Source organism: Scleropages formosus, chromosome 11 (assembly GCF_900964775.1).
Source record: "Scleropages formosus chromosome 11, fSclFor1.1, whole genome shotgun sequence".
Lineage (NCBI taxonomy): Eukaryota > Metazoa > Chordata > Actinopteri > Osteoglossiformes > Osteoglossidae > Scleropages > Scleropages formosus.
The window spans coordinates 4,726,471-4,849,029 of NC_041816.1; the positions used below are offsets into that span (position 1 = coordinate 4,726,471).

At 42.3% G+C, this 122,559-nt stretch overlaps 1 protein-coding gene across 1 annotated transcript; it reads left to right on the forward strand.

Annotated features, from left to right (window-relative positions):
• The first annotated feature begins 7,066 nt into the window (after nt 1–7,066).
• On the forward strand, nt 7,067–101,842 carry galnt18b (UDP-N-acetyl-alpha-D-galactosamine:polypeptide N-acetylgalactosaminyltransferase 18b). The gene is made up of 11 exons (XM_018752378.1): nt 7,067–7,448; nt 56,237–56,426; nt 57,964–58,130; nt 65,715–65,898; nt 67,601–67,798; nt 68,345–68,459; nt 74,476–74,661; nt 75,427–75,564; nt 79,055–79,150; nt 91,954–92,118; nt 101,074–101,842. The coding sequence occupies exons 1-11, from the start codon at nt 7,211–7,213 to the stop codon at nt 101,218–101,220; spliced, it is 1,824 nt and encodes a 607-aa protein (XP_018607894.1). The 5' UTR covers nt 7,067–7,210; the 3' UTR covers nt 101,221–101,842.
• The last annotated feature ends 20,717 nt before the right edge of the window (nt 101,843–122,559 follow it).

A 122,559-nucleotide genomic window follows, 5' to 3' on the forward strand; every position in this document is an offset into this window, starting at 1 on the left:
TTGAGAGCTCCAGTGGTGCAATTGGTTAGCACGTGGTCCTTATACAGCAGTTCAATGCGGAGCGATGCTGAGATTGTGAGTTTGAGCCTCACCTGGAGCACAACATATCTGTAATGCTTACAGTCTTATTTTGTAAACTGCTTCCTTAGTTAATCTCTGGGTCTACGTGCCACTAAAAGTATTTTTATCAAAACAAGCTGTAGGGTTACAGTTTAAATATCATAAATCCTGCCTCATATGTGTCTGAGCAGAGATCCTACAACCCTCATGGTTATGGAATTTCATGTACTTGAGCCCTGCATGGAGTTTCATGATTCATGTCCCAGGAGGGTCTTACAGTTATACCCTGAGCAAGGTACTCTTAATCCAGAATTATTTCAGCAAAATAACCAACTGTATGTTCCCCACTATTCATCATTTTGTCAGCTGCATTCCATGTTGTTCGTAAATCCTTGCAGTTGTGGTGGCTCTCGTATATGCGGTGAAACGCCATCAGAAACTAATTCTTGGACTTCACTTTTGGCTTATGCCTAAGTAGTTTCACCGTTGCATATTAGGCACAGAAGAAGAATTAATGATGTGGACCTACTCTTCCGCACAAACTACAAAACCGCTTCAGGGTATGAGGATGCAGTTCTGGTCGCTTTCAGCTTTGCTTTCAGCACCATTCAATTACAGATCATAACGGCTCGGAAAAAGGAACAGCCACACCTGTAACTGGCAATAAATCCTCATTCACTGAATTCATTAAGACTTCTTGGTGTAGAACACACTTGGTTCAACACTGGCCAGAGGACAAAACCTGACAGATCATATTACAAAAGTATGATGAAGTGAACAATACCAAAGATTGCCTCCTTGTCTCTCTGATTTTGAGCGACTCGGGCATATGGTTTATGGACACTAAGACAGAGACATTTCATCCAAGAGGACGCATCACACAACACACATTTTAAAAATAAATATTATTACCTGAAATGCAGGCAAAACAGTGAAAGGGCAGTATTAACTCATAAGAGTGAGATTTCAGTCCAGTTAAAATATACTAGAAAACAGCCAACCTAATCTTAATTTCATACCACCTACTGTTAAGATGCAGAAACCCTCATATAATACTTGATTTCACGGTCAAGACTTACATGCAAAATTTACACCCCCCCATGTGCCTTGCCACTCTTGCTGGTAGACTTACAACCATCAAACATCTGCAGATGTTCGCTAAATATGAGCACGAGTGTCTATTGCCTTCTTCAGCTGCTGTCTGGCAGCAATTAAACCCAAAAAAGAAAGACAGTTTTTGCTCTGGGCGAACACAAATTCCATTATCAAATTAAAGTTTCATCTGGCAGGACGATTTAAAACCTCTTAACTTTTCAAATAACAAAAGAGGAGCCATTAGCGATGCTCAACGTTTAATGGCATGTTTTTCGACAGCGCGTACGGGAGTCGAGGACATGCCATAAACACACGGCTCGAACCAGTGACAGCTGCCTGATCTGCAATGGTACGGCTCTTCACATGGTCCTGTCTCTGGGTACCTGGGCGCTCAATAGTCGATATCCCAGGTTAGGATGACATAATTTCGCCAGCTAAATTAGTACCAGGGTTTGAAGGTAACCAGAACGTGGGCCATGCTGTCCAGATACATTAGCTAATCTTCCTGAAAATACAGAACGCCACGTTTACTGTATTGCAGATGTGTCCTGCCCCGATGCCAAGGTTACTGCGACTAGAAATGCACACGACGTATCGCCTTCAAACTGTATATTTGAGCTGACTGACAATGAACGTGCAGCTCCTCTGTGAGACGGCGCAAAGACAAAGAACTCCCAGCACTCAAAATTATGGGCCAGATAAGCATCTCGAATCTATAGTGAACAATCCAGTTAACCCCAGCAGAAAAAGGCTGAGCTAGTCTCACAGATGGGATCTAAAAACTCAATCAATTCTTAATTTTTTTAAGCCTCCTCTCCCCCAGGACGTCCTGCTGCTATTTAAGCGCTAATCTGCATCTGCTCTGTTGCCAGTGGACTATGAAATGAAGGCCTTGCTCCACAATCTCCTCACACACTCGCCTTCATTTTGTTAATGAAGGAAACCCACTAAAGGAGCCATCCTCAGCTATCTCGAATTAACCGTAAGAAAGAGCCAAAACTGCAAACACCCTGATTTCATATGCATGCAGATACGAAGCATTCGTTCCAGCAGGTCAGGGGTTTCGCTCAACGATACCGAAATCAAAGTTGTAAACAAAATGTGCGAAATTACCCTGCTTTTTTCACCACGCTTGTATCCCATTTTGTATATGCTCGTATTGTATAGCCTAGTTACGAATAAATTCACTTTTGACTGTAAACTAGAGCAATAAATGTATGAAACTCATCATTACAAACCATCTTAAAAAAAATTAATTTCGAATACCTCTTTTTACAGGCACCTGATACCGTCATGATTTTGTCTTTGGATCTGAAGGTTGTAGGTTCGGATACTCCTCCCGCTGTAGTACCCTTGAGCAAGATGCTTACTCTAAATTGCTCCAGTAAATTTACACAGCTGTATAAATGGGAAAATAACTGTAGGTAGCTTAACAGTGTAAGTTGCTTTGGAGAAAAGTGTCAGCTAAATTAATAAATGTAAATATAATCTCTGCTGCATTCTAATTTTTAGCACTTGTTGCATCACAGTGGAAACCGTTTGGAAAGTGGAATTTTTTTGATTACAGAAGTTTTACCTACAGGCGAAGAGGCAAATTATACATTCATTTGGTAGCAACATATTTTCTGCACTTCCCTCCAAAATTATTTCTGGGAAAAACCAAAACCACCACCTGTTCCCTGTAATAATATCGCAGTAGCTATGGGAATCCATAAATCAATAGGATACTGGGCCCTATAATGAACTGTCTCAGTAACAACCTTTCACGGTGCCCTCCAGTGAGCTGATGAAGTGCTTCACTTCTTATTATGGGCCCATTGCCCTGGGGTTCAAATTTTCCAACCTGCAATATTAAAGAGCCTATGAATATTTCAGAGCAGCACGTCATTGATCAGTTGCCACCCAGCGAGGGAGATGGATCAAGGGCATGGCCCAGCTGACACGCAGCGTCTCGCAGCGGGCACCCGCCAGGCATCTGTTACCGTGGCCCATGGTGAGAGCCACAACACAGTCCATGAAACTCTCATCCAGCTACTGTAGTTTTGCAGTCTTGGATCACCAACAGCAACAACAACAGCAAAAGAAGATATATTGCCCACTAAGGCCAGAATGTGTTATTGAGCTAACAATTAATTTTGTTCTCGATAGAATAACAGGTTTTGCCACTGCCTCCATGGGAGTAATTTGGGAAACAGATGAGTACAATAAGAAGTGAGTCTAAAGTTGCCCACAGGCAGAGATTCAGCAATACATTCCAGGTGTATTAGCGTTAGATACCTCTCTCTGGTGGTCCGTCAACAGCTTCTTCTTCTCACCTCCGAACTTCCCGTTCTCTGTGCCGCAATTATTAAAGTGATATTATAATGACTCAAAAATTGCAGTGCTCTTGGGTTTATTTTCATGAGTATCATAATAAAAACTAATCCTGATGTGACCGCTGTCCTGTTGAGAGAGGCTTTATTGAGTATTGATTTTGTTCTCTCTCCTCCTGATGACAAACTCCTCCTGCTCAAGGTCTGTGAAGAAGGGGAGCAGTGAGCAGTTTTTGAATAGCTCAGTGCTGGCTCTCAACTTTTATTCTTGTGGGGACAAGATAGAGGTCCTCCATTCAGGATAGGACCTCTACCTGGATGCAGGTCCTGTCCTGCATGGAGGTCCAAGGTTGAGATCCTGTGGTGGATGTGTCGGGCAGAGGTCCAGGACGGAGGTCATGGGTGGAGGCCCTGGGTGAAAGTCCTGGTGAAGAGTTCCTGTATGGAGGTCCTAGGCTGAGGTCCTGGTTGCAGGTCCTGAATAGAGGTCCCAGATGGATGCTCCCAAAAGATGTTATGGGTTAGTGTCCTGCATGAAAATCCTAGGTAGATGTCCTGGATGGAAGTCATATGTTGGCACAGAGGTGTGGAGGTTGTAGGTAAAGGTCCTGGATGGAAGTCCTGTCCTATACGATAAGTATGAATACTTGTAGACTAGAGACATTAGAAAGCAGGTGGACTAACTGAGAAACATACTGATGTCCCCTATTACATTTCACAAAATGTTCGTCAATCACATTTTATGATGTCAATCGGTTTGAAGAGACACTTGTCAGTTATATCTACGTGGCCAGTTATCTACACTAATAAAATAGATAACGACATGTAATTTTAAAATCAGTGCTATACACTGACTAAAATCCATTACCCTAAGTTGCAAAAATTAACTGCACAGTAATGAGTGATACTTCTTCTTTAAGTGAGTCTGCACTGCCTCTGTGCTGAAATTTCTGACAATATACTGTATATAATGGCTGTGTTTGTGGTGCACTGACAGCAGACAAACAATTTCTTATAAATCCTTGCAATAATTTCCTCCCGCGGCTTTTCATCACGAAAGACAGGTTGCAAATTCCTGACTTGTGCAGAGCTTGACAGTTTTGTTATACTTTTAAAAAACTACATTGCTAACCCTGGTATCTTAACACCACTTTACCTGTCTAGCTCTTTCAATATGATTAAGCAGAAAACCAGACCAGGGATTAGGTGTGGTTCTCACCTTCTCCTTGAAACTCAGGTATTTAAAGGAGAAGGTGACTGGATACATACAAAATGACTTATAAATGGTTTCCACCAAGTCACTGGTTGGCAAAATTTGCTGCAATGTGACTTGTTGCATAGAAAAATGGTTAGTCAGCCAGGTGTGCAGGCACACCTCTCTAGACAAACCTTGAGTGAACACTTTCCCCATCGATCAAGGATTTACCCTTCTCATTCCAAACTCACGTCAAGACGGATAAGCCAATCATTCTGACCATTTCTCATATCCTATGCAAATGTTTGCATCTTCCATTGTGTTCTGAGAGCTAAAGAAGTGTAGAAAAACACGCACAATAATTGCAGCTGAAGATAATCATCAACGGATACCTTTTCCTTCCTTTCAATACTGTATATTAAGAATCATAAAATGACATCTGTAGTGGGTGTACCGGCCTGTGGAGGTAAAAAAAAACGTCAGTAACACAGCAGCTTTTGCATTATTTAGATGCTTACCGAAAGCTTTTATCCACAATGATTTACTGAGCTTACCATTTAACTTTTCATCCATTTATAGAGCCAAGCAGGCTTCCTAAAGGTGGGCACTGTGGCTCTGCCTGATGGAGCTTCTTCTGGATTCATCTGTACAGAAACATGCACTGCTTCGGGGAAAATATTTCAAATCTTCACATGGAGATGGATTTTTATTCAGCCAAACTTAGGGTGGTGCACATCCGCGGTTTATATTATTAAAAAGTGCCATTTCCATCTATAATGTCAAGAGTAGGTGTCTCTGCCTTTATATTTAAGGAGAAATTTCAGAGTGAAAACCGTTACATCTCTCTGTCAGGGATATGCTAAAATATATAAATTAAAAATGTAAGCGCACAGGGATTTCAGTGATGTTCCAGTTTTCTCAGATCACGGATGAGGTTTATCTTGGTGCGCAATTTGGGACCTGCGTGCATCCAAAGTGAAACTCACACATCATCACCCGAACCGCTTGTCCCATACGGGGTCTCGGGGAGCCGGAGCCTAACCCGGCAACACAGGGCGTAAGGCTGGAGAGGGAGGAGACACACCCAGGACGGGATGCCAGTCCATCGCAAGGCACCCCAAGCGGGATTCGAACCCCAGACCCACTGGAAAGCAGGACTGTGGTCCAACCCACCGCGCCACCGCGCCCCCCCCTGCCTGTTTTTTTTTTTTTTTTTTTTTTTTTTTCATTAAAAGAAAGCGGTGGGAGTTGTGCGGCGCCCGCGCGCTTCTCCTTCCACGCGCGTCTTTCCGTTTCCTCGTGAACGCGCTTGCTTTTCAGCACGAGACGGGGCAGTTAACGAAGATGTGCTCATTAACCTCAGATATCTTCTTTATTAACCATAAAAGGAACATGAATATGCAGGACAGTAAGGTATTAAACATCCGACATGATTAAGTGATTATTGGTCTGGAAAGGGAAATTACTAAATTATAACAATGAGCAAATTGGCAATAGCTTTGTCTTAGATTTTATTTACTGTACTCTTACAGCTATATTCTTGCTTGTGATGCGACTTTTTCAGCCTCAAGCTTTTCCCCTGGCCGGCTTAAATGTTTTAAAGTTCGTTAAATGAACTACATCACTTTAAAATACCATCAATCAATCTCATTGATCGTATTTACTACTATCAAGTGTTCATTTCCATTATACATTTTACCATGACTTAGGCTTACATGTCATGGTCATTAATGATTTAGCACCTCTTTACTCAGCATATGTGATGTGGTTTCATATACATGTAAATAAAAAAAACCCGATAATAGATATACGCAGTTAAAATCAATGAACTTGGCAACTTCGTGGCTGGAGAAATTCGTATCAAGGTTCGTGTATTCAACTTCACACCAAAAACAACAGCTCTTATTGATTCAATTCACACATTATTTATTATCTCACATTATTTATCATCTTTAAATGTGGCTTTGTAACATATATTTTAACTTGCTACTGCTGTTAGTGTTAGAGATGCAGATTTGCAAATTAGTGCTGCTGCGTTTTAGCCAGATAAAATGAGAAAAGTGATAAAAACCCACCTGCTTCTGCAGCATCTATAAAAAGTGTCGTGTCGCTATGACTTTATAAATCGATTGTACTATAAATTATTTTCATTTCAGAAATAATCCATAATTGTAAGTTACCGCCACTTTCCGACACCTTTCCCTCCCGAATTCCCAGCGAGAATCTCCGACCGGAGCTTGCGCTAGAGCACGCCTCCTAAAGTGTGATTGGAGGTCCGCCTACTTGAATATTAAGTAAGACAATCAACCGCAGCGTCTCATTGGTTGCAGGTCACGAAGGGGCGGTGCCCAGCGGACCGCGGAGGGCCGGCCAGTTTAAGCTCAGCGCTGCCTGGCGATGGAAAGCGGAGGCGCGCGGCAGAGCTCCGCAAAGTTACACTCCCGATTGAAGAGCGAGCGGTGCTGCGCGCTGGCCGGCTGATCGTGGCATGCGTCGAGGCGAGCTCCGGATCTCTGCTCTCTGAAGGTCTGCATGGAGGGACGTCGGCATGGCGTGCACCAGGAGAACCAAAACTGTGGTGTCGACGTGCGTGATCCTGAGCGGCATGACCAACATCGCGTGCCTGCTCTACGTGGGCTGGGTCACTAACTACATCGCGAGCGTGTACATCCGCGTCCCCGAGGCCGCCCCCGACAAGAAGTTGGAGGAGGACAGCAAGGGGGAAACTTTGCGGATTATAGAGAGACTGGACCGACTGGAGAATGTGGTGAACCAGCACATACAAGGTACATGAGGCTTATGATGAGCCGTCTCTCTCTGTCTCTTCACAACATTCACTAGTCTAGTACAGACTATTCAGTTCAATCTATTTTTATAGAGAGCGCTCTTCTCACGCAGTGACAGAGCGCTTAACACAGCAAGAGAAACAAGCACACAAGAAACACAGAAGACAGTTGACTGCCGACTAATTCCTTTCACCGCGGCACATGCATTATTCCGTACATTCTCTGCCTTTCGCAATCTCTTATTTCTGGGGCCGTCTTAAAATTATTTATTTATTGATCCTTCATTCGCCTTGTGTGGTGCAATCGAGGCTTTTAATGCTACCGTGGCGGTTATTTTATTTCTGCTCATGGACCACCTTGTTGTGGCTTGTTGTGTTTCAGCGCTTTGATGTAGTAATCATGCGACTTGGCAATTAAGTAACATCTTTGTTGCTTTGCTCTGAAGGGATGCGAGCGCACCCCCGTCGACATGAAGAAACATTTCATACATAGGACACGTTTCTGTCATATTCTGTCATATGTGGCACAATGCAGCCGAGTGGAGGGGCTCTGGGTTCGCTGGCAGGTGTGTGAAGAAATGGCCAAAAACTTCCTTCTCCAAGTTCTTCTCGGTCCTTGAGGCTTCTCTCCTGTGCCCACCACCAGCCTCCTTGATTTACTCTGCACGAGTTGGCAGTTGTTATAACCTGTCTGAACCTGTGCAGAAACAGAATGTCAGTCCTGGAACGAAGAGTTTCTTCAGCAAGGTTTGGTCTGCAAGGATACATCCGGCAAATTGATTTGTGTTGTTACTGAAACTTTCCACTTTCCTATCGATATAATTCCAAGAGTCCATGGTTACCTGTGGAAGCTGTTTGTTGCTTGTATCTGCCTCCGTCAGGTTCTCGCTGTTCAAGCGGACCCCAGTTTTGTGGCAGAGGACACAACACGCTACTCCTGTCATAAGGAAGGGCTGTGAATCGGAAACGTGTTCGCTGGTGTTGCGGATACAGACCGCAACCTCCGATGACGCGGTGAGGCCCATCAGTAATTTTAGCAGCTGCCGAATTATATGAGCAAACATTCCTCATAGCAGTGCCACGTAATTCCACTTGGCACCTCCTGTCGTCTGCCTGATCCATCCCTGCGGCTCTGCTGTAGTGGGATCCAACTGCCCCCAACGGTTTCTGGGGAAGATTTGTGTCGGCTTGCGTTTCCCAAGGATCGAGCATGACTTGGGATGAATTCGTGAGGTGGTGTCACTCTACAAATGCACATATTCACAAACGAATGGGCACAGCCAGGCCTGTGCTCCGGAGAAACAGGCTCAAGTATGAGCCCTTAACCATCAGACAGATTTTCCTTGGTTTTCCTGTACTAGGCACCCATAATCTGCCGTTGGGCTTGTATGCCAACGTTAACTGATGACAATCAGCTCCAGGTGTCGCGATTTTTTCATTTCAGCGTTTTCAGTTCTGGCTCCGATGTCGTGGAGTGGCGTCCTTCTCTCACTCAGAACTGCTGAATCTCTCTCTACATTCAAGAAGGGTCCCAAAACTTACCTCTTCTTGACTCATTTCTCCCCCGATCTCCTGTGTGCTTCATAAACGTTTGCTATATTATCTGTTTAATTAAAAAAAAAAAAAAACCCTATATGCAACTACTCGTGTAATGTATACTGGTTTATACTGTGGTTAGAGACAAATGGACTGCACTCAAGAGTCATGTATCTGAGTCCAGATCTCTCCTTCTGTTGGTGTAATGCACTGTTTTTTACTATTCTCTGAGATTTGCATCACTTTGGAGAAAAGCGATTGCCTGCTAGCTGGATAAATATAAATGTAATGATTAAATTAAGTGCCCTCTTCTGATTTTTTTTTTTTTGGGCTTTCAAAGAAGTCTAGCTCTGTGTCAGAGTTTCCGGAAAAAAAGATCGATCTGAGGACTCCTTCGAGAGCTGTGCTGTTTGTCCTCACCGTTGCCTTTGCTATCACCTAACTTCACGCGTCAATGCCTTTTGTGGTACTTATGCTTACAAAAGATGCTGATATCTGATCGTCACTCGTGCTGCATTAAAACAGCATCTTGTTCACTTATCAGAGATCTCCACATACTTGTAACCGCCATGGATTTTGAGATATCTTTGGGATTCCGGACCTTTCATTATTGTAATACTTTTAAATGCCTTCCTACGTTTTTATTGTATAAGTCTGCAGTGTCATTAGCTGATTTTGAACGTAAGCTGCCTGGTGGGATCGTTCTGGCACTGGGAGGTGTGAGATCAGCGGTTGCACACTGGCAAGAATTCGGTTATAATGCAGGGGAGAGCTGGGCAGAGAAGTAGTGGGAAAAGATAAGTGTATAAATCCACATAATGAGCAGGAAAAAGTAACAAGGACAGTAGGGGGAGTAGTAGTTAGGGCTGCCGCTTTGCAGTCAAAGGACCCACGTTTGAATCCCTGCTCCTGTTGTAGTTCCCTTGATCAAGGTACCCTGAACTGATCCAGTAGAAATTACCCAGCTGTATGAATGGGTAAACAATTGTAAGAAGCTTAGTATACAAACCTTACGTTGTATGGTGCTTTCAAGTGTCTGAATAAATAAATAATAAGGGTGAAATGGACTCGGTGAGCCAAGTACTATGGATCAGTGAAAGTTAAAATACTCAGCTGTACCACTGCAGTGGCTCAGTGCTTGTAGTCTTGGGCTTTTTCCATTTAATACAGTGATATTAAATTCCATACCTGGACAGGTAGCAATTATCTGTTCATATCATGCAAAGGAAAGCATAATATACCGTGTCTTGCCTTGTATAAATATATATTCCTGTGGCATAAACATGTGCCTTCACTTCTTCCCCCTTTGGGGCACGCTGGGAAGCCCGTTAAGATGCATTCTGTTCTCCAGTGTTTGTTTCGACTTCCCTGGAGTCCGGCATTGTCATTATGTGTTTGCTTTGGGAAGGTTTTCCCTGTAGTACAGTAATAGGACATTGTTTCCCAGGTTGGGAGTGTGTTGAGTTGCTGGTTCTTGTTCCTGGTGTTTAAATTGGAAAGAATAAAGGGGGGAGGGGGTGGACTGTTTTGCTTATATCATTTTAAAGGGAGTGCTTGAGAACTTTGCGTAGCTCAGTATGGATTTGCTGCCTTTTACTTTTGGTGGGGTTCTTTACCCTTGGGTCCAGTCGCTGTGAGCACGCACACACACGCGCACACACACCTTCCCTCTGTCTCCTGCTCCAGTTTGCTGCTCTGTGCTGTAAAAATAAGCCGCGTGTCCTTGCTGACCTGGTGATACTTGGCCTGTCCATTTGGTGCTCCACCCAGGCACGGGCAGAAACCCCTGCGTTCATCTCACTAAATTTCACTGGTTGACTGCCTGGCGGGGGGCCAGAGGTACAGGGGAATAAGAGGACGGGGTTGACCAGCATTAAGTCAGTGCGAAATGAAAATGTTAATTTAGACAGAATTATTGGATGGCTTTAATTAAATCAAGCTGCTGAATCAATGGAAAGGCTCTCCGGGCTGCGATGAGTGCTCAGCGCTGATGGGAGGACCACGGAGGCCGATGGGTGATGTCCAGGAGGAGCCCGCTCAAGGATGGTGCCGAGGTGCGGCGTTATTAATGTTTACTCGTGGTGAAATCGCCTCCGAGACTCACAACAGGCTTGAAAAGGATCGCCGAAGGGCTCGGCGTTGACGTCTCGATGCACGCTGCGTCTCTTCGCTTTGCTGCAGCAGTTGGAGAGAACTCGTTCAGGCGAGGCCTGTGTGAAGGTACTTCCAGCGTTTGACCGTTGTGCCGGACAGCGGCGCTGCCCAGTCCTCTTCCTGGGGGTCCCATGCGGAGTCCAGCTTCGGCTCGAAGCGCTCGACTGAACAAATTATTTTCTTGAATGTACAAGCGTGGGCGACCATTTTTTGAGCAGGAGACCAGACTAAGAAACCTGGAAGACCTGCAGCAACAGCAGAATTTTTGAACCCATGTCGGTGCTGTGCTTCCCCGCGGTGACGGCCCATTAACTTTCTTTTGTCTTCTGCTGTTTACACACTGCATCTAATTTGCCATTTAATTGAAATGCACTCAAAACATCTGGATATTCTATTTGTTTCAAAATGAGTGTGTTTATGGCAAAGGGTTTTCAGACTACTGCTTCTTCTTGTCAGTCCAGGCAGCTGAGCACCGAGTTCAGTAAAATCCCACCCAGAAACAACCAGCGCTGAATAAATGGGCGGCATGATGGCACAGCGAGTAGCGCTGCTGTCTCACAGCACCTGGGTGGTGCGAGACGGCGTGGGTTCGATCCCTACATGGTCTGTGTGGAGTTTGTATGTTCTCCCCGTGTCTGTGTGGGTTTCCTCCGGATGCTCTGGTTTCCTCCCACACTCCAAAGACGTGCTGTTCAGGTTCCCCCGTAGTGTGCGTTCCGCTGATGTATGGATGAGTGACCCAGTGTAAGTATTGTATCTAGCAGTGTAAGTCACCGCGGCGAATAAGGTGTGTGCGCTGATAACACTGCATAGTGTTAATTGGAAGTCACTTTGGAGAAAAGCGTCTGCTAAATACATAAATATATGCAAATGTATTTCTTAGAAAGGGGCTCTTTGCCTTTTTCTTTGTCATTGTGGTTGATGTAAAGGTCTGGTAAGGTAAATCAGGACATGTAACTACTTAAAAAAAGCTGCATTTAGTGCCTGCCATTTGAAGCACAGAACGGTAAGCCACGTTTAGTCTGCAGAAGAAATGCACTTTTCCTAAGTGCCCATGTAGTTTTATCGCTCCCAGTCGAAAATAATGCAAATGTAAGACCTTGCGGGGGGAGAAGGAAGACAGTGATCGGAGATGGACAGATGTCCCTGCGAATTTTGACAGGGAGAGCACGGAAATGTCATGTACTGCAATAAAGCTTGTCACGGCTTGTCACTGTTCACGGGAACACAATGCGAGGCTTCTGGGTGCCGGGGCCTGTTTGCACCGCCAATCGCTGTCGCTTCTCGCGTGGAGCGATAGCGGCGGCAGATTGTCGTCCCATTGCACGATGTTGCACCAGAACAAGAGAAAACAATTTGCATGAGTTTCCTCCAGATTGCTGCAGCTCGCATTGCCTGTCGATGGGAGCGGCGGACGTGCGGACAGCCCCTCCTCCCCCTCCTCACAAAGCTCCCTCATAATTAAATTAATCCAGCCGCCGTGCCGTATAGGCGCAACGAGCGTCTGCGCGTTCCGATAAGAAAACGCCGCATAATGGCATTCGGAGGCACCGCACTTGCAGTCACGCTGGGTTCACAATTTCCATGCTCGCGGACCAGCATGCATTGCACTTAGCGTTGATGGCTCGCAGCGGAGGGGCTCGTTCTGATTGGCTGCCTTTTGAAACTTTTTCTGGGCATTCACCTTGTTAACTCTGCGTTCTGTTGTCGTGTTTTTCCTCCGGAGGTGGTTTGCCAGTTTTTTTTTTTTAATTTTAAGAATGATTTAAAGGGGCAGCAGGTGGCATAACGGTTAGCGCTGCCGTGTTGCGTTCAAAGGGGCTGGGTTTGAATACCTGCCCTTGCTGTAGTGTCCTTGATCAAGGCCCTTATCCTAAGTTGGTGTGCTAAAAATGATCCAGCTGTATGATTGGGTAAATTTTGAATGGGAACCTGCAGATACCATAATGGTTAGATCCACTGTCTCTGGACTGGAGACGACTTAGAGCCGCAACTCTAGAGCCGTCATGTTGGGACTAAAGGACCTAGATTTGAATCCTGCCTCCTGCTGTAGTAACCCTTGAGCAAGGTTCTTACCCTAAATTACTCCAGTAAAAATCACCCTGTTGTATAAGTGAGCTGCTTTTGAGAGACATATCAGCTGAATGAATAAATGTGAATTTAATGCAAATCATTGTTAGTAGATTAGGGTACAAACCTCACATCATAAGCTGATTTGTTGCACCGCTTTCTCCGGAGGAACGACATTTCGTTCCACTGTATCCAAGCTATATAGAGGAATGGCAATAAAATGGCAATAAAAACATCTTGAACTTGATTTGGAGAGAAGCATTATATAAAATGAATAAATGTAAATGTTTTCACTTGTGCCTCCCTCCAAAAAAAAAAAAAAGTTGTTACATCAGGGGCCACCGTCCATTTTCGGCCAAGAGCCACGATCATTACCCTGAACCGGTCCAAACGCCACACGTGTAAAAATCATGGTAAGTGACATCATGAAATCTTAAATGTCTAAATTGAAAAATGTTATTGTATTGTATTTTAGTTGTGATGTGTGTTCAAGTTCATGTCTAACTTCAACTGCGTTATCATGTGTTTCAGTAGAATTTGTAGTGTTTATTAATAGTTTTCTTTTAATTTATAGTTTCTGGGCCACACATTGGACACCTCTGCATTCCCCGGTCTCTTTTTCATAGGATTCGATCCAGTTATTCCAAAGTGCTTGAAAGCGTTCTGAGCCCAGGTGTTTTCTTCAGTGTACGGCCGGGCGTATTCCCTACAGGTGTAACGTAACCTCATCAATCGGCATTCGCAGCACCAGAATGCAGATACCCTGTCTGCTGCCAAAGGTCGGCCTGTTGGGTCTGAATGGGGAGAAAAAACGGTTTCATCATCTCGGTCGCTCTTCGAGGCTCCCTCCAATCTGAAGTGGGCGCGCTGTGAGATCGAGATGGCAATGAGGAGCAGATTTGCTCAGAATCCATTAAAAGCCGAGGGCTGGTGCTTGTGGTCGATGGGGCTGCTTTATTACATTATCTCTGAGGAGGTCGGCTTGGGTTCTGCCGCGTGCTCCGAGCCACCCCTAGTGCTCGGGAGAGCCCTCGGCGGCCTTCTCTGCTGTTTCCGCCGCCTGCTGCCGACTGACCCAGCTGACTTACGGCCGTATCGTGGGGGGAGGGTTATCTGGTGTCATTCAGTTAGGTTTCCACAGCAGTGCTGATGGAGACTGTTCGTTAGCCCCCCCTCCCATATTACAAGGCAGATGTATTTTTAGGGCTCAGCTTATTTCAGACATGCCTTACAAAAGGATCATAATTGAGTTGGTTTCACACACACCAGGCTCTTGGAGAGCTGACCTTGATGTTTAAACTGACCTTTGGGGGAAGGGGTGGAGCGTGGAAGAATCATAAGTGTTTCGTTACGTTACCAAGGAATATGCCGATGCATTTTTTTTAAATTTGTTTTTGTAGTCATGACACTAACTTATGCTGTATTCAGTAAAGAGTTGAGAAATATGTGAAATATTTAGCCCCTGCACTGTTTTTTTTGTGTCTAGAATTGACATGTCTGGTCTTTACTCTTTTTTCCTCTGTCAGGAACCGACACCAGGCCAGCAGGTGGTGAAGTGGTTAGAGCTGTTGTTCTAGGGTCAAAGGTTCTAGGTTCACTTCCCATTCTCACTGTAGTACATTTGATCAAGGCGCTTACCGTGAATTGATACAGTAAAAATGACCTTGTTTTATGAATGGGTAAATCGTAAGTAGCTTGGCGTACAAACCAAACATTGTAAGTTGCTTTAATGATGTCAGATAAATAAATAACAGTGAATACTACATTTGAGATCGTCTCCACTCCCATTGGGGCCTTGTCAGGTCCTGAAAACTCCCCTGCTATGCTTGCTTTCTTCGACACTCCCAAGGAACGCGCACTAACACGTCTAATGTCTTCGTGTGCACAGCTTGCTGTGGTCAGCGCCTCTTGGGCGTGCCGTTCTTGGCTCAGATACCGCCGGGGCAATGTGTTTGCTGTGACTGGCATTTCATCGTGCGGGGGAACCCATGTCCCTTGTGGGCTCCAGATCAATATCGTGAGCCTCCACTGCCCACACCCGGCCCATGCGTGAAATGATTACCGTTTCTGAGACTATGTCTCCAATAAACAGGATTGGCGAGACTGCCGTTGGAACAGCTCAGAGGACCCGTCACGGCCCGCTGCACTACATTTGCTCTACAAACACTCCACGTGGCCTTTTCGACGCTGCGACGAGCACTAAAACAGCCTATCTTTGCAGCATTTTACGCCCAGCAACCAGCGGTCCCCGCAAACGCTTCCACAGCGTGGCGTGGGCTGAAGAGCAGCAAATGCCAAAATAATACATCTCGAGGCAAACGTGAATAATGGCTTGTTTCTGATGAGGCTGTTGGTTACTACTGGGTGGAGAAGTACAGGAGCAGGAGGAGGATGGCAGCTGGTCCGTTTCCTCTCTGGCCGTCTTTGGGGAGAGAGACACTGCGTCGGGCATATGGTACTCCTCTGGTCGGGTCCATCCTCGCAGCCTTCACAGGAACGCTTTTCTTAATATAGATCAGAAATGTTGGAGACTATAGCATCTTAATCATTGTTGACCAAGCTAGTGTGTGATAGTGGGAGTGTAGGAATCTCCCATTGTATCCTCAGGATGCCACACACACACTCACTGAGTTCACTCCCTCTGCTGTGCTCAGTTTTAGGTGCTAACTTACAATTTTTTTTCCTTGCCATACATTATCCCCTATTGCTCTGGTAAAAATACCCTGCTGAATAAATGGGCCAGACACTGTATGACTTTGCATGAAAGTGCCTTCTAAGCAACAGATTAATAACATTTCTTCAATATAAATGTGGGAAAATGTCCAATTTAGACAAGTTGAATAGCAGGTTCACTACTAAAGCGCTGTGGTTCAGATTCCCATTGAACATTTTGACTTTTATGTGTCTGGATTTTATATATGTGAAATATGAGTGTGTTGTTATTTTCTTCGCCCTGGGTAGAAAATAAGGTGGATGTTGTAATGCAAATGCTTGAAGGACCGATAAGAGGTTCCAAGAAGCAGGATTATTACAGAGAACTAAGTGGTTTTGTTTTTTTTTTTAAAAAAAAAAAAAAAAAATGGGTGGAATGATCATGTGACCTCTTTCACTCAGAAACCATGAACAAATGATATTTTCGTTTCACATTACATTAGTGCGTTCCTGGGCCATTTCAAACTGAGTTTCTCACCAGCTGCCTTATATACCAGCCCTATTAGTGAGATTTGAGACAGCTTGTCTTCATTAACATACAAATAGCATGGGGCAGGTCCCACAGAGCTGTACATCAACTGCTGCCCTCCCCATCACTATGGTTCCAGCCTCCACCAGCACACGTATAAGATAAATCCAGGCAGACATAGCGGAAACATCTGGGAGAAGCTGCTATTACAATGAACAGTTGTCCTGTCTGAATTGTCCGTTGAAATTAAGGATATGGAGCGGCAATAACTGCATTACCAACATTCTCCTGTAATACCAGACCATCCAAATAGATTTCTCCTCCTCATTTCTCTTTCTCATTCTTGTGAAACTGACATTTATTTCCTGTACAGTAATGATTCTTTCAGTTCTTTCAAGTAATGATATGCAATTTATCTGGCCTAAATTGCCCCAGTTATTGGACATCTGTTAAATGATGTGAGTAAAGTATAGAGAAGGGTTGGTAATTGCCTCAAGGTCAGGAAAAGCTCCGTTTGCAGCAGCCAACTTATATGTATGTCTTGTGAGTTATGTCCTCACTATTGTTAATCCCATTTTCTCCCTTAAAATGTAGAGTTTTTTTTTAAACGAAACTCCTACCGAAGGGAGCCAGAATGAGGTGTCGGTGTCATTAGTCGTCCCTTATTATGAGTGATGATGCTTCATCTCTACTGGCAATTTTGGCCTAGCCCCTTTTCTGTTTGACAAGTGGAATTTATAGAGGCCAAGTGCGCGGGTCGATTCTGGAGACGCAGCACAATTGTTTCTCGTATCTGGGAATTCAGATTTCATTTGTAGTAGGACGCACACGACTAGGACACTTGCATCAATAGCTTTGTGCAACATGTGTGTCTATGTGTGTCGCAGAAGTTCTCTTGAAGTATCTGTAGCACGGCCTCAGCCAGACCCCTTCGCTCGTCTACTTCTGCTCGCTTGGTGGTCCCGCGCACGAAAGGTAAAGCACGGAGGTTCTCGATTTTGGCTCCGTTGTGGTGGAATGATCTTCCCCTCTTGCTCAGAACTGCGGAGAAACTGTCTACATTCAAGAAGGGTCTGAAAACTCACCTTTTCCAGTCCCATTTCGCCCAAGATCTCTCCAGTTCATGTACGGTGTAAATGTTCATGCACCGTAACTTCATGAGCACACACACACACACACACACATTTTCAGAACCGCTTGTCCCTTACGGGGTCACGGGGAACCGGAGCCTACCCGGCAACACAGGGCGTAAGGCCGGAGGGGAAGGGGACACACCCAGGACGGGACGCCAGTCCGTCGCAAGGCACCCCAAGCGGGACTTGAACCCCAGACCCACCGGAGAGCATCACCAGATAAAGCCTTTAATCAGCCACTACTCCAGCATTGTATTTGCTTGCTTGTGTATCTTCTAATATTAAAAAAAAAAAAAAAAAAAATTGGTTGGAGGGTATCGGGATTTGTCTATCCTGTGTTTTATGCACCTACTCGAACGATGAACCTTGGTGCAGCAAGTGGTAGGTAACAAAGTAGGTTTGCTTGAGACTTTCATGTCTGCAGCTACGTCTCCTTCTCTCAATGCAATGCATAAATTACACTTTTGCTGAGATGTACGTCGCTTTGGACAAAAACGTCTGCTAAATGAATAAATGTAAATGTAGTGGGTTGGATGGGCTAGATTTCAAAGGAAGAAGCCAGGTAGCATTTCCAGAAATGAGAACAAAAGACATTTGATTTGAATCAAGAGTTTCTTCAGAGTTTCTCAATGTGGTTGAACACTGATGGTTGCAGGGTACTGTCGATACAGTGGAAGGTTGCTGAAGGTAGTTGACATAAACAGGCAGCCTTATATAATCCCCAGTTACGTAAGTCCCTAAAGACTTGTATAATTCAGATATGGGATCAGCCTAAATTGTATATTGGCGAGAAACTGCCCCCCTAATGCAAAAAGGATGAGAAAAATGGGTATTCCAGAGTGGTAAAATGACAATAGGTCGGACCGCCAGCGTCTGGCTTGGTTATTAAGAATGATTCAGAAATTAAACTGGCTGTCACCTTGGCCCGTTTATGAGCGAAGTGTCACAGTCCCATAATTAAGACATGCTCTGATTTTTAATTTAATCCTGACCTGCTGTAAATGAATTTCTTTTCAGATTACAAACCTGATTATATTTTCTAGCCCACAGATGAGAGGAGGTTGGCCTGGAATATTTAACTTTGTATCCTCAGATAGAAAATGCTTTTTTTCAAATTTTCTACTTATTAAGAAATCACTAATGAGTCCATCTGAAATACAATACCAAGAGCAGGGTTCCAGTGGGTTTGAACATATGGGAGGAGCGAATAATTGACGGCAGTAGCAGACAGAGCTGTAGGAGGCAGATGGGGGTGGCAGATAGTGCTTCAGTCCCAGAAGAAGCCCCACTGTTGTATCCCTGAGAGAGGCACTTAACCCGAACACCCAGAAGTAAGGCTGCGTAACATTGGAAGTCTTTCTGAATTAATGTGTTGGATAATAAACAATGGACTTCCCAAAAATGGATGGCTTTTACTAAAACATAACCTGAAAGGAAATGTATTTGGAGGTCTTAATCTTCACATAATGCATCAAGTTCGGGAAACGTGGGGTTTCATCGGCTTCGTTTTAATAAGCTGCCGACTGCTGGGGGAACTCATTAATTCTGAGGAGGGCTTGATTGCAGTAAAATATAAAATAAAATGTTAAAGCCAGGATTTAGAAGGTAACAGGATTACTTTGGCCTTTTGTGGCTTTCGGGAACAAAAGTGTCCTGCTTTCTAAGAAGTGGATTTACTCATTTGACTTTGAAATTTTGTTGTGACAGGGCCATAAGAGGAGTTTTTTTTTTTTATTTTTCTTTTTATGAGATACATGAATTTTACACTTTAAAAGCTGTCCCCCCCAATAACAATTCAAATTTATTTCTCCATACTACACTTACTGCTTGATAAAATGGTTTTGAGATAGTAGTTCTGCATATTTCCAACCTGTGCTATTAAGATAATGGATATTAGCTTTAACTGTGATGTGTCCTGTGGTTTGTATTTCAAATCACTGTATTTGCTTTCTTTTGATCGAGGTGAAGCAACGGCAAGTGAATTTGACAACGTAATTGAATCACTATCTGTAGTGGAGACAAACTAATCATGTGAGTGGAAAAACTGAATAATAAATCGAACTCTATTGTGGTCTTGCATTTTGCAAAGAGCAAGCCATTAAGACTTTATCATTAGCACTCACTGTGGATTTTCAAAATATTAATTAATCTTGGTCAATATTCCTTAATTATTTTGGCACCCTAAAATAATTACTTGAACAAATAACGAATTATCATAAAATGAGTGAAATTTGCATGAGCTTTTATTTGATATGTTTTTAAATGGCAAAATTACTTTTTTTTCATCCCTGAGCACCATCTTTGGGATGTGTGAAACCAGAGCGCGCTTTAAAAGCCCAATTCAAATACTGGGGAGGATGCAGATTTGTGACTGAACCCCTGATCTATCCTTATTCCAGAAATAGACCGTTATAAAGAGCTAAACTAATGTGAGGTAGTCCCACTCTCTCTCTCATGCGGGCGGGCGTGCGCGCACACACACACACACACACACACACACACACACACACACACACACACACACACACACACACACACACACACACACACATTTTCTGAGCCGCTCGTCCCATACGGGGTCGCGGGGAACCGGAGCCTACCCGGCAACACAGGGCGTAAGGCCGGAGGGGGAGGGGACACACCCAGGACGGGATGCCAGTCCAACGCAAGGCACCCCAAGTGGGACTCGAACCCCAGACCCACTGGAGAGCAGGACCCTGGTCCAACCCACTGTGCCACCGCACCCCCCACACATACACACACACACATATATATAATATTATATAATGGGCATTAAACATGTATGAGACTTAAAGATCAGTATCTTATTAATGGCTTAATCAAACCTATAATTTTAATTCCTACCTTTCTTGATGCTGGGGAAGAGGGTTTGTAACTCTGAAAGTGTACATTGTTCACTGTAGAAGGTAATTATACAAAACATCCCCTGTCAGTTCTCGACATGCAGTAAAACTGATGCTCGTTGAGGGTTCCTGTGGGTCTTACTGTAGCTCCTTTTGTTTGTGCGAGATGATGCTTCCCAAAAAAACGGAAGTTTGTGTCGAGTTATGTAGCCGTCGCCCATGTGCCTCTTTCTCGCTCTTGCTCGTTGTTGTCACTGACTTTATGGGAATTTGGAGGATTGTTAAAGGATGTACATTTCTAAAAGCACTAACCTCTGGCCCTCATCTACATATCTGCCAAAAAATCAGCTGCGCACTAGGTTTATAATGACATTATTTCCATCAAACAGAATCAAATACAGGAGGCGCGGTGGCGCAGGAGGTTTGGCCAGGTCCTGCTCTTTGGTGGGTCTGGGGTTCGAGTCCTGCTTCGGGTGCCTTATGACAGATCGGCGTCCTGTCCTGGGTGTGCCCCCTCCCCCTCCAGCCTTATGCCCTGTGTTAGGATCCGACTCGCAACCACCCCACTTTGGATAAGCGGTTTCAGACATCGTGTGTGTGTGTGTGTGTGAGTGAGAGAATCACAAATACCGTTTGTTTTAAATATTCTTTAAGATGCTTTGTAAAAAGCTGCAGATGTTGAGCTGAAAATATATGCATGAAAATTGTTTAAAACTGCCTTGTACCTTTTTTCTTTTTTTTAAAAAAAAAAAAAAAAAAAAAAAAAAATCCCTCAAGGCTAGTGCAACACACAATTTATCCTTGATTTAGAAGAGTGTTAGTAGAGGTTATTTCTATGCATTGTAAAGTTCGGCAGTTTCTGTACAGCTGCCAAACCTCAGCTCTGCTATTCCAGCTTGCGTGGATTAAATTTTAAAACTGATTCATGACCTTAATCTCTCCTGAAGTGAAACACAGAATTGAATTGAGAAACTGTGTTTTTTGGGGGCGAACTTGCATGATGCTTTTAGGCAAATGGGTGGCTGTTTGCTGCACAGCAAATTATGTGATGTGTTGCTTGACGGCGTGGCGCCATTTGATGCATCAGTCAGTCTCGCACTCCGAGAAACCCAGAAATCATAGGTGAGCAGCATGAACGGGAAGAGCTCAAGAGTAATGATGCTGCCTTTACTTGACTCTTGTTAAGAGCTGGTGAATGAGATGGTTTGGACTGCAGGGTGGATAGCGTTGGGTCGGCTGGAGCTCTCCGGCTGTTTGTCTCCACCTGAATCTTTTCTGCAAAGTGACTTACAGTGTTGGGTTTTTACATAAGCTGCTTTATTTACTCATTCGCACATTCAGACTTACACCGATTCAGCCATTTATACCGTTCGGTTATTTTTACTGTGTGAATTCAGTCTAAGTACCGTCGTCATCAAGGGTACTACAGCGGGAGGAGGAATTAAAACCCAGGTCTGTCATGTGAAAGGCAACAATTCTAACCACTATGCCACCTGTTGTAGACTGGAAAATGGGTAAAGCCCAAATCTATCTGCCCTTGAAAACGGCAAAACAAAAGCATTTTTGTGAGAAGGGAGTCTATATTTTGCATGTCTCTTAGGTCCTTTATTCAATTCAAAATATTTATTGGCATATTCCCTGGCACAGCAAAGTTTCTCTCACAGCAGGCTAACAGTCCTTTGGTTATTCATGTGCTTGTATCTGAAGGTAGATTCTGGTTTTGCAGTTAAGACCTCACTAGCAGACTTGAGCGAGGATAAGTCAATAGATGTGGCATATTCCTATTTGGCTTCATGCTTAATTTCCATCTGCTTTCATCCCTGGCCAAGCGGTGGAGATCCTCCCACTCCCTCGACCCTCTTGCTACTTGCCTCCCAGGGGCGATAATTATGGGCCTCTCAGCTGATGGTCCCAAACATCCCCCTCTGCTACCACCCCTATCATCACTCCAAAGACACTCCTCATCCAGCTTGCACCTCCAAACCCTTCACCTATGCTTGTAGCCCAACCTCCGCTCCTGGACGGCCTCCTCACACTGCGTTATCCTGGCATCGAAAGCCAAAGGTCACTCCTTTAGTTGCGTGCAATGCCGAAGCTCAAGTGTGCGTGCCTCTTGAGATACCACTTACGTAGATTCCACTGGTAAAGGTCAGTGCTTGGTCAGTGTTTACTTTGCTGTAGAAACATTTGCCCAGCTAATCGCTGCACAGGCTGTTGCACCCTCAGAATGCCATATGCTTGTCTAGCTCTTGTATCCTCTGCAATGATTTTTGCTCATCTCAGCTACTTCTACTGCTGCTGCCGGCATTAATAAGAACCAGAAAGCATCTTGTACGTGAAGCAATGGTTCTAGACACTCTAGGTTGAGAGCCAGCAAAGGGTCTTGACAAGTTAAAGTGAATCTGCAAATGAGTGTTGGCACAGCTGGGACAGTAGTTGTTAGAGCTAATGCCTCTGCAGTCTGAGGTCGCAGGTTTGAATCCCACATCCTGCTGTCATACCCTTGAGCAACATACTTACTCTAAACTGCTCCACTAAAAGTGAACCAACTGTATGAAGTGGTAAATCGCTATAAGTCATTTATCGTTCTAAGTTTCTTTAGAGAAAGGTGTCAGCTGAGAAAAAAAAGTCATTGCCCTCAAGTTATGAAATATGTGACTCATGATGACCTCGACTTCATGGCTGCTGTCTCAATTAACCTTGTTATATTCCTTTTAAGTGCTGACATTTGCTTTTAACATCTAGTGGTGACCGATGCATCTGCTGTATGATCAAACTGGCCGGCTATTGTGCCGCAAGGCACCAATAACACTTATTGTTTGGCTCTCCGTCAGTATTTCGGTGCCGAGCGATGATTGCATTTTGTTTACAAAACTTTTCATTTGTGATTCCCTTCAAGATACTTTTTTATTGAAAATGGCTAACAAATGAAAAATTCAGTGTCCATTATTCATTAATGAATACCTTAGTTTTAGCCACAGTATTCCTAAATATTTACCCATGTCGTATTTTATAATTACTGTATTTATGTGACTATTCCGTATTGGTATTTTAGTGTATGAAATTAGTGGCGTAATGCTCGTTCATGTTAATTGTTCGCTCATGCGTAAGAGGATTTTTCCACTCGCAGCAAAGTCAACTTGCAAAGGGTTTGAGAATTAAACCCATTTGGTAGCAGGAGAGCCACTTGTACTTGGGGATTTTTTTTATAAGTGTGGTTTTCCTTTACATACCTCACATATACCAAAGGCCAGTAACATTCCCTTGCTTAAAAAACAAAAAAAAACTGGCATTAATCTTAGACTGTATTCTGTTCCCATTGATGCTCTTTGTCTGTGTCTGTTGTCAATGGGGTAAAGAAGATGCCTTCAGGCATCAGAAAGTCCACATATTATTTGCACTTTGAGTCTCTTTAGTAATGCTAGAGATCTGATCTGAAAGGTGGGGCAGGTTACCTTCAAGAAAGAGATTTTATGAAAGTTCTTTCTCTCACTGCACTCATGACTATTGTTTCCAAGCAGTCATTATAGCTACTCTTCCCCAATATGTAATTTTTCCTAATCCCTTTCTATGATATTTACGTCATGCACGCAGTGGTGCCAGACAATATGTTCCAACAGAAAAGTTGAGAGTTAAAGGGCAGAATAGGCACATATAAATGTGACTGGTTATTGGTACACGGAGTGAACAGCGGGATTTTGAACACACAGCTCTTCAGAGTATCATACAACAAATTCTTTCATCTGTCTCAGCTTCACAAGGTTGTAATACACAAACATTGCAAAAGTGATATGTGGTTAATGTTTTTACAACAGATTTTTCTGTTGCAAAATGCAAAAGCCATGATATGAAAGGCCTGCCACACCTGAAGAGGTTTGTTTTCTCCTTAATTTAATTCCACAGTAATTTAGTAACACGATATTCCATTGAATAAAAAGATTTAAATTGGTTGTCAGTGCAAGAAGATACCATTTGGTATAATCGGTGCATCGCAAACGGAACCTCTCCAGATTTTTCCACAGAAAAACATTTTGCTGCAATAATGTTCAGACCTTTCAGCAAGGAGTGGCAGCACAAGTTGGCTTACAAGGAATCCCAAAGGAGGAAGGAATCCCAAAAATCTCAAGGAATGTGTTTGATTCCTTTGCCAGGTACCTTTCTGTCCGTCCCCTCCTGGATTAGTTAGAGCTTTCAAATAGTTATAGGTTTACTATTAATTTGATTTTATAGATATTTAAGGCAACTTGCACTGATTACATGTTTGCTGTACCGGTGCTATATTTTACTAACTCATATTAAATGAGGAGATTTTAGTGCCCTGCATAGAAACTCACTCAGCGGTACATCTACTGTACATTTGTGTGTTCGTATTTGGCAAATCACAATTTAGGCCTTTATTGCCAAAATGACAGTTTTCTATATAGGAGGAATGAGACGGAGACTCATTAAGGCAGTTTACTACTTGTCTCTATCTGGGGCTTTCTTAAATGATTATGTTGTGAATCATGTAGAGATCTCTTACTGCAGTCCTGGTACATCATTTAATGTTATGCAGATGTGCGTTATGTAGAGCAGATGGTCATTATAATATTCAAAACAATCAGTTCCATATATTTAAAAAAGGTCTCTTAATCAGCTACATTTTGGCATGCAGAAGGTATCGTTTGTGGCCTTGGGCTGGGAGAGCCCTATAAACTGTGTCTGTGTGTTGACACTTCAACAGTTGACTTTGAGGAAGCCTGAGCACTTGCCAAGGATGCATTGGTAGTATGGGCATAATTAAACATAGCATATAATAACTGGCCTTGTTCATTTTTATGGTGGGCAGAAAGAAATTGTATGAGTCAGAATCCACTTTGGATTGAACAGACTGCTGAGAGCATTTACAATGTATTTTTGGAAAAAAGAAAAGGGAAAAAAGTGGTTTTCTGGCTGTCCATCTCTTGTAATTGTGCGTTGGCAGCTATTAAACCTCCTTTAAATCAGCGTTGCCTTTTCACACTTGGCTGCTTTTGCTGGCTCTTATAAACACTGCGGTCACTTATGTGTCTTATTTGTGCAGTTGTGTTTTCTGTATTTATATTTTTACAGCAGTTTTTTTTTTTCTGCTGCTGTAGGCCTTGTGCTGAATGTGATGTCTGAGAATTCTGAAACATGTTCTGCCTTTCCTCCCGAAGATTTTTTTTTTTTTTTTTTCCCATATGTAAAGTTTTAATCATGTTCTATATGTATTTGTTTCTCTAGTTGTGCTGCAAAGCCTACGCAGCTCACACCTTGCGATGTACTGTGCTTCTCAATAACATGATGATGGAGAGAAATTGTACAAGGTGTGCGGAAAAAGGGTATTGATTTCTTCGGTGTTCTTCCGCAGGGTGTTCGGTCCTAATGGGCTCCACAGAGTGAATAGACATATTAAGGCTTTAGAAAGATAGGACTAATTTGAAGGACCACCCAGATGGGAAAAGGGCAGATACCGCAGCTGAAAGGTTGATCTTTCCCTGGGGAGGTGGTGCATCGGAACTAGCGGGTTCGGAGACGAGGGCTGATTCCGAAACGGCTAAGAAGCTGTTTGGAAAGAGCACGGATGTGCCAAACCAGGACATGACATCTTGCAGCCTGCTCTCTTCTCAGGGTTCCGACTCAATTCCCAATCAGGGTAACCTGGCAGGAGATGGGTCATTAGCCATGCAGAATCCCGACCCAGAGCAGAAGTGCATGGGAAGGCATCCTCATCGAAAGTGGATTCTGATTGTGCGTTATCGCCGCCGATGGGTTATATCTCCAGTCCTCATTAGCATTATCGCATGACGAACAGAGTATCTTCATGGATTCAGCTCAGGATTTAGCTTCATCTCTGAATTTTCTGTGATTTCGAGGTGCAGTTTTGCATCAAAGCCTGACTTGTATCAGGAATGTGAACATTTGCGTGAAGTGAACAAACTGCTGCAGATTTTAAGTTTGCAGACTGGAATGCACTTCCTCAACTTTGAGTCCACAGTAATGCCTTAATCTCATTTTCTAGTCCAGACCAGATCTGCGGACAATGAATGCACATGGTTAAAGCTGCGACCTTTTTCTTGTATTATCTTTAAGTAGCACTTTAATGTTGCAAATTTTCTGTTGCTCATTTCAGATATCTGAAATTGAGTAGGGCTTATTTTTAGAACCCATGTGGAATTGCCATGCCAACCCAACCCTTGGATTGCCACCCACACGCTCTGGGCTGTGTTTCAGGAAGAGTGAAATCACAGGACTTTCATTGACACCTGCTGACATAATAACCACCTCCCGTACTGTAATAATCCAGATAGCAGATATTGCATTCTCTTTGAAGCGCTCCTTTCTGAATGTCTAGAATACGACATCCTGAGGTCTCTCATTAAAGGGGGTCAATCAAAAATTTTTTTCGTAGTGCTTATTGCAGTTATCTTAAATTCCTGACTAATCTTTGAGGAAGTGATAAGCTCTGCATGCTTAATGCAGAATTGATAAATTATTACTTTTCTGAGATTTTCTTTTCCTGCTGGAGCTTATTACGAGTGGGCTGTCATATTAGCATGGAGGTTTTTAATTGATTACACATTAGAGACATTAAAATGTCAAAATATATCAAGAACAAAACTACTGTTTTTTTATTTTTTTTATTTTTAGTTGATTGATGTCTTTGTCCAAAGTGTTTACAAGTATAATTTAATACAAAAAAGTGGTCTCAATGTGGCAATGTAAAAATCAGCAGGTGACGTTATTGGATAAGGTGGTGTATCTAACACAAAATAACCCTCGAAAAGCAATAAACAATGATTTAACAGTCCAGTGCATTTTTATATCATGCTTTTCTCAAGGAAATGGCACAGCGCATACAGTTCGCACATAGCAAGCAATAAAAGAGCAAAGAGAAAATAAACACAGAAGGCAGTTACTTATGTACTATTCCGAAATAAGCCATCTGGCAATTGAGAAGAGGGAAAATTGAACTCCCCAGCAGGAATTGGTAGAATAATAACCCTCTGGCAGTCCAACTTAGTAAAGTTAGTGAAATTTTAATAGCAACATTAATGTAATCTGAACCCATTCCAAAACGGCAGCAGTTAATGTGCAGTTAGCTGATGCTCCTAAACTGATGGACCACGGTTCGAATCCCAGTAGTACCCATGAGGAAGGTACTTACCTTGAATTGATATAGTAATAATTATCCATCTGTATTAATGGGTAAACTGTTGCAAGTAGCTTAACATTGTACTGCTTAGGAGAAACGTGTTGGCTGAATGAATAAATGTAAATGTGAGCGGCTTCGGATCCCCCTTCCTAGTGCCCCGCTCTGTTTCAGCAGAAGAGGCAGGACTGGGCGGAAGTGTGAGGAAGAAATGCTGGTATTGTCTGCAAGTGATGGCAAAAGGCTTCTGAGATATCCATTGTACAGGAAAGGTCCATCGAGCCTTGGCGAGCGAGTGAGTGTGACTCCGCATAAAGGCACGGGACACTTCCGTAGCTTGGAGATGTGATTATACCTTTCGGCGCACGGTGACAGGGGCCGCGATCCAGCAGACGAGTTGTTCTCTCTGGAGATGGAAACGCAGAGCGACGTCATTGAACAGCAACTCCGAGTGTGCGGAAAAGTACGTTTGGCCCAAGTGGCTCGTTTAATCGGGACCGAAGGCACGGGCACGGCCTCCATCCAAGGGCACATCTCAACCGTGATGCTTCTACTCAGATTGCTTCCACGCCAGTCATGGTGAGCGATGTGCCCTCTTCAGACAAAGGAAAACAAGCAAGGCTAAATTATTACTATTAATTATTAACTTGTCTCAGCTCGCTGCCCGGCGAATGAGAGGTTTATAAATCTCCTCCTACGCTGTTGAGTTTTTCGCTCCTTCAGTTATTTTTCCTCATTCAAACACAATGAGACCTGAAGAAATAGTTACAGTATTTTCATCAGAAAAGGTAAAAAATATGTAGAAATACCTCTTTTCCACCAGTGTCTGTCCATTCATCATTGATGAGTTCATTTACTGTTAGGTCATTAAATTAACCCTTGTGATGTGTTCTGGCAAATGGACTGTGAAAAAAGCCCCATTCAGGAGTTCTCACACACACACACACACACACACACACACACACACACAAGCGATTCGTACCATTTCAGGTACATGAGGTCCATGGACAATAAATTCCAAAAAAAGAAGTTGTTTACCATGTAATGTTGTGTTACATGTTTCTTCCTGTTTTATAATTATAATGGACCACCACATTTTGGACAGGAACACCAGAAATAGAAATCTGTCGCAAGCACAGAGGGTGAGGTGGCGCAGCGGGTTTGGTCGGTGCCCGCTGTATGGCGGATCCCGGGTTCGAGTCCTGCTTGGGGTACCTTGCGGTTATCTGGTGTCCTACCCTCAGCGTATCCCCTTCGTCCTTGCGCCTGGTGTTTTTGGGATAGGCTCCGGCTCACCGCGACCCTGCTTGGGACAAGTGGTTGTTGAAATCGTTTGGTGGTTTGTTGGTTGGATGTCTCAAACACAATGTAAGGGTTTGAGAGAACTAGCACCTCTGCTTATTGATGCAAAAAAAAAAAAAAGGCTTGAGAAATGAATGTTGAAATGATCACACAGTAGGGCTCCCCCACATTAGTGTGACCGCTCGGCACGTGGCTTTCAGGACCCTTTCCGAACCTGTTCGCGGTCTCACGGGCCGGAAGCGAACGGAGACGAGAATGGCGATTAAAGTGTCCTCCCCGTGGCTCGCTTTCCAGAAAGACGACGTGCTGCGGTGGAGCCGTTTTGCCGAGTGTCCCGCGGGATGCTGGAAGGGGGGACATTCGGCAGCTAATGGCTAATTAGCGAAAGGCCGCTGATGAAGATTGCTTAACAACAGTGTCATTGTTCCACCGTGAAATGTTACGCAGTGACCTTTGAAAGGAGCTGAGATTAATTGGAGCTGATATCCCACAAAGTCCTCGGAGGTCATTGTCCCTCCCTGACTCCCCGTGTGTCTCGGTGTACTCCGCTCGGGACCACAGATGATACTTTTCTGCATATTGACAATGTGGCAAATAGTTTTTTTTTTTTTTTTTTTTTTTTTTTTTTAATTATCATTATTTTATTTGTGCAAGAGGAACTTCACTGATTTACCCTTTTATAGAGCATGGCAGTTTTTACTGTGTGAGTTCAGCATGAGACAGTACTGTGTGAATGCACAGTGGGTAGTGCTGCCGTCTCGCAGCTTTTGGGCTGTGCCATTTGCCGTGGGTTCGAACCCCGTTGAGTCTGCATACAGCTTGTATATTCTAACCGTTTTCATGTAGGGTTCCTCCAGGTGCCCTGGTTTCCTCCCACAATCGAAAGACATGTTTCAAATGTATTTCTGATTTTAAATGGTGTGTGTGTTTTGTATTAATATGTGAACGACTTGGTGGTTGACTAGTGTATTTAAGCGTCTGTGAAATGAATAAATGTAAATGAATGATACACTCCAACACTTTTCTCAGTCCACGTGGCTCATCTGTGGTCTCCGATTATTTTGTGTGTTCTGTGTTATGTTAAATTTTTCATGGTGAGTTTAATGAGGCCCCGAACATGGGACAGAAACCCAACCCATGGCTGCTGTGCTGCTGTCCATCTTCGAGGGTAAATGCGTGTCACTCCTCAGAGTAACCAGGCCCAGCTATTAAAAATTCAATCAACAGCACCGGCTTTTCTGCTAATCTGGGGGTTTAAGTCTGTCGGACACTTTATCGCCTTTTTCTCCCAACCTCAGCAGCCAAAGCGTCGATTGAGCTATTGAGCTGAAAAGAGGGTGAAAGGAAATAGTAAGAGGAAATTCTGGAAACATACTGAAACCAAAATTAGAAATGTGGGGACTAACCACTTTTCTGTGGTGTTGTAAGGAGTAATGGTTATAGCCAACCGCCTTACCCTCGAAGGAGCCGGGTTCGAATCCCACCTCCTGCTGTAGTGCCAGTGATACTTAATTAATATAGCAAATGTATGTCACTGGAAATAATACGACCCGGTAGCAAAAACTAAGAGTAACAATGTCAAAGCTGGTTTTTAATACATTTTTCCCACTTTTTACCATTCAGTTCATCACCTTAGACTTGTAGCATCAGCTGTGTTGTTTCGCTCCTCTTATTGTGCTGTAGTCCAGGCATAATCCAGTATGTGCTGGACAGAAAAACGGCTTCACGGAGCGTGCAGCACCTCCTGGTGCGTCTGTTTGTTTCTCCTCTGCACCAGACCGTGTTGATTAATTGTGGCACTCCGTCAAGCTCCTCGTGCCGGTGGTCAAAGCCTGGACAGCTGCTCCTCTGCACCTCTCCAAGGGGTTCAACAGCAGTTTCCCTCCTGGCAGATGGTTTGGAAACAGCAGGGTCACAAGTTCAGGTCCTTAGCCGCTGCGCCCCTGCTGGTCAGTCCGAGGACAGTGAGCGGTGCAACAGGTACCTGTGGAATACATGTCAAACCAGAGTGTGTCGTGTGAGGACCATTTAGATTCGAACCTGTGACCTTCAGATCCGAAGACAGAAGCTTTCGCCACCGGGCTGTTGGTTGCCCAAAATCTATAAATTACTCAGCTCCTTTATGCTACTGTTCTTTTACTTAGTGATGCTGCACTGTCATGAGGGGATAATTGAGAAAAAGGAGTGGGACCAGTAGGTGGTGTTGTAGTTAAAGCTGCTGCTTTTGGGTCCCGAAGGACCTGGGTTCCAGTCCCACCTCCTGCTTTCATACCCTTGATCATGGGACTTAGCCTGAATAGATACTGTTAAAACTACCTTGCTGTATAAATGGGTAAATCAGCATGAGCTAAATGAATAGATGTAAGATGATGTTAGAACCTTTGCTCTCCTGTTTTCTCAAATGCAATTATGCTGTTCGGTGTACAGTAGAGCTCACAGTTGTGTTGTATTTGTTTATTACAATACAAAATGAAGACACCGATATGAAATGGCGACATTTAAGGTTCTTTGTTCCAGTCTCCATCGTGTTGTGGTACTCTTGTTCAAAGTACTAAACCTTAATTACTCCAGTAAGAATACCCTGCTGGAGAAATGGATAAACTGCTGTAATGAAACAGCTTGTTAAAAAATTTCAAGATCATTGGACGAAGGAGTCAACAAAATAAAGATTAATGGTTATAGCAAGAAGAATAACCATTGAGGATTCCCCGTGTGACACATTAATTTGTGATTAACAGTCTAACAAGTTCTTGAAATGTTGAAGCCGCAGCTCATCACCCATCTTTGAACCTACCTTCGCTAAAATAAAAAAAATAAAATAAAGTTTTTATAACATGCAGTGACCGCAGGGGCAGGGTATGAAGTGGGGTGGATGTGTGGGAGGGTAGTTAGGCTGCAATTTATCCAACATTTAAGAATCCTGCATCCAGCTGGCAGAGTGTAATGTTGGCTCTAATTTAAAAAGAAAATTATTTAAATGAATCAAGTCAACAAATTTCTCATCAATATTCCCTGCCTGAGCGAAGCTGCAATAGGGCTACTCGTCGGTACTTGCACTGCAATTACGACCTCTAATGTTCAATCATGAAAGACACTTTGGCTTTGTAAAACTGTGTCACAATTAATTTACTTTGCTTGTAATAAGTTTTTTTTTTTTTTTTTTCTCCCCTCCCCCCCTCCCTGTTGTTCTTTGTGCATCAGTTGGGCAGTGAGTTGCCTCCTGTCTTACTTTCTTAATAATAATTTCAGATATTTGCAACGAAACAAATTTATACTAATATCACATCGTAGTTATTATAGATGTCACTGTAGGTCAGAACATTCCAGAAAACCTAAAGAATTTCAGCCGAAAGTGATATTATTTTATTTTTATTATCATCAATATTATTATTATTGTTACTGTTTCTGTTTGTTTAGCTAATGTTAATCATTAATATTGTTGCAACTAACACAATATCAGCATCACACAGGAATAAATATTTAACACTTCAGAAGATTTTTATTTACTGAAATATTTTATATTGGATTCGTATAGTGCTCTTCTCATCAAAGTGACAGTTGGCACATAAACGGGAACCAAAAGGACAAATGCTGTGTTGAAAGAAGTCACTTGGCAGATGAGGAGAGGAAAACAAACTCCTAAGCCAAGGAATTAGGGGAGGGAATGGACCTCTGGGGGTCCAGGTACCAATGGCTGCCCACCCCTCCTGGGTATTATAAAATATTACACCGCGCCAGAGCCATGGCAGCGGAAAGGTACAGTCTGCTCAGCCGATGTAGAATCCAGATGAGTGCAGCCAAAATGCAGGGACATCCTATCCAGCTCTCAAGGCTTCTGTGGAAAGTGCTACTGGACTCTGCAGAGGACCCACTGAATCATGGCATGAGAACAAGAATCGATTTGCCAAGATGGTCAAACCTGCAAGAAAGTACTTTCATCTGTTACCAGAACCTTGGAAATGGTATGCAGCTTGGCGGCACCGGTCGACGCTCCGATACGGGTATCGTCCGGTGAACCATGCGTTGTCCTTGGGATAATACCTCCACATGAAACAGTAAAATACCTTTTTATTCCCTGGACACATCTACACAGCGTGGACATGTTCATTTGAACTGATCATTCACAGCGTCAACTTGTCCTTTTTCATCCTTACTGTCCTTCTTGGTTTCGCTTTATAATATTGTCGCTGTTTGTTATATGAAGCAACAGAAGAGTGGAGATGCTGTTGCGTGTTAACCATGCCCAACTGTTGCTGGGGTGTGGTTACCGTCCATCACTTTGTTTGCTTCATACTGTTACCAGCAGATGGCACAGTTGTTGAAGCTCCCACAATGCAGCCGAAGGACCTGGGTTCGAATCCCCACTCCTGCTGAAGTACCCTTGGTTAAGGGTAACAGAGTAAAAATTGCCCAGCTCTGTTAATGGGTAAATCACTGTATGTAGCTTAGTGTACAAGCCTTGCATTGTAGAAAAGCTTCATTTCAGTGCGTGAATAACAATAATAATATTTATAAGCATATTGATTGAGTATGCAATTTTGTTACTGGCGTAGCACTAATCTCCCCACCGCAGTTATTTCCCCAGTCATCCCTCGTTTTACTGTCCCCAGCCAGCGATCACCAGGGTCGAGGCAATGGGGGGGGGAAAAAGGGAGGAAATGGGAGAAATCCACTGTATGCTGTTTGTTGAAGGTGAAACAAAATAATTACAGATTCACAGAAAAAGCTTTGCGTCTGTGTGCCTCGGCTGAGATAACAGACCTCTGAGGTGCTGCGCTGGAGTGTGAATGTTTCTGCAGAAAAACATGAGCAGCTTAAAAAAAAAAAAAGAAAAAAAAGAAAAGAAAAAGCCCTTGAGGTCAGTGAAGTACAGAATCGTGTTTTGTTTCCCAGGCAATTACAGATAGAAACACTTCTGTATACAAAGGGAATGTGTACCTGGGTTTTTCGGGGCTCTTCTTCCATTTTGGTGCCGCACATCCACATCGCACGTTAAGGCCAGGAAGATGAATCCGTCGTGTCCCGGTTTGTTCTCAGCCGTTCTGCTTCCACAGACAGCACGTCGAACCCTCGCAGTCGCGAAGATGCGCCATTGACACCTGTCGCCGTGCCCGAGGAGGGACCCGGGGCTCTTCCTTAAAGGCGACCCTGTTAACGGAGACAAACGGCACCCCGCTGGAGACTCGCCCTCCGAGATCAGCCCAACCCTCTTCCAAATAAACCTCCTTGCGAAGCTATACGTGCATCAACTTTCACATGTATTCATTTAGCTCACTTTTCTCCAAAGTGACTTACAATAATTGACATATTTATGTAGCAGAGTAATTTTTTACTGTATCAGTTAAGGATAAAGACCTTGATCACTGCTGTTAAAGCAGGAGGTGCATTCGTATATTATCATTTACTCATCCTGCTGATCCATTTCTCCAAGGTGACTTAGTATACTACTTATGATAGTAGATGGAATGTCACTTGCTGCTTTATGATTTAAATGCCCCGCTAAGCTTTTAATTAACTACTCTTATTTGTTACACGGGGCACTTCCATGTCTTTTTTTCAGGTTACCACTATAAATCTTTTTTTAAGGTGGCTTACAATGTTACACATGCAATTTACTATTATTTTCCCCATTTATGCAGCATTATACTTTTTACTGTCAGTCCAGGGTAAATGCCTTGATCAGGGGTGTTACTGCAGGAGCAGGGATTCAAACCCAAATTCTTTGATAGCGAGGCAGCAGTTCTAAACTCGGTGTTACACACTGTCCCTTATTGTTATTATTATTGTTATGATATCTCTCTCTCACACACACACACACACACACACACACACACACACACACACACACACACACACACACACACACACACACACACACACCTGAAACCGCTTGTCCCATACAGGGTCGCGGGGAACCGGAGCCTAATCCGGCAACGCAGGGCATAAGGCTGGAGGGGGAGGGGACACACCCAGGACGGGACGCCAGTCCATCGCAAGGCACCCCAAGCAAGACTCGAACCCCAGACCCACCGGAGAGCAGGACCCAGTCCAACCCACTGTGCCACCGCGCCCCTGTTACAATATCATTTTGAAATAATGCTAATGGTAATAAAGATAATAACAGTAATGCATCATGTTAAAATATTATTTTCTCATGTTTTCTGCTTCATTCACACACAAAGTGCCTTGTAGTGTCTGGCTCAAGGGTACAGGAGCAGGGGTTCGAACCTGCATGTTTAGATCGCACGGTAACTAACCATCACGCCACCCGCTGCCTCCTTTTTAATTTGTTAATTTTGGAACAAATCAGCCTTGAGTTCACGCTGCGTTGGCCGCCATGAGGCGGATGTCTGACGGGTGAGAAGAAGCACTGTTTCGGGCTGCTGTGCCGGCGAAGGTCATCGAGGACACGGCGTTGCTTCTGGCTGCGTTTTACGCTTCGCTGGCGAACAAGTAGAAGTCTAATGTGCATCATAGCCTGACCTATTTGATCGGGATGGTTTGTGAGGATCTGAAGATAATACGAGTAACACTTTGCCTCCTCCAGAAGATGCTGGAGGGCTGTGGAGGAATGCGTGAGGCTGGCAAAGAAACAAACTGCGTTGAAAAAGGAAAAAAAACCCGTTTTTACAGCCGAGAATATGAAAAATAGCCCACCACACTCGGAGGTTTACCTCGGGGACCTTTCTTTAAATGTCAAGATATTCATTGCTGCTATTTAGATTGATGTGAGGGAAACTCTGGAAGTACATTTATATGGCATTAAAAAATGGCACAAGGATAATGGAAGGAATAACCAGTTTTAAAACAAATGTTTTTATTACAGTACATTTAATCCTCATTAGAGCTCTTATGTAGAACCTTTTGTCACTTTTAGAGTGTTTTTTTTCTCAAAGCTGATGTTAACAACGAGAACATCTGCTCTGGTCAAGCTATTAACATGTTTACTTTTTTTCCCCTTTTTTTTTTTTTTTTTTTTCTTCAGTATTTGCTTAAAATATAAAGGCATGTTTTGATGATCACTAATTAATGCCACTTACTCTTTTTATGATACAGCTCTATCTACTGTTAAATCCAAGGAAAGGGAACAAGGATTTTTATTATTGTCCAAATTAAAATAATTTAATAAACTAATTTATTATTCTTTGGAATTTTTACACACACACACACAGAGTCTGAAACCACTTGACCCAAGTGGGGTCGCAGGGAGCCAGAGCCTAACCCAGCAGCCCAGGGCACGAGGCTGGGGGGGCATACCCAGGATGGAACACCAGTCCGCCGCAGGGCACCCCAAGTGAGACTCGAACCCCAGACCCACCAGAGAGCAGAACCCGGCCAAACCTGCTGTGCCACCGCACCCTCTGCAGTTTTATAAAACTACCTAATTTAATAACCGAATAAATGCTGATTTCTTTGTAAACTATTTTGGTAGTGGAAATGAAGCATAAGGTAGACCTATCTTCTTCGTTCCCTGTGAACTGGGTGTGTGCAAGATGGCGTACTGTGTTAATAACCGGGTGAAATTGCATTACTGTAGTTTTTTAATGCAAAGTCTTTGTAAGAGTATGTGGGGTGGGGGGTGGGGGGGATTTATGCCTTGTTACATGTGGCATACCTTTCATGTATGCCTGTGCTTGTGCCTGCTGCATTCCAGAGTAGGAGAGCCATCCTTTTGGACTGTGGGTGTCTTTTGAATGGAATGCAGAGGAAAGACACGTGATGAAAGCTATGTTGGTGGACAGAGGTCAACGGACACCCTTTCGCCAAATGAGCCGTGGCACGTTAACCAAAACCATTTGCTGACACTTAGCGAAGAACAAGCCAAGATCTGGGGACCGTGTGGTATGGGCTAAATGCATGTCCCTTCGCAATCCTAGTAGTCATCGACATTTCACTCTGTGCACCTCGGCTTATCGACATTGTACGCAGTAGTGAGACGCTACCAATGTGGTTTTATGGTGACATTTTCAGAGTAAAACGTTTGTAACTTCGACATGAGATTTTTCTATTGCCAAAATATCAGTGTCGGCCACTAAATTTGGAAGCTTTGCGAGATATTTTTTGTTAGTTTAACATTACTCTGTTCTCTGGTGTAAACTTATTTTACATCGTTCGTTTAGCTGATGCTTTTCTCCAGGGCAGCTTACAGTAATTTACATGTTTATATTGCTGGGTAATTTTACTGGAGGTACCTTGGTCATAGATACTGTAGCAAGATCTGGGTCTTTGGAGTTCAAAGGGTTGGGAGATGATAAGGCTGATAATGTGTCTAGGTATCTGAAAGTCGTGTACACGGTTGAGGTGCTGTGTACAGTACCATGGTAATCACTAGAGTATTTCCTTTCTGGGACGCCCTTTCCTAATATGAGAGGCCTTGAGCCTGTTAATGTTGTCACTTATCGTTATAACCCTTTGGGCTTTTGGAGAGTAACTGGTGCTACTTTGGGTCTGCCATCAAGTTCAGAGCAGATCTGAATGTTGGGTCATAGTCCCCCAGGGCATGTTCAGGAAGAAAAAAACCATCTACAGCAAAGAGCTTTATAGATGTTAGCAAATGGACTCAACACAAAAGACGTGATTGCGGTCTTATTCAGTCACGCGTTGCATGAGCATCAACAATTCATCTGAAACAACAGCTCTCGTTCTGCACATTCTGTCTGCAAATGGAGCGTAATTGTGGCAGTTTGGTGCAAGAGAGGAGGCGGAAAGGAATTCAGTGCCCTGCCTGCGTGTGGCGTTTGCATCGTGGAGCATGAGCGCATGAGGACAGGAACTTGGTTCCTGCGCAAGTTGTTGCATGCTCATATCACGAGGAGAAAGCCAGGTTTCAGGAATGTTAAGGTACGGTGACTCTGACTGCTCTGAAGATACTATCGTATTTTAAGATGAGCCGTCCCTGTATCAGAAGGACTGGCTTCTGGTTGACTGTCACACGTGTCCATCTCATGTCAACGTCACCTCTATGCTGTGAATAAATGAATGGGACCAAGTGCAGAGCCTTGAGGAACTTCTATCCTTCTTTTTGACTTTTGAATTAAAGATTAATTAAATATTTGTTAAACCAATTACCCATCAAGTAAATGGTCAAAATGTGCCACATAGGTCTTTGTATCTTTACATTATTTTCTATTGTTTCTATCATTTATGCACAAGTGTATAAACTATAAATGAGGATGCAAGAATTTGACACACATCCTTTGAAGTGGTGGAAAGTCAGTGGCTTTCATTTCTTGTGTTATTTCCATAAGACTGCTACTAAATATGTGCCTTCTTAGCATATTTTCAGCTGTCAGCTTGGGTGTAAATGACATAAACAATATGTTGATTATTCCGTTGTCAACGATGAAAATATGTGTTAACCATAAAAGCAAGGTGTCAAAATTCAGTGCGTGTGTGTTCTACGCTATACGTTGTGAAGCACTTTAAGGTAGTTACTTTTTATTGGCACTTTCTAAAAACGTATTTTTGTGGTTGCGGAAGAAATTTGATTTTTTTTTTTTTTTTTTTTTTCTTTTATTTTAAATTTAATTTAAAAAAAAATTAACTTGTTGTGGAACAAGGTTATTTAGATATGATTATTTTTTATTATTTTGGCTGTATCTAACCCTAGCTGAAAAGACTGACTGGTATGATCTAAATGAAATTTACAAATGATTTCATGAGCTTGTTTGGTTTTCAAGCAGTAATGAATTTGCAGAGTTTCAGAATTTGCATGCATAATTTGAATCTTACTTTAGGGATTCAGTCTTTGCTGTTATACCAGTTTCCCTTGTGTGGCATTTACACAGTTGGGAGGTTTCCACTGAAAACCGGGTTTGATTGGTAACATCGGGCTGATTAATCACCAACTTGTTATCGCTAATGTGTACTTCTTGGGAGCTGCTTGTCACATGTTGTCCCATGTGGTGTGTTAGCAGTGACCCATGTCTGTGTGCTCGGTCACAGGTATCGTACAGCTCGGATGGGCCTCTGTTTGCTGGCTCACCTGAGAAACGGTTCAATTTTTCATTAGCTGTCTCCAGACTCTTTAGTCAGCGTGACTCTTTCCTGTCTGAGACATCAGACTTGCCTACACAGAGCAATTCAGCGCTATTGCAGGAATCTCATGGAATTTTACTTATTTCACTGTGTTGCTAGTGTTCATGCATTGTGTGTCCATACAATTGTGTGTTTTTATTTATTTGGCTCATGGGGCGGTTGGTAGCGTAGTGGTTGGAGCCTCTGCCTTTGGACTCAAAGGTTGCAGGTTTGAATCCCCCATCCAGCTGTAGTACCCTTGACTAAGGTATTTACCCAGCTGTATAAATGGGTAAATAATTAGAAGTAGCTTAATCTTGTAAGTTGCTTTGGTGAAAACTGTGAGCTAAATTAGTAAATGCAATTTCTGCCCCAGTTCTCTTTAGTTTGTATCAACTGTTTAAACAATTTGTCTTTCACTTTACAGTACATACATACATGGACTTTGAAATAGTGTATTGTTTTATCATTATAGTCATTCTTCATTTATCTGGTACCTTAAACCAAAGCAACTTACAGTGTAGACTATGATGTACAGATTTTCCACTGCATTTTTGTCCCCTTTAGAAATATTGCAAAGTCACATGCTTTTACCATGCAAAATCAATAATATAATGTTTTATGAATTAAAAATAACAAAACACACATATTATTGCCATGATATTTATTTAAGCATGGTTCTAGATTAAATAACACTTCTAAGTCTTAGGTACATTTCGTTCATCATGGCAGTTGGTCACCATCTTCAGTCAGCATGGGGTGCTTCTGTAATGGCCAGGCAGCCTCCTGAGCTCTTATTGTAGGGAAATACTGCTCAACAAGAAGAAAATGTTAGTAATTTATAACTTAAGTTTAATACGTTTTGATACAGAGGTGTGAAAAACTGAAACAGCCAAGTGGAATTAAATTTTGATGTGATATGCCTGAGTAAACATGTAAGTCTTTAGTCTGGATTTAAAGACCGAGACAGATGGGGCATTTCTGACAGTAACTGGTAGATTGTTCCACAGTTTAGGTGCTCTATAACTAAAGGCACAACCTCCTACTGCAATATTATTGATCAGAGGTACTTTAAAGTAACCCACATCCAATGAACAAAGATATCATCCTAGGTTTTAAGAATCAATAATCTCACTAAGGTAAGCTGGACCAATACCATGTACTGTCTTATACTTCAGAAAATATTCTGTTCTGATGGTTCAAAGATGTAACACAAAACACCAACGCTTTCTTCGTTGCACCATCAGATAACTTTGCATGCTTTTTTCCCCACCACAAATGCTATACTTTTGTAATGCTGCCCCAAGCTCAGTAATGAATTATGCAACTCGGCATATTTTGGAGCCTCACAAGTGTTGAAGATTTAAATTCTGTACATCATATGTGTTGAACAAAAAAAAAAAAAAAAAACTGACAAATGAAAGGAACAATTGTTGATGGTTGCTTTTAGGTGGATGATGATGTTGACTTTAATTCTGTGCTGACCACTTTGGTTAATGCATCAGACCACATTCATTATGCTCATATAACATCTGCCTGAGACTACTAGCAACTGACTTCAAATGCATTTTCTACCAAAGATGAAAGTTAACTCTAAAAAGAAAAAAAACATTTTTGTACTTGATTCATGTCAGACTAGATTCGGCAGCAACCGAGACATCACCCTCTGTCAAAACAGCTGGTGCCGTTTCTAGTTTATAATTTAAATTAGGCACCAAAGGAAGCCTGACAGTGATTTTTTTTTTAAGGAAACTGGGATCTGAACTCATGACTGAAATCCTGGGGAAAAAAGTCACTTGTGTTTACTTTGTAAAATCGTAGTATGCCTAGGGTGGGGCATGGAACAGTATAGTACGGTAAGGATGAGATCCTGAGGAGATGTACTGTACTTTCATACAGAGTTTCTCAGGGTGGGGTGGTTTTAGTACTGTAGTCGTGTTCTGTATATATAGAGCAGTCTAATAACTCTTATGGTTCAGCAGGGTGTGTGTTTTGCTTGTGTGATGCTTGTAACTCAGTTTACTTTGCAAGCTGAGGGAGTTCCCTGATACCCCCAACCCATCACTGACTGGACCTCTTTGTTGAAAATCACATCCAGATGATGGCAAGTGCTGCCTATTGTATAAAGAGGGGTTAATACCACTTCTCACCTTATGAACACACTGAGGACTGGAAGTCTGTCTTTAACTCAGTATGTTTCCAAATCCAAAGTCACTTATACTACTAAGTTACAATCAATAACAGGTTAATGACATAGGCTTACTTTGATTTATTTGCATGATATGTTCTGTAAAGGCCTCAAGTCTAACTGTAATAAATGGGAAAGGTTGTAGTAATACTTTTTATTTTTTAATATTTTAGTAACTTTGAGCTGGGAGGCACGGTGGTGCAGCAGATTCAGAGCTTCCTATTGCCGCTCGAATAAATATTTATTTCTTGTATGCACTGGAGTGGAGACGATGGTACAGCGAGGTTGGCCGAATCCCACTCTCTGGTGGGTCTGGGGTTCGAGTCCTGCTTCGTGTGCCTTGTGATGGACTGGCATCCCGTCCTGGGTGTGTCTCCTCCCCCTCCAGCCATCACCCTGTGTTGCCGGGTTAGGCTCCAGCTCACTGCAACCCTACTTGGGACAAGCAGTTTTTGACTCTGTGTGAGTAACTTTGAGCTATTATTAAACTGAAACTATTTTAAAATGACTGAAAATACACTGTCTCTACATTTAATTAATTAATTTAGCTGATGCTTGGCTCCAAAAGAAATTAACATATTTAGTTACAACAATTTACGTATTTATGCAAGACAGTAACTTCTGCTGGAGTAATTCAGGGTAAATACTACGTGGAAGGGTACCTGAGAGGTGTGTCCTTTGAGTGCAAGGGTGTCGGCTCTAACCTTTGCATTATCCGCTTCCCCTTTTCTTTTCATTCTAAATACAGATAGAATGGAAAATGCGTCTTTGAAAATTCATGACTTCGTTGTTGGTAAAGTGAGACACCAGTGTATTTAGGACAGAAATGGAAAACAGCAACAGCAGTTTGTAGAGATAAATAAGCTGCCCAGCGTTGTCTCGGCTCCCAGAGACTCTGAACGCTCTGTGGGATTCGCTACCGTAAAGCTGACCTGCATTGTCTATGGAAGTCACCTTGAAGTGGTTTGGCATTTACCTTCATTCTGTCCATAAATCAAGGGAGAGAGAACAAAGGCAAGGGAAAAAGCATTTTCTATTTCATAGAAAATTTTTGCAGTGTCACCCACAAAGAATATTATGCTAACAAGGCCCAAATGGACTTCTTTCACTGGGTGCTTAATGTAAATTACTGATATTTTATAAAATATTTCTTCCTGTAGGGATACTCATAATTGCAAGAGTGGCCCATTACAGACTTGTGAAGGTCATGTTATGCCACCTTTGATTCTCCTGCTGGTTTTAGTGAAATAATCTTTCTGGAGGAGACACTGGCCATTATCTTGCCAGAACAGAAATTCTGTCTGTGCAATTAATAAAATACTCGATTACATATTAAAGTGCTGTAAAGGGAGTTAGCGTACATTATTATTATTTATTTCTTTATCTGACACCCTTTTCCCAGATCACTTGTAGTCTTAGGTTTGTACACTAAGGTACTTGCATATTTCCTCATTAATGTAGTAGATTAATTTTTACTATATCAATTCAGGGTAAGTACTTTGATAAGCATTGCAACAGTTGGAACTACATCCTCTGAATGCAAAGAGACTGATTTAACCATCATCCACCTGCTACCCCGACTCACATCTCGTGGTACTCGTACAAAAAAACCTGAGCAGCTCCTGGATGGTCCATTTCTTGCCACCATGCAGTAGACGACCCAAGGATGGCCAAGAATATCAAACTAATCTTCAGAACATCATAACATTGGTATAATGTTTACTCAGCTTTTGAGCAGTGTTTCCACAAGCATCTCTGGTCTACATAACTGCTTGACCCCACACAGATGAGTTGTTGTGAAACATGTTTTTGGTTTATCTGCCTGCTTTGGTTACCTCTTTGCCGCAGCATTCCTCCACCTTTCCTTCCCACATGATGACCTTCCCCTTGGCATCGATTATGTATAAAAAAAAAAAAAAAAAAAAAAAAAAAAAAAACAGAGTGCTGAGAAAACGTATAGATCAACCCTAAAAGCCAAAGTCTCCACTTTCAAGTAGGCGTTTGTTTGGAGCCCCGAAGCCTGATCTCCATCCAGCCTTGTTAAGAGGCTGCAGAAAACAAATTCCCACACATTTCTATCAAGAGGAGATTCATCATACTTCATGTGTTTGAGCTTCATGCGTTCAGAAAGCTCTCATGGGTAAATGAGTAACATTAAAAGGCAGGATGAAGAACATTAAAAAACATTAAAACCCACATGCCAGAGCGTGAATGTGAGGATTAATGACCTTTTCCACCTTCCCACCCACATCAAGTAGTTTATACCTTGGAATTTGACTCACGGTATTGAGGTAAATTCTGTAAAAAGCAAGAACAGAATTGGCATTCAGATTAACAAAGAGAAGTTAAAAATGCAAAAAAGTTCCAATGCAGATTGAAAAAGCTCAAGATCATTTTAACTTTAGTTATTTATGCTATGAGAAAACTGAAGAATCTCAAGGAACAGAAGCAGATGTGAAGTCAAGGTCTTGTTCCAGGCAAGGGTGAGAAATAGATCAAATTTTCTTTCTTAACTTAGCAAGGCTCATGTTTGCAAGCTTCTATTTTTACATTTTTAGGAGCACACATCTATAATTCAGGCACAGTACTGTGCAGAAATATACAGTTGTGTTACCTCTTTTTTGCAGTAATCCCTCTCTCAAGAATTTTAGTCTTGTTATATGTATTTTGGGGAAATTTATTTTATCCACCCATCCATCTATTAACTGTCCTGTTCGAGGTCACGTGGGTCCGGAGTCTCTCCAGAATCACTAGCCGCAAGGTTGGAGGGGTACACTCTGGATGCGATGCCGGTCCATTGCAGATATGTGTTCTATGCAATAAAAAAAAAGGGGTTAAAGTTGAATTTCATCATTAACATCATTTTTGTAACTTGCTTATTGAACTATTGAAATGCACTGTTTTGCCCTTTTTATTTGCTGAGCTGATGGATGTAAAAACAGCTTCGTTGTCCTCATTTCTCAGGCTGTGAGCCAGGAGAGGGCAAATAAAGGGTTCTGACACATTTAAAGGCATTTTCAGTGTAGGATATTGATTATGTTATTGGCTGAGTTACTCTGTGAGGACTTAATGAGGAGCGCCGGTGTAGACGGAACACACTCCTGAGATTTGCAGCCGTGTGTCACAATCAGGACAACACACACCACCCCCGGTCTGACTTGACTGCATTAGGAATGAAATGAGAGCTTGGAAGTTAGTTACTTCTCGTCGGAGGTGCGTATCAAATTTACGCTGTCATAAAGCTGAGATTGTGCCTTTGTTAAAATTAACATGTCAGCTCGTGCCTTTGAAAAGGTTTTAGGTTTTATTCTTATTTATTCCTTTTCAGGAGCCCAACGTGAAATGCAGTCTCATTCACGGAGGGATGTGGAGAAGAGGAATCAAAGTATGTTGTCGGGTTTTGATGCCCGTCTGGTCCTCCTGTGTTGAATAAAATAGCTTTAATACAGCAAAACTCGTGTCATGAAGTGTTTTGTATGGAAGTGCTCTGTGCTGGGAAAACTAGAAGGAAAACTTCCCCCGTGTATTAAGATTATGAAAAAGTGCATAATGTGTGTGAGAAATCTGAATAGGGAAAGTGGATCTGAGGTCAAAATAAGCAAAAATGTGAATAAATTGAGTCAAAGTATGTGTTTCAGCACTGAGGTCAAAAAAGGGATGTAAAATGCTGGATGTGTGTTCTCTGTGCACTAAAACAGCCCTTGTGCCCCAGTTTCCCGTGTCTCTCCTTGGATTTATAGCCTTTAAACCACCATTCCTTTATTGCAATCTTTTTTCCAGTTTTTTTTTTTTTTTTTTGGTCCCGTCTACCATCCAAGCCTTCAGCGTAGGTATAAAAAGCCGCCCTGAATACTTTCTCCTGCCGCAAGAATTTTGCCCGTTTTGCACGTTGTGTGTGAGGGCATTTCCGAGCCCATAATGGAGTTAATGAATCGTGTCGTCAGGGTGCTTGTGGGCTCACGGGGCCTTTTGGACCTGCGGCTCGCTGGCGTCGGCAGGGGTTCCTTATTTCAGTTGAGCCCCACAGCAGAAAACCTCAGCAATGTAAGACGGAGCTGCTGCTGTACTAATGGATCCAGTCAAAGGCTTTTTGGTTTTGAGCCAGAAAAAAACAGCATCTTTTACTGTGCGAGTCCTTCAGCACTGTGAATAATAGCTGCACTGGTACGATGGCCTCATGCTGTTAAAATATAACTTTTTATGGCAGAAGAAATTCGAAAATACTTAGGTTTTAACTTACCCATAAATACATGCTGTATAGTAGGTCAAGTCGTTGTTTAACTGGAAATTATTGCCATGTTACTACAGTGTCCTGTAGTGGCCTGGCCCCCCATCCACATCATGCTTCTGGGATAGATTCTGGAGCACTGTGCATTAGTTATTGACAATGAATGAATAAATGAGGAGAGGGGGTCCCTGATTTATGATGACAAATCCCCTATACGGTCTACTATACTTTCATGGTCTGTTATGCTATTCAGTACGTGTACACATGTGCGTACTCATACAGTACCATATCTTGAAATCTAGAGCCAATCAACAGTTTTAGGCATCGTTTCCATTCTCAGTGACCCAGAATTAGTGATGTTTGACTTCATGTGTTTCAGAAGCATTTTGGCTGTAGATCACTGTTACATGAACCTTAAGGATGTATAAACTGGTCTCCATGCATGTTGCTGTCTTGTGTAATAGGGCTTTGTTGTATTTTTTTTTTTTTTTTCTTTTCTAATTTAGAACATTATTCATGTTAATATTAATATGGACTAATATTGACACTGCAATATTATAATTATTTTTGAATGCTGCGCTGTTATTTTCCCTTTGATTTCTTAATCCGTTTTCTTGTGCTTTTTCTTTTCTGCACCACCGAAATATTCATGTTTTCGCTTGCTTGGCATTGTAAAAAATTACTTCAGTGGAATTGCCTATGAAATGTTTTGTGAATGAAATACAGTTGCTGATAGACACCAAACACTGACTGACACCAAAACAACATGAAATACTGTGTTTTGTAGCAGTGTGACCAGCTGATGTTGTCGTGCAGCAGATGGAGCATCATAGACATTACAACCAAATGTCAGGAATTGAAAATAATATAAGAACGTTGATACAATGGCCGTTGTAAGTCTGGGTGATCGTGGGTGGAGGACTTTGTATACAGCTATAAATGTAAATTTTCACTGCACAGCAGCCTTACAACCAGTAGTGTTGAATAAACTCGATTCCATCTCAATGCCTTGACATGGGCACAACAAAACCTCCTTTGGTCCAGAATCTGAGCAGCCAAAGATTTTACTTATCAGTAAGTCCCCAAATAAGGTCCTCAGCATTTAAGTTAGAATTCAGTACAACATATTTTACCCCGACTCCAGGGCTCAGTGATTGGTCGCTGTTTGGCTACATGGCCCTTGGTGAACGTAGTCAAGTGAGTAAACCTCAAGCCGCTGTTGGCAGAGGTCTGAGGCTATTAGGAGTTAATCCCTTTCTTTGCTTAATTACCATACTGTCCCATTAGAAGAAAAAGGTTCTTTCTATTAATAGGCTTTCATAAAAGCTGCTACAAGCTGCGTGTTTCACCACAATGATTCCTGTGTGGTGATGGAAATTGGTGTGTAATCCCTCCTTATGCGAGTTTATTCTGTTCTGTTTTCTTTTTAAAACTGCTCGTCTTTACAGTCATTCAGATGCATGGACATGTACACCGATCCAGCCACAACTTTAAAACCACTTGCCTAAGATTGTGTAGATCCCCCCTCGTATCACCAAAACAGCTCTGACCCGTTGAAGCATAGACTCCATGGACTCCACAAGACCTCTGAAGGTGTCCCGTGGTATCTGGCACCAAGACGGTAGCAGCAGGTCCTTTAAGTCCTATGAGTTGTGAGGTGGGGCCTCCATGGATCAGACTTGTTTTTCAAGCACATCCCACAGATGCTCGATCGAATTGAGTTCTGGGGAATTTGGAGGCCAAGTCAACACCTTGAACTCTTTGTCATGTTCATCAAGCTATTCCTGAACAATTTTTGCAGTGTGTCAGGGCCACTGCTTTAGGTAGGTGGTACGTGTCAAGGTAACATACACAGGAAAGCCAGGACCCACGGTTTCCCAGCAGAACATTACCCAGAGCATCACACTGCCTCCACCGGCTTGCCTTCTTCCCATAGTGCACCCTGCTGCCATCTCTTCCCCAGGTAAATGATGCACATGCAACCGGCCGTCCACACGATCTAAAAGAAAACGTGATTCGTCAGACCAGGCCACCTTCTTCCATTGCTCCACGGTCCGGTTCTGGCGCTCACGTACCCATTGTAGGCGCTTTCGGCAGTGAACGGGGGTCAGCGTGGGCATTCTGAGCGGTCTGCGGCAAACTGCGATGCGCTGTGTGTTTCCGCACCTTCCTGTCATGGCCAGCATTAAGGTTTTCAGCAATTTGTGTGGGATCGGACCAGACGTTCTAGCCTTCGCTCCCTATGCACATCGATGAGCCTTGGTCACCCATGACCCTGTTGCCGGTTCACAAGTTGTCCTTCTTTGGACCACTTTTGGTAGATACTAACCACCGCATACCGGAAACACCCCACAAGACCTGCCGTTTTGGAGATGCTCTGACCCAGTCGTCTAGCCATCACAGTCTGGCCCTTGTCAAAGTCACTCAGATCCTTATACTTGCCTATTTTTCCTGCTTCCAACACATGAAATTCAAGACCTGACTCTTCACTTACTGCCTAATATATCCCATCCCTTGACAGGTGGCATTGTAACAAGATAATCAGTGTTATTCACTTCACTTGTCAGTGGTTTTAATGTTGTGGCTGATCAGCATATGTTGTATGTAAAACAAAAAAAGTGAATTCTTTGTCGCTCAGTCAAGAAATAATTAGGCTTCACGTTCCATTACCAATTTAGGGTCCTGGTTGTCCAGAGTCTATAACAAAAGCACAGGGTGTGAGGCAGGATACACACAGAGCAGGATCCCAGTCCATCACAGGGCAGTAGTTACCAGTTGACCTGAAACACATATTTGGACTGTGGGAGGAAACCAGAGCACCAGGGAGAAACCCATGTGAACACAGTGAGAACATGGGAACTCCATGCAAACTGAGCATGATTCGAATACACAGCCCAGGAATTGTAAGGCACCAGTACTACCTGCTCTGCCACCCCTCATTCAGACCCATGGGTATCTGCACTGTCTAAAAAACCAAAGTAGTAGAACTGTTTCTTTAGTCCAACATTTGGCTACTAATTCATACCAGGGGCATTTTGCCCTTCTGCAGTCCATACTGTATGAGCCTAATGTTTGATTTCTAACTCAACTCATTTCCCGTTCCTCATGCTCCCACTGGGACTCTTGCAATTTGACCCAAAGGCTGCAGGGAGATGGTGAGGAGGCCGTATTTCGCTCTCGTTTAGGATGGTTAAGAGCAGCTGATACTGTCACAGTTTACTGAGATTGGACCGGCACCGAATGAGCCCCTGATAATCGGATTAGTTCTTTCTCCTCTTTTTACCTTTTTCAAGAGATTTATTGTTCCTTTTCCCCCAATCACTTTGGCTTTTACTTGTACTCTGTTTGGCTATTTTCCTTCCAGTACGTGGAAGTAACCAGCGAAAACATTTGCATTTGCTCTGTGACTATCTTTATGTGGGCTACTGGTATGACGGCTTTTTAGATGAGCGAAAAACACCTGAATAGACATTGAAACTGCTGCCTATTATATCTTTGTAATACTCATATTCATACTTATATTTTCCCACACATATCTTTGAAATAAACCGATAGTGTTCGATATTCTGCTTTGCAGATGAAAAAATTGTAATACTTAGAAATTTCACTAGATCACCAGTCAAGACAACTGTGCAGGCCTCTGTTTTGTACTTTTCATTATAGTAAATGTATTTGAAATAGTTTCATTCATTCATTATCAGCCAATACTTGTCCTAATGTAGGTTCACAGTGGTTTAGAGCCTATCATGGAGGAACAGGGTGTGAAACCCTGGGCAAGACGCCAGTCCATCTCAATACAATAATTTTGTTTATTCTCCAAAAGATTTATTTTAGGACCTTGAATTGCACCCTCTTATCTGTACGCAGGATCACATTTTCTTCCAAATCACATGACCATCGAGGATTGGGAGTTGCATTAGAGCGACATCTTGGTAACTCCCTACAGGCACTGGATTAGCCCGACCACCTGAGAATCAATGATCCGTCACGACCCCATGAAAGCCATTAGTGGACACCACACATGAAGTGGAAGGAAAGTAAAAATGAACAGTGTTTCAAACCAGAGAAACTAATTTATGAGAGAGTCTCTAATTTAAAGCTCTAATTACTATTTTTTTTTTTTTTTTTTTTTAATTAATTTGTTTTTTTGATCCACCAGCAGTGGAAGCCATCACTATGAACAGCCCTCTGTTTGTCATTTCTTGTGTATGTGAGATTATATAACGGCACTCTTTATATATGTTGGCCAGTTCACATACCTGAAGAGAACAGAATAACAGCATGTGGTTCTTATGAGGATCTTGAAGACAGATCCTCACAGCGCCAGAACATCGATTTAAATTGTCCTTGATGCATAATTATAAGTAATTGATTTATGAACATAGACGGCTGAAGGGGGTAATGTGATAACTGTCAATTATAGAATGTTCTGCAGACCTCTTCCTGAGGGGGATGAGTGAAGAGCAGCACATAAAACTGCTTTGGAAAAAAATAGTGACCTTAACTATGAAGGGCAAATGAGTTCGTAGCTATTCATTCAAATGGTGTAGCCATGTGTTTTTACCTAGGTCTGTACTCGTATGGAACTGGAAGATAATCAAATCGATTTCTTTCTGTATAATGCACTGCTATTGGTTGATGAAGACACATGTTACACATGTTACACACACACACACTCTCTCTCTGTTTGAAACCACTTATCCCAAATGGGGTTACGGTGAACCGGAGTCTAACCCGGCAACACAGGGTGCAAGGTTGGAGGGGCAGGGGACGTACCCAGGACAGGATGCCAGTCCATAGCAAGGCACCCCAAGCAGGATTCAAACCCCAGACCCACTGGAGAGTAGGACCCGGCCAAACCTGCTGCACCACCATGCCCCCCCCACGTTACATAAAATCTAAAATTCCAGCTTGGAAAATGGCTCCATTTTCATCTGAGAATAGAATAGCTGTCACACTGTTATAGATTTTTTTTTTTTTTGTATTTTAATCTAAATTTTATCTTATTCTGCTGTATTTTGGGGAAATCCGTTGAGTAGGAGTAGACCTTAGAATGAAGGTCAGCTCTGACGATAATGTTAATCTGACCGCCCAAGGGGATAACGGTACCCGACTTCCCTCTAATAGAAAAGTTGGACTTGTAAGAAATTAGGATGAGAGCAGCGTTTCTCATATAAAAATCAATACCCATATCTGAGAAAAGTGCACGTTCTGAAATGCAAATGGAACGTAGGATTTTTATTTCAGTCTGAGCGTCGTTGCGAGCGGGCGCCTGCTCACACACCCAGAAATAAGATACCGGTTCCATTCGGAGGGACAGATCGCCTTTTCCACCCGCATATCCTGTCCTTTCTTGCTCGGTGCACGTGGGAAGGTACCACCTGTGGGGTTCGTCAGGAGCTCACAACAGCCGGGCCTCACTTGTACAAAACAGCAGTTATTATTTTTCAGACAAGGAGTAGTAAATGTGCAATGTTCCACTCCTTGCCGTACTTCATCTGAGGTCTGGAGTCTCGACTGGTGGAGAAAGTACAGTACTCTACACTAGTGTGTGAGTTCACACCTATGTGGCCCAGAGCCCCCTCTCCTTTCGATATCCCGCCACCGGAGTCGACGAACACATTTTTTTGCCTGTTTGTCGTTCCGAATGCTTCTCAGCTTTTGAAACAGAAGGTCACTCTTCTTCAGTAAACTAAATAAAATATTCTAAAAATACTGCAACAGCAATCAATTGTCCTGAATGCCATTTACTTTTCTTTTTATGAAGCATCACCGACTACATTAACGTTCTTAGAACGGTAATAGATTTATACAAAGCAACAGCATTGTGACATTTTATTGACAGTTATTTGGCCGTCTTCTTCGCCACAGCTACTTAGTGTTTTTACATTAGACTAATTACATTGATTCACATTTATTCAGCTAGGTAATTTTTACTGTATCAGTTCAGGGTAAGTACCATGATCAAGGGTACCACAGCAGGAGCAGGCACTCAAACTGTGCTCCTTCGATGGCAAGGTGACAGCTGCCATGGTGCTACCTCCTGCTTCACAGAGTTCTCGTGGGATTGTGCTAAACATTGGGAATATTGCCTCAAAGATGAAACAAAACTGTGAAGGAATATACCGTAGCGCAGTTGGGGAAGCCTGAATATTTTTCATATCCCTGTGACTTATGAATTCCAGTGAGGTTCTTGTTTTCTTATTTATCATGTATATAAGTATAAATGTATTATACTTTTAAAATACATTTCACTTTGGTATATTTTGCGTATTTTAAACATATATATTATGACAAGAATGATTATCCTAATAGGAAACAGCAGCGAATCTGTGTTTTTCTTTGTTTTTGCTCCAGTTACTCTGTAGTTGATTACAATTATGGTGACAGTGGGAGAAATGAACGTGTTTTTTGGCTTGACTTCTCCTGCTGAAGTGTTAATGCTGTTGTGCAGCTGAATAAATCTGTTTGTCTCGCAAATCATTCAGATGAATGAAATGTAATAAGAAATGTTGTAAAATCCCTGCAGGGAGTTTGAGCTGCAGCATAGAGTTAGTGGCGTCATGCTCAACTTTTCTGTCTTCTCACGATCATTCTTAGTTAATTGTTTTGCTACGGTTTAAAGAATATTGTTTCATTAGCTACCAAAATGCTGTCTTGTGATAATTAATTTTGAGCACTCCTCAGTCAAAAATCTGAGATCCAAACTGTAATTGCTTCTTCCTACTAGACAAAAACCCAATTTCCTTTTTTACATTTTCCAACACTGGAAATAAAAACCCATATGAAATGGCAACGGAATTTTTTTTTTTATTTTTTTTTTATTTAAAGTGCTTTAATTTGCATTCTCTACTGCTACATACTGGCTCACACAAATCCTGAACAGTGTTGGTGCCTTTTCTCATCCTTCATCTTTACAACGTTTTCGATTGCATCCCATTTCCTCTGTAATCAGATATAGATATTACATTCGATTGCATGTATTGAATATAAACCCTACAGAGAGTTGAACTCCAAAGAGATGCTGTGGCAGGACCTGAAATAAGCAGCTCATGCTTGAGAACACACCAGTGTTTCTGCATTAAGGCAGTTTTGCAAGGAAGAGTGGGATGAATTTCCTCCTCAGAGATGTTAAGGACAATATTAAAGTGTTTGCTTGCAGCCATTTCAGCTAAAGGTGCATTAAGCTTAAGTGAATAACTCATTAAATTAAATTTAATTTACAATGGGTGGCACAGCGAGTAGCGCTGCTGTCTCACAGCGCCTGGGTGGTGCAAGAGGATGTGGGTTCAATCCCCAATCAGTCTGTGTGGAGTTTGCATGTTCTCTCTGTGTCTGCGTGGGTTTTCTCCAGGTGCTCTGGTTTCCTCCCACAGTCCAAAGACATGCTGTTCATGTTCACCCAGAGTGTGTGAGTGACAGAGGGAGTGTGTGTGTGTGTTCCACTGATGTATGGATAAGTGACCCAGTGTAAGTAGTATATCTAGCAGTGTAAGTCACCTTGGTGAATAAGGTGTGTGGGCTGATAACACTATGTAGAGTTCATTAGAAGTTGCTTTGGAAAAAAGCACCTGCTAACTAAATGTAAATCAGTTAAAATGTATTGACTGAGGTTCCCTTCGTCTATTATTTGATTTTGGTTGAAGACCTGAAAACATTCAATGTCAAAAAATAGAGGAAAGCAGAAGGAGGGCTAATGCATATTCCGTGTAACCCGGTCAGTATATGAGTATACGAGTACGGTGAATTGCCTGTCTGTCATTGACTCAAAAGCAAACCCTTTGCTTTATCCAGCCGACCTGCACTTGGTCTGCATTCTGGACAGAAAAGCCATTGTACAGAAGTGTTTACTTTTTAGATGCAAGTTTCTTAGGCCATTTTTTTTGCATCCATTTCAAAAAGTCTTAGTACAAAGCTGCTATTTAAGGATATAAATATCACCCCACATAATCAGACTGGGGTTTGTTTATTAGCTTTCCATCTCGGGCTAAATGTGTCTCTGGTTTTGCTGGATTCCGGTTCCAGGAAATTAATACTTTTTGTGCAGTGAGCAAAAAAGAAAAAAAGCATGTAAACACAAATTGCCCTTGTAGTGCTGCTTAGATAAAAAGCCAAAATTGAAAAATCTGAGCTATTCTGTTGTGTAGTCGGAGTCCCTTTGCGAGATTAATGGACGCTGCACCATCCTCATTGCAAAGAACTACAATGAACAAATTAATTTGGCTCACGTTGGAAGAAGGCAACAGCCTCTCGCTTTGCTTGGTCCTGTTCTTTCTCTCGTATAAAAAGGAATTTTTAATTTCACATCCCTCCAATCGCAGAAACGTAAACTACGCTTTTAGTCAAATCACATAGTTGTGCTTCTGATTCCATTTAAGTGCCGAGCTTGAAGGATCAATCACTCAGTAATTCTCAAACAGTATTTTCCAGGGTTAACTAGAGGTTGCGGTACAGTTAGTGCCACAACATTTCCTTATTTTAAAAGTAACACTGAAAATGCTGCACGTTTTTATACGATCGTTTCAAATCGACCGCCTTTCGGTGAGGTTCATTGGGTACGTGCGCCATCATCCTGTTCTCATGGCAAATATTCAGAGGTGTTTTTTTGAAATTTTCACAAGGGTACATTTTAGAATAATTATTATAGCGACACACAGGGTAGCTCAAAAGTTTTGTTCTGCAATGTGTATAGCTTTAATGTTTAAATGGGGCTGTACATATGCGTAGAATTCTGTATATTTCCGTTTTCTTTGAAACGGGCAGCACCTTGCAGTCAAAGGATGGAAATCCACACTTCTGTTGTACTACTGCTGATCAAGGTAGTATCCCCCAGTTGATGTAATAGGAATTACCACACTCTATAAGCACGATATACACACACACAGTCTGAAACCACACATCCCAAGCGGGGTCGCGGGGAGCCGGAGCCTAACCCGGCAACACAGGGCAGAAGGCTGGGGGGGCACAAGGCACCCCAACCAGGACTCGAACCCCAGACCCACCAGAGAGCCAGACCCGGTGAAACCCACTGCGCCACCACATCCCCCTAAGCAGGGTATGGTATTTTTTTTTAAGAAAAAAGCCTGTTTTAATAAGTTGTACCTATTACTTTGCTTTGTCAGCTAAATAGAGGTTAGTAGTATTAACAAAATGTCAGCGTTGACACCGAGAAGCTCTCAGCCCCATTTTATCCGTTGCAGAAAATTAAATTACTGCTTTCCAGGTTTTCTCTTGGTTCCGTTTTCAGAAATAAGCACGTTTCCGTCGTTTGTATAAGTGTATCGTGCATGGCATTGCTGGCAGTGGCGCTCCGCTTATTCCCCCCCCCCCAAAACGTGTGAGGGGGACCTTTAGCCATGTCCGGAGCCGACTCGGGTTTTAATGCAGTGAAAACTCACGGTATCTCCACGTCAGTAACGGGATAAGTAATGCTGTCTGCTGTGTGCACCGATCACTTTGAGGGGCTGAAACCCCACTCAAACGGATCCACACCGTGGCACACATAAGACTCCTAGGAATGTAAGGCCCAAAGTATTATGGGATATACTCGCAGATAGTACAAGAATCCCAGCACTTTAAGCAGAACGCCTGGCAGTTTCCCGCGGTATTTAGCAGTTCCTCTTTACAATGGCTGCTATTTGCCTCTCCTGTTTACAGAGGACACCAAAACTCTAATAATAAGTAGTAAAGGGACAAATGTTGGGTAAATCCCCAGAAACCTCAGGAAAAAAAAGGAAAGCAATGTGGAATAAAAATGCAGTTTGGCAGGTTTTACTGCTTATGTACACATTGACATGATAATAGATGTGGGGGATTTTTTATTTTTTTTTTCCTCCCCCCTCAGCTCTGTCTCATGAATGTTGTGAGCAGAGTGTGGACACACTTTTACCACAGTAAAATGGGACAGGAGAAGAGCAAACACCACTAATGGCCTGTCAGTTCCGGGGAGGTGATTATTCCTTCATCAACCAAACGTATTTATTTTTCGGAGGAAAAGATGTTGTGAAAGTGACGTCCGCAGCAGGGGTCTGAGCCCATCGCTCACCTGTAGGGGTCGGTAGTGAGAAGTTGTGTCTGCGATCGTAGCAATCCCATGATGGATTATGGTCCTTGAGTGCATTTAATTAATTACAGTAGCTCTGCCGTTAATTGGCGTTCTTTAATTACACACTTGCTCCATTTAATCTTTTATTTTATCCAGATTTATCTGTGTGCCGCAGAATCAGATGCTGCAGGAATCTTCTAGAATGTCCCATTTATGTGAGCTGATGAAACAGATCAACAATGTGTGCTGCAATTTTTCATTTTTTGAGAACACAGCCATTCCTCCTTTACGTAATTAGGTTAGAAAATAAAAATTCTATGGAGTCTCTTTGTCGGGCTGTGATTTGAACCATTTTGAATTTAAAGTTATTCCCAGGGAAAATTTTGTAATCGTGTTTACTTTCCCAGTTCCTTTACGAGGTGTAATATGCAGCGTTCTTTCATTTTTACTGAAGTGTTTTTTTTTTTTTTTTTTTTTGCATTAGCACTGGGTTATTAATCCTTTTTTTTGCTGCTGTGCTCTGCAGTTTATTCGTGTTTATTATTGTGGCCAGGCCAAATTGAATTCTAGGGAGGGAAAAAAGAAAACTCCTGCCCAACTTTTGAGGAGTATTGTCCTTGTGCATTCGTGAGACAGCTTATTATTGTTTACTGCCTTGATAATCTAGATTCAGTGTGTTTTTAAAGTAAATCTTCTCTGTAACACAAGAACAGACTGTGTTAGTGTAAAGCCTGTGCTTCACAGGTTATGAAAAGTTAATGATTTATATAATGTATGATTCATAGATAATATTGAGCCCAGCTTTACCATGCAGATCACACTCACTGTGTTATGTAAGATGGCTCACACTTCCTTAAGGGTTCTTAATTTGGGGCCTCGTTGTGAAGCCTTTGTCGTTTCGTCCACCGTCCCCGCCAGAGACCCCGCAGAAGACGGACGCCATCTCCGAGTCCTTCTCGGACTCTTCCCTGTTCAGCCGCTGGGGACAGGACCTGAGTCCAGAGAGCCGCCGGATCGCCCTGAAGAAGTTCCAGTACTACGGCTACAACGGCTACCTGAGCGACCGCCTCTCGTTGGACCGAGCCATCCCTGACCTGCGGCCAGACGGGTACCCGCTTTTTCTGCTAGCTCTTTCTGCAACAAGCTAGGTCCACAGCACCATCTTGGAGCTCTAATATTACCAACGCTGTCTGGATTTCAATCTTTGCTTATTGGCGCAAAGTACTAAGTATACAGTAGCATAGTGGTTAGCTCTGTTGCCTTCACAGGTCTTGGGTTCAAATCCCTGCTCCCAAGGTCCCCTTGATTGAGGTACTTAGCCTGAATGGCTCCAGTAAAAATTACCCAGCCAAATAAATGGGTAAAAACTGTACGTAGCTTAGGATAAGAACGCATCAATATAAGGCTCTTTGGATAGAGTTGTTGTAAATAACAGTTAATAATAATCTCTTTAATGCAAGCAGTATGTAGGCCTATATATTTTTGCAAACAAAATGTGCAGGTAATGAAGAGGAGTCTTCCAGCTGGACCTATGTATGTCTTCTCATGACAAGACTTTTTAACAAAGTTGCATCAGACATCGTATCTTTATTACGTGTATTTATTTAGCGCATGCTTTTCTCCAAAGTGACTTACAATGTTAAGATACTTACAATTATTTACCCATTTATACAGTTGGGTAGTTTTACAGGAGCAATTTAGGGTAAGTACCTTGCTTAAGGATACTATAGCCAGAGGTGAGATTCAAACCTGCAACCTTTGGGCCCCAAGGCAGCAGTTCTAAGCACTACGCTACCAGCTGACTTGTTAATAAAATCATGTGGTTACGTATCACATGATTATGATTTTGAAGTTGGGTTTTATTACTTTGTATTTCTGAAGTACAAATGCAGTACTTGGAGAACCTTTCCCTAGACCGCAACTAGAAACCACAGAGGCTAAAGTGCTTTAATTAGGACATGGAAACTCTTTTCTTATTTTTATCTTTGGAGTCATGAGAGAAAGTACAACCATAGAAATACAGTAGGCACTGAGGAGAGAGGATTACAGCAAGTCAGTGTTTTCCTTTATTGGTTTCCATGGGAATTTGGTTACCGTGGAGATGGAGACTCACTAGTTTCTGAAGCACTTTTCCATCAGGCGTGCTTTTCTAACTTGTTTCAATGGAGGGTGGCTCGTTCTGAAAGAGCAAGTGTTTATAGTTCCGATGTTTTGTCTCTTTTACTCTAAGCATCAAGTTGAACGGTTACTTTACAGCATCCGTGTTCCCAGGGTCAGGCTTCACTCCAAAAGATGTTCAAATACTCAAGGAAGACCATTACAGTCAAAGTGGTGTTGACACCTTTTTCCAGTGCATCACAAACACATGTATGTTCCCAAATGATCTACGAACTCTGGCAGTTCTATGTTGCAGTAAGTTTGCACGTTACTTGTTGCATGAACGGTAGAAAGTCTTTGACATTGGGCTACAGCGTCCAATTTATTATTTAATTTTGAGACTGAGATAGGAGAGGTTTTCAGTGGTACTGGAGGAAATGCTGTGACGATCATGTCTTTTAAAGAGGCTGCTATCGGACCTCTTCAGTTATTGGATCTTGAGTCTTTATTAATTGAGCGAACCAAGAAATCCATTGTTTTTCTTGCAGGTGCAGGAACATTTCGTATCCCACAAACCTCCCACAAGTTAGTATTGTCTTCATTTTCGTCAACGAGGCCCTGTCGGTTATTCTCCGCTCCATCCACTCTGCAATGAGCAGGACGCCCCGCCATCTGCTCAAAGAGATCATCCTGGTTGACGACAACAGCAGCAATGGTAAGAGCCATCCTTACAATGTTGTTTGACCTATTATGCAGAATATGCGCCATATTTCATATCTCAGCAATATGTTTTGAAGCATGCCATTCTCCCATTTTATCGAAATGTAGAGAAGAGAGTTTGACAGCTTTTGACTGAATAACTCCACCATAGGCATTTTAGCAGAAGAGATTCATTTTATTCCATACAATTTATATTTGTGTTTGTTCATTTATCAGATGCTTTTCTCAAAAGTGGCCTTCATTTCTGAGAGGACAGAAGTGCTGTTCAGAACTGACTTAGAGCTTTAGAAACATACACAGTTATTGATGCACAGCTTGTGCGTCTGAGACCACTTTTCTGCTGGTGGGTTGCACTTTGAGACCCTTGCTGAATGCTCTGTGAGATTCAGCAGTTCTGAGGGACAGGGGGAGCTCATTCCACCACATCGCAGCAAAAACTGAGAACCGGGCTTTCTGATTTGGACCTCTTGTGAATGAGAACACCAAGCATCCAGAGGCAGAGGGGTGCAGCGCTCTTGCTGGGGTGCAGGGATTGATCAGGTCCCATAAACATCAGTACTTTCCGAAGAGCACCAGTAAGTGGAGTTTTTTCAGTATCATTAGTCAGAGCAGTAATTTTAATTCTGCAGTCAGAAGCTCAGGAATGCAAAATATATGATACTTAAAAGAGGACAGAGAAATGGAATCCATCACACTTCCCGCTGGTGGCCTTGGAGTACTGATTAAGTTGTTTTTGCATTCTTTCTTTTTGATGTGTTCCGCTCTACATTTCTACCTGTTACATTAGAGAGAGAATAACAATAATGGTGTAAATGGAAAGTGCGAGCATTTACAGGCAGGCAGATTATAAAAGAAAAACCATCTGTACAGTGTCCCTTGAGCTTCTCCACCCATCCCCTGTCTGTGCAGCATCTGCAGGTGCCTCCGCATTCCAGTTCAAACAAAACCTGCTGGGAATGAGCCCTAGGATTCAGCACCCACTGCTCAAACTGAAGCAATGTACAGTACGTCACCCGAGTAGCTGCATAAAACTTTATCCGAATATCGATGATTTCAAATCACATTCCTAGAAATAATTTTGTTTTGTGTAAACATTTACATTGCAAGAGTAGCAGCTTGAAGGTTTACCCATTGTTTAGTGGACACATTTATTCCTTTACATAGTGCTTTTCCTCCACAGCAACTTACAGTGTTAAGATACTTAGAATTATTTACCAGCTTAAACAGCTGGGGCATTTAGGGTAAGTACCTTGCTCAAGGGTACTACAGGTGGAGGTCAGAATCATACCTGTAACCTTTGGGTCCCAAGGCAGCAGCTCTAACCACTACACTACCGGCTGCCCCTGTAAATGGGTATTACATGAGTAGTTGCGTAATGAAGTGATAGGTATAGTTTTTACATGTATTTTGTTTTTTTTTTTTTTTTTGTTTTTTTTTTAGATAATATTGTGAAAGTTTATGGAGCAGATAGGAAATCAGGAGAGAAGTGGGTCTGAAGGAGATGTGTTTTGAGACTCTTCAACACCGGAAAGACCTCAGCAATTCTGAGGGATAGCGGAAGATCTTTCCACCAGAATGGAGCCAAAACTGAGAACCTGCAGGCTTTGATTTTGGACCTCTTGCATATGGGCCCACTGAGTGGCTACAGGTGTTGTCTGGTTCGGGTTTAGCGAGTGATCGGGTCCTACGCATGTTGGGGAGCACATCTACCGATGGTCTTGTAGGCTGTAACCAGAGTCTTAAACTGTGCGTCTCTTTCAGTCCCCCTTTCATCAAGAAACCTGGGATTCCAGTATTACCCGGGTCGCGGATAGACTGAGGGAGTGCCCGACGTGTTCTGCCATTTTCTACCCCGAATCACAAAGATCTTACCTCAAGAGGATTAAAGCATTCCAAGAAGGCTTAGATTATTTCATTTGATTGGCCTTTAGGCTCTCCCCCAGGAAGTTTGGGAATAACTTCTCTGGCATTTTGCAGAACTTGTCATTTGAACTTGTCGACAAGAATGTTCTCCAGCTGTAAACTTCATTTCTGCCCATCTTTTTCCAGCCAGAGCGAATATAGCGGTGCGCAGTTCGCTCTTCCAATGGGTGTTTGCAGTATTTAGCCATGAGTAATACAGGACATCTGTGTTGTTGGTGTAATTATCATTAGAATGGATAATATGCTGTGTACCATTTTTGAGAAATGAGAGGGAAATGTGTAGATTATCTTTCATCATTGGGGTGGAAATTTTATTTCTATATTAGGTAATGTTTTGGAGACTCGGTTTGGAGGTTCAGGAACAAACGGAGCTCAGAGAATAAATCCTCTGTGTGGTTATGAAGCATAAAACAGGAAACAAGTGCCATGTGAGCCCCTCGTCTCCAGGTCCATGCCATGTACCTGCACGTGTGAGAGGGTGCTGTGCTTCATGAGACCAGGCATCCATCATCTTGCACAGAGAGTGCAATGTTAAGCCACACTGGGTTCAGCCATAGGTGGTGTATTGGTTAGACCTGTCACTTTGCACTCGGAGAGCACGGGTTTCAAACCCTGCTCCTGCTCTAATACCCTGGATTATGGTACTTATCCCACGGCTGGATTTTTGTGTTCGTAACCCGTGGGCACTTCCGGTCTGCAATGTGATGCAAAGAGCGGGGTAAACATCACTGAATTACAGTGATTGACATGATGCACTTTAAACTGTTATAATGCCAAGCCACATGACTGGTAGAAAAGCCAGAAAATGAGCTCTCGGAGGGAATGCCTAGAAATTCTGGAATCCTGGTTTTAAGATGTAATTTTGAAGTTTTACTTGGATTAGTTTAGTTGCATTAAACTCCAAGGCCACCTGTCTCAATTTTTTTCTTTATTTTTGTCCCTTTCCCCTTATTTTTCCTGCTTTTAAATTTTTTTTTTCCCCCCCACGTTTGTACACCTTAAAAATTTAAACACTGACTTACCCGAACTGGTGGAGTTAAAATTACCTGGCTATACAAATGGATAAACAATTGCTACCCCCTCATTTTAAATAATTGCCCATTCTTGGCGTGGGTTTTCAGAAGGGGGCATTTTCACTCGCTGCCAATCCCTATGCCCTGTCATTCCCTGTAGCATGTATATGGGCTATGTCTCCTGCTGCCCTTTACTTGGTGCAATAAGCTCGCTCCAGTTACCCACGAGTGCGTAATATAACAATTCACAGGGCTGTTTACCTTAATACTGTACAGTTAATTAATAAAGAAAAACAAATCGGTAGAAATTGATTATGAGAACCAGGCTACGAGAATTCTTTGTGGCTGAGAAAGCATGTGCCGAGCAGGTTGTTAGCAAAGCGGAGGACCATGTGGTGTGTGTGCTGGATGTTGGGTTTTATGTTCGCAATTTGGATGCAGGGCGCTGCCCCTCGGCGTGCCACTATCGGCTGTGAATGGGATGTCGAGCACAGGCGAGCTGTGTGTGTAATTGGAGGGGACGTGTCTAATACAAAGCGCCATTAACCCGTGCCAGAGTCACTGTGATGTGGGGCAATCGAACGGAAGGGAGAATGACGTCAGCGGCAGTCTGTGTGTTTTGGCTCGGAATAAAGCACCAGATTTAATGGCAGTCGCGTCGTCCAGTGGATGTTCCTGCAGTACTTTCCCTCATCCTTCTAGTGTGCGTTTACATTTATTCATTTAGCTGAGGCTTTTCTTCACAGCGATTTGCCTGTTTACACACACACACACACACACACACACACACCATCTGAAACCGCTTGTCCTATACGGGGGTCACGGGGAGCTGGAGCCTAACCCTGCAACACAGGGCTGAGGGCTGGAGGGGGAGGGGACACACCTAGGACAGGACGCCAGTCCGTCACAAGGCACCCCAAGCGGGACTCGAACCCCAGACCCACCAGAGAGCAGGACCTGGTCAAACCCACTGCACCACCATCTCCCCCCCCACCTGTTTATACAGCTGGGTTATTTTTACTGTGTTAATTCATCGCAAGTACCTTGGTCAAGGACGGTACAGCAGAAGTGGATATTTAAACCCAGCTCTGCAAGGTGAAGACTCCAACCACTATGCAACCGGCGTTCCCGAAAACCGTACTGAATGCATACATGCATTCGAGGAGCTTTTAGCCTTTATTTGTTTTCCACCTTGAGGTTTACAAAGATGACGGAAAGGTAATTCAGTTAGTATGTATGGGGTTCTAATCAATAGTTGCTGTGTTTTCAAGACCCCAAACATTTTAATTTACTCAATACATTGAACAATGCATTCAAGGGGGCATTTGAAAGAGGATTAGTCTGTCATGAAGAAATTGGCAAGCGAAAGCATTTTTGCGTCTGAAAGGGCCGATCTAATCCGGTTTTACGTGTGTTTCAACAGCCAGTGGGTGACACATTGATCTGCGCATTTACCCATTAACAGGGTTTTTCATTGCTCATTTCCAGACCTGCGGAGCAGCGGATGATCTTTAAATTTCATGTGGCATTGTGTTCAGCGTATGTCATCGTCATTAGCAGTTTATGGTACGCATATTTGTACGACCTGGTCCCCCGGAGGTTCATGTTTTTATAGTTCCTTCCTCTGGTAATGATTTGTTTTCCTCTCCTCAGTTGCCCGATGGCTTATTTTCAGAATAGTACATTAGCAGCTACTTTCTGTGTTCGTTTTGTCTTTGCCATCTTTTTCGTTCGTAAACTCATGTTCGCTTCTTGTTTTTGTTATGAGACCGATATCTGTTGGCCATTTGTGGTTGGCTTGCAATCGAGCAAGCATCTACCACTCCCCTAATCGGGGTTAAGAGATGTTTTGAATGAAATTTTACGAACGTAAAAACACCTTCCTACATACCCAGTTGCCATGCCGTGGTAGAATAATGGTAAAACCATTGGAATATTAATCCAAGCCAACCCGTTAGTTCAAATTCAGGTGGGCTCAGTGCTGATGAGCCCGAATAAGGATGAAACAGCGGTCCGCTCCTTCGCTGTTCATGACTGGGTAAAATTTCATTTGCCATCTTTTTGTTGTCACGTTTTCGGTTTCTCGTGATCTATTTCACTTTGTCTGGAAAAGTGGTCTGTCGGAAAAATGAATTAAGTGATTTTTTTTTTTTTTTCCCCTCCGTTCATTTAGTAGGTTGATTTTACGTTTGCTGCAACGAAATGCACGTATCATCCTAGACCATCATTAGCTCATTGTTACCTTGCTGCCTTTGAAACACTTTTTGCCTTATAAATAAATAAACTAAAAAACAACAATAATAGTCATGCCAGAAGTGATACTCAGATGAAAAGCATCTGCCAAATGAATAAATGTCAGTGTTAGCAACTCGTGTTTGAGACAGAAACAGAGCAGAAGACTCGCTTTGTCTCCCCCTGAGTAACTGACAGAGACCAGGCTGGTAGATCCAGCCTCTCCCTCTGGTGAGCCTAGATGCCTCGTTCACATGCCGGTGTGATCTCAGTCTCCTGCTAGGTATTTATGACCCATTGTAAAAATGAGAGCGCTTTAAAGAACCCTGGTCAGAGCTGGATCAGGATACTCACACACACACAGTCTGAACCACTTGTCCCATTCAGGGTCGCGGGGAGCCGGAGCCTAACCCGGCAACTCAGGGCATAAGGCTGGAGGGGGAGGGGACACACCGAGGATGGGACGCCAGTCTGTCACAAGGCACTCCAAGCGGGACTCGAACCCAGACCCACCGGAGAGCAGGACCTGGTCCAACCCACTGCACCACTGCACCCCTCTAGATCAGGATACTGACAAATTTAATTTGTAACCACTACCTATTGGTGCATCACGCAAAACTATACCAGCTCTGTGTATGAAAAATGTTTCTGTATTTATGAAACGTTGTGTGCGTGTGTGTGGTGATGTATGTGTATTTATGACAACAGAATTACTAAATACTTCTCAAACGTTTGTGATGTTGGAAGGTTTGTTACTCGGGAGCTCGTAAGTCGGCGACTTCCAGGAGGAAGGGCGCTCTGCGGTCGGCCTTGCTTAGCTAACCCCTCACGGTCGGAAACGCGGCTCTCCAAATGCGTGCCCCATGCTCGCCTGCTGTTCGTCAGGTGTTTCCGTACAAAGAGTTCCGCGTGTAACGCAGATCTGCGGCGAGACGAGCGAACAGATCGAGGACCAGATGAACCCGCCGCGGGGGCCGGTGCAGCGAGACGCTGAATGGCGATGCCGGTGGCGCTCTACACGAGCCGCTGGTTTCGTGCCAGCGGGCCGAGTCGAGTCGCGCCCCCGCCCGGCCCACCCCAGCTGCCCGCCGGCCCCGTCGTTCCGGACGGCTGCTCGCTTCCCGGCGCGAACGCCGGATCTGTTGGCGGATGTCTCGCAGCGTGCGAAAATCTGATTAGCAGATGAAACAAAACGGAGAAGGAAGCGCTGACTCGCAGGGGGGTCTTCGGAGGCTACTGGTGATACAGCTGGAGTAAACAGTGTTCCTCAAAAAAACACATCACACACACACAAGGCGGGGGCCCCTTGGCTCCTCATCAAGCCTTCCTGGAGGAGCGGAAAACGATGATGCTGCTTGTATTTAGACGTAACTTTTCACCAGCACAAGACCCAGCAGATGCCCTTTTTTATTCACACATCCCATCAGTTTAGATTCCCATCTTTCAACTCCAAGTTGCTTTAAGGCCTCTTAGGAAATGATGCAGTCTGCAAGGATAATAGTAGAATACAGTTACGCACCGTTTTTCCACCTGCATCGCACATCCTTTTCTCTTCGCGTCCGAATGCCCGCTAATTAGACCTCTTCTCCGTTTGTCTTTGTCCACAGGTCTCTTTTCACAACATGATGTTAATACATTCAATCGATCAGCACAGGTGATCACATTTTTTCCTCGCTGCGGAGACCCTAATAACAGCAGTGTCACGGAGTACATATTATGAAATGTCAGCACTTACACACATAATCTTTGGAGAAAGTAAAATATATAAATATTTATGAGGGTGCGCTTGTTTAAAGTATATATTCCACAAAACGGTAATTACAATGTGTCACTCGACCTGGTGTCCCGCTTGCTCGATGAAGCGTAGATTCCATTTATTTTCAGCGGTAAAGTCATGTGCTGTATGTGCATTTTAAACTGTCCTAAGTGAACTGGATTATTAATATCTGTCGTTGGTATGGTTATTACCTGTGTGCTTGTCCTAATCTGCAGTTTCACATTTCTAGGCAGTGGGTTTTGATATTAAAAATGTTCCGAATTGGGCCGTGCATTTGCTAAGGGCCCTAAAGTGAACTGTGACTCTTTGTGAATGGGACACGTGAGCATCAACATAGATCTGTCATTAGAAACTAGCATGTTTAGCCCTTCATTGAATGAGTCCTCAATAACGGGTAGGGATCAGGGGGCTGAATGGCCCAGACATTCTTTGGGGGAGAGGATTTTTCTGGCTCTGTTGGCTAGTTTGTGGTTTCCAGAACTGGAGTGTTAGATCATACCAAAAGTGAGTGGAGATGTCAGAGAGTGAGTGTAGGGCTGGACCTCACAAGTACCACCGGTAGGTGTTTGGGGTCCTGGCAGCCAAGTTGACCCAAACACCTGTCCTAACTCCTGTCTTTGTGTTGCATTTGTAGAGGAGCTGAAGGAGAACCTGCAGGAATTTGTGGAGGAGACCAATTCCCAGCAGCCAGGTTTCATCAAAGTGGTTCGTCATGACAAGCAGGAGGGGTTGATCCGATCGCGAGTGAGCGGATGGAGGGCTGCCTCTGCCCCTGTTGTGGCCCTCTTTGATGCACACGTGGAGTTCAACACTGGATGGTGAGTGAGGGATCCCGTTTTCTGCTGCCCTTTGGCTCAGAGTCCTCGTTGCCCTTGCGTACCATGATTGTCGCTTGGTTTTTTTCAACCGAGTATGGTTAAGCTAACTCAAACCCTAACCGTAATCCTATGGCACATTTACATTAATGCATTTGGAATAGTTTGTGAAGCTGTGAGTAGATAATGGGTCTGAAAAAAGATGAGTTTTGAGACCCATCTTCCATGCTGGGAGGGATTCAACACATTGCAGCCAAAACCAAGAACTTATGGACTTTTGATTTTAGACCGCTTCTGTGTGGGACCTCCAAGCTGCCAGGGATGGAGGAGAGAGTGATCAGGTCCTGAAGGGATTGGAGGATGACCCCTTGACTGTAGACTGTAATCAGAGTTTTGAACTAGTAGGCAAAGAACTTGCTAGGAATTAAGATCCAGAACCTTGGCTCACAAATGAACTTATTGTGATATTAATGAAAATTATTGTGGCTATTATGAAAGCATTATTAATGACAGGAGCAATTTAGAGCAGATGAGTGTGAAAATATGTTGACTGAAGGAATTTGTCTGTGGAATTTTACCATCTCCATCCTGAGACATGCAAGAATGTTGTACATGGTAGCGGGGCACCCGTGTGTTGTCCAAGTCAACACAGTTCACCTGTGTCTCTCATCGACCCTCAGGGTACAAAACTCCTTTTCCTGACACAGTCTACATGCTTCTTAAGATCACTCTCAACAGCCTGACCCAAATCTGTCACAACACTTTGATCAGCTTCCAGAACATTTCCACCGCTAATATGCACTGACAAGGTAAATCCATATAGCAAAAAATAACACAGACTTAGGGAAGAGTCATCGCCTTTCATTCACTTCTTTAAGACAGAAATGCCAACACTATTAACCGATAAATAAGAGCTTCAATTAACTTCAGTGGCTTCCAAGAATACCAGCGCCTTCAGCCAGTCCTGGAATTAGAAGAATGGCATTATACACTCAAGCGGCAGAATATATAGCACGCAGTCTCAAAATAGAACCTCTGATGTACATATGAATCCAAAGATATGTATTCTTTTGAAAATAATAAACATAATATTTAATATATATCCTGCTGGTGTTATTTCGTCAAAATGCTGTTGACTGTCCTTAATGATACCAAGCATACCGTGGTAACATCATTTGTATTTATGATCTTAATTACTCTCCGAGAGGGCCGCAGGCCTTTTGTGTAACTGTTGGGTTTACAGTATGCGGTGCGGCCGTCACGGTGCTCTTGACATGATTTATAATCCCCTAATGAAATTCAATTTCATTTTCACAAGAAGGAGCCACATATTCCATTGAGGCGATAATGATATTATTTGTCTCTTCCTGGCTGAGGGATCTGCACATTAGGCAGCTGATGCGACTCAGCCCGTGTTAACTACACTGCCATACCCTGCCTCAAAGTGTGTGCTGCTATAACAAAGCAATACATAAATTACAAGAAACAGATTTCAATTAAAATTTTTTTTGAGAGTGCTGAGCACATTTTTCCGACAGGAGGGTTATGCTACAAAGACGCTTCCGAGTGCAAAACTGCTAACGTGATTGTAAAGTTGTTTTTTGTTGACATTCTCCCATTATTTTGTTGTCTTACAAAACTCAAAGTGGCACAGATTTGTTGGCAACGTCAAATCGGAACTCGCTTGTCGCCGCTGTGCTCCTAGGGCCGAACCCATTCTGCTGAGGATTAAAGAGGATCGAACCCGAATCGTCTCTCCTTCATTTGACAACATCAAATACGACACCTTCGAAATAGAGGAGTACCCTCTATCTGCCCAGGGCTTTGACTGGGAGCTGTGGTGTCGCTACTTGAACCCCCCCAAATCCTGGTGGAACCTTGCAAACAACACAGCTCCAATCAGGTAACTTTGATTAGTTATTCGGTGATGACTTGCCTGATTGTACCATGATATACACCATATCCATAACAATATACTGAACTTCCAAACTCCCAAAAAATTCCCAAACTGCAAAAGAAAAAGAGAAAAATAAACCTATGGGGATCCATGTACCAGTGGCTGCCCAACCCTCCTGGACACAATAATATGAAGATCCAGGACCTGTGTAAATCTGTCTCATACAAAAAAGACAGGTTATGCTGTCAAGACTGAGCCATAACAGCAAAATTTGCTGTAGCTGTTATGTCCATAATTGTCTGTGATTGTGTTATGGATTAAGTTATAATTTTAATTTAGAATTTTAGAGATGCATAACCGATTCGCCTGGTGCTGGTAATGAAAGCGATTGTCTGCATGGGTTGGCGGCAGTAACGCCATGCAGAAACAAGCCTTCGGGTGGAGAAGCTGGTGATGTGTGTGATCACTTTGACCCGCATTCCACGTGCGAACATGGGCGGTAAACAAAGCTGTCCTGTTCCCATGGGGTCCGTTTCGCTGCTCTTCCCACAGGAGCCCAGCTCTGATCGGCTGCTTCGTGGTGGACAGGCAGTACTTTGAGGAAATCGGCCTCCTCGATGAGGGACTGGAGGTCTACGGGGGCGAGAATGTGGAGCTGGGTGTCAGGGTGAGTTGCGATGCTGTCTTAACATGAGCGGGACATGTCTAATGGACTTAATGTCCTCTGTCCTGCAGTATGAACAACAATAACAAGGGAAACAACAGTAATAGCCTTTTTTGCAGAAAATGAGTCTCATTCCGAGGTCCGTATCTTGACGACCCGGGACGAGTTCTTCTCCACTCTCTGCCACATGGGTAATTCCATTATGGGGCATATGGTGCCTCCATCAACCATTTCCAACAGGGAATGGAACATCCCTTCCCGTTATTTAGCCTGTTCTGCATGGACCGAGATCAAAATGTCTGTGCAGCACTGATGAAACCGGACACCCAGGCTGCTAGAATTTGGTTTCGATTTACAGGAATTGGCTGTTGGTTCCGAAGGGTAATTTTGCTTTGCGGATGTTGTTCCTGGCAGTGCAGTCTCTAATGAGGCATCTTACAGAAGGTAATGCTGTGAGACCAGAGCTGAGAGCCCATACCCTTCTGAGACCTTGCCACTGGCTTTTGAGGGAGGTAAAAAAATACTCTGTTCCAGGAGGTTGGGATTCTATCCCGAAGACCTCCCATCTTTCCTTACTGCGTTGGTTACAGGTCGAGTGTAATGATGCTGAGGGGTAAAAGGTAAACGAACAGGAGTCCATTCCAGTTCAGCTTGTGTTGAATTCCTAACTGCCTAACGTAACAGAGGAGTTTTTATTTTTAGTTTAAAAGTCGAAATATTGTAAAATCAAAAGCTTGTTAAACTTAACTGTTTCTGGTGATCTTTTTAGTAAGCTGACATTATTATCATTGTAAATGTTCATATAAACCATAAATGGTCATTTGCAAACCATAAATTATATATGACAAACCTTACAAACCATAAACTAATATGGGTGGTACAGCGAGTAGCGCTGCTGTCTCACAGCACTTGGGTGGTGTGAGAGGACGTGGGTTCAATCCTCGCTCAGTCTGTGGGGGGTTTGCATGTCCTTCCCTGTGTCTGTGTGGGTTTCCTCCGGGTGCTCTGGTTTCCTCCCACACTCCAAAGCCATGCTGTTGAGGTTCACTCATAGCGCGTGAGTGACAAAGAGAGAGTGTGTTCCACTGATGTATGGATGAGTGACCCAGTGTAAGTAGTGTATCTAGCAGTGTAAGTCACCATGGTGAGTAAGGTGTGTGGGCTGATAACATTACATAGAGTTCATTGGAAGTTGCTTTGGAGAAAAGCATCTACTAAATAAATGTAAACTATGATATTCTAAATTGGTTTAATTTCTTCATGGGCCAGAATTGTGACTTGGTACCATGCTGACATTATTTTCACCTGCTCTTCTGATTTGTTGCCAAGGAGAGCAGGAAGGTAGCGCTACTGAGATGAGCTCCAGAGCACTGCAGCCAGCTTGGTTCCAAAAATATTAGAGTGCACCAGCTCCTCAGCTTACAAACACAACTGGGACCTGAAGATGGTGCGTAATAAGATTTATTCATAAACCCGCAGTTACTTTCACTAAGTCACAACTTTTACTACTAAATCAAAACTACAAGTATCACTGTTTCAAAGTCTCAAATACTGCTGTAATAAATTAAAAATACTCTATACAACATTTTATTTAAAAAATGTCATTAACTTTGTACTACCTTGAAATTTAAACAAAAATGACTCAAGAATAAGTTGTCCCCACAAACTCCTGTTCAACGCTGACTGTTAAACGAATCATCTCGTAAACACATGAAACGTTCATCATATGGTGAGTGAACACCAGTGTTCAGGAACTCAGACACTGGCTGTAAACACTGAGCGAGTCAGTTGAGTTGTTCTGGTTCCACACTCTTTTTCTGAGTACTCTACTGCTATCTGTTGGCTCGGAAGGTAAACGCTGGTTGCTAATCGATGTGTGTACAAAATGCAATTTAAAATAAAAAAAAAATACCCTAGTAAATGGGGGCATGGGGGGTTTGGTCTGTGTCTGGTCCCTGGTGGGTCTGGGGTTCGAGTCCCACTCGGGGTGCCCTGCGACGGACTGGCATCCCGTCCGGGATGTTTCCCTTCCCCCTCCAGCCTTGCACCTTGTGTTGCCGGGTTAGGCTCCGGTTCACCACGACCCCACTTGGGACAAGTGGCCTCAGGCAGTGTTTGTGTACCCTAGTAAATGTCCATATCTTCAGAAATTCCCAACTCGCTGTTCGTAATACAAGAAACCAATTTTCTCAGCACTTTTTGAAACTATCATACTATCAATCAGGGAAATGAAATGATTCAGCTTTGCAATAAATCTTGTAAAGCATTTATACCAATCTTATCCATTCATTGAAATAATTGTTTTTATATCCATATATAATGTTCATAAGATGATTGCTAAGGGATATAAATCAGAAGTAAAGAATGACTGTCTAATGCTAATCCAGTGATTCGTTTAGAACTGATGTTAAATAATGTACATCTGTAATGAGCCTCCGTAAGTGATAGATAATTGTTATTAATGCTTCCTGCAAATAAATAAAGACGTCACAGATTGTGCGCACCGCTGTAGGCAATTAGTACATTTTCCCGCAGAGTGACGTGCCGCACATCTGCCACCCAGGAGGCTAGATACACACGCGGGTGAGCACATATGGTCCACGGTTGTCAGAAGTGACATCTCGGCTCAGACAGGTGTGTGAACATCATGAGGGACGAATGGCAGCAGTTAACTGCTGTACCTTTACTGTACCGCACTATACCCACATATATTCAGACCTCCATTCACATCCAGTTAGATTGTAACTACTTACACAGCTGGGGCTTATATCCAAGGCAGCTTAAAAAAACTACGAGGTATACACCATTTTTATAGCTGGGTTGATGGGGTTCATGGTATTTACCTTAATCAAGGATATATTGGAGTTGGGGCCGGTGTCATACTCCTTCATCGTAGTCAAGATCTTTAACCACCGTCGTAGTCCAGTATACTGCTCATCCACCACATTGTCACAGTCTAGGTCCCTAACCACTGTGCTACCTGGTGACTGTACCATCACTGCACAAGTACTTACCCAGAATGCTCCCTGTCAACCATAACATAACAGTCCACACCCTTAATGACTATGGTACCTTCTGACTATATCATCACAGTCCAGATCCTTAACCGCTATGCTACCAGGTCACATCTTTCATGTATTTAAACCCTGCTGACCATACCCTTATTGTCAGGGGTTCCAACCAAGTCATTATCCCTTTGTCAGACATTGAACATGTGGTTTTGCTTGACAGTGGCATGAATATACATTTGTGTTCAGGCTGTGTCCACTCTGTTTGTGTAAAATGTAACTTATATTGACCGTTGACTGAAAGAGCTGTTATTACGTACGGGAAAATTATCAGTCAGTGACTGTGGATGCCAACGGGTCTCTGTTCTTTCCTGAAGACAGACGTCACTGTTCAGGAAATGGTCTCAGGAATTCTATTTCTTTTATACCTCTTTATACTTCTCTGACCACATCAAGATAAAAAGGTTGATATTACTTTGCCATGCAGACCATAGTATGATTAAAAAAAAAAAAGGGCCGAATTCAAGCGGGTGCTTGACATTGTGTCTGGCACTGAGGAGCACTGTGGTGTGGATGAATGCAGTGAGCAGGATGTGACAGCTGAAGACCGGGTCTTGTGGAGCTCAGGGGCTGTGTGTCTCCAGGCAGGAGGGTCTTTGATTCAAATCTCAGGGCTTTGATTCCCCGGTACCTTCTGTGCTCCCAGGAGCCACTTTCACGTCTAATGGACCTCTGTTTCATGGCGAGTCCGCTGTCCTGTCTCGTGGTCTCCGCAGCTCTCTCCATCATTTGCCCCAGGGCATCCTGGGAGAGTTACGGTGCCGTTGACGTGAGCATCTGGCTGAAGGTTGAAAGTACTAGCTGAATATTGGATATACATCTGCTTCTGACCAGCTGAGACAGCCATCATCTTCCAGGAAGGATCATTCAGGGAGTTCTGGTGCTCTGCTGGGGGGTGGGTCGGGGGGGGTGCAGGGGCAGAAGAAAGAGCCAAAAAGGTGAAGGAAAGTTGAAGAGGAGAGGGTGAGAGAGGGAAGCTGGTGCTGGGGCTTAACGGTCCAGAGGGTAGTTTGTACCATGGTGACGTACTACTGAGTGCTGCAACATGTGGAGCTCAACTTAACACATGCACGTACACCCTCCTCAACCTAAGGCAGGTGCACCTTGAACCAGAGCTTCCTTATCACAACCAGGTGACATTGGGGGGTCTGCCTACAGGGCTTCTGACCATCTCTGTGCAGACTAAAGGTGCCCATTGGGTCTCTGGTGTTGGTGTTTAGGTCAGAGTGGAAGAGGCACTGAAGTAGAGTCATGGTGCAGTGTCTTCATTCTCATGTGGTGGTATTATTGTTGTTGTTGTTATTTTTTTATTATTGTTGTTATTTATTCTTCTTATTATTATTACAAAACATTTTTTTCTCATATGTATGAACAAGCACTTACATATTTTCTTCTTGAAATGATGAAATTATTTCTTCTTCATTCATAGGTTCACAACATCATAGAGACAGAATCAAAGGCTGCAATATTTCATAGAGCTCTTAGGACTTCCGGCCAACTCTTCCAAAATTCATTAAAATTATGGCTTAATTCAAGTTTTCACTTTTCTAGTGGAGGTTAGTTAGACATTTGAGTTAACTGCCTTCATGTAAAACATAGTAATGGTATTGTATTCAAATACAGTCTGAAGTTTGTTTTGCTTTGTCTTGATATTTGTGGAATCATCCTTTGCTGTCATATTTGTTTTCCTGTTATCACATTAGTCATTCTTAAAATTTAGCTGTATTTCTAAGGGATGATTGGAAATTTAAATGTCGAGATGGTTCTCAGGCTTTTCATTTTGAATATATTCAGTATTTTCAGATTACAGTTTACTGTAAATTGTAAATATTTTTGCAGTTTTTATGCATTTTCCTATTTGAGCGTTGCCATTTATAATGGCAAAATTAATTATATAGACTTTAAGCAGTAAATATGAATAAATGAGTAAATGTATCAACTGTATATGTTTTCTGACAGTGTCAACACGAACCTGAAACAAACGGAAATTTGAGACGCTATACCAGACATGCACTCATTTCCAGATGTAGGTCTTCTTAGCTGTGGACAAATTGATTCACCCTTCTTGACAATTTATTGTTCGATAGAATGTGCAGGGAATGATTTCCTTGGACTGCATTAAACAGGCTTGCATAAAGAAACGGTTGAGTTTCATTGCGAACGTTGCGGAACAGCGGCGTTACATCCTCACGCTGGCTAATAAGGTGTGATATGGTGACATTAGGTTCCCTAGCAACGCAGCTTTGGGTGCCTGACTGCACTGTGTATGTTCCAATATGCAAAGTTAGTGAACTTTTTCTATCGTGCTACTAATTTAAATGATTTTGCTGCTGTTTTTATATTTACTGCAGGTGCCAAAGTACAGTGCAATAATGTTTTATTTCATTAAGTATATGCTTCTGTCATGTTGAGTTTTAGCTTGTGATGTAACAGCACTTTTTTTTTACTTTTGTTGCTACTCTACATACATTTACTATTTTAGTGATGGACGATGATTATTATGTAGTATTTATATCTTGATTTACAATGCTAGATACACTGTACTAAACACACTCATTCAGACACTTGTACACACAGACACACACGCTCTAAGGGCAATTTGGAGTCACCAAGTCATCTGAGGCATCTTTGGATTGTGGGAGGAAAATGGAGCACTTTGAGAAATCCAGAACCAAGTGATCACAGGGCGATCGCTCGAACTCCACGCGGACTGAGCCGAGAGCAAACTCGCATCCAAATACGCAGCCAGGAGATGTGAGGCACCAATGGGACCGGCTGTGATACTAAATAGTTTGTTTGACAGCGTGATGAATCTCATCTATACTGTTATCCCAGAAATGGAGGGTTCCCTTCCACAAAGAGCTTTGTGGACCATGGCATTGAGTTAGAGCATCTCTGACTGCGACATGCAGTGAATAATTACTTTGTCCGTGGACCCCATGTAATACCAGGTATGGCAGTGCGGGGGCAGCGTTGAGGTCCTGCCCTGCGCCCGAATCGCCCACATTGAGCGAGCCCACAAGCCCTACACGGAGGACCTGACAGCCCATGTACGCCGAAACGCCTTGCGGGTGGCCGAGGTGTGGATGGACGAGTTCAAGAGTCACGTCTACATGGCCTGGAACGTTCCGCAGGAGGTGAGTCATTACGTGTCGATGTTGTGGAGTCAGAGGGGTGCGTGGACCTGCTTGTTGAGGATATCATTAGGATGAGCAGTCTGATGTTTTTGATGAACATCCTGTGGGACTGAGCGTGTGGTTCCTGGGTACCACCGCACCCCAGCAGCAGCAGCATCTGAAACTTCCGCGATGCCCCTTCAGCCAAAGCGTGCCGAGAGCCTCCTCGCAGTCTCCCTTTGTACTGTTGAGGGCCTCCTTTTAAGCTGCTTTGAATAGAAGCTTCAGCTAATAATATCTGCCTCGAACCGAATATCTAAATTCTCCTGGAAGTGGTCTTAACGACTAATCTGTTTCGGAAAACAAACAAAAACAAAAGCTGGGGAGGGCCTGAAACGAGCTATGCCTCGGCTCTTATCGGAATCGGAGGAGGACCAGAACATTTCTTCAGATTAGTTATTTCTGCCCTCGAAGAAAGTTCTACTGGAATGCAGTTGGGATGATTTTCTGCCTGTCTTCTTCAGGTGGGTAGGAAAAGACCGGGCGATCTCTAGTACCCCGGGTGCACAAAGGTCAAGCCCAGGAGACTTGTGCCAGCAGACCCTTGTTTTCATATTTCTTGCAGGCTTGAGCATGAGTACAATAATGGACGCTGGAGTCAGGGCAGCATGGATACCTGTAATGGAGTGACCATTTACTCTTAGCTGCTTCCTATGTTTCTTGTGTGTGTGTGTGTGTGTGTGTGTGTGTGTGTGTGTGTGTGTGTGTGTGTGTGTGTGTGTTTAGGACTCTGGGATTGACATCGGTGATGTCTCCGAGAGGAAGGCTCTGAGGAAAAGGCTGCGGTGCAAAACGTTTCGATGGTACTTGGTCAACATCTACTCCGAGATGAGAATGTACACAGACACCATCGCCTACGGAGTGGTGAGAATCCACCTCATGTCTTTACAGCACCAACACCTGAATGTTGATTTCCCTGCCCATCTCCGATACAACAGCACAAGCAGTTTGCTAAAAGAGAGTAATTAAGATTCACTGCGTTTTCATTAGCTTTATCTAGGGTGCATCCTGCCTCACGTCCCAGGATAGGCTGCGGACTACCGTGACCCTGCACTGGTCAAGCGGTTATTGATCACGTGGAAACATGGGTAGTTGTTTTGCAGCACTGGCACACCTCGTGTTTTGCAATATACAAGATGAAATCTCAGCCTTACACAAATTATTGTAAAAGATCAGCAGTAAAAATTCCAAGATACGAAAAGTTTGTCTTGCTCATTTACAAAGTACGTAACCATTGCCGGGCTAGGCTCCGGCTCGCCGTGACCCCGCTCGGGATAAGCGGCTTCAGCCAGTGTGTGTGTGTGTGTGTGTGTGTGTGTGTGTGTGTGTGTGTGTGTGTGAGATAACCATTGCCGCCGCCTTGCGGTGATCTTCCGCAAGCTACATAACACTAACTTGATGCTCTCACTCCCTCCCCCTCAAAGATATGTAAATATAGTTTTACTTTTTATTTTGGTATTACATTACCTTTTTGATTATAGAGCTTCGTTGTGTGTGTATCAAATGAAAGGAACTGAAATGACCAGACACATGTTAAACATGCTGACTGACATAACTATAAACTACAGTACATAGCACTGTAAATTACATTTTTTGTTTAAATCTTTTTTCCTGATATATTATGCTTATTAAATTAATTTATTTTTATATTAGTTATTACTTGTTATGTTTACTTTATATTGCTATTCTGTAATAAAAATATTTATTGAATTAATATTTATATACCTCAATTATAAATGTGTGCTCCATATGAAAGAAACTGACAGAACTAACATCTTAATCATGTTCACTGCCGTACTGATATATACTATATGGTATTGTACACATGTACACATAGCCTTTGAGGGGTGGAGTCAGGGTGAACTTGTGTCCTTTCTGGTTATGTAAGTGTTTCCAGAACATAACTGTCACAAGCTGAGATCTCTATTTCATATTAATTAAAAATAAAAACTCTGATAAGCGCTACAGCTTGAAATATATAGTACTATAGCTATAAATTAGATATCTATAGTTTATATAGGCAGCTTTTAGCATAATGGTTAGAGCTGCTGGATCTGAATGTGGCAGGTTCAATCCCCACCTCTGGCTCTAGTACCCTTGAGCACAGTACTTACCCTAAAAGTGCTCCAGTAAAATTACCCAGCTGTATAAATGGGTAAATAATTGTAACCTTAACATTGTAAGTTGCTTTGGAGAAAAGCATCAGCTAAATGAATAAATATTATGTGGTACTATAGCTCTAAACTAGACATCTGCATTTATAGCTATAGTACTATATAATAATGCAGATATGTGATTAATACCATGTATCTATTTTTATAGCTATAAACTAGGTGTAAACCAGCTATAAAGTAAATGCTGACGGAAATTTCACAAGCAGAAGCAGAACTATGCTTTAAGTATCCACCATCCGACCTGGGGGAAGGAAGAGAAAGTCCCCTCCCTCCCCGGGCCCCTAGCCCCAGATTTGAGGGGCTGGTGGTGGTTGACATGCGGTTAGGTCCAGGCTTTTGATCCCGTGGCAGCCTAACAGGGAGCCTTTGTGCACGGACATAGTTGGTCCCGCAGACGCGGAGCCTGTGAGCAAGGCCTGCTTTCGTCCGGCACTCTAACACGGCCCCATCTGTGCCGATGAATGGCGATTTCACAGGACAGCTTGGCCACACTGCCAAAAATGCAGCCTAGCCCCACGTACCCCCATCCGCCGGGGCGGACCTGCGCTGTTTACACACGCTGCTCATGCAAAGTCCATCACGCCAGCCGTTCCCACCAAATTGCAGCCTAAGCGACTTCAATGAATGCTGCAAAGACGAATCTGGTTGATTTCAGGTTGTGCGCTCTGCCGGAATAATTAAAACGAAGAAGGTTTTTTTGCGAAAATAGGTCAGCCTTATTAAACCCAGCAAGGAGTGAGGCATCCCAAAATAACTGCTCCTGCAATGCTCTCTGCCTGCGTTTGATGAACACGCCAATCACAGCCGTCACGGAATTCGCCGGAGACGGTCTCAGGGCACTTTCGGTGAACGCGAACTGATTTCGGTAGGTTTAAACATTCTTGCTGCGTAAACATACAAAAACGCAGCCCTCTTGGAGGAAAAAAAAAAAAAAAAAAAGAAAATGGAAAAGAAACTAAAATGTCAGGGTGGTTTTTATTTTTTTTAGTCATGAGGTATGTGAGAAACCCACACAGAGTCCTTTTATACAGTCAGCAAGCTTGAGTGTTTGATTTTTTGTTTTTCTTTTTTTCATTCTCGGCTTTTTAGGCGAGTGGCACAGTGTGTAGCACTCTTGCCTCATAGATCCTGGGTTTGGTCATAGGTTTGAATCCTGTTCAGTCTGCTTGGAGTTTGCATGGGTTTTACTCAGGTGCTCCGGTTTCCGCCCACAATCCGAAGACATGTTTCAGGTGAACTCGAGACTTGAAATTGCCTATAGTGTGTCTGTGTGTGAGTGAGAGAGTGCGTGCATTTTTGTGATTTTATTAAGAAGGACATCCCATCCCAGGTGTACCTTACCTCATGCCCTATACTTCTGGGATAGACTGTGGACCGTCATGACCCTGCATGCGGTTACTGATAATGGATGGATTTTAAAGGTATCAGAATTCTCATTTACATCCCTCATTTCATATTAATGCAAATAATTCTCAGACTAATCACATTTACACATAACGCAGTAATTGCAGCATATACTTTTACTCTTAACACACTGGTGGTATAGGTTCAGTTCTGTCTTTGTTTGCCTTGAGTATTGACTTGGTGATAAATCCACGTATGTTTAAAAAAAAAAAAATCCCTCCATTAATCTTTTTACGGGACATTATATATGTTATGTCACCAGTGCAGCAGTTGAAACCTGATGTCCTGGCAGCATTGTGATGAATTGCTTGTGTCCAGTTCGGGATGACATCCCCATGTTTTCTTAACGTTGAACTCGTTTACGTAGAAAATTCCTCACTGCAGTAACACAATTTTGGGAAAAGTGCACACTGGTAATATCTTCTTTAAACTGTGATATTTGACTCCTTAATCTTGCTGTTTCAGAGGAAGGGAATTTGATAACGGATGCGTTTATTCCACCACTGCGTTCGCACCCAAGGCTCAGTGTTATGAACTCATCTGTAATGCTGTCATTTGTCAACACCTTAGCTGAGAAAATTGGAAAGGATGAGCACATGGAGTAAAATGGCCTGGGATGGCGTTGAGGGAAGAACTATGCTATGGGATTGTGGGTATCTGTGAGGTCCTTTATCTGTGCATTGTGAAATAAGCAGATTACAGGCTCTGCAGACACAAGGACACTTTTTAGTGGCTCTTCTCCTCCTGATCTGCCTCCCTCTGCTGCCCTCTTCCAGCTGAAGAACTCCCTGAAGAGCGACCTATGCCTGGACCAGGGGCCCGACACAGACAACGTCCCCATCCTGTACATCTGCCATGGGATGACCCCTCAGGTTGGAGCCCTTTTGGGCTTGCTCTCTCCATGATATCATCCTATATGGCATCACCACCAAGCTCTTCCTACAGTGGGTGGAGTCTGTATGAACAGGGGGTCCCAGTATACGGTGTATACGTCATCTTACATTTTCCGTAACATAAAAGCCAAGATAGGATAGTATAAGTGTCTAATAAATAATGGAAAATGTCATTAATGAGGACCAACGTTACATGATTAAATGACTGAAAGGCATGAAGACCTCTTCATCTTTTTGCTGGAGGAACCTTTGATTCTGCATACTTGTTATGAATAAATAGAAGAATTATAAAGAGCTCAGCCGTACTGTAACATACACTGATATTAGTACACTGTGACAGTAGTAGAAAAACTGAATGAGGCTGGCAATGTGGCGTGAAGAGATATGCTTCATTAATTGCATTTCATATTTATCTTATCCTTCAGTCTTATCTGATTGATTTATTTCATAACTGTCCATCTTTATTCTTAATTTTACTAAGAATGAGCAACGGTGAACATGCTGCAATAGTAGCAGGAAGTGACAACAGAGTATGGTGTGTCATCTGTATAAAACTGAGAATTTTCTCCTGTTTCATGTTGTTAATATGAAAAAAGAATAAAATTGGACTAAGTTAGGAGCCTTGTGGTACCATTAGTTCAAGGTAAGAGTTGTGATGAGGAACCAGGTAGTGTGGTAGTTGGTGTTGCTTTGAAAGATGAAGGTCCCTGGTTTGAATCACTACTCCTGCAATCGAACCCTTAAGTAAAGTTTTTACCCTGAACTGATGCAGTAAAAATTACCTGGCTGTATAAATGCTACTACAACATTTACCATTGTTGATCACCTGGGTCAAAGATGTTGACTAAATTATGGTTAATAATAATGTTACATTTTTTTGTTTAAATAGGCTGCTTCATTGTTAAGTGAAGTAACAAATATCACACTGATGCCAGTATTCCTCAGCCTGTTCGGAAGAATGCGGTGGTCTGTAGTGTTGGTCTTGGTTTGGTCAGTACATACTGTATATCTGGAGTGTTGTTTTTTTTTTTATTCCAGGACATCAGTAAGATCATGAAGTACCTTTAGGGTTTCTGTGGCACATCTATGACCAGAATTGAAGCCTGACTGCTCTAAGAAATTGATTGATTTCTTTTTGGAAGTTTTTTTTTCCCCCCCAAGCTGCATAGAAAAACAAGGCAGTACAGAGATTTGCGTGTACAGGGTTTCCTAGGGCACCTCCTTTAAATTATAGACGGACGGGTACTGCTTGTTCTCTCATGGGACTTTCTCAGGAACTGATGGAGAGATTTGAACGGTGTTAGATGGTACTGCGACTTTCAGTAAGAAAAGATCCAACTCATCTGAACAAGTTGGCTTTCTAGGGTCTGGGGAAGGAATTCTAGGAGCTTATCAGAAAATAGCATATTGATCTGAGAAACTGTTTTGAATGCACCTGAGTAACAGAATATTTTAGAAGTGAATAAAGCTGGTCTAACTATATTTCTGCTGGGATTTATATTTCAGTATACAGTAGTGGGAAGGAGGTGATGAAATATGGATCACAGCTCATGGTTCGTCAAAACCAAAGCCCAAAAATCACTGTAATTGCTGGGACTCTTCATTCGGTGGAGCACTTGAACACTGAGAGGGATATTAACCCCTCGAGGCACTAAATTGTTCTGCCCTGTTCATTTTCTCAGAGGAACAACCAACTTAAATTCCATCTCAGTCCGGGAATGATGCTCCTCATAGTACGGTATGACTTATTGAAATGGAATTTGTTCTTTTCCATTCTTCTCCATTCATGATTCCTCAGGGTACTGCATGTTGGAAAGACAGTTTTTCTTTTTTTTACATACCAAAACAATAAGCAGACCATAACTTTGTGTCACAATCAGATTTCACTAGATTTTCCATTTCACTTATTGAAAACCAGTCTTAAAATCTGTGTGGGTAAATGTCTGTATGTGGTTTTATAAATGCACCTCAAAAGTCCATTCAGACATGTGTGGAGCAAAAGAGATCCTTAATAAAGCTGCTATACTATCTGAGGGTTTTAAAGAGAACCTCTAACAATTTATACCAGACAATTACTGCAGCGGCTGCACCTTAATGACACTAATCCCTGCCTTTGTCTGACCTGAGTCGTGCCAATCAGCTTTAGGTATTAGCAAGGAAACGCTGCTTTAGGATTTACATGTATTTCCGATAAGGTTTGTTAACAGCAGCTGATTTAAAATGTACCAAGTTTTAGAGCATTGCATCCATTAACAAACAGAATTTTACCCCTTCTCTTCTGACACATGCTGATTTTCATTATTTGTAGTAGTTATTCATTCACCTGACACTTCATTGTAAAGCAACTGGCAGTGTTACGCTACATACAGGCAGTCCTCGCATTACGAACATATTTAATTCGAATTTGTACATAAGTCGGAACAGTTAGGTACAGTTCGTATCTAACGTCAGTCAGTCAAATGTTTGTCTTAGTATATAGTGTACCTTTCTATGCATAAAAAACATTAAAGAAACATTTCCAGATACACTAAAACACCTTTAACATAATAATACAGTAATAATAACAATAACAAATGTAACTACAGTATTCATAATAGAGAGAGATGTAGAAAGAGATAATAAATGTAACTGCAGTATTTATAATAGAGAGGGAAGGAGACATCAGGACAGAGCCTTTTACATGCTCCATTTTTTTTCGTTTTGTCCTTTAAAATTTGTCCCGAACATTTACCAGCTATAGTCGAACGCTTTTCCGGTGTTCGTTGGCGTTTCGCCTTTTTCCAATCGCTTATTATTTCCACTTTAGTTTCAGTCATGATCATTTTCCTTTTCTTTGATGCATCACCATCACTTGCATCACATTTACGCTTTGGTGCCATGGTTATGAGGGTTAAAACAAAAAAGAATTAAAGCCAATTACAGTAACACACACGAGGCACTTGTTAACATAAACTATGGGTCGTACGTAAGTCGAACGTTCGTAACCTGGGGACTTCATATACAGTTATTTATCCGTTTATACAACTGGGTCATTTTTTACTCACTTCAGGGTAAATATCTTGATCAAGCAGGAGCAGGATTCAAGGGCAAGGTGACAGTTCTGCCTCAGACCCTATGGTCAGAGGTCAATCCACATGGTCAGGTGGCTTCATGCAAGGCCCCAACCAGTAAACATGACCAAACTATGAAAGATATACCTTCTACCACCACAGCTGCTCACTGTGATCCTATACATGAGGAACCTTCACAGCAAAGCCTGCAGGGAGAAAGGGACACATTTATTGGACAATTTTTTGTCTGACTTTACATTTATTCATTTAGTTGACACTCTTCTCCAGAGCGACTTACAACGTTAAGCTGCTTACTCCTATGTAGCTATTTACACAGCTGGGAATTTTTTACTGCAGTACATCAGGGTGAGTAATTTAAACATGGGTACTACCAAAGGGTGGGGGGCGTGGTGGCGCAGTGGGTTGGACCGGGTCCTGCTCTCCGGTGGGTCTGCGGTTCAAGGCCTGCTTGGGGTGCCCTGCGACGGCCTGGCGTCCTGTCCTGGGTGTGTCCCCTCTCTCTCCAACCTTACGCCCTGTGTTGCCGAGTTAGGTTCCGGTTCCCCGTGACCCCGTATGGGACAAGCGGTTTCGAAAATGTGTGTGTGTGTGTGTAGTACTGCATTCACTGTTGCAGATGTATTCATGCTCTACTTATATTTTATTCCACTTATTTTGGGAGGATCCAGCTCCTGTTGTATTAATATACCTTCCCTTCAACTGTGGCTGTGAGCATGTATCATTCCTAAAGTATAATTTTCTGACAATTGCCTGGTGTTGGATTAGCATCCCATCCAGGGTGTACCCTGCCTCACACCTTTTGCTTCTGGGATAGGATCTGGACCACTGTGACTGCAGTGGAAAAGCACAGTAATTGATAATTAATGGTGAATGAATAAAATTTGTGACGTTTTGGAGTATTTCAGATTAAATTCCATTTATAATAGCCTCCTTTTGGGCATTTTCTCTCGGATAATATTATTTTCACTCTTGGTGGGCAAGAGGCTGGGTCGATGAGCAGTTAAGCGACATCTCGGTTTGCACCGTGAAACTGAATGTATGTCTGCGGTCGTTATTGCAATCCGTGGTGGTAATGCAGCGCTAAGCGCAAAGGCTTTGCGTGCAAGTTGGAAAGCCTTTGATACAACTCCGAAGTGTGCTGACTGGGCTGATCTTTTAAGCAAAGTGGCATCGAACCGTTGCGCCTTTCCGACGAGCCCTTCTCTCAAACGGGGGAAAATGAGCGATGGCTCCGGAAGCTTCCGCCACTCGGAGAACTGCTGCCGGCCGCTCGGCTCGGCTGATGAAAAGAAATGGAGTGCGGGAGCAGAGCGCAGAAGTTTCCATTATCTTAACGGCACTTGCGGCATTAATTGTAAAGAGATTAGCCGGCAGTGGAGTCGCAGTTCATCAGCTCTTGCTGTCAGCGGAAATTCCCCATCGAGCCGTTTGCCAAATGAAGCATTATGTTTGGATAATACAAACGCAGGGCAATACAATAAACAATCCACAATGAACAATCAGCCGAGTGAGGGCAGTGGGGGCCCTGTTTATTTTTACTCTCTGTTCTGGTAATCTTCCCATTAGTGCAGTGTTAACTTTTAATTATGTGACCTCCCCGGTCCTCCGGACTCCAGGTTATGGCTTCCCATACAAAGAGTTGGCAGACTTAACAACTGAGCTGTAAGGAAACTTCTTTTTCCATTATTCTTTCTGCAATCTCCTTTCCCATAGATCTGCATTGTGTTGTACTGCTGTTAAGTTTGCTATGATTTTTTTTTTTTTCTGAGCTCCACTGGAGGAACAAACAGAAATCAATTGATGCAAGAGGCTGCAAACAAATTAAAACAAGAGGAGAAATACTGGGTGGATTTGTTGATGCGAAAGCGCAGCGCCTGTTGGATTTACAGAGGGGCTTTCAATTTCGAGGGCCTGAAGCCGACAGCGACGGTGTTTAGTGCTGGAGCCGGAGCAGCAAGGGCTGTAATCTGATTGGCAGGTGGGCCGCGGGCTGCAATATGATAGGCAGGTGGGCCGTGGTTGTCGGGGGCGACAAAACACAACAGTGCCCAGAGCACATGCAGCTGTGTACAGCGTCGCTCAGTTGCTGGTGCAAACCAATCTTTTGAAGCACCGTAGAGCTCATGTTGGCATTGTAAAATTCTGAACAGCAGTGCACTTACAGCTGAAGCACTTGTTTAAACAGTGATCCTGAAGTGCTTCATCGATACTCAGACCACATGCCTACTAATATAATTTTTGTAAGAAAAATGCACAGGAGGGCAACACTGTGTTTTATACTACGTTCACAGTTACATATATTCATTTAGCAGATGCGTTTCTCCAAAATGAAGTACGATTATTAGCGTGTTTATCTCACATCATTATTCAAGGTGACTTAGTGATAAATACACTACAGGTAGCTGCCTACTGTCATTCACACAAATGTATAGCACAGCAGTGTCTCGTGCACGCGCACACACATACACACAAACACACGCAATTTGAAGTCACCAGTTCACCCGAGACATGTTTGGACTGTGGGAGGAAACCAGAGCACCAGGTAGAAACCTACGCAAACACGTTGAGAACGTGCGAACTCCACACAAGCTAATATGAAGAGTAATATTTTTCACATTTTTTTGTATTTATTGCCGTTATAGATACTACGTTCAAATATGACTGTCTCAAATAATGACAATAGGTACTTTATTGATTCATCTGGTGTTTTTCTCCGAAGTTAATCTGCTTACACTGATTTACCCATTTAAACAGCTGGGTAGTTTTTACAGGGGCAATTTGGGGATCGAGTACCTTAATCAAGGGTACAACAGCAGGAGATGAGATTTGAAGTCCAATCTACCAACTGCAAGGTGGCAGTGTGACTTTGACGATTCGTATTAGTTACGGCATTAATTTCCAGATAATTTCCTCAGAATTCAAATACTGACAAACTGTTTGCTGTCCCCGTAACAATAATTTGACAGAAGAGTGAGTGTTGCCGCAGCTGTTTGTTTGACCTCTGGCACAGAACGATATTGCAGAAGAGACATTTCAGGCTGAAAATGATAAGAGAATCGAGCGCAGATCTGGGGATTTGCTGCGAAAATTGATGAGAAACTTTTCCGAAGCGTTCTGGAATTGAGTTTTCAGAGCATGCGCTTCTTTGAAACACTTTGGTTTAATCCGAAAAGGTTCCGAAATGGCTTCATTAAAATGTTACTGGAAGGAAGTGTGGGGGAACGGCAGGGTAAGACAGAGAAACCACTGGCAGGATAATATGAATAATAATAACTTGAAGCATGAATGCTTTTGACATTTTCCAGTTTCTGGATTGTTATTAAGATTATTAAGAGCTGAAGCCTTACGCTGACTTTGAAAATTGTTCCGTATAAGTGTCTTCCCCCCTTTCTCAACTGTAGTATAAATATTTGACCCCATGTCCTGGCATATTGAAAATTTTGGCGAAATCCATCAAAATGATGATAATACATAGAAAGGTTCGTTTTCAGAGTAACTAATTTGTTCAGAATGTCAGCATCTCCCTAAAAATTTTAATTTTGCAGAGAAACAACTTATGTCAGTCATGCTGTCATGACATTGTGGCACGTGGCCAGCTGGGAAACAACCACAATTTACTTTCTTAGTAAAGTAGTCGTAACTTCTGCTACCTAGGAGGTTAACTGTATTTGATTTGAACAATTAAGTCAATGTTTTTGCATGCTATATTAAAAATACGTCAAACTGGTAACGGTTTTGTCGATGAGCTCTAGTTTACACTAGTCAGTAACACAAATCAGCAACTTTTTTTTTTTTTTTTTTTTTTTACATTTATTCATTTAGCTGATGCTTTTCTCCAAAGTAACTTATAGTAGTAAAGTTACAATTATACAGTTGGGTAATTTAACTGGAGCAATTTAGGGTAAGTGCCTTGCTCAAAGGTGGGGATCAAACCTACAACCTTTGGGTCTGAAGGCAGTAGCTCTAACCACCACGCTACTAGCTGTCCCCGTTCTTGTTTATTGTTGCTTCCACCCCGAACCACCATCTTTTGAAGAACTGAATATTTTCCGCTTCATTCGTAATTACCTCAGACGTGTTTATAGGAGAACCCTGCTGTAGAGTAAAATGTTGTAATTTCTACAATAAAGCTCCTTTGCTTTGATTACCTTTTGTCGTTAAACGGCTTACCTTTTGGTCTAAACATTATTTTCAGAGCAGCCCTGTACCTACAGCTATTCGCAGAGAATCTGTTTAGTGACGCTGTAGTAACCACATGCGAAATGATTAATGAGGAAGCAAAATAAGCGCAAATTTACATTGAAATGGCCCAGTTTTGTTTGTTACATAAAACTGTGCTCAACCAAGCAGCTGCATCTACTGTAAGTACGAATAAAAAGTGATTTGTACGGAAAGGGGCCGATATGACTCAAATGTATGATTGCATAAGTTAATTTATGCTGTCAAACTTGGGTATGTTTAATTTCTCCCTGTTAAAAACTGGAACAATCCATGCGTGATGTTGGCCTGACGGTACAAACGGGGTAGCGCAACGCTCTCATTTGTTCCATGAACAAACACGAGATGAGCAAACGTCTCGAAGGCCTGGTATGTACAGAGCGCCCGATAATTGAACCTTATCTTGCCCCCGTAGTCTGAAATGTTTATGGGCAAATATTTGATCTCGCATAGCCGTGTACATCCATGCTAATTCCGCCCGTTATGATGTGTCAGATCTTTCTGGGGTGGCGGACGAAGCTTTGAAAACGGACCTTCTTCACAAAGTTCCTCTGTGCATCCTCAATGAGCTCTGATCTTTCAAGTGAAAGATTTTGGTTCGAGCGGGCCGCAGTAATGACCTTTCCTTGCTTTGACGGATACTCTGGAAATTAGAGGGAAATTCGGCCTTCAAATCTCATAATCAGGCTAATTTAAAAATGCCCTTTCTGTCACGAGTACAAAGAAAGAGCACATGAGTCGCTCCCGAACAAATTGGCCTTCCAGCGCACTTGAGACACAAGCTGTTTTCAGTCAGACTGTCACTTTTTGTCGCGGATAAAGGATTTTGGGCTTCGCGTTGACATTTCATTGAAGAGCATCAAAACGGCTGATTGCAGCGTTCCCTCTGATGGCCACATGGCTCTTGCATGAGTGGTGTGTACTCAAACATTGACCGTCGCACTCCTGCCTACACAGGGTGTTTTATTAGTAATCGTCCTGCTAGGAGAATAATCTGAGATGGGCCGAGGATTGCACATCTGTGGATGCCAGCTGTTGGAAGAATCCCCCCCACTGTTGCCATAGCACCGAGCTGCACCACCCACTCCGCTGCTCCCGAGTGCTGAGATTTCTTACATCCACCTGTTAGTCTATGGGGCACCACAGCTGCAGGGGCCATCTGCGGAATTCACCCCTAATTAATAGATACCCCACACCTCCACCAGCAGCTAACATCTAAATTCCTCCAGACAGATGTGTGGGGAGAGTTAATGCCCTCAATGACAAGCCCTCAAAAACTAGATTATTATTATTATTAGAAAAATGTGCAAGCAGTCCAAAGCAGTTTGCACTGGAAAAGAGGAAAATCTGTAAAGGACTAGGATGCTGTGTTGTGTATTTATTTATATTGCTCCTTCATAATACTGTGTATATGAAAAAAACATTTCCTTCATTTTACCCACCAGGACATAACCCTAACCTCAAAGCTGCTGCGCCATCCGTCCTCAGTTAGTCTTGCGTTATTATTATTTTATATTTTTTTTAAATTATTGTCGCTGTGGTTGCTGTTTTTGTTTTTTCTTTTAGCCAGTGCTTTTTCCAAAGGCAGCTTGCAATCTTAGGTTTGTACATTAATCTTCTGATAGTGATTTTAGACATTTATACAGCTGAGTAATTTTTACCGTGTCAAAGCAGGGTAAGTACCTTTATCAAGGGTGATACAGCAGGAGTTAGTGTTCGAACCCGGGTTGCTCAACTGCAAGGCCACGGCTTTGTCCCCTGCTAACAGCCATGAAATTTTACTACTTATTTAGTGGTTTGTTTTTTTTTTTTTTTTTTTAATAATTGGGAATAAAGGCCTTCTTTTCCTGTGTTTATGTCTTCCATGCTAATTTCTAATCTACCAAAACCTTTGGCTAATCTTTCATCCTGATGGAAATACAAGGGTGTGTACTGCTGTTTCCAGTCTGTCAACATTTATTTATGCATCCATTTATTTGGTGCCGGCTATTATACGTGGTGGTGTTTCGAAGTGTCGCAGTCGCAATCTTTAGGAATAATTAACTACAAATTGAGTAGCGGTGCACTTGAAGCAGGAAACAGCCTATGTACAGCTGTCGCTATAGTGATATTGCATTTATTTTATGCATTAAAGAACATGGTCATTAGGAAGACTTATTTAAGTTTTCTTTTGCAATATTATGGACCTTCTGTGTCTGTTAATGGACTCGGAGCTGGAAATGCTTTGTGGAGGTGGAGCGACAGGGATGGACTCTGTGGAGCAATAGACTGGCATATGTGAAGAGTCCTTTTTTCAGACTAATTTAATGTGTCAGCTTGAATCTGCTTCATGCCTGAATGCAGAAGAGATTTATTTTACTCTCAACTTCCAGTAGTAAGAGGAAATCACTGTTAGCCCTGTGTGTAGTTATGCTGTTGGCAGCGCCGATGCCAGTAAATAAATGTTTTCATATATGAGTTCCACTAATAAGGTAAGTTGAACTAGTTAGAAGACATCAAATTAAAAAGGCCTAATAATGTCCATAAATACACTGTCAACATACTGTGGCTCTTAGCATCGTTTTAGGACAACCATATGAACAAGTGAAACTATAAAGTAAAAGTGCTGGGTTGTATTTTTTGCTAATATGTTTACTGTATTGTTGCAGTGTGTAGTATTACAGGGAATTTATTTATATACACATATATATAAATATATATATATAGGGGGCGGGGCAGCGCAGCGGTTTTGGCTGGGTCCTGCTCTCTGGTGGGTCTGGGGTTCAAGTCCCACTTGGGGTGCCTTGTGATGGACTGGTGTCCCGTCCTGGGTGTATCCCCTCCCCTTCCAGTCTCACAGCCTGTCTTGTTGGGTTAGGCTCTGGCTTGCCGTGACCCCGCTTGGGACAAGTGGCTTCACACTCTGTGTGTGTGTGTGTGTGTGTGTGTGTGTATGTATAAACGCATTAAACTATTAAAAAGGTTTTTAAAAAAAAGGATCTTTATCTTTAAATGTGTAATATCAAGACTGGAACTTTGTTCTGCTCAATCAGCTGAATGGACAGCAGGTAGATAAGTGGTTAAAGCTGCTGTCTTTGGAACCAAGAGTCACAAGTTTAAATCCCACCTCTTGCTTTAGTGCCCTTCAGCAAGGTACTGTAAGTGAATTGCTGCACTAAAAATATCCAGCTGTATAAATGGGTAAATAATTGTTTAAAAAAATAGCTTAACATTTGGAGAAAAACATGAGCCAAATGAATAAATGTGGTATGATTGTGGAAAAGCCGTAGGGCACCGAGTGCTCTGGGACACTACACTGCAGGAAAGAGTCTGAAGGAATAAACGTCACTGATCTGTAGTATGTAAACAAGAGGTAAAGGGTTAAATGCACTTCTAATATGTATAGTGAAATTCTAATAACAGTAATTCTAATCAACATGTTCCTGCAACCATGCAAAAGTCACTTTGGAGAAAAGTGTCACCTAAATGAAAAAATCTAAACAGAAAATTCCCATTTTTAATGTATTGCAATTTCCAGATTATTGACACCTGAAACTCTGAACAGGGCGACATGTTAACAAATGAAATTCTTTGCTAAACTGATGAATTGCTAAAAGCTAAAGACTGCTTTGTATGTTCACCCTGTTTGTCAGTGTTGTGTGCCATCCCTGAATGTGTCCCTCTATTATTAGGTATTCATTTCCATTATTAATTAACATTTAATTATGTATTTGGGATTTATTTTTGGGGATTTATATTTTAGAATTTAACACATATTTATCTATACATATATTACACACATATATACGTATATATGTTATATATAACAACACATATGTGCATGTATAGTATATATACGCATATACATATATGTGTATTGTTATATATATACAGTATGTGTATATGTATATATATATATATATATAATATACAGTATGTGTATATATGTGTTATGTATGTGTGTATATATATATGCATGCAGCCTTGCTTCTATTGAGAAGCTCTTTCTCTCTCTCCACATATATGTATATACATATATACTGTATATATAGTGGCACAAAGCAGTCTCATGAAAATGTACTTGTGATAAATTTTCTTCACATCTTCAAACCTTCCAAAAAATGTGAGTCAAATGAAAATTCTTTCCAAAGAAAATAGGAAGAGACACTGCAACGGTGATGCAGATATATAAAAGATACAAGATTTTGTTGCAGTGCTGAAAATATGCAAATGGAAGAAAGAGCAAATTTGCAGCTCCATTTCAGTGAATAAATATAGAGTCATCTGTCAGCATAGTCGACTAGTCTAGACAGAGCTGACATACACGAATGAGTTGACTCTTAATAAACGCAGCCTTGAGTTTCTACACTAGCTGGAGGGCCCTTAAAATTCTCCATGTGAACTGTTGGAAGAGAATACATAAACAGTGAAATACATCGTTTGCATCCTATTTTAGTGATGCCCGAAGGTCTGTCGTTTTGTCTTGAAATGTGGACATGCTGATTGACGTTTTGACGTTTGCGCGTTTTCTGGCGTCTGCTGAGCTGGAGACGACAACAGGCTGGAGACACTAAAGAAACCTCCTCTACATGGCCGAGCAGAAGAAAGGTCACCTACCGGAAATAAACACCGAAAGACGGTTTCAAATGTTGTGCAGTACGGCGCATGAAATTCTAGTCAGTCTCAAATATCAGATATTGTATTGCACCACCTCTTCTATTTCAGTATGTCCACTTATTTATTTACTTTTTTACCTGCTTATTTATATGTGTGGGAACTGTATGTACTGTATGTATGTAGGCCGTCCGGTACATATGTATGTTGTGTATTTTATGCTGCTGCAACCAAAATGAACTTCCTTCTAGGATTCATTCATTCATTCATTCATTCATTCATGTAGCACTGAAGAAGTCCATATGCAGTCCTTTATTGTAGGATAACATAAGATACTTTATTCTCATTGTATGCAATGCAATGAAATTTTGTGTAGAAACCTTCAGAACAACAGCATCAGAAAGAGTAGATAGATAGATTAAAACTTTGAAGTCTTCTTTCCTTTGAAACCTTTGGGGGGGTGGTGGATATGGGAGAGTAATGAAGGTGGCAGCTGGCTTTAAATAATCAAGAACAGCGTTATGATTCAGTTCCACGTTCTCTTATTGTGGAAGATATTTTATTCCGGAAAGTACTGTAGCACCTAGTTTCATGTGGATTAACCAGAATGTTCCGTAGTTCTTAATGGTTCTTTGAGCTGTCATTATAGGATGTGTATCGTACCAGCACAACGTCCCAGGGAATGATACATGAGAGCCCTTTTACGCCTAAATACCTTTCATTCCAGAACATACCGTACCACTTAACAATTCCATACTCTTCCAATCCAGAATGACTCGTACTGCTCAATGGCTCCATGTCCTGTTACTGCAGGAAGTATCACACCAGTATATTCAACAAAATACCTTTCATTATAGAACGTACCGCAGAGCTCAACGGCTCCATGCCCTCTCGTTCCAGAACGTGTACTACACGACCACGCAGCAGTTACACGTGGGCGTCCTGAGCCCGACCATCGATGATGATGACAACAAGTGCCTGGTAGACGTCAACAGCAGGCCGCGGCTCATTGAGTGCAGCTACGCCAAGGCCAAACGCATGAAGCTATACTGGCTCTTCACTCAGGTAAGCAACTGGGGCACAGATGATACAGCTTACTAAGATATAGAAAAAATGTGGCAAGTACAGTATATTGTTGTATATACTGTACAGTATATGCAGCAATTATTTCCTCTAAAAGAAGAGCTTTGAAAATATGCAATGATTCATACATTTTGCCTGTTATTAATTAAGCTGTAATGTACATTACCTACATGCTGGAATGTCATTTATGACCAAAAAAGTGCACATAACACATAACATGCATTTAGGAAGGAATTGAGGAATTTCAATGCTATCCATTTAAAATGGGATGTATTGGGATGTATGCAAGATCTTAATTTTTGCGCGGCTTTCAGATAATCTTTATTATGAGAAAATAAGGTTTGGGAAAAGTATGGTGTTTTATCTATTATATATATATATATATATACAGTATGTTCCCTACATCTGTGAATCCTGTTAAGGGTTTATACTGCCTTGTGCCCTTGTCCTTTCAAAATTGGCTGAAGATGATTGCGTGATTGGATAAGTGGTTATTAATAATTGATTCGTGGTTGCTGTGCCAACAGGGAGTGTCATCCAAAACTCTGCTGCCTCATTATTATAATTCTACATCCAGTGATGTGGGGTGTGGGCAGTAAATACACACTAATGACTGCTCATTAAGTCATACTCTAATAGGGGGCAATGTCAAAATAAGAAATTATGAGCCTTCAGAGAATTATAGGAGAATTCAGTTCATTGGCCTGAGATCAGTAGTCCACGAGTGTGTAAAGAGAAGGGTACCAAACATAAACAATGTGTGTGTGTACATATATGTGTGTGTGTGTACTTTTTTTTTTAATCTTTTTTTGCATCCTCTGCCAATGTCCATCTCAGTACAATTAAATGTAAAACTCTTGATGTTATTTATAACAGACTAAGATACTTTTTTCCAAACATGTAATGCACTGACACTGGTTTTATGGCTGATATTTCCATGCCAGGCAAGCAACTTCCCTGCATAAGGTTCATCGCTTTCATTACTATTATGCCATCATACGTACTGTATATGGTGTACAGGTGGGTGCCACGAGAGCCTAAATTCACAAGGGGCTTTGCCTCAACTGAGGGTGCACTATAGTATATGACAAATATTAATTAATTAACTAATTAATTAATTGATTAAAATTACATTGTCGTGCATTCTAATGTAAAATAGTTATATGCCATTCTTTACATTAAAATATTTTTTGCCTCTTTTCCCAAGCAATGAGAAGGCCTGAAAACGTGGAATGGCTCTCTAAACCGCTTCCCAGCTTTCCGAGAGCCTGACAACAGGCACATAGCTGAACGTAAATTCACTTTTATTAGGCCACTAATACGGTCTTTGTGTGTTGGTGCCTTTACTTTTCAATACATACGGGAATTTCTTGTACACCGCTGCCTGGATATGGGCCCGCATGACCTGATTGTGGCTCTTTTGCTTTTCACTGTGACTTCTCACATCGTCCAAATGGAAATATTTCTGCTGCGTCGCCATCAAGAGGCTTTGGCTGTGAGGGTGAAGATCTCAGAGCATCTGGGGCCTCTATGGTGGCTGGAGCCTGAGTACTAATGGAACCTGAATTACACGCCGTAATGTGGCGCTGTGAAATTTAGGTCCATTATCGCATAGTAATTGGGCTCCTGGACTGCTCGCCTCGACTCGGTTCGGCTCAGGGGTGCACCGTGTCATTAGAACGCCGCACTCCTTCCGTGTCCTCCTTTTACGAGACCTGGGAGAGCTTACCATGTGCTTGTTGAGAGCTTCTTCTTCATCTCGCTCAAAAAAGGTGGAGGGGGAAAGGGGGGCTTGACTCTTTTTACACAGCAGAAACTGTGAATTAATGATGAGGAATTTCTACGAAATATCAGCCATTTGACCCCAAGGGAGCAGTGTTTACCGGCAATATCAGGGCACGGTTACGTTCAGCAGAGCTTGCAGAAGAGGTACAAATAATTGTTTTGCTGCATTTTGCTGTTACACCGTCCCACGCTCTTTATCAGTACAAATCCATTTAGGGATTGCAGTTCGCATTTTAAATAAATACGTTTCAACCCACGGCTAAGTTCTTTAATTGCCATATACTTGTATATTAAACATGCGCAACTGTGTGCCGGCGCCAAATTAAATGGCTGAGCTGCACATTTAGCTCTGTGCGCAAACCTCAGTTGGCTTCTCTGAACTTTCTCACTAAAACAACACTGTTGTTTCTTCAGACGAAAGGGGTTATTATAATTTTATGCGGGAGGCTGAGAGAGACACGACTGGTTCGGTGAATGTTAACAAGCTCGTCGGACTGGGGGAACGCCGAGGAGCGGAGCGTAATTGAATATGTCGACTTGGAGAGAGGACGTCTCTAGATTTATCACAGTTTCTTTTGGGGAGGGTTGGCCTGAGGGGGTTGCAGCGTGACACACGGTTGCGTGAGTGAGCATTCGGGGCGAGTCTGACAAGCTGTATAATCCCAGCACACGACATCATCACTCAAACATCAACAGGGGCATTGTACCGTGCTGCTGAAACCAAGTTTGGAATTTTCATGTTTCGCTCCACACGGTAAAGGCATGGGTGAGATGTGAGGCTTCCCAATGGTCAATATCGATATCGAAAGCAAAGCTGGAAGAGCACACACGAGCTTAACGAAATAGTTATACGGGTGGTTCCCGATTTACGTTGAGATTACGTTCTGCGAAACCCATCGTAAGTCGAAAATGCGTTTAATACACCTAAACTACCGAACATCATGGCCTAGCATATGCACGATGGCCATTACGGGCTTGCTGCCTTCATGCTGGGCAATTACTCTTGAGGAGAAACTCAAGCGTAATTGCCCTCCTCTTCTTCCTCCCAGCAGTAGCAGGAGACACAGATGGGCGTTTCGTACACATGATGGATGCACAAAACACAGCGTAGATACAGGGGGTATCAGTATAGCGACCGAGTGGCACGTTGGGAGATGCAGATCGCTGCCGCTTTCCAGCATCACGACAGAGTATCCCACCGCATATCTCTTGTCCGGGAAAAAAAATCTAAAATCTAAATCTAAGTGTGGTTTCTACTGAATGTCTATCGCCAGCTCACCGTTGTAAGTCGAAAAATCGTAAGTTGAACCATCGTAAATCAGGGACCACCTGTATTTCTTGTAACTTCACGGATGCATTTCAGCTGGATGTCTTCATCAGCATTCACGATGGTTCTCCACTGAAAGAGCACTTCAAGCACTTCATTTATCTCATTTCGTGCTTTTAACAGAAACCAAATTGACGCAAGTCTATGTTGCTAATCATCCTGATGACTTTGTCATAACTTCATCATCTCAAATTCCCTGTACTGTACTATACGAACCATAAGGATATATAAGCTGTTAAGATGCATGCATTGTATAACAGGGCTGTTATATTTGTTCACTAATTCCATACATTATTCACAGTATAATACTACTAATATATAATATAAATACATTACAGTATTATAATATTTTCATGCAGCAGAATTTATTCCATTTTCATTTCTAAGTCTGTTTTCTTACACATTTTCTTTGTAGCACCACCACAACACTCACTTTTTGACCTCTTGCCATTCTAAATTAAAAGTAATTTGAAGGGAATCTTAAAATTGTGCAAGTAAAACATTCTTGGAAATAAAATGCAATCGATGGTAGACACACAGATTGAGTCAATAAGAAATATGCTGCCTGCCAATGTTTTACATACAGCAGCTAGAGTGGTTGTGACTAGATGTTACAACCAAACGTTGGGAATCAGAAATAGTATAATAAAGTTAATTTGATGGTTTTCATAAGTCTGGATGATTGTAAGTCATGTGTGTCGTAACTCACGGAACACCTGTAGTATGATTACTGATAATGCAAATGTTGTCTGAGAATTGTTTTTTTTTCCATAGAGATACAATCAGGTTGGGGGGGCGCGGGGCGCAGTGGTGCAAGCGGGCTTGCCCGGGTCCCGCTCTCTGGTGGGTCTGGGGTTCGAGCCCTGCTTGGGGTGCCTTGTGATGGACTGGCCTCCCATCCTGGGTGTGTCCCCTCCCCCTCCAGCCTCGCGCCCTGTGTTGCCAGGTTAGGCTCTTGTTCGCCATGACCCCACTCCGGACAAGTGGTTTCAGACAGTGTATGTGTGTGGGTGTGTGTACAATCAGGTTCTGCACATTCTTTTCTTTGGTAGTTGCTCTGGCCTAATTTAATCTCAAAGCCTAAAAAGGTAAGAAGTACTGAGCTTAAAATGCAACATTCATTTTAGAGGAACCCAACATTAACTGGGTGCTGCATGTAATTTTCCATTGCAAAGGCATCTGTACATGCAAAACTAAAAAGTGACGACAGTCAGGAGCTTATTTAGAAATTCAGTGGCTTCCTCTAGAATGAAATATTGATGATTCAACTGCTGAATTTGATTCAGTTACTTATACATTTGTAATTGCATTACATTAAATGACATTAAAATCTACTTTGACTTTGATGATACATCTGAAAAACATGTCTGTATCTGGAGATATCCACAGCAGAGGAAAACTGCAGACTGAAAATGTACCTCCAGCACTCCTAGCGTGTGGCCCTGAATCCTGAAATTGCCATGAATCTGGAAGTCGCTCTCTTGGTAGAGTCGCAGGCTGTGGTCTTACGGACTTGCTGTGATATTGTACAATGAATACCTGTTTCTGGCCAAATAATACCGTATTTAAGTTTTGTAACTGGATTCAAGAGACGTGCCCACATATATGGGGAAAAGTGCCAACGTGTATAGAAAAAGTATGTTTTCAAGAGGACTGGCAACACTTTCATTTAGATTTTGCATATTATTACTTTTTAAAACAATGGTAAATTTGCTAATATCAGTAAAACAATTTCCTTTCTGTTTGTAAACCATTGATAGACAAACCAAATTGACATGTTAGCAATTATTTTAAAGTGCTCTACCACTGTGATGGTAGAATTTAATGTTTACAAATGCATGTGACTTGTGTTTTGGCTAAACACTGTGTATGAAGAGCACTGTTGGCAGTGGTCTTCTAAATGACTATTTTATCTGTTAACTGTCAAGCTTAAGATGAAAGGGAAAACCAATAAGACTCTTATTCTTCCGCAACTCATGTTTGAATAGATCAAAATTGATGTCGTTGTCTGAAACGGGAGAACTGCAGACAATCAGATTGATTCCTCATGTTCCCTCAAAGGATTTTGCCCAGGATTGATTTCTAGTAGGAATCCAGGGTACCAGTCCTCATGAACTTTGCTGTTGGTCTCCATGCAAACCATCTGCATACACTGCAACTGTAGGACTGCAGGCATGGCAAACTGTACAGTGTATAATGAATAAGCAGAAAATGCTGTAGAATGTGCCTTTATTACCCATATATAAGTCATGGTTGTGTGTCAGAGGAGTTTGTGACAATTCAGAGCAATATAAGGTGCCTTAGCACTCAGCATTGTAGAAGAGTTTTGGAAGGACACTTAAATAACAGATGCCCTAAGAGTGGACAAAAAAGGATGGTTAGATCTCAGGAGAGTATGGTTACAAGTTGTGGTTTAAAATGCTCTCTGCATCTTTGATTTATGGAATAGTTCACGGTAAAATGATTGCTGTGAGTAGGGGGTTAACAAGATAATGGAGGATGTGATCACGTAAATCAGTACTTGAGAGCCGTAAGATTGCTATAGAAATTGTCTTAGATGAACCGCTGTGAAAATGTAATTTTTTTGGTCATAATGTTAAGTACCATAGGCGCGTGGCCTCACTCACCTCCGCTGAGCACCCCCATCTCACACTAGTTCAGAGCCCACATTTGAGCCCAATGACCTTCAATCACATCCTTAACTTGACTCTAGTTTATTCTGGCTGAAAGAGGGAGATAGTTTTGATTGCAGCTGGGTAAGGTGTGTGCCCAGCAAAAAAACATTTGTTTATTTTGCTGACACATTTCCTCAAAGCAGCTTGCTATGATTTTCCTATTTATACAGCTGGGTAGTTTTTACTGAAGCAATTTTAAAGTAAGTACCTTGCTCAAGGACGTTACAGCAGTACCTGGATTTTAACCTGTGACCTTCACATCCAGAGGCAGGAGCCCAAACCACCCTCTTCAACCTTGCCTTTTTTAATTCCAGTGATTCCCAAAGCCAACCTGGCAGCAGTGATGACAAGAGACCTCTCAAATTTGAGTTTTTTGAAAGATTGTGCCAAAGATTTATTGTGTTCTCTTACAGTATTGAAAATGCTGACTGTAACCGGAGAACTGTACCTTGTACTTTGTGCTATTTAGAGCAGCATTGCTGGCTTGTCAATACATCTGTATGCTCCATCCATCCATCCATCCATCCATCCATCCATCCATCGTCGACAACCGCTTGTCTCGTGCGGGTCATAGCGAGCCGGAGCCTTACCCGGCAACACAGGGCGGAAGGTCGAAGGGGGAGGGTACACACCCAGGATGGGATGCCAGTCCCCAAGCAGGGCTCGAACCCCAGGCCCACCACACAGCAGGCACTGGCTGAACCTGCCGCACCACCACGCCCCCCTCCTCTGTATGCTCCTACTGGGGAAAAAAAAAAAAAAAAGCTGAATGTTAACACTGGAGGGCGCAGTGGCGCAGTGGGTTGGACTGGATCTTGCTCTCCGGTGGGTCTGGAGTTCGAGTCCCGCTTGGGGTGCTTTGCGACAGACTGGTGTCCTGTCCTGGGTGTGTCTCCTCCCCCTCTAGCCTTACGCCCTGTGTTGCCAGGTTAGGCTCTGGCTCCCCGCGACCCCAAATGGGACGAGCAGTTCAGAAAGTGTGTGTGTGTGTGTGTGTGTGTGTGTGTTAACACTGGATAACATTGCTATTGAAGCAATGGGATGCAGGCTGAGGAAAACAGAGAAGCTGCATGCTGCTGAGCTGAGAGCCTCTACAGTTGTGGAGGCTCAGACCCGAGAGATGTGAGGCCTCATCATCAGGTTCTTCATGTTCCAAACAGAACTCTGCATATAGTCACTTTAAAGAATGGTCTCAAAAATCTTTCAGACACATTTCTCTCATGGTCTCCTCACTACTCCATTAACTTTCATTACACTATTGGTTAAAATACAGGTAAAATAAAAAAAAAATCATTCCTTGTCAGTTCTATACACAGCTATTTGTGTAATGTTTGAGGACAAAAATGATGCTATAGAGTAAGTTACCGTACTTTGTGAATGCCTGCAGCGATGGAAAAGCATCTGCCAAATAAATAGATGCAAATGTAAAGGAAAACTACCAAAGGAAAGTGACATATTGGAAAGGCACTGGCAAACAGCAGGCAGCTGTCTTAACAACAATGCGAGGAAGCTGGAATTTCCACCGTCACCAAATTACGGGTCATTGCAAACATCCTGATCTCTAGAAGAATCACCGGGGTGAGATGTTGGTAAAGATGAATTGATGCTGTGCATTTACAGTAGGTCCAGAAAAGTTCCAGAATGGAGCTATGTGCACAAAATTAGTGTGCGCTGTAATTAAGCGATTAAATGTGTAAGTGTGTGTAAAATGATCCACTGTGTGTATAACTAAATTAATGTCGGGGGGGAACTTCATTAAGTGATTTGGAAATCTGCCTGCGCGTGGCACTTCAGTTTCAGTGAGTTAATTTTACACGTTCTTGATAAGTGGATGAGAAAGGCATAATGACAGAATACATTGTTGGGATCCTTGTATTTGATTAGGAGGAAAAGTGTCATTTAAGAGGCTCCAAAGCATCTTAATATGTCCTTATGCGGTACATTTTGACTGGAGATGCTCTGGAATCTTTGTTGTAGCCTGACTGCGTTTCCTTCTCGGTGGGAGTGTACAGTAGGGGAGGCTTGAAGAAAGTTTGCTGGTTTGAGTTGCTGGAGGACACTGCTGTTGTACCCTTTAGCAGATTACATAAATTAATTGCTTTGTTAGATAAACTGCTTTTTAAATAATGAGAAATCATAACGTAAGTTGGGTTTTTTCACTCGGTGAAGTGAATCGAAACAAATAAATGGATCTGGAGAAGAAGTCCATGAAATGAGTAGAACGTAGAGCGACGTAGCTAAACATGTATGGTCAGGGTAAACGAAACGCGATCGTGTCGTTAAATGTTGCAAAGATGTTCACCGAAATCCATTGCGACCCTAATTCGTGAAAAGACCCTGCTTTGTTGTTTTATTTATGATTCGTCTTTAGTTTGTCAACAGCGTTGGAGTTATTTCCAGGCTGCCCCCTGTTGTAAGTAATGATGAATCGCAACTTGTTTACCTGTTCGATTTACGGCCCCGCTGGATATGCTCTTACTGAGTCACTACAAGCTCTGCACTATGAAGAAGACTGGATGATAATTAGATGGGTTATTCCGTGATATATACCATTTTGGCCTTTTTGTTCCGTTTTGAAGAGTGCCTTGGACTTTCTGTTTTGAGCTTACATCTTTTAACTATACTATTTGGTTAGCTAAAACCTGCAGAAGTTAATTTCACACAAAATCGACAGGGAAATAAAGTCTAATCGCGGCTGTTTTCTTTGTGATAAAAATGCCTCAATTTGGTTTCCATTTGGGGGTAGTCTGACTATTCAGGTTAGAGCTGATTAAATTATGTTAATGACTTTTTGAAAGTAAAACCTCTAACTCTATATGTATTCTGCCCGCACCCCCACCGCCAGCTTTGAGCTTTGGGGTATAAGATGCTGGAAGCAAAGTATCTGTTCTTGCATACCTTAAATATCTTTTAAATTACCTACCAGAGTTGCTGTTAATGAATATGTTTAAAGCTCAACTGGGTTGTGGTGTGCACAGCAGTAGCTGTTAGAATGGGGGATGTAAAAGGTCGAAAGGTGACAAGGATGAAGTATTGCACTCCAGACTGTACCAATGACAGTCACGCTGATGAAGGCATGCAGCCGAAATGCATCCGTCAACTTATAAGAACAGTTTAAATAACATTTAATTTAACCTTTATGCTTTTCAGGGAGGTGCCATCCAGAACCGGAAGTCAAAGCGATGCCTTGAGCTTGTGGAAAGCGGTGACAACGAGTTTGGTTACCAGCTGGCACTCCAGAAGTGCTCTGGCCAAACGTGGACAATCACCAACCTGCTGCCTGGCAGCTCCTTATGATGGAACCTGGACCTCATAGAGCCATTCTGAATCCTGGCTTTTTTTCCCTCCTTTTTAAGCTTTTTTTTAGACAATAGATGAGAAGTGCGTGAAATCAAAGACGACTCTTCGGGCACTGTGGTTTCCCTCTGTTTTTTCTGATGACGTCCTACAGTCGTCGGGGAGCACTTTTTTTGAGGTTTTTGTGCGTGTGACTAAGCCACCGTGTTCAATTTACACATCGCAGCTCGAAAGATTAGGTTTTCTTTCAGTATATTTTGTGCCCTCTTATGTTGACTTGAATGTTTTAATGGACCCAATACACTCATGTAACTTTTTTGCTACTGTGTAGCATGCATCTGAAGTGTATCCTACTGTATTTAATTTTCTAGTGTCTCAGGTTTGTAGGTTGAGAACATAAGGAAATCAAGCTGAACTGGAGTATAGATATATATGTTGGAATATAACTGACTGAAGATTTGAAACTATTTTCTAAATGTTAATATCATGAATATTTATATCTCACAGTAAACGTACCGATGGTAAATACACATGCGCGTGTGTTATTTCTGCTAATAAAGGTTATGAACAGAGTCGGTGCATGTAGACTTCAGGAGCATTTTGAACAACCTTGTTCATGGAGTAAAGAACCTATTTTATTTTCTCAAATCACATTACATGGAAAGTTAACGGTATTTTTCCAGGATTATACATTTTTAAGTTTCAGAATGATTTAGTGGGCTTTACTAGGAACAAAAGTTTTAAAAAAAATGTTATAGCAGTAACAAATGCATATTGCTTGGTGTGCTTTGATCTGGTCGCAATACCAATGTAGTTTCATGCTCTTTTAAAACAGGAATAGCTGGAAACCAAAATGTTCTTGCATATCTGAAGCTAATGGAAACCTCTGTCATTATTTAATCATTTATTTGACATACTTCTTCAAAGCAAGCTCCCTCCTTACAGTGATTTACTCATCTACTGTATACAGCTGGGTAATTTTTGCTCTCTCAGTTCAGGGTCAGTATATTTTGATATTTTGCTCGGGGGTCTCCAGCTGGAGCACCGGTTTGGACCCGAGTCTTTCAGCTGGAAATTGTTGGAGAAGGTGCAAAGCAGGTGATACTGTACTTAAGACTTTTAGCAGCAAGTAAATACATTGAAAGAGACATTGCAGCTGTACTCTTGGATGTTTCCTGAACGGCTTAAATATGTTTAAGTAAAGGCACTTTATTTTTTTTTTTTTAAACAAAACTTTTGATGCTTATTTGCAGTTTCACAAGACAGCAGAATACTTGAGAAAAAAGTGTCAAACCTGCCATGAATCCTTTTAATTCTGCAGCAAACCAGAGCATGAGAGCGAGCAGCAAACGATATTTTCGACATGTCGTACCTCATTAAAATCTACATTTATTCCAGGCCATGGATTGCTCGTCATGAAATATGTATGTAATTCCACTTTCAAAGCTTTCATAACCTGCAAAAGCAGAGTAATGAAATATATTTGGAGCTACCCTTTCTGTCTGCTCTGACACATTAAAGGTTCAAACAGTACTGATATTACAGAAACATGGAACTACTATCAAAACATCTTTTTGCATTAGAGTGCAAAATATCGTATATATTTCTCTCTGGAGTCAAACTGGAATTTCAGAGTTACATTTGGCTCCGTGTCTACACAAACAAAACACAAGGACATTTTAATTGGCACGGAATAACCTTATAAACTGATCCATTTTGTACAACGGGATGGTAGGATCCCTTTGATTGCTGTGATTCATATTTCAAACGACATCATTGCAGCCAATCACATGGTTATTCAACCATGATAAGGCATAATCTGCCGACGCGTTGTTCCAGTTCTTCTTCGGCCATTCCGTCTGAGCACATTACCTTAATCAATTTATATACAGCAATCTTCTCCTCCTATGATAACTGTCAGTCCTTTAAAAATCCACAATATTGCTTTAAATGTAAAATTCAGACAGCTATGCCAAAATGAAAAACTACTGTAAGGGCAAAATGAGATGCTTCTCACGGGCCTAAAAATGAAGTAGTCAAGCAAATGGCAATTTATAGAGTTTGCACAAGGTGAGTGTCTACAAAACCTCTGGGCAGAAGCAGTGATTCATTCTGCAAAAACAGCTGAAGGGGAGCTAAAATAAATAAATAAATGGAGAACTGACAGCATAGCAGCAGGATGAGCTGTTGTTGGCCATTTGCTAACTTCACACAATGATGAACTTCAGCCAGAAAGACAGAATATTAGTCATGGTCAAATAAACAAATGTTTCAGAGAAACTGGGTAAGGAGATGAATTTTTAAGCTCAATTCTGAATTTATAATGCTCTGTATTTCACAAAGGACACCACAAATTTTTGTCAGCCAGTGTTATGAATGAATGAATGAAACTTTGCTAATATCAGAGGGAAATTAGTGTTGGTTGCAGCAGCACACAATATACAGCATAAATCATTGCACACATGCATATATATGTTTATACATAAGTAGAAACATATGTGTTTAAGTAAAAAAAAAATAAGTACCATATATAAATGAAAAACAGCTTCTTCCCCAGAGCTGTGAAATGGCTGAACATTAACTTTTACTGTATTATACTGTATTATGTATTTATCTATTTATTAACTGTTATCTGTTTAAACTTTAATTTTTATTTTTATATTTTAGTGTTGTGTTTTTTATTGTTGTTTAAAGAACTCCGGGAGTACCACTATAATTTCGACAATAAATTCTTAAACTCAACTCAGTTCAAGTAGAAAAATAAGTTATCAAGCAAAATAGGTCGAGAAGTAAGTTCTTGATTGAGGTGAATGAAAAATGGCAAAAGTGTTCCATCCTTCTATTTGCATGATGTTCAAGCCTTTTGCGTTGTATCATCATTGTTATTTATTTGTTCATTTAAATTTATTATGATAGTTTTGAGAGGATCATACATGTTTTTGTAGGAGGCCTTGTATTGTATTGCAGGTTCGTATGTAACGCATCGTTCCCTTGGATTTCCCTGAAACCTGGAGGAACAGATCCCGGAACGAGAGAAATAAATATAAGGAAATCAATTACTATCCCCCGAAGTAAGTCCACTTTATTTTTATGTCATCATTAACCCCAGGTTCGATGCCGCCGCCTAATTTAACACGTTTGCCGAGCATGTTCCACCTTCTGATTAAGGAACTTTGCTCTGCATTATGCCAGGGATTTGTATTTGTCGACTTGGCCCGATTTACCGTGTTCTGCATTATTTATTTTGAACATAACCCTCAAGACAAACGACAGTGATTACCATGTCATGCGGAAAAAAGTGTGAGCTCACATACAAAACGCCTAAACCCCAGACCGAATAACTAAATTACAGCCCTGCCTTGTGCTACGTCCTCGATTCATTCTGGGGGTTTAGACAAGGGCATTTCAGAGTAAACAAGTCTGCAAATGGGAAATGTGTGCGTGTGCATCTCACTCTCTTGTTTGACAGGGAATTCAAAATGGACCCTTGAGTAGAAACATTGCAGGCAAAAGTACCGTAGTAAATATGACAGGTTTGGATTGGAACAGAACCGATGTCAAAGGCCAACATGAGTTAGTCACTGAAGTGGTCTCTGCAAACAACTATTTATCAGGGCCTGGTGTGGGTTTTATAGGGCAGGGCCTCTGCCAGTGGGACCTTGCATCCTTCGCTGAACCATAACTATATTTTTTGATTTTTGGGAGCAGAAAAAAAAATCACACTGTTGGTGTTCGCTGGGTGTGGGGGCACAGGAGCTGTGGGAAATGGTCAACGCTTTCTACACCGTGATGTGCTCCATCACTCTCTGCTGTGTCACTGAGAATTTTTGGCAGATTTTTACTTTTTTAGAATTTTTTTTAAATCAATGTATGTCCTGAGGGGTGCGGTGGCGCTGTGGGTTGGACCACAATTCTCCTCTCCGGTGGGTCTGGGGTTCGAGTCCCGCTTGGGGTGCCTTGCGATGGACTGGCGTCCCGTCCTGGGTGTGTCCCCTCCCCCTCTGGCCTTACGCCCTGTGTTGCCGGGTAGGCTCCGGTTCCCCACGACCGCCTATGGGACAAGCAGTTCAGACTGTGTGTATGTGCACGGTCTCATTCCTCTTGTCTGCTACACTGTTATAACCCCTCATCACCTTTCCCCCGTAATACCTCCATCAAAGGAAGTAGTACACATAATTATTTGTTAAGATCATTATGGTAATTGTAACTATATCACTACCATGTTCAAGGGTACTATAGCAGGACTGGGATTAAAACCTGCAACCTTTAAATTGAAAGGCAGCAGGTCTGACCATGACACCATGGTCTCGATCGGAACGTTATCCAAAATTATCAGGCTCCAATTCCATCCCTTTTCAATGCAGCCATCAATATTCCAGTACTGCAGTGAAAAGTGCCCTTGTCTAGAAACAGCCTTTTCAACTTTCTGCACGTTCACAATACACTAGACCCTATAACCCATAAACATTACAACCAAAATATATCCTTGAGCTTAAACAAAACACAATAAAACACGGACCCCACTAAGTGGATTATCAGAAATTATGCACGCTGTTTATTTATTTATTTTTAAATTACTGCGCAGTTCATTATTTAATGGAATGGAACAAATTTTTGATTGACGGCCCAAAACTTGTGGGTTAGATTTTCTCTGTGTGTCGGAGCGTGTGCTCAAGGGTGCAGGACCTAATCCATCCAACGCTATATTGGTATCTCAACAGTTCTTTCGTTGCAGGAGATCATTACATGAACAGTTTCTTATTTTAAATGACACGTCCCAGTTGGACCATAATTTTTAGACTGTCAGTATACTGAGGGAGGCACAGCGGTGCAGTGGGTAGCGCTGGAGCATCACGGTTCCTGGGCTGTGCGTCTGGACACAGTTCAAATCCAGCTCAGTATGTGTGCAGTTTGCATTTTCCCTTCACACCCTATATGTCCAGGGTAGACTCAGTGGGATCAGTGGCTCCCAGCACTGGACTAGCAGTTATTTATGGATCGATCTCAGTACACTGTGTGTTCATAATGTGGGTACAAGTTTGTATTATGAGATATATTCATGGTGACTGTGGTTCAGGGAACGAACACAGCGAAAATGTGCCCTGGGGGATGCAGTGGACCTCAGGACCTCAGAGCCTTAGGAGGCGTGAGGGTAGAGTGCATGGGAGTGCAACACGTGTGAAGTTAAAGAGAAATACACAGAACATCGGTGGATATAGCGGTAAGAAACAAACTAAGTTTCCTTAAGAATCACACGTCTGCAACTATGTCTCTCTTACTCCTAACGTAATTTACAAATAGTATTTTCTCTGAGATGTATGTCGCTTTGGAGAAAAGCATCTGCTACGTGAATACATGTAAATGTAAATAAATGTAAATATCTCACAGTTTTCTTTTCCCCACAATATAAACGTCATTCATGCGGACAGCTTCTCTGAGAACTAGGCAGTGCTGCAAAGCACCAACGTGCAAAGCCTCTCGTTTGCTGCTCTCCACTGGATGTGGTGCCGGGATGTAAGGAGAACCGGAGCCCAGTGGCAGGGCATCGCCCCGACTCGGACTGACAGCTCCTGCCACCACGTGTGTGTTAATTATGAGCCGCCCATTGATACGGATGTTAAACCATCACAGAGTGGCCTAATTAAAAGCGCCCCCTGTGGGAAAAGCATGCGATAAAATCATCCCTGGGTTTAAGAGCCAGTATTGGGACTTTGATTGGCAGCTCAAAGGGTACGAGCACAGAGATGCTCTGCGGTGCCGGAGCAGCAGTTGATGTCACTTTGATATGACTGTGCACGTTGATAGCAGGAGATCACTGCAATGCCAGTAGGAACAGCCGCATACTTTAAAGCTAATCAAAGTCCAGATATGACATAGAAATATAATAAGTACAGTAATTGGATTTTGACTGGATATTGAATAACCAAGTAAAAAAGGGTGACTTATGTTTCATTGAATTTTTTTTCCCCTCATTTGATCTGTTCTGTTTTAATGTTTATTATAGGTGATCATTCTTTATGTGCATATCAAGGAAAATTCATTTTTATGAAGCTGGAAGTGAGAGGATGTGGAATCAGGCGCTTGAAGAGTTTAAAAAGCAATTCTTTTTCCCAGTTAAAAAATGAAATTGCCGGAATTAAACCTCAGGCACAGCAGAGTAATAGAAACAGGGTAATAGAATGTTTCACTTAAAACAAATATGTGCATTCTGAGCACTTTTACAGGGCAGAAAGGAAATTCTTAAAATAAATATCACTCATTAGTTTACCTGTTTACACATTAGCAGCTAATTGGGATGATCAGTTTTAAATTGCACTATAGTATCTATTTGCTTGAATTTATAGCAGCTCATCTCCCTGTCACCTTCTCCATGACACTGCCACCATTAGCCTTTTATTTCATTTGTTACTGACATCATTATTGACCATGACATTAGCCCTGCATTGCCTTTATATGACCAACAGAGTAAGATTAATATTAACCTTTAATTAAAGTGATGTTGCAGCACAAGACGGAGGACCGTGGACAGGTGATCAAACAGTTACGATTTGGAGACATGTAAGGGGGTGACACTGGCTGCACAGCAGACCCCCATCATGTAACATGTGTCAATTTCCTCTGCACCTTGACAGGAGACTCCCACCCCACCCGTATTTCCATGGTTATGGAGATTCTACCTGGAAGACAAAGATGCTCTACTCCCAGGAATCAGAGCACATGGGGAAGCTTCTAAAACTCCTCCATGGTCCTCCCAGTGTAACTCCTGACTTTCTTTTCAGTGCTATCTGTGGAGAAGCCGAGTGACAAACAGGTTTGCGAACTCCAGCAGTGAAGACTTTATATATAAAAGCATTGCTGGTGTTTCTAGTTGAGATCTGGGCAGCACCTAGCACTGCATCAGCCTCACGGCGGGGGCAGTAGGTGGCGTAGCAGTTAAAGCTCTGACTTTGAAGGTCTGCAGTTGAAGCCCTACTCTTGCTCTTGTGTCCGTTGTTCAAGATACTTACCTTGAGCTGATACGGTAAAAATTACCTTGCTACATAAATGGATCCATCTCCTCCTTTTTCGTGACCATGGACAGATATGCTACATGCAATGATGGGAACAGCAATGACTGGCAAAGCAACCTCCAGCTCAGTTCTCTTCATAAAACACCAATGATAGAGCACATTCTCCACAGAAAGGATCCCGTTCTCACGGCCTTCTCCAGTGTACTTGTGTACATTTGTTTATTCAGATGGGGCTCCTATCCACAGCCCCTTCTGGGGAAACTTGGATAAGCCATTGTAACAGTCCATCTTTATGCTTTTCTCCAAAGCAACTTGCAGTGATTTACACATTTATACAAGTGGGTAATTTACTACTCTATCAGTTCAGGGTAGGTGCGTTGGTCTAGGGTAGTACAGCAGGATGTGGGTTTTAAACTACGACCTCTGATTCCCAAGGTAGGAGTTGTAACCACTACACTCCCTTCTGCCTCCTATCACCACCACCACCACCACCTTTCTCCATTCACTGTAAGGGGAGCAATAACAGAGTAGAACCCCACAGAAACACCCAACGCACTGTGACACACAACCTTGAAATGACCCAACAGGCCAGGGTGCTGAATGAAGACTCAGCTGTGGAGCTGACTTTCAACCACAGAGCAGCTGGACTTTACAAATATTTAAATTAGTTCATACATGAGAGAATCTAAGCTCAATAACACTAAAAATGTAATTAAATGAACTTCCTAGGTTGTCCTGGAGATATGGTTAATTTGTAAATGAGAGCAAAAAGCCTTGTGGAGCGAGCGAGATCATTAAGCGTCCTCTCCGCCGGAGAGAGGGATTAGCACGGTGATCCTGGAATCGCTCCAAAGTACAACAGATTGGTAAGACAGAGGGGTTTTTAAAAGCTTCGGTAAACATTTGCGAAATATCTAAAATCTGCTATAAATGTTTGGCCAGATGAATTTAATTGTCGATCTCTGCTATCCCACTCCGAAGAATGGACTCAGTCCAGACATAGAGGACAGACAAGTTTTCCTAAGTCAATATTAGCAGAGGAAATTGGGGGTGACATCACAGGGGTTATAATCAGCTATTTTTAACATGACATTAACCCTGTATCATAAACAATGTCACATGCAGGACATTAGTTTTGTGCTCCTTCGCCTGTCTTGCGTGTAGCTTTCTGAAGGTGGGAGAAAGGAGGACCAATTAAGGAGGATGATATTTCAAGAGCATCGGGCTTGATATCAAGGTCCAGATTAATAGGGCCGGTTATTGGCACAGTCGCCGGCCGTTTTTCATCCGCAGATAGAGCAATGAGGTCGAATATTACAACTTTCAATATGTGTTATACCTCCGTGTCACCGAAGCCTGAGAGAGGGAGCTGTGATAAATCACAAATCTCATTTCATGGGCAATCCTTCCACCCAGGAGGATTTGTCTAACGCTTGATGGATGACAGCACAAACACGGGGGCCAGTGAAATATAATACCATCTATGGACATATTTTAATTAACAAATTCCAGGCCACCTGATCCGCTGACCAGTTCTACTTCAGACATATGCAGATATAGGAGAAAAAAAAAAGTTTCAGTGCATAAAAACAAAGCACTTGATACAATCTAATCATGGTAATCATTACCATTTTTTACACTATGTGCCTGCAGATGACTACAGAAGTAATTGCGACAGAACATGTATACAGAAAACATGCATCTTGTTGATTCACAATCATTTTACCAATTTGGTTTTCCTTGGGATTTGACCTGTTGTCCTTTTTCACCCTTCTCTGGGACCTTCCGTTTTCCATTATAATTTTTAACAGCACCAACAGATCATTTCCATGCCACGCAACATAATCGAAGGTAGCACTATTTTATTATAGTACTGCCTAGCCCTACGTCGTTAATTGGTTCCAAAGGGCATGGCTTAAGTTGAAAAATGATGGAAAACTAAATAACTCCTTTAAAAAAAAAAATTCGATTTAGACCCCCATAAGCCTCTAATAAGCATTGGTCACTGTGGCACGCATGGGTTTGGATTGGGCGAAGAGGGACACGGAGGCAGCGTTCATGAGGAACGATTTATTCGAGTACCGGTACAAGGGAGATAATGCTCTAGGTCTGAGGACCCCATTTTTTCCAGGATCTGCGCTTACGGCTAGCCTTTCCTGCCTGCGTAGTGTCCGCCCCGTTCTTTCTAGAACGTTGGCAGCCACAGTCAACCCATCATGTCCCCCCGAAGTGCCCCCAGTGGTTACAGACATTATTTACAGATTTCCCAGAATGCAACTATTTACACAAAACCAGTAACGCGGGTCGTTACAATACACACACACACACACACACACACACACATTTTCAGAACCGCTTGTCCCGTACGGGGTCACGGGGAACCGGAGCCTACCCGGCAACACAGGGCGTAAGGGGGAAGGGGACACACCCAGGACGGGACGCCAGTCCGCCGCAAGGCACCCCAAGCGGGACTTGAACCCCAGACCCACCGGAGAGCAGGACTGCGGTCCAACCCACTGCGCCACCGCACCCCCTCGACGTTACAATACACTTCAATTAATGCTAAAGTAAAGAAAAAACAAAAAAAATTTTTTTTAAAAATGGCAGGTAAATAAGACAATATTTTCTTATTTTTAAGCTTTTAATTGATTTTACAGATTAAAATATTTTGTTTTATATATTTGAACGTTTATTTTTATTTGATTTTACACTTTTTTGTTTTAAGTGATTTTAAGTTTTTAACAATTTTTAATGTTTTCGGCTGACCAACATAAAGTCGCATCAGCCGACTGAAGACGAATTGTTTTTCTCCATATATATTTAAAAAACCGACGTAAAGTTGAAATCGACGCAACACAAAACGACGCAGGGCGAAGTATTACTGTATTGTTATTAGTAGTAGTAGTAGTAGTAGTAGTATTGTCCTTATGAACAGTTGCTTAGTACTATTGTTATCATCTTATAAGAAAGGTTTTCTAATAGTATTATATAGTTTAATACTATAAACAAATAACAACAGCAGTAATAATCATCATTTTTATCTTTCTTTGTCGTTGCTTTTAAACTGAAATGTTCACTATGCGGTGTGTCAGTGTTTCTGAGCGAGCCCGGCCTTTGCAGCATGTTTCTGTTGGACCCGCTGCACGGAGCACCTGGGGCGATCTGCTGAAAAACAGCTCTGCCCAGTGCCGGCGACAAGGCGGTTAAGAGTAACCTGCCATCGTACCAGGGTCGACGGGAGCGTTTATCTCTCAGAAACGGTGGAGGACAAGAATGGCTCTGCTCTGCTTTCCCAGGGGGTCCTTGTTCAAGATGTTAGCCAAAGAGTTCTGTGTCCCCGTCGGAAAAGGACGCCTCTCACTGGAGCGTTGACCCCACAGCCACACTGTAATAGGGCTGAGCTGAAAGCTGTCTCGAACTGGAGCCCACAGTGCAGAGGATTTTAAACCCGATTGTCAGCACATGTCTGGGTTTACCTCAACAGGGACCGCATATCTGGGACAAATGGAACAGACATGTATTTCGAGGTACTGCAGAGAGCCACACAGCGCTGAGCATCTGATAATCGTTTGTCTCCAGACAAGCTCAGCTGTCACCATGCCTCCCCAGTAATGTCATCAACCGCGGTTCCTGACCTAAAGCCTCCTCCAGCCTCACGTAAAGACCCCTTTATTTGTGTATTTATATATCGCGCTCACTCACTTTCATTAACCCCTTGCCCTTGTCAGGGTTGTGGCGATCCAGAATCTGTCCTGGGATCACGGAGCACGAGACAAAGAGGGGTGCACCCTGGATGTGTCACACTCCATCACAGCACGTATATATTTAGGTCTGTACATTTATTTATACCTATTCCAATTCCACTTGGTGAGTCAAGCTGAGTCTCCCTCTGGGATTAATAAAGTTTTATTTATTTATACTTTGATTATTCTCAGGGATCAGAGCCGCAGCACATGCACTACAACATGCAATTCTTATTACTGGAAACCTATTGAAAGTGTAGTGTATAATATGATATTGATCACATCTGTTCATCTAGCTTGCACATTTCTCCAAAGCAACTTTTCCATTTATTTTTTTGTTGGAGTAATTGAAGAGACGTACCTCGACCAGCTGAAAATTAAATTTAGTCCTGGTCTTTCGCATCCAAAGGCTGCAGCGCTAACCACTGCGCCACCTGCTGTTGCATTCGGGCATCATCCACTTGCATGGCACCAATATACATACTCAGAAGGCAAATGGGAGTCCAAATGGAAGTAAAAGCCTTTCTATTCCATGCAATGAAACACAGGGCAGCTCAGGTTGACGGCTCCCAGAAGGCTTTGGCTGCTGTGGTGCTGCTGTTGGCGACAGACACATCGCCGCTAAGGGACAGAGTTGGTTTTTGGGAAGATGAACTTTAAGGTCATGTTAAGAGCCCTTGGGAGGTGGAGAACTGGGGCGGATGGGGGTTCTGGGAGCAGGGTGTGTGACGGATGCAATGCGTGCCACTGTGTTTCTGTTTTCATGAGACAAGAGATGCTGACCTAAAAGCCTCCAGTAGAAGTATTACGCGCAGTTTTTTTTTTCATTGAAGTCTCCCATTCAGAATTTATTACTGGTGCCATGAATGCATAAACGGTAGAATGTGGAGGGGGTGTAAAAGTGGAAAATCTGTGAAAGAACGAGTTCAAAGGAGCTAGAACTCATTGTCCTTTGGCATGGCCATTGAAGTGTATTGTTCTACCAAATAACCTGACTTGCCTTTCCATCCAAGTGGTTATTTTTATGAACCATTATTTATGTGACAATGTTATGTCTATACACTTAATTACTTACAATTTTTTTGCCTATTTATACAGTAAGGTAAATTTTACTGTGTCTAGGTATGATTAAAGTTACTACAGCAGAGATTTCAACCTGCGGTCCTTCGATTAGAAGACAACAGCGCTCACCATTACACCACCTACTGGCCCAACTATGCTGATGCTAAAACTGTTACTGAAGTTAAAGCCCTCCAAAGAACTCCTCAAAGTTTCTTGACGATAAATGGAGGACAAAAGAAAGGAAATATCCCAAGACAAAAGCACAAGCCTGAAATTACCAGGAGATGAATTTGCTGGAAAATGTCCTCAAACATGATTATCATTCTAATGAGACCACGCTGCGTGTGTGAAATACACACATTATGTGTATCATTTCAAAGTGTAAATTCCTGTAAACTCTGTGAAACCTTTATTAAAGTGGAAGACAACCAGGGTGGAAAACATCCTTGTCAGCGCCAGCTATGTGAAAGCAGGAGGAAAAACCGTCTCCTTGTCATCTGTACATCTGCTGGAAACTTTTTTATAAGTGACCGCATTTTATGTCCATACCATTAGTTTGAGTTATTCTTCACTTTCCTCAGGCACCATATTGCCTCATTTTGATGTGTGTTGGTATCTGGAAGAATGAATGTCTGCACAACTAGCCATATCCCTCATGGAACAACTTGTCTCTGATGTATGATATGCATCAGACTGCTGGTTGAGACTGCCATGGTCTTGAGAAATGATAACCAGTTGTGTGACTAGTAAAATGACCCCACAGCATGATACTGCAACCTCCATCCTGAACATTGGGAACCACACAGGAACAACTCGTGCTCTCAGCATCACACACCACAAGAATGAAAAACAGCTTCTTCTCCAGTGCTGTGAAACAGCTGAACACTGCCTGATTATTTTATTAAATTGTATTATCTAATTATTTACTGTATTATCTATTTAAATGATTTAATTTTCTATTTTTATACTTAAATGTTTGTGTTTTACATTGTTGTTTAAAGAACTCAGGGAGTACCACTATAATTCTGTTGTATTGCAGGACAGTACAATGACAATAAAGTCTTCAATTCAATTCACACACATGTTGTCTGAGACAGCTTGTCCAAGTGGGGTTGCGGCAAGCTGAAGCCTAACCCGGCAACATAGGGTGCAAGGCCGAAGAGGGAGGGGACACACCCAGGACGGGATGGCAGTCCATCGCAAGGCACCCCACGCAGGACTCAAACCCCAGACCCACCACACAGCGGGACTCGGCCAAACCCACTGCACTACCGTGCCCAACTCAATTTGATTTGATTCAGTTCAATTTAAATTCAATTCAATTCAAATTCAAATTGTGTCTTACAAGTACTGATAGCAGCTGGACCCAAATATTTCACACTGCTCCATGAAACCACCTTCAACTCCTCAAAAGTCTTGTTTTTTGCCCCAGGCCAATCTGGTTACAAACATTTCACTGGCACTGTATACAGCACACTAGTACAAGGGATAGTTGCAGCACTTTTCCAGGTTAGTTAAAGTAACTCTGACACCACAGGCTCCAAGTAATTTAATCTTTATTGCATTTTTAAATAATTTGCCTGCTCAAAATGAACAATGTCAGTTGTCTTTATTGTTTCTCTTCACTTTTTAATTCACTCCTGATTTTACATTTAATTTCTGTCAGAGGACTTAACAGCTTCAGTGGGTGCCATTTATTATAAGAGACTGATGAAACCATGGAACAGGTCTGAGAAGCTCGTGTTGAATGCTCTCACTGCCGGTTACTCACCATCCAGCTTTGGATGTGCATCCGCCAGGAACTGGACCGGCATCCTGCATTTTATATTTCCTTTGTTCCTCTTTCAGCGGGACTGGAATCAGCTCTGCTCTTCCACCACGCAGCGACTGTAATACGTTCCACCCCTGTCTCCCAGTCCTTTTGCTACCCCTCGGAATATAATCAGAATGCCCCTCTCTGGGCTGGACTCGGCAACGGTTCTCCCTTTTCTTCTTTCAGTGAGAATTTCAGATTTAAGCCAACGAGTCCCTAAATAACACAGAAAATGACCTCTGTGTGACAAACAAGGTTACTTTTGGGCCCATTTTGGGACACGTGTTCCGTTGATCTCATTCTGCCTTTTCTGTCCGTGTTGTTTGTGACAGTTTATTTCAGGGAGGCCAGCCTGTTCAGCTCAGTTCAAAACTTTCACTGCAAATCCTGCACTGTTGTCTATATTCCTTCATAACACACAGACACACAAATACACATTTGCTAAAGCCCCTTGTCCCAAGTGAGGTCGCAGCAAGCCAGAGCCTAACCCGGCAACACAGGGCGTAAAGCTGGAGGGGGAGGGGACGCACCCAGGACAGGATGCCAATCTGTTGCAAGGCACTCCAAGCGAGACTCGAACCCCAGACCCACCAGAGAGCAGGATCTGGCCAAACTCACTGCACACCACGCCCCCTCCTTCATAATAGCAAAGCAAAAAGAAAAAGAATGAGAACTCTGAACACGTAAAGTACAAAAGGTACACATTCAATGTGGAGGAGAACAGTGTCCCTTAGCAGCTCTGTTCTTCCGGAAACAACACGGACAGCTTCAAAGCTCTAAAACCTTTTGAGGTAGACCAGGTTTCAGCAAGAGGATTCACCGCCTGTCCAGAAGACAGAGCTCAAAGATCAAGCTGCATTAAGTCACTGCTTAAGTGGGGCACGTTTAACAGCCGCAGTGTTTTTCTTTCTGCCCAGTAATGATGAGTCCCAACTCATCAGAACCTTTAGTGTACATAGTGAATGGAGGAATGCTCTGAAATGACGTTTTCTAGTCAAACTCTAAAGAGATCTATTTACTGGGACCAAATGTAGTAGTAATTTTTTCATCATTTTTAAAGCAAAATAATAATAAAATACAGCAGCAGTAATATATATAAAAAAAGAAGAAAGATATGGTACAATAACAGATACAGCAAAAATATAAGACTAAAAATTAAAATTAGACATCAGTTATGCTCAGATACAATAATAGCAACATAGTAGTAGAGACAGAAAAAAAGAGTGGAGCACTGTAATGGGTTGCTTTGGACAGCAGGTGGAGCAGTGGTTAGAGCTTCTGTCTTTAAGGTCAGAAATCACATATTTAGATTCTAGTACCCTTACTATTGCATTCATTCATTTAGCTGACACTTTTCTTCAAAGTGACACACTGTTCAGCTCCCCACAATTATTTACCCATTTATACAGCTCAGTCATGTCATAGGAGCAACTAGGGTTAAATACCCTGCTAAAGGATACATCAGCTGGAAGTGGGATTCAAACCTGCTACCTTTAGGACTAAGGGTAGTAGCTCGATCCACTATGCTTCCATCTGCCCTAGTTACTTGAAAAGCAGTGGCTAAATAAATGACTGGCCACTTATTTGTGTAACACTTTTCTCCAAAGCAACTTACACCGCTAAGCTACTTATAGTGACTTACAATCTGCGTAGCTGTTAATTTTTATTTTATTTAATTTCATCAGTTCAGGGTAAGTACCTTAATCAAGAGTACTGCAGTAAGAGTTGGAATTCAGACCCAATGTCCTTCAAATCCAAAGGCAGCAGATGGATCCATTACATCACCTGATGCCCCCATTTCATTAATTATGCCAAATACTAGACATTACTGCCGATTTGTGAACATATGAAATGCAACAACTGTCTGTTACGTGCCTGTGCTACAGTGATTTGTACTTCTCCCTCTGCATTTTCCTTGGGAGTCAACGAAGACTGCGGTATAGAGGAGATGTAACGGTAGCATGCTGGTAGCCACCCACACACACTGTCTATCTGCATGATGCTAACTGGAAAGTCGGTGCGTCCTGAGAACTAGGACACAGCCCAAGGGGATGAAGACTTGCTAATGTGTCCCTTGGAAAGAACAGCAAAATGTTTGATCGCGGTGAAAATGAGACCTGTCACAAGTAATATTCCTACTAGAAGCCTTCGTGTTGTATTAAACACCACTGCATGTTACTGTTTGATCAAGAGAGTTACTAGAAGTGTGAACAGGAGTCAAATGGAAATGAATGAATTTCCACAAGCACCTTATTGCTGAGGAATGCATTATGTATTAGAGGAAGAGCGAAGATGGTACACTTTAACACACACATCATCTGAACCACTTGTCCCATACGGGGTCGTGGGGAGCCGGAGCCTAACCCAGCAATGCAGGGCGCAAGGCTGGAGGGGGAGGGGACACACCCAGGATGGGACGCCAGTCCATCGCAAGGCACCCCAAGCAGGACTCGAACCCCAGACCCACGGGAGAGCAGGACAAGGACCAACCCACTGCACCACTGCGCCCCCCTACGCTTTAACAATGAATATCCGTCTTTTTTTTTTCTCCAAAATTTCTGCTAAAATTAAAATTGACATGTTAAAAGGTTCCGTGGTTTTTGGCATCTGCATTTATTCCTTCTTTCCCACACTTCCTTCCTGGGCTGGGTCATTGTTAAGATGCAAGTCGGAATTCTTACAAAGGGAGAAACTGGAAGTCACAGCAAAGGGTTTCCTTTGACAAATGCAACACAGAAAATTAATTATACAGCGGCTGAGCAGGAGCAGACAGGACATGAAAGACGAAGCTCTCGTGGGGCCCGAATCCGCAAACTCTTCATTTGAATTTCATTCGGGCCCAGCCATAATGCCGATCATTGTTAATCTTCCGAAAATAAAATCACAATGCAGGCAGCGGAAGAAGAAGAAGGGGATGCTAAGTGTTCCACACGGAGGCGAAGCACTAAGAATGTTGATTTTAAATGCAAACACAAGTGAAACACAATCATTGTTTCTCGAGTGGAGCTCATTACAACCCGTATGGTAATAATATGGCCGAGCTCAAGGCAGTTCTGACTACCTTCCAAATACATTACAGTGCACTGAAATTTTGCTGTTTTTCCATAAAACACATGATCTGCAGCACTGAGATGGTAATTTGGGGAAACTGTCTTCCAAAGAAGCACTTGAGCCGGGCGTCACTGCTGATGGTCTCCGTTGTGATCTCAGCGCAATAACTGTAAGGTTGTCACTGAATTGGATTAGCGTTCTCTTGCCCTCAGAAAGTACCGCAGCTTGGAAATGCAATTTACACCATGCGGTAAGTAATAGTGAGCTGAGGAAATGAAGGCGAGTTTCAGCGGCAATTGACCTGAGCAATCTCCCAAACGGGAGCTTTGATTATGAACACTGCGGGGAGAGGGGCGCAGGTCAGGCCCCTGTGTCAAAGAGTTCCCGTTTTCAAAATGCTACCGCACCAAAAACCAAGAACAAACTAAGTACTGGAGATTTTTTTTTTTTTTTAAACAATGCTTTTCACTGTAGATGCCCTGCTTGGGCACCTTCGTTCCGTTAAGAGTAGATATGAAGGTCTTGAAAGATACAAACACGTTTATTCAAACTGTCAAACAGATGTTTCCGAACCTCCAGGAGGATCTGTTTATTATTATTATTATTATTATTATTATTATTATTATTATTGTTGTTGTTGTTAAGGAATAATTAATAATAAAATTAATTTGGGTCTTTGTCCAAATGCAGCTTACATTTATTCATTTAGCTGATGCTTTTCTCCAAAGCAAATTAAAATTTTAAGGTTACAGTTATTTACCCAAATATACTGTTGGGTAATTTTAGGGTAAGTACCTTGCTCAAGGGCACTACAGCTGGATCCAAAGACAGTAGGTGTAACCATTACACCCTAAACTAGTTATACTCATTTACTAATTTATACATCTGGTCCAGTATGGGGGGGGACTGAAAATTACTCAGAGACCCGTTCAAAACAGACAATCGAGTGGAACCCGGAACTCTAATTACAGATTAGTTTGGAGTGTGTATTTCTCAATGATAGAAATGTCTCCGATCAAAGCAGAGGATTCTGCCAGCTGATCAGCTCATACTTACATTCGTTTTACAAAAACAAATTAATACCTTCATTTCCTGCTTTTGTTTAGAAAGTGTCCATTCACATCCTTGTCACTTTACCAGCTACTTTATTCAATTCAATTCAATTCAATTTATTTTTATACAGCGCTCTTCTCACGCAGTGACGGAGCGCTTTAAAAAATATAAATATGTATTGTATTTGTGGAAAAAATTTGGGAAAAAACCTGTAATGCGATATAATATACAAAATGAAGAGACCCACCTCGCTGGTTCTCGTCTGTTAGGTGGGTGTGGTGTTCCCACCTGTTCTCCAATGGGCCCATTCTCCCCTTAGCCCCGTCTACTGAACTGCCCCTCCCTGTCCATCCCCTAAACAGAAAGAACTCATTTACAAGTGACTTCATCATGATTTAATATGAAGGAACAGATGGCCTTTTGGGTAATTAAGTGGGGGAGGTGGCCCTTCTGGTGGCCCACATGCACTGGAGCCATAGCAAGGCTCTTGACACTGCAATGCCTCCCAGCCCCCACCTTCTTGTCCTTTCAACTCAGAGTCCTGCTTCTCGATGAGCTAAAAGGGCTTTGATAAATAATGCAGCATCCTGGCGCTCCCGCCTCCCGTTTGTTTGAACCTTAGAGAGGAGGTGAGCATGCGCCATGGAAACCCATCCTTGATACCTCACACCCTAGAGCACAGTGGGGACCTGCAACATTGGATGGGGGTGCGAGAGCATCGCTGAGAGAGACCAGCACTGTGACTAACAACATTCTCTCTGCAAGAAATAGCTTTTATCAATGGAACTGCAATTAATGGGGCCAAAAATACATATGCATCACTGTCTTTTAAAATTGTAACTAAGCCAATTGTATCCTGGGTTGGGCAGGAGGTGAAGGTGCAACCCAAAGTGTCAACTGGTGTCAAGTATGGAAGTGCCATGATGGACAAGACCTGCTTATGCAAATCTAAACTAATTAGCATCTAGCAACAATGTTATTAATAGCTCTAAATTGACTTAAAAGTCTTTTTTATGTAGAATGCTTATGAGGGGTGGGCAGCCACTGACATCCAGAGGAGTTTTTTTCCTCTTTCTTGCTTTTCGTTTTGGGAGTTTTTTGTTCTTTCCCTCCATGGCCAGTTGGCTTACTTATAGTTCTAGTAATTACATAGTTATGGTAGAAATTTAACGTATAGCCAACCTTTTATTTGTATTATGCTTCTAATCCTGTGCTCAGCACTGTGTGTCACTGTGTGAGAAGAAGAGAGAAGAGCACTCTATAAAAATAAATGGAACTAAATTGAATTTAAAGTGACGAATTGACAGCTGGGAAGCCACACTTTCCTTATCTCTGACGTCCTATGAAATAAAAAAGGGGTTTGTCCACAGCTCAATGGAGCTTCTTTGGAAATATCGCTTGCTCGGTTCACTGCAAAATTAATTACATTTAAACAGTGAAGAAAATGATTTGAGGTCTTTTTTTTTTGTGTAACAGGCCCTCGCTTGCAAGAACTCGAAACACAGTCAACATAAGAATGAAAAACAGCAAGTACTGAAAGATAGATGCAATCCAAATCAAGTGTCAAATAAGAAATGTATAATCAAAAACAGGGCATTCCTACCCTTACACACCACAAGCCTTTTGCATTCATGCCCTCGGTCGATAAAAGCAAACATTTCGCGTAGTCTCCTGCCCCCAGAAATTCATTAATCTTAATTTTAGAGAATGCAAGGGAGCATAATCGAGTGCTGGGTTCAAGAATCCCAGAAGAGCCACTGCTGTTGGGAACTTGATCACGGGACTTAACCTTGTGCCATATAAAGGCATGAAATATACATTTCTTAGCTACTCAAGCCAGCCTGAATGGGGGTGTCTTCTGAGCATATAAATAATGTAGCGTAACTGGAGAAAGCGTCTCATGTATGGCTCATCTGAGACTTTATTGTTATTTTCAGTGTGCTTCTCGACTGTTGAAAGAAGCAGTCATGAAAGAGAAAATGCAATTTTCCTGGATGTAACTGGGAAAGGGTGTTGCACACGCCTCGCAAATCGAGCCCCAGATACACTCTTCTGCTGTTTTCCCCGTCAATCTGCTTGACTGACACATGCCTCCTTCTAAGCAGCATCCAAGGGCCCTGGATCAACATGTGGTTCGAGCTGCATACCCTGAAGCATGAATATGTAAAGCTGACTGTCACAGTCTCTTTAAATCTTGTCTTACTCTTGCCTTCAGTGTTGAACCACAGAATGGCTGGATTTCACTACTGGCTCTGAGATGTATATTATTATTATTATTATTATTATTGTTATTATTACAGTGAAAGTTGTGGGAGTTTTTTGCTCTGCAGCAAAAAATTAAAGAATTTCAGTGCAAAGTCTTTAGTAGGATGGTCCTTTACCAGCTACAATACTGAACAACAAAGCAAGAGGAGCTATACAAGGATGGATTTAGTTTCATTGGGTAAAAAGTAGCTACAGTGAGGCCTTCCTAAGGGATTAAAATGTTTTTATTTGTTTATTCATTCTTTATTTATAGAGGAGAATCCCACTAAGAATAAAAAATCTATCTTTCAAGGGAGATTTATACTCACACAGCACCATGGGGGGATACAACAAACGTGAAACAAAGAAAAGAAGAAAGGAAGGGAAAATTTTTCCTTTCTCATTAAATACAAAATTAAACCAAGAATACTGTGAGTGATGTAATTATTAATCATCACAGTCATTACCTGTTCATTTAGAACATCAGATGTCTCTTTGTAAGTATCTTTCATTGTAAAGAGGTTGTATGCATGACCTGAACCTGCAGATGAGTGTGATCTGTGATTTTCTGGTTATGATTTATTTCTTGCAAAATACAAAATATGTAAACCGGCTGAATGAAGAAGGAGAATCGCTGACTTCTCTTCTATTAGAAAGTGTCACATGTTCCAAAGCACTGAATATCTGACAATGGACACCATGCTGAAGATCTTAAGAATCCTGTGAGCGGAAAAAAAATATTCGAAAAGTAACATTTTAAATAATTTCTTTTGGTTAGTAATTTATAGCAGCCTGAATAATGCATATTTTCTATGCCTCATGTAACCAGATACCATGAAAGCATTTTGACATATGCAGGAATACAGAAGAAGGATGATTTATTGAAAAGTCCCAGACGAACGTGTAGTTATGGATATTCACAGTCCACAACCAACGAGACGCACCTCGGGCGCTGCAGGAGGGCACAACTCTTCGAGTTATTTTCTTTTTTTGCTTAAACTATATTTAAAACACTATGTACCGTGGTATTTTCTAAGTTCAAAACGTTACAAGGTGTCTCTTATTCTTTAAAACCTGAGCTTGGGAATAATATTTTTAAATAATGAACGCTTATGTTTAAGTGATGTTTATAAATAATAAACAATTCATTTTTATTTTATTATATTTGGCTATGGCAGAGGTTCCCATTCAAGGATGGCTTACAAATCACGCACGTTTAGTCTGTGCATGCTTATAAGGCTGGGTATTCGACAGCGGTTTAGGATAAGTGCCTCGCTCAAGGGTGCAGGAGACATTCTTTCATAACTACAGTACAGGATTCATTTTTCCTTTTTTCAAGAGTCTGAACGATGCCTCCAGTTAC

Bases quoted from the DNA above. Each gene is read 5' to 3' on its own strand.
- galnt18b (XM_018752378.1), top strand. From the start codon at position 7,211: ATGGCGTGCACCAGGAGAACCAAAACTGTGGTGTCGACGTGCGTGATC. The intron at 65,899-67,600 runs GTGAGTGAGGGA...CTGTGCTCCTAG, and splicing joins GTGGAGTTCAACACTGGATG to GGCCGAACCCATTCTGCTGA. The intron at 92,119-101,073 runs GTAAGCAACTGG...TATGCTTTTCAG, and splicing joins TATACTGGCTCTTCACTCAG to GGAGGTGCCATCCAGAACCG.